This window comes from Panicum hallii, chromosome 2 (assembly GCF_002211085.1).
Source record: "Panicum hallii strain FIL2 chromosome 2, PHallii_v3.1, whole genome shotgun sequence".
In the NCBI taxonomy this organism is placed as follows: Eukaryota; Viridiplantae; Streptophyta; class Magnoliopsida; order Poales; family Poaceae; genus Panicum; species Panicum hallii.
This window is the reverse complement of record NC_038043.1, coordinates 47,274,498-47,408,092: the sequence shown is the minus strand read 5'-3', so window position 1 is coordinate 47,408,092 and position 133,595 is coordinate 47,274,498. Positions and strand designations below refer to the sequence as shown.

At 45.6% G+C, this 133,595-nt stretch overlaps 21 protein-coding genes and 1 non-coding gene across 45 annotated transcripts in view; 10 read left to right on the top strand and 12 right to left on the bottom strand.

The window, feature by feature from the left end:
- TRNAT-UGU overlaps positions 1–7 on the top strand; it is a 72-nt gene extending 65 nt beyond the window's left edge. Inside the window, exon 1 of the tRNA in view lies at positions 1–7. This exon is cut by the window's left edge and continues 65 nt beyond it. This is a non-coding gene — a tRNA (tRNA-Thr).
- A 319-nt stretch (positions 8–326) lies between these two features.
- On the bottom strand, positions 327–8,061 carry LOC112880689. Of its 6 annotated transcripts, XR_003226420.1 has the most exons (10): positions 7,914–8,061; positions 6,912–7,054; positions 6,730–6,790; positions 6,481–6,596; positions 4,746–5,634; positions 4,342–4,661; positions 1,647–1,748; positions 1,197–1,237; positions 926–1,115; positions 327–707 (listed from the first exon to the last, which is right to left on the bottom strand). XR_003226420.1 is itself a non-coding variant. In XM_025945426.1 (9 exons), exons 2-9 carry the CDS (start codon positions 7,044–7,046, stop codon positions 705–707), a joined length of 1,755 nt encoding a protein of 584 aa, XP_025801211.1. In that variant the 5' UTR covers positions 7,047–7,054; positions 7,914–8,061; the 3' UTR covers positions 327–704. The 6 variants fall into 6 exon arrangements, 4 of the variants coding, with proteins under 4 accessions (XP_025801211.1, XP_025801212.1, XP_025801209.1 ...); XR_003226419.1 differs by having other exon boundaries at positions 4,342–5,634; XM_025945426.1 differs by lacking the exon at positions 1,647–1,748.
- A 2,765-nt stretch (positions 8,062–10,826) lies between these two features.
- Positions 10,827–11,654, top strand: LOC112881616 (putidaredoxin). Its single transcript, XM_025946396.1, has one exon. It carries the CDS (start codon positions 10,912–10,914, stop codon positions 11,398–11,400), a length of 489 nt encoding a protein of 162 aa, XP_025802181.1. The 5' UTR covers positions 10,827–10,911; the 3' UTR covers positions 11,401–11,654.
- Positions 11,655–13,843: 2,189 nt separating this feature from the next.
- LOC112882732 lies at positions 13,844–19,913 on the bottom strand. Its single transcript, XM_025947860.1, has 12 exons — positions 19,711–19,913; positions 17,979–18,477; positions 17,256–17,406; positions 16,776–16,883; positions 16,240–16,664; positions 16,081–16,151; positions 15,853–15,925; positions 15,672–15,745; positions 15,487–15,556; positions 14,923–15,086; positions 14,775–14,847; positions 13,844–14,346 (listed from the first exon to the last, which is right to left on the bottom strand). Exons 1-12 carry the CDS (start codon positions 19,870–19,872, stop codon positions 14,201–14,203), a joined length of 2,016 nt encoding a protein of 671 aa, XP_025803645.1. The 5' UTR covers positions 19,873–19,913; the 3' UTR covers positions 13,844–14,200.
- Positions 19,914–25,870: 5,957 nt separating this feature from the next.
- Positions 25,871–28,968, bottom strand: LOC112880696 (protein farnesyltransferase/geranylgeranyltransferase type-1 subunit alpha). Its single transcript, XM_025945436.1, has 6 exons — positions 28,683–28,968; positions 28,317–28,596; positions 27,561–27,670; positions 27,288–27,408; positions 27,068–27,163; positions 25,871–26,549 (listed from the first exon to the last, which is right to left on the bottom strand). The coding sequence occupies exons 2-6, from the start codon at positions 28,536–28,538 to the stop codon at positions 26,115–26,117; spliced, it is 984 nt and encodes a 327-aa protein (XP_025801221.1). The 5' UTR covers positions 28,539–28,596; positions 28,683–28,968; the 3' UTR covers positions 25,871–26,114.
- Positions 28,969–29,247: 279 nt separating this feature from the next.
- LOC112880693 (histidine protein methyltransferase 1 homolog) lies at positions 29,248–34,456 on the bottom strand. 3 transcript variants are annotated; one of them, XM_025945433.1, is made up of 8 exons: positions 34,326–34,456; positions 32,045–32,201; positions 31,830–31,892; positions 31,524–31,590; positions 31,339–31,439; positions 30,775–30,819; positions 30,173–30,643; positions 29,248–29,726 (listed from the first exon to the last, which is right to left on the bottom strand). In XM_025945433.1, exons 2-8 carry the CDS (start codon positions 32,180–32,182, stop codon positions 29,556–29,558), a joined length of 1,056 nt encoding a protein of 351 aa, XP_025801218.1. In that variant the 5' UTR covers positions 32,183–32,201; positions 34,326–34,456; the 3' UTR covers positions 29,248–29,555. The 3 variants fall into 3 exon arrangements, with proteins under 3 accessions (XP_025801218.1, XP_025801217.1, XP_025801216.1); XM_025945432.1 differs by lacking the exon at positions 34,326–34,456 and adding an exon at positions 32,564–33,027; XM_025945431.1 differs by lacking the exon at positions 34,326–34,456 and adding an exon at positions 32,706–33,027.
- On the top strand, positions 33,132–36,417 carry LOC112880690 (calcium-dependent protein kinase 22-like). The gene is made up of 8 exons (XM_025945428.1): positions 33,132–33,716; positions 33,833–33,956; positions 34,049–34,192; positions 34,275–34,427; positions 34,613–34,728; positions 34,813–34,980; positions 35,230–35,460; positions 35,981–36,417. The coding sequence occupies exons 1-8, from the start codon at positions 33,132–33,134 to the stop codon at positions 36,110–36,112; spliced, it is 1,653 nt and encodes a 550-aa protein (XP_025801213.1). The 3' UTR covers positions 36,113–36,417.
- On the bottom strand, positions 34,470–40,693 carry LOC112880691 (glycine oxidase). Of its 2 annotated transcripts, none has more exons than XM_025945429.1 (10): positions 40,275–40,693; positions 40,012–40,164; positions 39,041–39,255; positions 38,880–38,950; positions 38,546–38,705; positions 38,056–38,248; positions 37,731–37,886; positions 37,536–37,624; positions 36,865–36,958; positions 34,470–34,942 (listed from the first exon to the last, which is right to left on the bottom strand). In XM_025945429.1, exons 1-10 carry the CDS (start codon positions 40,600–40,602, stop codon positions 34,938–34,940), a joined length of 1,464 nt encoding a protein of 487 aa, XP_025801214.1. In that variant the 5' UTR covers positions 40,603–40,693; the 3' UTR covers positions 34,470–34,937. The 2 variants fall into 2 exon arrangements, with proteins under 2 accessions (XP_025801214.1, XP_025801215.1); XM_025945430.1 differs by having other exon boundaries at positions 40,012–40,159.
- A 276-nt stretch (positions 40,694–40,969) lies between these two features.
- Positions 40,970–43,833, bottom strand: LOC112880695 (U11/U12 small nuclear ribonucleoprotein 35 kDa protein). 2 transcript variants are annotated; one of them, XM_025945434.1, is made up of 8 exons: positions 43,580–43,833; positions 43,391–43,488; positions 43,212–43,263; positions 42,813–42,883; positions 42,617–42,707; positions 42,302–42,377; positions 42,095–42,182; positions 40,970–41,578 (listed from the first exon to the last, which is right to left on the bottom strand). In XM_025945434.1, the coding sequence occupies exons 1-8, from the start codon at positions 43,716–43,718 to the stop codon at positions 41,087–41,089; spliced, it is 1,107 nt and encodes a 368-aa protein (XP_025801219.1). In that variant the 5' UTR covers positions 43,719–43,833; the 3' UTR covers positions 40,970–41,086. The 2 variants fall into 2 exon arrangements, with proteins under 2 accessions (XP_025801219.1, XP_025801220.1); XM_025945435.1 differs by having other exon boundaries at positions 42,302–42,388; positions 42,617–42,654.
- A 1,590-nt stretch (positions 43,834–45,423) lies between these two features.
- LOC112880697 (receptor-like protein EIX1) lies at positions 45,424–46,481 on the top strand. Its single transcript, XM_025945438.1, has one exon. The coding sequence runs from the start codon at positions 45,434–45,436 to the stop codon at positions 46,364–46,366; it is 933 nt and encodes a 310-aa protein (XP_025801223.1). The 5' UTR covers positions 45,424–45,433; the 3' UTR covers positions 46,367–46,481.
- LOC112880698 (receptor-like protein EIX2) lies at positions 45,680–48,509 on the top strand. The gene is made up of 2 exons (XM_025945439.1): positions 45,680–45,794; positions 47,432–48,509. The coding sequence occupies exon 2, from the start codon at positions 47,469–47,471 to the stop codon at positions 48,366–48,368; it is 900 nt and encodes a 299-aa protein (XP_025801224.1). The 5' UTR covers positions 45,680–45,794; positions 47,432–47,468; the 3' UTR covers positions 48,369–48,509.
- On the top strand, positions 46,369–47,488 carry LOC112880699 (receptor-like protein EIX2). The gene has a single exon (XM_025945440.1). The coding sequence runs from the start codon at positions 46,505–46,507 to the stop codon at positions 47,351–47,353; it is 849 nt and encodes a 282-aa protein (XP_025801225.1). The 5' UTR covers positions 46,369–46,504; the 3' UTR covers positions 47,354–47,488.
- A 6,541-nt stretch (positions 48,510–55,050) lies between the features above and the next one.
- Positions 55,051–59,349, bottom strand: LOC112881381 (PTI1-like tyrosine-protein kinase 3). Of its 3 annotated transcripts, XM_025946037.1 has the most exons (9): positions 59,199–59,349; positions 58,202–58,325; positions 57,420–57,655; positions 57,170–57,296; positions 56,720–56,993; positions 56,494–56,626; positions 55,758–55,844; positions 55,431–55,630; positions 55,051–55,328 (listed from the first exon to the last, which is right to left on the bottom strand). In XM_025946037.1, exons 2-8 carry the CDS (start codon positions 58,287–58,289, stop codon positions 55,478–55,480), a joined length of 1,098 nt encoding a protein of 365 aa, XP_025801822.1. In that variant the 5' UTR covers positions 58,290–58,325; positions 59,199–59,349; the 3' UTR covers positions 55,051–55,328; positions 55,431–55,477. The 3 variants fall into 3 exon arrangements, with proteins under 3 accessions (XP_025801822.1, XP_025801821.1, XP_025801823.1); XM_025946036.1 differs by having other exon boundaries at positions 55,051–55,630; XM_025946038.1 differs by having other exon boundaries at positions 55,051–55,630; positions 58,202–58,317.
- Positions 59,350–64,809: 5,460 nt separating this feature from the next.
- LOC112882180 (protein FLOWERING LOCUS T-like) lies at positions 64,810–73,029 on the top strand. Of its 8 annotated transcripts, XM_025947166.1 has the most exons (7): positions 64,816–65,205; positions 66,153–66,214; positions 66,368–66,455; positions 67,588–67,628; positions 68,637–68,680; positions 69,657–69,873; positions 70,579–73,025. In XM_025947166.1, the coding sequence occupies exons 1-7, from the start codon at positions 65,008–65,010 to the stop codon at positions 70,595–70,597; spliced, it is 669 nt and encodes a 222-aa protein (XP_025802951.1). In that variant the 5' UTR covers positions 64,816–65,007; the 3' UTR covers positions 70,598–73,025. The 8 variants fall into 8 exon arrangements, with proteins under 8 accessions (XP_025802953.1, XP_025802951.1, XP_025802956.1 ...); XM_025947168.1 differs by lacking the exon at positions 70,579–73,025 and having other exon boundaries at positions 64,810–65,205; positions 68,637–68,879; positions 69,657–69,790; XM_025947169.1 differs by lacking the exons at positions 66,368–66,455; positions 68,637–68,680 and having other exon boundaries at positions 64,826–65,205; positions 69,734–69,873; positions 70,579–73,021.
- Positions 73,030–75,010: 1,981 nt separating this feature from the next.
- On the top strand, positions 75,011–78,894 carry LOC112880444 (solute carrier family 35 member F1-like). Its single transcript, XM_025945079.1, has 11 exons — positions 75,011–75,265; positions 75,665–75,759; positions 76,354–76,411; positions 76,522–76,716; positions 76,964–77,040; positions 77,300–77,382; positions 77,864–77,915; positions 78,029–78,097; positions 78,181–78,267; positions 78,365–78,429; positions 78,533–78,894. The coding sequence occupies exons 1-11, from the start codon at positions 75,148–75,150 to the stop codon at positions 78,687–78,689; spliced, it is 1,056 nt and encodes a 351-aa protein (XP_025800864.1). The 5' UTR covers positions 75,011–75,147; the 3' UTR covers positions 78,690–78,894.
- A 2,346-nt stretch (positions 78,895–81,240) lies between these two features.
- On the bottom strand, positions 81,241–85,502 carry LOC112880443 (phospholipase A(1) LCAT3). Of its 4 annotated transcripts, none has more exons than XM_025945076.1 (11): positions 85,034–85,502; positions 84,828–84,919; positions 83,877–84,004; positions 83,679–83,748; positions 83,486–83,537; positions 83,295–83,395; positions 82,997–83,173; positions 82,616–82,773; positions 82,180–82,234; positions 82,018–82,071; positions 81,241–81,666 (listed from the first exon to the last, which is right to left on the bottom strand). In XM_025945076.1, the coding sequence occupies exons 1-11, from the start codon at positions 85,299–85,301 to the stop codon at positions 81,499–81,501; spliced, it is 1,323 nt and encodes a 440-aa protein (XP_025800861.1). In that variant the 5' UTR covers positions 85,302–85,502; the 3' UTR covers positions 81,241–81,498. The 4 variants fall into 4 exon arrangements, with proteins under 4 accessions (XP_025800861.1, XP_025800860.1, XP_025800863.1 ...); XM_025945075.1 differs by having other exon boundaries at positions 83,613–83,748; positions 85,034–85,501; XM_025945078.1 differs by having other exon boundaries at positions 83,679–83,743; positions 83,877–83,922; positions 85,034–85,501.
- A 716-nt stretch (positions 85,503–86,218) lies between these two features.
- LOC112880760 (ankyrin repeat domain-containing protein 2A-like) lies at positions 86,219–89,746 on the bottom strand. Its single transcript, XM_025945519.1, has 8 exons — positions 89,625–89,746; positions 88,772–88,869; positions 88,425–88,634; positions 88,194–88,342; positions 87,938–88,109; positions 87,345–87,437; positions 86,767–86,906; positions 86,219–86,679 (listed from the first exon to the last, which is right to left on the bottom strand). The coding sequence occupies exons 1-8, from the start codon at positions 89,632–89,634 to the stop codon at positions 86,580–86,582; spliced, it is 972 nt and encodes a 323-aa protein (XP_025801304.1). The 5' UTR covers positions 89,635–89,746; the 3' UTR covers positions 86,219–86,579.
- Positions 89,747–90,313: 567 nt separating this feature from the next.
- LOC112880761 lies at positions 90,314–93,059 on the bottom strand. The gene is made up of 5 exons (XM_025945520.1): positions 92,803–93,059; positions 91,978–92,089; positions 91,095–91,166; positions 90,803–91,023; positions 90,314–90,713 (listed from the first exon to the last, which is right to left on the bottom strand). Exons 1-5 carry the CDS (start codon positions 92,910–92,912, stop codon positions 90,611–90,613), a joined length of 618 nt encoding a protein of 205 aa, XP_025801305.1. The 5' UTR covers positions 92,913–93,059; the 3' UTR covers positions 90,314–90,610.
- Positions 93,060–94,213: 1,154 nt separating this feature from the next.
- Positions 94,214–98,011, bottom strand: LOC112880055 (DNA repair RAD52-like protein 2, chloroplastic). The gene is made up of 4 exons (XM_025944518.1): positions 97,082–98,011; positions 95,561–95,598; positions 94,928–95,019; positions 94,214–94,702 (listed from the first exon to the last, which is right to left on the bottom strand). Exons 1-4 carry the CDS (start codon positions 97,387–97,389, stop codon positions 94,538–94,540), a joined length of 603 nt encoding a protein of 200 aa, XP_025800303.1. The 5' UTR covers positions 97,390–98,011; the 3' UTR covers positions 94,214–94,537.
- A 1,196-nt stretch (positions 98,012–99,207) lies between these two features.
- On the bottom strand, positions 99,208–103,953 carry LOC112880054 (hsp70 nucleotide exchange factor FES1-like). The gene is made up of 8 exons (XM_025944517.1): positions 102,987–103,953; positions 102,750–102,841; positions 102,028–102,178; positions 101,480–101,607; positions 100,783–100,941; positions 100,528–100,710; positions 99,783–99,980; positions 99,208–99,703 (listed from the first exon to the last, which is right to left on the bottom strand). The coding sequence occupies exons 1-8, from the start codon at positions 103,285–103,287 to the stop codon at positions 99,683–99,685; spliced, it is 1,233 nt and encodes a 410-aa protein (XP_025800302.1). The 5' UTR covers positions 103,288–103,953; the 3' UTR covers positions 99,208–99,682.
- Positions 103,954–117,623: 13,670 nt separating this feature from the next.
- On the top strand, positions 117,624–123,747 carry LOC112882888 (beta-glucosidase 32-like). Of its 3 annotated transcripts, none has more exons than XM_025948078.1 (13): positions 117,624–117,932; positions 120,813–120,876; positions 121,008–121,066; positions 121,151–121,226; positions 121,321–121,392; positions 121,589–121,676; positions 121,803–122,058; positions 122,155–122,270; positions 122,468–122,688; positions 122,817–122,882; positions 122,945–123,038; positions 123,137–123,242; positions 123,334–123,747. In XM_025948078.1, exons 1-13 carry the CDS (start codon positions 117,759–117,761, stop codon positions 123,580–123,582), a joined length of 1,641 nt encoding a protein of 546 aa, XP_025803863.1. In that variant the 5' UTR covers positions 117,624–117,758; the 3' UTR covers positions 123,583–123,747. The 3 variants fall into 3 exon arrangements, with proteins under 3 accessions (XP_025803863.1, XP_025803865.1, XP_025803864.1); XM_025948080.1 differs by having other exon boundaries at positions 117,627–117,932; positions 122,817–122,839; XM_025948079.1 differs by lacking the exon at positions 122,817–122,882 and having other exon boundaries at positions 117,627–117,932.
- Positions 123,748–124,640: 893 nt separating this feature from the next.
- On the top strand, positions 124,641–129,797 carry LOC112882133 (beta-glucosidase 31-like). Its single transcript, XM_025947120.1, has 12 exons — positions 124,641–124,845; positions 126,990–127,053; positions 127,143–127,201; positions 127,295–127,370; positions 127,564–127,635; positions 127,725–127,812; positions 127,906–128,161; positions 128,262–128,377; positions 128,467–128,687; positions 128,763–128,903; positions 128,993–129,095; positions 129,260–129,797. Exons 1-12 carry the CDS (start codon positions 124,714–124,716, stop codon positions 129,474–129,476), a joined length of 1,545 nt encoding a protein of 514 aa, XP_025802905.1. The 5' UTR covers positions 124,641–124,713; the 3' UTR covers positions 129,477–129,797.
- Positions 129,798–133,595: the final 3,798 nt, after the last annotated feature.

The following is a 133,595-nucleotide window of genomic DNA, read 5'->3' as shown; positions in this document are numbered from 1 at the left end:
GGGGGCATTTTTTTTAAAGTAACATGTTTTTAATTCATCCAGCAGCCTACCCCAAATAATCAGTGTTCTAACAATCTTATGCAGTTAAACAGCAGGTGTTTTAATTCATCCAGCAAACTATAAACAGTGTTCAACACACTTCTGCAAAAAAAAACGGTGGAGGTCAACATTCCGCGCGGGGGCAAATTTTTTCAAGTAACAGCTCTCTTAGAGCATGTTTTTTTATTCATCAAGCAAACTACCGCAAGTTGACAGCCGCTCGACACACTGGAGATAATCCAGACTGCAACTAGATTGATGGTACATTGCACTCAACACCAGTGAAAACATCAGGCAAAACAAGCTTTACTCCAAGTCAATAGTTACATTGCACGGCGGTGACAATGTGGGAATTCACAATGTGGCAGGTACAGAATTTCTGTAAAAGTATGCATCGTTTGTACACTGATATATGAAAGCTCGACAGTACATCAACTGTAACAAACGCTGAAAAACAGAAGGGGTAACAAATGTCTGGCAGCAGTGCTAACCTCATAAAACCAAGCTACTCAGTTGCTAGGACGAAAGAATTAACCAGAATAGACATGTTTAGAATCTAGCTTGTTAACAACTGTATTCTATCCCTCCAGGCTCCAGCCTCACCGAATCTGACTAAAGCCGGTAGCTACTCTCACAATGGGTCTCGTCTGCATCATTTAGAGCGGTTACTGCATGTCAAAAAACCAAAATGTTAGTGTAAACTCTTGAAAATGTTAATTTATTTACAAGGAGCTAGGACTATGCAGCAAATATAAGCCAAAATATAATTGCATGGTCCAGTCACATTTTATGTGCTTAATCAATCTACCATCCTTTCAAAGAAAATGAATAGTATATGGGTCCATACTTTAACAGTGATTATTAGTAAACGAAAATGTACACAAACCTTAGGAACAAGCCTTGCTGACCGTCTTGGTAGTGTAGAAGGCTTTTTTTTAGCAGAAGCACTTCGTAAGCTAAGTTGTATATTTCTAGGAGGTTCACTATAGGCTGCTGGTGTCATGCTCTCTAACTCTTCAAGCTGCTCAACACCACGCCCTCTATTTTTGTCAGTAGAACCATGACTTTGCACTGACCTACAGAAGAAAAGAGGTCTTTTTAAGTATGTAACAAGATGCTGAAAACAGAAGTACTAGCATTGCTTATAGAGAACATACTCTGCACCGTACTTTGAAGTCAGCGAATTAATAGCATTGTCCTGCAGGAGGATTGAAGTTGGTTAATAACAATTGCTCCAGGGACACAAGTACTATACATTATATGCTAGCAAGCACAATCAACCAGAACGCCATGAATTATGCACAACAAAGCATTTCGATAATAAAGCACCTTCCATCACGCATAGAGAGCATAACATCATATACAGAATAGGGAGTCGCATAGATGGAATATCATTTCATAACTAACAAAGTTTATTTTCAAAGATAGTCAGTACAAGACAATGTAATAAAAAATCAGCACTAGAGTTCACAAACTTTACTTTCTTAATTCGTTCCTGGCTTCCTGAATGTATAATGTGCAGCAAGTTTTTCCAGTCAGAGTACACGAAGGCATTGGTAACTAATACCAAAAATGCCAGCTAAGGAGGTCAGCGGAATATCAATTACCAAATAAGCAGGTTTGCAGTTGCAGAGCTAAAAGTGGAACATGTAGACTTTGCCATGGACCAAAAATACATATTTACCAGCTTTCCTTCTCTTCCCCTTTTACTACAAAGTGCAAACCAGTAAAATTAGTCAGTTATGCATTTACTATTTCAGAGAGGGAGATGACACTAAATTTAGCTGAAAGTGACCCTTGCGTTAATGACTACAGATAGTAGACAAAAACATCTAAAGATTTAGTTGAATATAGGAAAGCAAGCATAAAGTAACTTATTTGTCTCTAAAAGGTATAGGAAAAAGTGATTTAGCTAAAGCAGAGAAACTGACCACTCCAAGGAGTGCTTGAATGACTATAGGCATTCTAACAAGTGAGAAAAAAGCTGAAGATTATTGCTTAAAAGAAGGGCTCATTGAAAGCCAATGTCATATAAAGAAATTATCAAGCCTGGAGCCCGTCTCTTACATATTTAAAGTCCATACATTTAATTTTCGAGTTCATATTTATTTAAAAATTTTACATCCAAACCTATAATCCCAAATACAAGTTCATTACTCCATTAGGATCATTGACACGATCTCCAATATGGCACTTAGACTAATGATATCCACAAAATCTATTATTTCAAATAGAAAGAGTTACATATTATGAAAGTATTTTTCATGATGAATCTGGTAACATCTGCCCTTTTTGTCAATTAGTATTTTGGCTTTTTTAATCAAAGTTAACAAGGTTCAACTTAGGACAAACCTTAAATGGGACTTATATTTGGGATTGGTGGTAGCATTAAATAAATTCCATCAGTGTACCACTTAGGGGTGGTAATGGATCATGGTCCTAATGCCCCCTTTTTTCATCCAACTTAGCCCTTAATCATCCTTAGCTCAAAAATATATAAAATATGAGCCCAGCCCTTTTTGAGCCTGATCCTTAAAATTTCTAGGCTAAACTTGTAGGCCCTTTATCACCCCTGCTACCATCTATATCTAAGTGGAGCTCAGAGTTGGATATCATGCAAGGCTAAAGTAACTGTTCGACCAGTTGCAGTCTGTTTTAGAAAGTCATGACTCCTATAATGTGCCTATGAGGTGGTGCTTTTGCATCCCACTCATCTAATGAAGAAGCTGGCAACATTGCTGTCACAGTTAACTACCATGCTTTGAATAAGTCTATCAGCATTTTCTGGCCCAGAGAAAATAGTGCGCACAAAATGAATAGCTTACGGGTATTAACTATGAAATGATTTAGCTCAACTATGACACACACAAAAAAAAGGTAACACCTGCTTGGCCATATAAGCCTTATGTCTTTGTACCAGAAAAATGAAAAGATGACATAAGAAACAGAGACAAGGAATCCAAGATGACAGAGAAGGGACCATGAAAGAATAACATAAGAATTATGGATTCCATGTTATTTTAGTACCTTGTAACCCACTTATTTTTGGTACTTTAAGCTTATCAAGATCGTGTCTCCTGTAATGTTATACTATTGTTTATTAATTAGACCATCCAGATATTCTTTTTTTTTGAAATCCTGGACATGGGGGATTTATCTAGTTACTCTTCCCCATTCTTCTCTGCTTCTCTTGAATCAGACCACCTTCCTGCTGCAACTACAAATAGACAACAGAGGACAAAGCCAACATCTCCCATAGCGTTATGGGCTTGGGCCGCATCGGCCCAACCACCTCAGTGCTGCCCTAGCCGCACTGTCAGGTGGTCGCGGGCACTGTAGGAGCAGCGGCACCACTTCCTTTCTTCACCCACACTGGGTCCACATGTGATTCATTTTAGAAGATTTGATGTAGGCTTGGAAATTAAAAGGAAGTCTAGATTGTTCTGGAAAGATCCTTTCTATAAGTTCCATCTACGGGTTTGCTAAGGGGTGCCTTCTCACCAACTTTGACCACAACTTCCACAGTCCTCCCCCAATGAACCAGTCCCCTGACATCTGTAGCCTTCACTCTGATGTTATCTTTCAGAGACCACGCAATCACATAATTCGGTCATCTCTGATAGGATCCAGCACAAAGGATGGCATTTGATTCTAGCGTAATGAGGAATGGCACAGGGCTATTTATCCAAACAGCTTTCAACATTACAAAAGGGGGCTTGAACTGAAATCACTAGGTAGAACGATGAAGTTTGCACCAACCATATATACAGTGAAAACATGAAGACAGAGCCTTAACTAGTGAAAAGCAATATAAATTTTTGCCAACTTGACCACTTCCTGGGTGCCAGTGGAAAGGACTGAAGGAATAAGGGATATAGGAATATAGGATGAACTGAAAAGGCAGCATGGTATAGATCCAAGGTCGTGTGAAAACACAGAAAGCAAGCCCACGCGATACGTGCATAAATAGCTGCTAAGCAGAATAAAGGCCTATGAGCCAGAAATACATACAGCATACATAGCAGGTTCTGATGCATCATCTGCTGCTACATATAAAAAGATTTTTCAAATAGTGATCTTATCTAGGGCAGAAGACTGATTGTATCATCATGTCATAAAGCTGAAGATGTTCGATTATGCTCCAAAAAAAAATGAGAAAAGGAAAAAAGATGGCTAGTTAAGAAACACTGCAAAGATGGCTTCAAACATAGCATTTTTAGCACCTTCAATACTAAACATTTTCCTTAGGCAGTATTAATGCATATCAAATTATTTAGCTAATATCAAGTACGGCAAAATTACCGAAGCAGCAGATGATGATGTTGGTTGTGCGAGGTCAAAACTCCCAGCAACACAATGATATGCAGAGCTAGCATGTGACTGAGCATCTGTAACTGGCAGTTTTGCTACTGTCTGACCAGCTAGCTGACAGGAAATGGACAAACTGTCACCACAACCTACATCTTCTTCCACTGCCACTGCCTCCACTGGTTCATTTTCCATTAGGGTTTCATGGATGTCATCATTGTGAGAAGGCTGAACCCTTGCAGGAGCATCTGCAGTTTGTTTTTCCGAAGATTTTGGACAGGAGGCTTCATTGGAGAAACTTCTAACCACACCCCCTGACAAAAAGGAATATAAATTGTCTGTATCAGCAACTGAAGCATTTTGAGTGCAACAAATCTTGCCAAAAATGTTGGTTTTACCGGGACTCGTCATGACTTTATTGCCAGTTGGTAGCACGGAAGCAGCATCCAAGGGTACAGCGATTCTTCCAGACTGCATAAAGGCATCAGCAGATTCTGGAGGAAGCACTGCATTATCCAAAACACCAGGCATCATATTGGACATCACATTGTTCTGAACATCAGCTGTTAAACATGAAGAAGATACCACTGGAGCACCCTCCTGACACCCAGAAAGTTCAACTGGAGTACCAGCCAATGTAGATGGGGATGACACTGAGTTCATAGTAATTGTATCAGCTGGATAGGGCACTGAACGAGAGTTCTCACCAACATCTGAAGCAAGTGACGAATTAGTGGAAGGAATGATAATCTCAGCTCCCTTGCTCTGGATGTCAACAATGATATTCCCAGATGGCGAGGCAGTGCTATGATCATCCTTACTTGCCAAGCTGCTAATAAAGCTGGAGAAATTCCCAGGTTGAGGAGGAGGGGTAATGCACATTTCTGCCATGAAGTTCTTAGCCCAACTTGCTGGAGTGGAGTTCAGATCAACAACAAGATCAATGCCCTCATCTGACATTACAGAAAATTGAACAGTAGGAAAATTTTCTGACATCTTATCAGATGGCCCACAACCCTTATCTGTGGTATCTTCTGTACGGCTGAAAGGAATGGAAGCCTCAGGATGTTTTTGAATAATGGGAGGACAAATTTGATCAATGATGTTATCAGGTGAAGGATGATGTTTGCAAACAAGTCCTGGATTCGCTGACTTAGTTGGAATACCCACATTACTTTGAGACTGCAAATTATGATCAGTCCACCATTCAGAAGATGAATGGTCGTGACAATCAGGTCTTCCATAGATAGAAACTGGAGAAATACTTGTACAAGTGTCAATCCCCTGCTACGGGATAAAGAAAAAGAATTAGAACAAAATCCATTTATACATTACACATGCAAATGTGTAAAGCAGTTCACAGATACATGGCGAACAGACTTACATTTCAAGTAAAATTATACTACTGTAAAACACAAATGTAATCCTATATCAACAATTAAGCGGCACAAAATAGAGTTCAAATAGAATAACAGAATCTGAACATAAATTCCAATCCAAGAACAAATAAACAACTCAGGAACAAATCTCTTTCTCCAGTATCAATGTTAAATCTCTTCACAAACATAAAAGGCACTACAAAAGAACTGCCACTTTCATATTTAGGATGGTGGTGGTCAGTTATTAAAAGTGCAACTCTGGTTAGCAAGAAGGGTGTAAACCAATCCTAAATAGTCCTGAGCAGTTTGCATAAAATTATATGAAAGGATATCCTGCAAAATTATCAAAACTAGAACCCTAGAGTTCTACTAGTAAGAAATCATTTTTTCCTTTTTTTTTTGAGTTTGGAGGAGGGTGTTGTGTTAGTTATATTTTTATACTTCTCTTAACTCCTAAGTTATCGAAAAAAGATCCCTAAGTCAAAGTGGCATAATAATTCTGATTATAGGACGACTTGTGTGAAAAAAAATGATAGGGCAAAATAATAGCTGCAGGGATCAAGCAAAAAATACGGAACTTGGATGAACCCGTTAATTATACAACAACAACAACAAAGCCTTTTGGAGTAGGCTAGAGCTGAAACCCAACATGAGCCATCACCAAAAGGGGAAAAGAAAGAAGTCGTCTGATAAGCAGAATTGTTATTGTTCAGGTACATGGAAAACAATTATTACAGTTACAACAACTTCTTACCCCTTTAGCTGTTTCATCAATTGGTGTCTCAGATCCTTTTTGATGCTTCACCTGCGCAAGTGGTCTACCATCATCTCTGACATTGTATGGGCCTCTTTTGTTGTTAACATGGTCGCCTGCAGTTAATTAGGCTGTCAATTATTCATACAGCATCATCTTTCAGAGCAAAAGAGTCTGGCAAAATAAACCATTGGGTAAACGTAAGCAATCCACCAACTAAGTTTAACATAAAGAAGTTTCTGTACATACATGTGGATGTTTCTTTCGCAGTTGCTAAAGGGATAGGAGAGGCAGCAGGAGATGGAGGTGCCTGTGTAGAAGAAAACAATTAATTCCTTTCAGACTCTGAATTTAAATGAACGATGCAGCTCATACATTGTGGCAAACTCTGAAGTAAAACTTATAAATTTCAAAGTAACATATATGCTTACCTCAAGCAGCAAGGCAAGCGAGCTTGCTAACTGAGAATGGGTCTTCTTAGAAGGAAGGTTGTACCTTTTGCACAAACATTGGAGCTCTTGGTAACTGAGGCTAAGGAGATGATTTTTGCTCTCCTCATACGCCATTGGATTGGCTATTGACACAAAAAAAGGATATTATTTTGTTAGTATTTTGGGGAACTAAAAGTTACACACCAGACATCAGGTGAAGACCAACTGTTGTGCAATCAGAAACAAGGGTTACGGTCTGAAGCACCATCCTACTGAAACACAACAATTGACAGATACAAAACACAGTACACACCAGTAGATGGCACCACAACAAGACAAGCACCTTCCTGATGTTCTCATTGCAGTACCACCCTAAGGATAGAAACCAAGACTGCTGGCAAACAACAGCAAAGCACGGCACACGACATTGCAAAAATCTCAAAATATATCACCATGCCAACATTAGAAGCACCATCCTACCCACGCTACCATAGAATTGAAGACAACTGGGCATAACTTACGAAACACACCACATCACATTCCACGAGGAGGGTTATTCGTCCTAATTATATGCGATCCTACAAGTTGCATGGTTCAATCGCAAACAAGCGCCCCTCTCATGCCAACAGTATCAAACCGCCCGAGGTTTACAAATTCCCGAACGGTTCAGGAAAAGGCAGCAGAAAACCAGATCTAAGCCTGCGGAGAAACCACTAGAGGCCACGCGAGTATCCACCAGAACCGCCGGAACCAGCAGACAGCCAAGCAGCACAACGCACGAGTGGAAGCAGCGCGAGCGCGGTTTCGCTTACCGCGGCGCCATCCTGCTCTCCCGCCCGCCGACTAGGAGAGCGGACGCCGGGAGAGCCGAGCGGAGCGAGCGAGCAAGCGGGGTAATCGCGGGCTCGCGGCGGCGGCGGCGGCGGCAGCGGAAGCCTCGAATCCAAACGAGAGAGAACGCGATAAAGCGACGAGAGCAGGGGCAGGCAAGGGGATACTCACGGCGGAGGCAGCCGACGAGCGGCGGCTGGCGCCGGAGGAGGGAAGCCCTGGCAGGGTTTGGAATTCGGTCGGTGGATTGGGAGAATGGAGGCGCGGTCAGGGTCAGACGGGTGTGGGGATCGGGACAGCGTTCCCACGCGACTGCCACTCCAGCTGCCCGGAGGTATACCCGGAAGAGCGGGCGGGCGCGTGGGTTTTCTCCTTGGGCGTGGGCGTGGGCGCGGGCGCGCGGATGGGACTGGGCCGGTCTGTCTGGGGCCCGTGAGGGTGGGCCACAGCTTTGAGTTTGGACTCCAACGAGCGCGCCCGACTGACATCGTCACGGTGCATACACGGGTGGCAGAGGGCTTTTAGCATAGATAATCTAAAGATCAAATTTAAAAGAATTGAATTTTAATTTTATATAATTTTTAAGCTAAAATATATATAAATATATAAGGATCAAGTTGAATTATGAAGAAGACACTAGGATCATGGTACATTACCACCTCTAGATGTATATGCGTCGCTGTCAAGAGACCCTCCTTTGTTTTCTATCGGACTTTTAAGTTTGAACTCTATTTTTCTATATCTGATTTTCAAGTTTGAATTCCTGGTGATTTCTCCGTGGCTTGGAATTTGGATAGTTCTAACGTTCACGATGGATGTTTCCAAGAAATCAGCGTCACCTTGGTTCCATCAAGCCAAATCAAACTCCACGTCTCTACCACTTTGCCTACAAGCCTACAACAATTCAAGAGGGATGCTCACTGGTGATTGTTAGCTAGTGGACCAATACCTTTTCTATTTCTCGAACGACATGATGCATTGTAATGATATGTTCAGTTGACTATTAAAATATATAGGAGTGAAATTCTTTTATCATACAACTATACACGAATTTTTTTTATGCACACCACCTTGTGAAGGAAAAAAGTATCCGAAAAATAATAACATGATATTTGATGGCTTTTCTTTAACTATGACTCACCATTTTTCCCACAGCATATAGATAGTTATCTTGAGCATATGCCTGCTAAAGTTAATAGTGGACATTGGAGAGGTACCAACAAATATCTAGCATATTCAATTGATGAACGACGAAACCCGAATATCATAAGAATGCGGTGCTTGGAGATTCTAGTGATTGTACTTTATGTTGTAGGGTGGCGTAATCAATCCATATATCACAACCATATTCCAGTATTCTTACAATAAACACGCGATGCTAATCTACTATACTGCACAAGTTATACTATTCTGCAAAAGATGCCATAGTAATGCAAATTAATTATAGATTTCTTACTGTGTAATTTGCCCACCCACTTTCAAATCTCCGACCCAGCATAATATCTCATATTTTTCTAAATTTATCCTAAAAGTAAATGATACTGTTTTTCAAATAATAGATCACGTGCCCATTAACAACCAGAGGTCTACGATAAGTTTCAATCTCAAAATTTATGGGCTAAATCTTTCTACGACGTGTTTGGTTGAGGGTAATTAATTGGTGTAAGGGAATGTGCGCTTAGATATATGAGGTTAGAATTCTCTTTTTTTTACGCCTCTCATCTGGATACAACTGTAGTATCTATTTTTGCACGCACGCATGCTACAACCCGACACACACACCACACTCACACCTTAGTACACAACCAGAACTATAACTACACACACATCAGAAGACCGCGTCCTTTGAGAGATTACCGAAACCGTCCTTGACTCTGTAGACAACAAGCACGTCGCATTCCCTTTGTAGCACCACGCGAGAGAGGCTGTAGAGATTATTAAAGGGGCACAGCCCCTGGTGAGAAAACCCGTACTGAGCCACGCTTGAGCACGGATGGTGGGCGTTGCAACCAGCAGCCCAACCACCGAGGTATGAGTTCGTTCGCAGAATTCTCTTATCTGTTTGATGGGAAAGAGAATTTTGATGAAACAAGCAACGAAAATTTAGAAAACTAACTCCCACTAATATAATCCCAAGAGTAAGTCTGGAAATTATGTTCTAAGCAGAAGATGAATAATCTCCTTCGTCATGATCTGTTATGCGATTTTCTATCACAAATCCCACGTACAAAATAGAGGATATGAATTCCCTCTTAAACTTCCTCTTTCGTTTCCCTCCACGACTCAAACAAGGTATTAAAACTAAAAAAATAAATATTTATATTAATTCCCTCCACAAAATCCCGCTATTAAGATCCCTTTGGCAGAGCTTTTAGAATGACTCCACGGATGGTTTTATCTAAAGTTATAGCAAAGAGGTATTTTGGAAACAGCTTCATGCATGAAGCACCTCCTAAAACCGGAAATAGCCTATACTGTGCAGGCTCCACCTCTTCAATCCATTTATAAAAAATAAGAGAAACTGTTTCGCCAAACGTTTTTAAAAATGGTTTCAGCTCCATCAGATAAGCTGCTTCACCAGATAAGCCGTACTCGAAGCTATTTTTGGAGTAGCCACATCTATCTCAAATAGGATTTGCGCAGTGCTTAGAGCAGTCCCAATCCTCCAACTCAGCTGGTTTCCATGTAAAAAAATTGAGGTGGTAAGAGAGTTAACGAGGAGAGAAGGAAAAATATGAAGAAACCATATCTACACGAAAATCAAGATAAAAAAAGAGATGATAGGGGAGAAAAGAGAGAGAAGATATATGATTGCATATTAATTTATTTTAAAAAATAATGCATTGGAGTATAGATATGACAAGTATAAAAATTACTATTACTAGTGTCTTGGGTTGGGAATGCTATTAGAAAAAAGGCCGCACAACTATCAAATGTTCAAGCCAGACAGACACCGATAGCTGGGCCCGTGTAAATTTAATCCTCAAAGCTCTTAGGGCCCACTGCTCGGCGACCCAGCAGGCCAGCACCCCTCTCCCTCGGCCCTCGGCCCTCAGGCCCTCAGGCCCTCTCCGCCTCCGACTCTGCCCCCAACCCCTTCCCAGTCCCCCCCAGGTCCCCATCGCACCTCCTCTCCCCAGATCTCCCACTCGAACCCTACCAAGCAACCATGGCGATCGCGGCGCGCGCCCTGCGCCGCCTCCCGTTCCACCTCTCCCCGTCGCTCGCCCGCGCCTTCTGCGCCGTCTCCCCTGCTGCCACCTCGGCCGCCACGGCCCCCGCTGCCGCATCGGCCAAGGTCGCCGACCGCATCGTGCGCGTCCTTGCCATCGACCCCGACGGCGCGCGCCGCGAGGTGGTCGGCCTCTCCGGGCAGACCCTCCTCCGCGCGCTCGCCAACGCGGGGCTCATCGAGCCGGCCTCCCACCGCCTCGAGGAGATCGACGCGTGCTCCGCCGAGTGCGAGGTCCACATCGCGCAGGAGTGGCTCGACAAGCTGCCGCCGCCGTCCTACGAGGAGCGATACGTGCTCACCCGCGCGTCCAGGAACCGAGAACTCAACAAGCACGCGCGCCTGGGCTGCCAGGTCGTCCTCGCGCCCGAGCTGCAGGGGATGGTCGTCGCCGTCCCCGAGCCCAAGCCGTGGGACATCCCGTAATGGCGTGCCAGGACGAAAGGCAAGGCAGAGAGGTGCGGCTTTCGACGCTGTGAGCCTTCCTTCATTCCCCTGGGTCGGCGCAGCTGCGCCATCCCCTTTTATGTTACGGATTTGATGAAGAATAATGATTTGATGAGCAAAACTTGGTGCTGTTGGTTAACTTTTGTTCCTTTGAATGTGAAATATAAGGATGATGTAATGTGGGATCCCCTTGCAATTACCTCAGTTTAATGATTAATTTTTGAAGTTTTGCACATTGTGATGTATGGTTGATCTTGCATCTTGGCCTTTTCATTTCCATTTGATAACCACTGTTTATTCCCGTATAAGTACACTTGGTTTTAATGTGGGGAGAGAGCCGCTCTTCAGAAGGAAACGTTGAACATAGTAGAATACAAAAATTGGTCTAGCATAGGCATGAGAGGAAATGAGCTTGTCTATTCTTTCAGAGTTCTTGATATACCTGCAAGATACTATATGAAGTAGAGGAAGTTCATAGTTCCAGCTTCCAAAGCTATAAAATCTTCTGGTGTCCTTTGTGCTGGTTCATCTGTGATCATAACTATATTGATTAATGATTACCATCTGTGATGAAATGCATTGGAAATATTCGTCAACTGAAACCGAATGTGATGCAATTATCATTAATTAATTGAAGTTTCAAAATGTTTATAATATACAATACCCAGCTGATCAGTTAGATTTAACAGGATTGCACAGGCATTATGTTTAGCATATTGTATATGTGCTAACTGGAGGCACTGAAATCAATAGACTGTAGAAACAAAAATTTGCGATGTTCATTTGCCTGTGAGCGATTCAGAAATGCAAATAATACAGGTTAGCATATTGTTATCTTGCTGATTTGATCGAACAATTGGTGAATGAACTTGCTTGTGGCAATTGACCATGGTCTTTTAGATGTTCAAGGTTTGGCCGTTGTTTACCATTATATTCAATGTTACACTTTGGCCCCATTTACTTCACTTCAATGGCATGTTAATGCTATCATACATATTCTGTAAGGGATGCCTGATTTGCAGGATCATAAATATTCTGCAAGGGATGCCAGATTTGCAGGATCTTTTCTTTGCCGTAGTATTTGTTTCTACAGCCTCCCTTCTTGTGGTTGTTACAGGCACAACGAAAACATCAACCCTCCATTTGTACTAAATAGAGTTCAGCAGAGCTGACATCTGAGGTTGGAATTTGTGATTCCTTGATGTTATTCGGTCTACTGAACTTGAAATGGTTGGTGCTGAGTGTATTTCTGCTTGCTACTTTAATTGAAATCAGTCAGGTAACCATGTCCATTCAGTGTTGAAAAAGCAGCTATCGTTTTTCAAATAGAGCTCCGCGGTGATCTGAAACAAGGTCATTGTGTACCTGGAGGTTGAAGATGGTAAATAATATGACAGGTTTTAAGTGTCTAGTTTCATGAAGAGCATGGATGGTCCATGCAAGCTATACTGTGTTGTATTACTACATTTATTATTTTCACGCCTTTTTTAAACTCAAATTGGGGCATCTCTTTAACTTGTGGCCAGTAAAAATCGACTGTCTATCGAGTTTTTCTTTTTGGTTGGACTAGCGGATTCCATTGAGCTTGCACCCCCTAAATGGCTTGCAACGGAGTCCTGATTCCTGAATATAGGACAGAGAGTTATCCATCCAAAAGCTGATTGGCCACCTCAGGGCTCAGGGCACTATCCAACCCATGTAAACTCAACCAATGCGCTGATGAAGTTTTGAATCGACTAGGTTAGGTTTTCGGAGGCCTCCAACTGTGGCGAAGTCAAAAGCAATAAAAAACATGGCGTATCGCTACTTGCTTACACGATATTTGATGGTTTGCCAATTCTCATGCCCATAGTCCATGCCAGTATGCACACAACTAGATGTTCAACTGGTCCTCTTCCAGCCCGAAATCATCTCCCCAATCCCCATCAGATTCTGAATCTCGGACGACGAAACCTCACCACCTGAACAAGACAACATCGGACGAAAAGATACGTTATACCTTGTCTTCGAGAAGCCCACTGTTTTACCACGCTCTTGATAGGGTGATAACGGATTATAGCTCCAATGCTCTCTTAACAATCCAACTTGACCTTTATATATTTTTAGCTTAAAATTGAATAAGGTTAGAGCTCGGCTCTTAGATTATTTAGGCTAAAATTTAAGACCCTTTACCACCCCTACGGCCTCCTCTCCCTTTCTCCTTGGCAAACACGTCGAATTTCAACCACGTAATTCCATGAGCTAGAGCAGCTGCAGCGGATACAGCGCAGTCTCTGTAGCAGATGACAACTGATCCTCCATATTCAGCTGCAGCCGCACCTGTTTCACATGCTTTCATTTGAAGAGATGGCTAGCAGGTTACCATACGCATTACGCAGGATGAACAGGAGGCAGCCAAAAAGAACCATGGCCCATGGTCGGGCCAAGCTAACAAGTGAAACCAAGGACGGCGAGCAAAAAAACACAGCTTCAGTATCGAAGCTACATGACCGCAGACTGAACCATCTAATAACCCAAACTATGCTAAGTTCACAAATATAATGCGCTGCAACTAGTAATAGTATCCATAAATTTAGAATAACCACGGTGCGTGACCCAGCAACCACTGGAGGTTACAACAGCAAAACAACGTAACTGGACGATGCTTCCCCCAGGGTGTTTCAAATTCTGAGCTTGTGATGGTCGTTTTTTTCCAGCCGCCTGCTCGCTTCCTTATTTCAAAAGTCGCAGCCAGATAACGCTGCATCATCAAGGGATGCTGTGAAGACCTGCTGCTCTTCTAATTTTCCTTTGCCTTCTGCTGAAGCTGGTGCAGCATGTTGGAAGCTGCAGAGTCACGCGCCTCATGAGGGGTGATCTTCCTATCACCATCCGCACTCAAGTTGAAATCTGGGCCCATAAGGTAGACACTGGCCTGGTACATATCTGTGAAGACAGGGATACAAACTGTAAAGGATGCTCAAACAACATGTGGGAACTAAGCTATGGGAAAGATTGCCCCAGTTGGAGCAAAAAGAGGTTCAGGTTACAGTTACCAGTGGACATCCAGCTAATTCAAATTATGATTCGGACATCTAGGTTCTAAGATCATGCATATAGTATGGTATAAAAACAACTTGGGCAAGCACTGATCGAAGCCTGATTCTAAACTAAAGGTAACAACTAACCAACAGAACTAATCTGGGTTTGTACATGATAATTGGGAGCGCAGTATGTGTCAGCTTTACAATGCAACAAGAGCAGACTCCACAAGCCTAAATATGATTGCGTTATGTTCTGATGCCTATATGGTCCAAGGACTTCATACTAAGCCGTGCAGGAACTTGAAAAGAAAGTGATTATCATCCACGTACCGCCTGTAACTGAAGGAAGTACTTTGTATCTTGGAAGAATCCAATTGCTCTCACGGCATATGTCATCCAGTTCCTGCAAGGGCATCCTGTCAGACAGAATTGGAGAGGAATCATATAATAGTTTACTCCATCAGATGAGGTTTTTTGCCTGGCATTTGTTGCGTAGAAGAATGGCCTCTTTCAGTTTCTTCCTCTTTAAGTTCATGTTCTGGCATCCTTTTCCAGAGCAGGTTGGATTGGCATCATCTATCATGTTCCAGTTGTTCTCATATTTCTTCACGATTGACGTCACTTTAGGTGTCATATCCCCTTCTGCACATGGTTTGAAAATGACAAGTACTGGGTTTGATGGAATTTGAAGGTAAAAATATCAAAGCTGAGAAGCAATAATCACACCCTAGGAAAATACATTGATAGATATAGGTCTATAATTATTCTAGGGGAATTGAAATTATGCTGCTGGGAGGCTAAATACTGTTGATGCATTGGTATGCAGCAGCCTTGTTTGGATGGGATGGTGATGCCCCAGCTCCATCCATTGGGACTAAGGCCCACATACACATGTTTGAAATGCTATCAATAAAACCCTAAAAGTACGAGAGTGCTGCATTTTAGTTGCCGTGTGGAAAGACAAGTTGTTTGCCACAAGACGATATGATTTTTTTGCACTTTACCATCCATTTTAGCTAGATTTAGTTATGAAAAGCAATACCTGACAAGATTGTTTGAATTTCCATTTCATACTGAGCACTTTGATCTCCAAGCATGCAATGCTCACGGAGCTGAAACATATATTAGATTAAGATGAATACACATAAGCTTATTGAGGAAAACAAGAATTATATGATTAACAAGCACCGTTGCATCTTTTGAAATGAAATAAAATATGTAACATACAGTATCATCCCGCATCTTCTGAAGTAACTGCAGTGTCGCATACTTCTGAACATTCATGTTATCTGTGATGCCACCTTGATTGCCATTTGAAGTATACAGATTAGGATTTGGGAGCGCACCAATATGGAAGCAATCAATAGTAGGAAAAACAAGTTTTTGTCTTGGATAGGATTGTCCTTACCAGACTTTACTGTGACTTTCTCCTTTTGGCTTTCCAAAGCATGATTGTTAATTACAGGATCAACATATGGTGCCTGAAAAAGTTAATTAGTTCATTAAGTTGAAGCACAGTAAACTTAACACATAAAACACATATATTAATTATTTAATTAGAAACACCACGCCTTATTTCAGAACACAACTTTGTCTCAAGCTCATATTGTCAAACTGTAATTTAGCTTATCTTTACCAGAATGATATCTTGGGTTGTATTTCTACTCTCCGAGTGCTTCTCTCTTCTGTCCTTGTCCATTTGGACTCCTGAAATTGAGTGATTTTATCATTATATGAGGACTTGAAACAACGACGGATCAGTAAAATCAAAGTAATGTAATATTGATAGACTTACTGGCTTGTAAGTCTACAGAACCTCCATTTGTTGCTTTTGCGGGTTTTGCGCTCACGAATTTTAAACTTTCCACATCTGGAGCAGCAAGTGAGTCAGTTTCTTTTGCAGGGCTCTTGCCATCCCCATGCTCCGGGTAGGTAGGGAGTGTAGCCTTGAACGTTTCGGATTTTCTTTTGCTGTTTGTGTTGCTGTTTTTTTTGTTTTTGCTGATGGTGCATTTGTTGGTGCCACTATCACTAACTGCTTTTACTACCTGTTTATTTTTCTTTGGAGTTGAAACGTTTGTGTTTATTTTTTTCAGTTTGGACTTGCTATTAGCTTCTTGTTCCTTCAAACTTTCATCTATTTCAGAGTGGGATGAAGGGTTTCCATTTTGAAATAATCGTTCCTTTGGAGCACTCAGTGAAGAATTCAAAGGCCATGACCTGCAATATGTCAAGAGTAATCTTTAGTCATTAACCAAAACTGTCATAACATGACAGATTCTGATATTACCCCTTTCATGCACAATTAGCTGAAATAAATCTCATGCATACCTGTTCAGGATGTTTAACAGAACCTCCTTGTATGGCAGTAAATGATAGCACTCAACAACAGATGTCGTTGCAAGACACGGATCACTACTAAATATAGAACCACTCATCCTGTCAAAGGAAAGAAGGGAGAGAGACAACAGAGAAAACATTAGAAGTCATTATCATTAAAAAATAGCATATTAACACTAAGCAAAGAAGCTCATTTGGGTGGGACGATCAGCAAGCATTATATCGTATAAGCCTAAAACATAGTATCTTGAAAAGGGGGGCAGGAGCTTTAGCAAAGTTATTATTGCTGCCATATTATCTAATCAATGTCTTAGTGAACTAAAAAATGCGAGTTACAAAGGGCATCAATCTAACTCAAGATATGGTACACACTATACACTATGCACAGTAGTTGTTTGGTAAATTAAGTCGTCTTCGATTAGGGCTGCAACGTGGGATGGTACAACTTAGGGGGGGGGGGGGGGAGCAAACCTGTAGGCCAGAACTTCCAAAGGCATTTCCTTAAGCTTGTTATTGATATTTTGCTCATACTGCAGAACAAACATCATCGTAGCTGTCCCTTTTTTACTCAATGAGTACACCCGATGTTCTTCGAGAAAACGCAAGTTTGCACGCTTGATACCTGTTGAGACATAGTGTGTAAGACATACCTATTAAAGACATAGGTGTGCAAGACGTACCTATTAAATTCGTAAGTGTGTAATACATACCTATTAAAGATATAAAGTGTGTGAGATAAAAGGTAGGTGCACAAACATAAAATTTGCACCGAGTCAATAAAATTAAGCACACAATTCCACTTCCGACATAACTTTTGTATTGGGCACACAAATAGGAACAGTTTTAAAAAGAACATCGATTGCCATCCGGCTCAGAATCTAAGTTACTCCAACATGCCAGCCGGCGCATGATCATATTAAATCATGTTAAATAGCAAATAGCATCTATAAAACCAAAACAAATGAGAGGAGACTAGCCACATCAGCTAGTATACTCAGAAAAGTGATTATATTTGTGCAGCTGTGCTTGTTGGTGAACTACAATTCTACAAATTATGACATGGACCTGTACCCACAAGGTTGCATCTAATTTCTCTAGGAAAAAATAACAAACTAAGGGTGCATGCATGCAACACATTGTAAGTTCCAGACAGTAATTCTTGTATAATAAACTGTAAAAGGGACTAGTAACTACCTGTTTTGAGCTCCGCCTCTGAATATGCAATCTGCTGAAGCACGTATGGTTCAGAAGGAAGTGCTACGGACTTATTGCTCGATTCCTGCACTGACACATCACTGCTACGCGATCCACCCAATGCCATCGTGATATCTTTCTCCAAGATCGACAAGACGCCCTTGGTTTGAGATCCATGCTCGACCAAACACATCTTCTTTGTCCTATTGAGAAGCAGAACAGCGACCTTGGAGATGGGCCACATGATCATCTCGGGGGAGTCCTTCGTGGCATCAAGCACCTCGGCAATATTGCAGGCGTCGACAACTGCCTTGTCAGTGACCGAGAGCCAACCCCCTGTGCCGTTGTCGTGGTGCTCATGGACCTGTTGCAGGTACACGAGCAGAGCTTCCCCGGCAGTGAGGGAGGCATTCACGCAGAATCGCTCGGGATCGGCGAATGCAAGCTGTGGGAACTGCTTCCGGTGGTAATAGTTGTACAGGAGAACCGTTGCGTGGATCTGCACAACCACAAAATAAAACACATCATCGTGAGGTAAGTTGCAGCTAAGCAATTGCCAAAAAAAAGTGTGTGATCAACACAAAGCGCAACAATGGATCAGCACATAGAAGCTGCAATTCCGAATGCCCCAAGCACGCAACACCCTAGTCCCCAGCGACCCAAATCCACCCCAAAACAAATGGCACTAAAAGAGCTGTAAGCTCCATGACTGCCCAGTGAGGTAAGTCAAAGCTAAGCGACTGAGAAAGAAATGTGATCAACAACAAAGCGCAACAACGGATCACTGGATCAGTATGTCGAAGCCGCAAATTCTGAATGCCCAAAGCACGCGACACCCCAAGCAACCCCAAATCCACCTCTAAAACGAATTGCACGGGAAGAAAACGCAAGCTCCATTGCTGTCTAGTGAGGTAAGTCGACTAAGCGTGTGAGAAAAAAATGTGATCAACAACAAAGTGCAACAACGGATCACTAGATCAGTATGTAGAAGCCATGAATTCCGAATGCCATAAGCACGCGCACGCGCGCCAACCAACCCCCAATCCACCCCTAAAACGAATCGCTCAGGGAGAAACCGCAAGCTCCATGCATGGCTGCCTAGTGAGGTAAGTCGAAGCTAAGCGACTGAAAAAAATGTGATCAACACCAAAGCGCAACAAAGGATCACTGATCAGTATGTAGAAGCCGCAAATTCCAAATGCCCCAAGCACGCAGCACACCAAGCAACCCCAAATGCACCCCTAAAACGAATCGTGCCGGGAGAAACCGCAAGCACCATGGATGTCTAGTGTGTAAAATGGAAACTAAGCGACTGAAAAAAAAAATGTGATCAACAGCAACAACGGATCAGTACACCGCGAATTCCGAATGTCCCAAGCACGCAGCACCGCAAGCGACCCTAAACCAACCGCACGGGGAGAAATGGCAAGCACCATGTCTGCCTAGTGAGGTAAGTCGAAGCTAAGCGACTGAAAAAAAAAATGTAAACATCAACGAAGCGCAATAACGGATCATTATGTAGAAGCCGCGACTTCCGAGTGCCCCAAGCATGCGGCACCCCAAACGACCCCAAATCCGTCCCTAAAACGAATCGCACTCGCACGGTGGAGAAAACCGCAAGCTCCATGCTCTGTTCCCCAACCCCTCCCCTCCCACGAAACCCCAGCGCAACCGCGTCACTACCCACAAAGCACAAACTAGTACAGTACGTAGTACCAAAAACCATCCTCACCTGACGCGCCACGGCGTCCTGGTTCTCCGGCTTCAGGGCCTCCTCCCGCCGGAGCGTGCCGTGCGGCAGCACCGGCTTCACGAGGTGCTCCACCAGCAGCTTCACCGCGTCCTCAAGCTCCACCACCTCCCGGCCGCCGCCGCCGCCGCCTTCCACCTCCATCACCGAACCCGAGACGCGTGCCGCGCAGCCGCCTCTAGGGTTTTGCGCCGCGGGTTTGGGTTTTGTTGGGAGGGGGGACGCCGCCGTTCCGACGAGAAGAACTCGAACTGGAATGCTGGGAACTGGAAGGCGAGGCGCGATCGCACAGGGTGCCGGGGGGTGTAAATGGAAAGGGTTGGTGGGCGGAGAGCCCCGGCGGGGGCGCGACCCACCGTCCGATGTGGAGCGCGGTGGATCTGGCCCGTCCGATGCGGCGTCACGAGGAGCGGGCCGCGGAGAAAGGCTGGGCTTGGCTGTCTTCTTGCGGGCAACCGTTACGACTTACGAGGGCGCTGCCTGGATTCGACGGTGAACAGAACAGGCTCCGTCTGAGTTGTGGCTCGGCGATTTTCCACAGGTCATCATTGGATGGCTCATGCGAGTAGGGTGGGATGGGACGATGCGATGCGATGCATCCAGCAATTTGGCGTGAAACATTTTTGTACATACTTCTTCATTATTTTTTCATTGGGCTCAGAGGTTTCGCGACCAAGAAAGCGTCTTCGTCTCCTACGTACAGGCCGTCGACGAGATTCATTCACTCTTCAACTGAGAGCATGTTTGGTTTGCGCCGGGCGAACACCGTCAACGCCAACGGCGTGTCAATTAGGTGGAGCCGTGAAGATTTTCACCACGTTGGCTCCTATCGTGATTTAACAGTAAGTTTTGAGCGTGCCATCTTTAATCCAAACGTGAGCTAGACATAAGGTTAACGTTAAAAAATGGTAAGATAACAGTTGGGATCAATCCAATCATACCCGAAGAGCACATGTAACGGTCCTCCTATCCGACTCTCAGTTCTGTAACGACCCTCTTATCCAACTACCAATTTTGTAATAGTCAACTTATCCAATACATAATTCTTCTTTTGATGATCTAAAAAAACTTAACTATAGGATAATAATAACTAGATATCCGGAAGACTACAACTCATGCATCATCTTTGTATTCTCACATATCCTCCCTCTCACCCTCTCCCTCCCGCCTTCGCCTCACCAATGTCACCTCCAACACAGGCGAGGATCATCTTCCTCCCTCCCCTCCCCTTCTATCTACCTCTCCACCACCGTGCCCATGTTTGGCTCTCCACCGTACTTCTTCGATTTGGTGACGCAATAAAAGTTGAGCTCCCCCGTCTCCATCTTTGTCCTTCCCTGATCGAACAATGTCATTATCTTCGGATCCACCGTCCTTGACCGCGGCCTTTGCTAACCACTACAACCACAACGTTCTTGCCACTTACCTTACCTGACGAGCCTCCTCCTCCTCCTCCACCGCCTCGTGTCACCGCCTGCCACCCACCGCCACCTTTGGTTCAGCCACCTCCCCTGAGTTCTCTGATACAGTAGCCACAAAACCTCCTTCCCCAACCCAAAACACTGAACCCTAACCCTAGATCTAGATCTAGAGGTTGCTAGAGTTGGATTGATCGCTGGAGAAGTTGATTTGCTCATCGGAGAAGAAGAGGATGTCGATTCGCTGAAGAAGTTGTTTCCTTGACCGCTCACGTTGGAAGATAGCACCCGAGCCCCAATCTCGCCACAGGAGCAATCATTGGACGTGTACGTCGGCTTGAACATCCCTTGTTGAGGAAATTCTCGTGACGCTCACGGGCAAACAATTCTCTTATGTCCTTTTTCCCTTCTCAATTAGCTCCTTTCTGTGCAAGAGTAACATTTATGAAACAAGCACAAGAATAATCGAATATCCAAAATGGCAACGACATGCATACACAAACTCTCATCCCCAATGTGCATATATGTTTCTTTGTCCTATTTGTGGGTGTGACATAATGCACAATCATATTGGTAATAATTCATTCTATTATGAATGAAAAAGTTTAAAAGTTAAGTAAAATCGCAAGGGAATGGCTAAGGTGGAACCAGTAGGATACAAATTGTTGTTTTTAAGCAAGACATATGTAACTTCAAACTGCAACAAACAGAGTCTAAATCTACTCGCAATAACTTCCAAATGCAACTCATTACAGTGAAACCAACATACTTTCCCAACTTTGGGAAGTAAATTGTACTCGCTTAATTACCAACTGTATAAGGTAACTAATATATTACAAATATGATTTCACGCCGCTCTGTGTTGGGATTGGGATTTGTCTCAAGCTTGTGGATATACCATAATAAGTTGGAGTGCCGGCGGAGTTGATGAGCTACAAAGCGGGCGGGTACCTATAAGTTGGAGTGCCGGCGGAGTTGATGAGCTACAAAGCGGGCGGGTACCACTAGGTATGGTAACAAAAGGGCTGATGAGTTGTGACACACTCACAATGGTTAGCAGAGAAAACAACTTTGGTATTAGTAGTGGTGATGTCGAAGCTGGCTAGAGTCAAGGTAGAGATGGTGCAAGTGAACAGGTGTTGGTGGTTGTTATCTTATGACTTCGACTACCAATATCCCATGAAAATTCATTTTTATGTAGTCCTTCTAAGTTAAATTTGGTTAAACTAATCAGTTCTATGAGTTTTATTGAGTACTTGAACACAGGAGCCTATTGGGCGAATTTGGGTTTGAATAGAGAAAATCACAATTCATCAATCTAGCTTAGAAGCATTCTCACTCCATCTTCATATAGCATGCAAACAAACAAAAGTTTACTCTATGCCTGTTCTCCACAAGTCCAGATGGCATTAGCACTTGGATCAAGGAGCTCACACTCGGCTGAATACCAATCCAACAACCAACGCCCAATCGTCTCTAAGAGTTCATCCCCACCATATAGGAGTCAAAGGCAGTCCACCCAAAGGTTGGGAACTATTCCCGCTTCGCCTAGGTTGGACTGAGACACTCGGCCTGCCCCTAAAGAAGTGCGCCAACTACCATGTTTTGGACATCATATGGAACATTCCTTACGAAAGCGAAGATAAGTGGCAGAAATCCTAGGATGATTGGTCTTTATGAGGCGGGTCGGCCTAACCTAGCAGCCGTACCAAGTCTTCTTCACCTACCTACAAGTACCCCCTGCTCATGACCGATGTACGAGTGCTGTAGACTAGCCATTCGTAGTGCCACACTTTCAAGGATGGAGAAGAAGAAAGGAGTTCCAGGCAAACCGAAGTTAGAGTTACCGAGAGGATCTAGAAGTGTCGGTCCCTCTCCGACTTTGTAACATGAAGGAAGGAAGCTCAAGATCATAACTTATTCATTGTTCTAATAATTTCATCCTTTATTACTTGTTGTAAGTTCCTCCTTAGCGGTAGGTAGCTTGTTCTTCTTTAATGTGTATGCTTTGATAAATCAAAACATACGGTAAAGGAACTAGTCACTAGTGTAAACTTGTGTTTAGATTATAGATCACTTTAGTTTGCGCTCAAGTTCTCAACCCCACAAAACCTTGTGGTAGACATTGAGTGGTGACATCCATGTCTGTCCTTTGCGGTCCATCATCACTTGTGGGTTGATCTCGTAGGATGATATCTAGTCTGCAGTAACCCCTTCTCATCCAGAAGTCCCAAAGCAACTAGAATTAGTAAAGGCTAACTACACTTAGTACACATAGCTAGTCTACCTTAGGAAGACTTCTCTACCCCACTTATCTGGTTCCCTTCACTCCTATCATATCCCCCAGATGAATTATATTCTTGATTTGTGGACTTTCCTTTTCTCGTGGATTCGATACGTTGGAACACTCATAGGTGAAAGCTATATCGATACATGTACACTTGCAGATCTGCTTAGCTTTCTCATTGTCTTGATTGTATTTTATCTCATTGTATCTTGTTCTCTTACGGTTCCAATTCAAGTTCAATAGCTTTATGGTTGTCACTACTGTAAACTACGTGATCATGATTTTCCCATTCGTAGGTAGGGGCGGGCATTCAGTTATGACCGGAATTTTGAATGAACTTTTGGTCTTCTACGGTTGTTACACGAAGTAAGGACAAAAATATTGATATTCTGTGGGATGATTTGGATGATTTATCTGGACTACAAGTTGCAATGTTGGTTATTGGGATTTTTTTTAATAAACCAAGCAGGAGAGCTGCCGATTATATTAAAAAATAGATGAAACCCAGACTGGGCAAACAACAAAAGGGAAAAAACTACAGACCAACAACAACTACTCAACTCAACTCAACTCGCCCGGTTGGATTGGAACGTCAACACGGATAAGCACTCAAAACTACGTCGAAAGGCCTGACCAATTGGATAGGGACATCAACCTGGTCGAAGCCACACCACCAGACAACGGAGGCAGAACGAAGTCTAGCCGCGGCGGCTAACAACCATCTCGTACCCATGAAGTCGCCGTCAAAATATGGCCCCGTGCCGATAGGGAGATGAGAGAAACGGACCGCACCGCACCGAGAAGGTCACCGCCATGCGGGACCCGATGCCATAGTGCCGCTGCAACACCACACACCATCCGACAGAATGAAAGCACCAAATCCGGACCTCTCGCAGGTTGCCTCGTAGTCGCCACCACGATAACACAACGCGCGGGGGCCTCGCCACACCCGCCGTTGGACTCCACCCTCGTCGCCTCGCAGAAGACACCGCACGTAGGGCCACGCCACTTCCACCACGGTATGCCATGCTACGGATCTGTTTATTAAATCGCTATCAGGATGATGAGCAGTATCGCCCCGAGTCCCAAGATCCCCACCAAACACTCGAACCGCGCTTGCCGGCTGGCAGCATCTCGTTGCACCACCCGCGCATGCAGCCTCCGCCGACATGCCAGCAAGTCAAGTTGTCACTTGCGCCGTCTTTTGACGATGTACCGCACCAGAGTCGCCGAGCAAGGCAGAGCAACCCGCCACAATCCGCTGCAAGCCAAGTCATCCCACGCTGCTCCGGCGGCGGCGCGGCGATGGGGAGAGGGGAAGGGGGGGGGCGGCGGTGTTGGTGGGGTGCGTCCGCTCGTGTTGCCCTACGCGGGGACGACGCGGGGGTCTAGGTATTCGCGTGTCAATCCTGTGTCGACACTGGGATTTGGGATTAGGGGGCAGGAGGAGGCGAGTTACAGGCAAAAGGTGGTAGCGGCAATGCCGAAGCTTGATCCCAAATTGAAAGGGATCCAACATACAATGGAGGGTGAAAAACACAAGGGAGAGAGCCCAACTTCAAGCTTAACTAGCAGTTAGACCTAATAACTACTACATTCATCATGGGACTGCAAAAATTTAAGAAGCTGGGGCATGGCTCCTATTGGCCCTAACTAAGCTCCGCCCTTGGTGATCGACACTTGCGTCCTAGGGTGACTCCATGTGACTGCATCTCCGTGACTAGGATTAACGACGAAGTGGCAAGTGCGAGTTAGGATGATGGGGCGTGGGCACATGAGCGAGTAGTCATCGCCTTGATGGGGTAGGCAGGTTTGGCCCATAAACTCAAAATGCCCAGGTGCCCAGTCACAATATGTGGGCATTTTGGTACCCAAATTACCACAAATAAGTTCGGTCTATTATTAGGCCATGTACTTGAATGGTGACCGATGATTAAATATTCGGGTATTTCTGATTTGCCCTCGAGTATTTTGGTTTAGGATTCATCTGGGTAGTTATGCACACCCCCTACCCGTAGGGAGAAAGTAAACGTCTTTCTTTCTTTGAGGCCGTGGGCTATGGAATATGTTTGTAAAAAATATGGTGGTGCAGGTTTATCTCTTTGGCCCGAGGAACCTAAAAAGGAATATTTATATCCTCAGCTATTCCATTACGAGTCAAGAAGATAGGAAACCGATAATTTCTACTCTCCATTCCTAAATACAAGGGAAACTGAATTTTTCATGAATCAATTTATTCTAAGTTTGACCAAATTTATAGAAAACAATAATATTTATTCTAACTTCAACCCATGACATCCTTGAGCTCCGGGAAGAGGAAGAAGAGGTCAAGGGCGAGCTACTCCTACTAGCTACCCCTTTCGGTCTCTAGTTCTAGATTTTCTCGAAGAGTATGAAGAGAGCAAGGGAAAAGTACAGTGAGGAACATGCTCTCATGTAGGCTTGCATGACAATTGCAATGTATTCAAGCTTACTTGTATGAGGTAACATTTGTTTCCGAAAGTGTTATTTGGAACAATAACATTCATAAATTCTGCCAAGCAAAATCCAGTACATGTGTTGCTGTCAGATCAACGTGAAGGTAGATACACACCCTCTGTCCGCCTTGGTTTGGCTTTGCATCATGTCTACCTCACAGAGTCCAGTCCAACGAGGATAACAAGCTGTGAGCCCATGTAATGTTAGGAGATCTGAGAAGAAAGGGTGGTCTTGTACCAAGACCAATAATTTACCCGGAGGGGATCACATTTCTGCAGGGTACAGCAAACTGCTGTCGCAAGATCAGCATCTGCCATTTCCGGGTTGGAGTTCCTTATTGGTTCAAGAGTGGCTTTAAGTTCATCCGAAGGCTGCAAACCCGAGCGAAGAAGATCAAGCAACAAGCTCAAAGCAAATACACAACTCCAATCATTCTTCAACACCTTGAGACAAACATCAGAGATGCGCTCGTCGGCTACTAGCAAGTTATTCTCGCCCTTGTATAGACCCTTGAGGTACCTCCAAGGGCTTTCATTTTGAGGATTTGCTAGAATAGCTTCAATTGTGTAATGTACTTCTGAATCACGCATCGCCATAAGGCCACCAAGAAGCGGTGAGCTTGTTATTACAAGATATCTCTGTTGCAAAACAAATTTAACATATTTCAGTGCAAGCTAAATGGCTGATCTCAATTAATCAGCAGAAAAAAGGCACCCAGGAGGCATGACAAGCAGACATGACAGAATGTAACAGGCAATAGAAAGTCAGTAATAGTCATACAATCGATTTGTATTCCACGGCAGTATGCTGCTGTCCAGCTTTGACCACTAATTAGATGAAGCTGCCTACCTATGCTGGCGATATGAACATGGTACCATAATTATGAAAATACTCCCAGCACTCTAGTTTTATAATACTTTTCTTATATACAGTTATTACAAATAACAATGAAAAGATTTACGTGCAATCATGCAAATTTTTATAATGTCATACACATTTATAAATGGTGGAAGTAAATCAAGAAAAAGTGTACAGTTCTCCAGACTCATAGAATGAAATGACCTATGAAGCTCAAATGATGAAGATATCCTGAGGGTGGTGAAATTGCATACAAAAATAGAATTTTTTTAAGAGACAAAGAAGCACAGAGCATAACCTGATTCCAAGCTGAATTATTGAAGATATCTTCCTCAAGTAGCTGGTTGCAGTACTGCAATTCACTCTCCCACCCACCCAGTGTTTGAAGAACCCACTGCAACAGTTGTTATAAAGGAATAATGCTAGTAGAACAGAGCTTTTACTAATACTCATAGCTCAGTTTAATACAGTACCAAAATGTGGAATACACATTATACAGTAAAATGGGATGTGCATACCTGCCTATGAGACCAAGCATGGTAATTTTTGGCATCAAGAGCAAGTATCTTCATTGTGAATTCATGCTCTTTATTCGCAACATCAGGTCCTAATTTCTCAGCAAGCCATCTCTTATGATGCCTGAAAATAATAATTGGACCCTGCAGGGTTAGTCATGATTTTCACAGCAACGAAAGATAGATAAGTTTACATAAAACCTCCACAACCACCAAAGAGGATATTAGTTTCCATGAAATGCTAAATGTGCTAGAAGTTTTCATAGTGGAACTCACCAGATTTGGTAATTTTTTGGATTACATTCAGCAATTTTTTCGACAAAATTCATCTCTTGCAGTAAATCATAATCTAGTGCCTCCAGGATAAGACGCCTGAAATGCCAGACCTATCAAGTAAACAATTAATTCAGTAAAGTCAGAAAGGTAACTACCGAAAGGGTTGATTGTATCAAAATGAAATACATGACATGAACTTAAAAACCCGGTAATACTAGTAGTAGCACAAACTTCAATTCACAGATAGTACACAACACCATTGCTGTTCAAGAAATGTAGCATACTGCATTAAGAAACATAGCACAGGGAGAAAATTATGGCCAGGCAGTATGTTGTGGCCTTCTACAAATAACATGGACGAATGAAAAAGCATGATGAATGAATGATAGGCAGTGTCAATATCAGAGTACAAACTATCTAAAGCTGCAAACCAATACCTGTTCGGCCAGTTTACATGGAAAATTCCAACTTACTAAAACTGGCTCCACCTCACTGCTTGTTTCTACTTTCTGTAGCATTGCTGCATACTCATAACTAGACAATGGAAATTGCCTCCGTTGTAGATAGGGAAGCTCAGACCACAGTGCTACGCGGTTTTAAGTCGAAACTGTAACTAAATGGTTCAACCACTACAGTAAACTTTCATTCTTTCCCTTCGAAAATTCTCACTTAACGATAGAAACTTTAATTTTCCAATAACCTCATGAAAATAAAGCAGGAACAAAAAAACAGGAGAGAGAAACGGTGTATTCTCACGGTATAGTTGCCGGGGTTGACCTCGATGGCCTCGGCAGTGAGGCGGAGGGCACGGGGACTGCGCTCTCCCGCGAGGTAGAGGGCGCGGAAGTAGTCCATGACCTCGCGGAAGTCGTCGCGGTAGGCGATGGGGACCACGGGGCTGGGCCCATCGTCCTGCGGCACTGGTACCACGTCGGCCATCTCCGGCCAACTGCAAGGGCCGGACTTAGCGTGCTCCATCGGCACCCGCACCTTGGGTCAGGTGGATCGAACTCGCGCGCTGGAGGAGAAGATGAACCTGCTCGAGCAAAGAAGGATGGATTAGAAACGCACAACGAAGCACGCGAATCAATCCGTCAATCGGAACAGGTTAGGGCTTCCTACCAATAGAAGAGATCGATCCCAATTCGGCAATTTTCCGGATGGATCTCCACTTCACGCCAATCCGATACCGGCCAGTAGCGGGGTCGGGGAGGACACCGCCACCGTTGGCCGCTGATGAGCCGACTTAAAAGGCGGCTTGCCACCAGCCTCTGGGCTAGGACCCGATGCGGGGGAAGGCGAGCAGGCGAGCTTCAGTTCAGAGCAGCGGTGGCCGTGAGGGAGAGGGAAGGGGCGTCCGCTATGCTCTGCTCCAGCGCTGGGGTCGGCGGGGCCCACACGTCGGTGAACAGAACATGATGTCCTGCTAAAGCTTTTGAGACTTCGATAGATGTTTTGTTTGCAAACATAGAAATCGTGTGCAGATTTTTCTTCAAAATACTATGGTAAGATCAAAATTTGTTGAATTTTATAAAAATATAATCTAATAAAATTAGGACTGGAATTATACTGAAGAACTATAATTCTTTTTAAAAAAAGTACATTGAAGATGGTGTCACTGTTGAAAACAAGTAATTAATAGCAAACGGGGGAGTTGAGAAAACAGTCATTTTCTGTGCACTCCATATACTTCTGAGATTCATATCAGATCTGATTGCAATCGACATTTAAGTATGGAACACGTGACAGTAAATCACAATGAACTAGTCAGCTATAGCGGCATTTGGCGATTCAAGCGCCATAGACTCAAACATAATCAACAGCACACTCCAGAAATAAAATGAAAAAGAAGGGAAACGAGATCCCGAAAATCGTAAGAAACTGATCTGGAACCGCTAATATTTACAAAACTGGAGTTTCATGAGCCTCTGCGATTTGAGCAGCCACATCGAAACTTTTCTCTCTTCTAAGTCATGCCACGTTGAGCATTTTGATCTATTTGAAGAAGAATTTCCAGATCTCCCTCTCAGGGGGCTCAGAAACAAGGTGCACGCCGAATGTGCCTTCTTCATCCACTAATGCTCGCAGCTGCCGCACCGCACTGCTTGAACCAATGTAGTTCTTCTTGGCAGCAAGATAAAGTACTCCATATGGTGGCCTCAGGCACTGCGAGAACAAGAGTAGGATATGCGGTATGTAAGTAAACTTTGTGTTTCAGGCTATATAGCAAATCTGCATAATGCATCCAGCATCCAGATATATGAAAAGTACAAGATGCAAGGTATTAGGTATCCCAAAGAATTGCATTACATCTGACTCAGGTATGAAGTCTAAAATCTGAGCAGCAAGAGGCACATCTCATTTGTATGTGCTACTGATTTTGAAGCCTTTCATTTGTTAAGTCTTTATGCCTTTTGATTAAAATTCTTATTGCAATGACGCAATGCAACCACAGTCTATACTAAAAATCAAGGCCAAGTCAGTACAAGGTTTTCTCAGGCACTATGATCTGGTGCCTAGGAACATTCTTAGTGCCAGATATGGTGTCACATGGTAAGAATTTCCCCCAAAAAACTTGCATGGACAACAATATTAGAAATTTATGAGCTAACCTTTTTTATGAGCGAATAGAGGTTTTGAAGAGAGCTCGCAGAGTAAGGGATCTCATTGACCAACACTATGTCATATCCACCGTCTCCTGTGCTAGTCTCATTTCCCCTCTCCCATGCACGACTGCTTGATAGTTTTCTTGATCTTCTTGACGAAGTATCATAGCAAATATTATTCCCATCCTGACTGCTGTACCCATCCAAAAGGTCATCTTCACAGAACCCTAGCCCTATACCTGAGGATGCATCCACATCGTCTTCCTGAATTATTGACAGAACTGTGTGAAGCTCCTCCCACTCCCCGGCATAGAAATGAATATCTTGAGGTAGTTGCTGCTGGGATGGAGTAAGGGGGCTTCCTTGATGGTGATTCTGTTTCTCTTGAGCCTGTTCAAGGTTAGCAAGTACATTCGGTATTGTTTTGCACCTCACTGTTTCAGCACTAGGATCCTGAAAATGCACTGTTGAAGCTCCCTAAGAATGTTTAAAAGGAAATTGTTAGTTAGCATACTGCATCATTTTTGGATGGAAAGATAGCTCTCAAATCGAAACTGACATATCATGTAATAGAAAGTAAGAAAAAGTAAATAGAGATAAATGTGTACCTTGAGGCAAGCAAATATGCCAGGAAGCCCGTATCCACAACCAAGCTGCGTAAGGAAAAAAAAAAGCTATTGGAAGAAGTTTAAGGCAATACTGCATCCTTGGAAGAAACAAATTGTTGAAGCACAACTCATTTTGAAACTGAGTTGCATGTCAGTGAGAAGCTTATTTTACACATACAACCATAGTCATATGCCCAAGAGACTAAAGATAGCAATGATGTTGTATGTGGAAGATAAAGAGATAAATACAATATCAGTCAATTAGATACCAATAAATGCTTATGGAACCATTCGTTTTTCGTAAATTCACATCCACTTTCTTTTACTAACTTTTTATGTATCGCAACATTTGCCCAGAAGGATGATATTTAACAAATGCATGAGTTTTCTTGATGTAGTTTCACCAAATATTGAATGTAAACATCAATTTAAGCAAGAAAAGTTTTATAACAAATCAATGAACACAAAATGCTAGCAAAGAAAAGCATAGATTTACTTTAAGTGGTTCAAAATCTGACATTCTGATGTGAAAAATGAACATATGAAGCCGCAATGGAGTTTTACCTCTAAAACCCGTTTGCTTCTGAATGTCAATAGGCCATCACGTATCTCATCTTTAAGTACATTTACTAGATCAATGGAACTTTCCCAGCATTTCAAAGGGCCTAGAGTAGAGAATAATTACGTGCAGCTGTTAGTTGTAGCGTGCAGTAAGCAAATTCATAAAACTTGTGAGGGTACTACATTACCTTCACCTTTTGATGTTATAATATCTGATTTAGATAGTCCAACAATATCAAGTACACTGATCTTTCCCTGAACCAGTTAAACACAACCAAACTGGTGAAGCAGTGAAGACTAAGACATGGAGTAGTTTTAGCATACAGAGTGGAAAGAATTTATATTGTTTCTGTAATTAGCCTGTGAGCAGCTCCCATAAAACAATCAGCATAAATAACATCAATCATACTCCTTCCTCCTGATGAACTATAAGCAGGATTCATTTAAAACTAGTAAAGTTGGAATATATAAAGCAACCTGGGAAAAGCAAGCACCTTGAATATATTCATGCCGTGCAATTCAATATTTTCGCCTGCATACTTGTATGGATGCACATTCTACGGACAATGTAATGAAAGTCAGATTAGTCAACGCTCGATAGATAACAAATGATCCTTATTTTCATCCAGATATCTTCTCAACATGCAGGAAAGAAAAAGCAAAAAGCACTGTAGTTTGCCATGGACAAGCAAGAGGGAAGGGGGTGCACCTTTGATGGGACGATCTCAACTGCTGGGGAGGGTAGGTGCGGTTCCCTCTCTGGCACAATGTTGACACAGTGGGCTGTAGTCCTATCGTGTGATAGTAAGCCAGCCAGGCACTGCGAGAGCAGGGACGGTGACCGCATTGCGATGCTCCTGATCTGACTGAAATATGTGATCAGAAATCAGGGTGGAGCGAGTTGCAATAACATGTACATCGGGTTGAAATAGTTTCCTGTTTCCGTGCCATTCCACATTTGCAATCAGGATTCATAACTGATATCACGTTTCCCCATCACCAGCTACGATCTTAAGATCAAAATCTACAAATCTTAGCAGCTGCGTCCAACATCAGCACAGCAGTGCCCAATATAGAGGGGGGAAATCAGAAATGTTTTCTTCTCCCCGCAGTACCAGGAGAGATTACTCAAATCCATATCACCGAGTATATAGAAACTCTAAAGACAGTAAAGCTCTGACGACGCAGAAGAAGCCCAGAATAAACCGACAAGGAAGCCTTTACTCACTTGGAACTGTTGAAGGCGAGATCTGACCACCAGATACCGCAGGAAAACTAGGGAGGGATCACGAAATTGAACACGGAAGCCTGAAGCCTAGTTCTTTGAGATTACCGAGTCGGAATAGGAGCAGAGGCGACGAGCAACTAACCGAAAGAAGGATGGGGCACGAAAAAGTTGGAGCGTTTGGGGGCACGAACGGCGAAGAGTGAGGTGTGCGAACTGCTGCCGCCGAGTGCGGAACCGTGGAATGCAAATGCAAGGCCGATTTGACTCTAGCCCGGTGTCAGCTGGAAGAAGGGTCATAACTTTTAAGAAAGTTACGAGAGTGCCACCGCTTGTTTGAACCGGTCTCAGACGATATGAGATGAACAGGCCGCCGGTGTCCGGCCCGGTTCAGCACCTACAATCGTGAGCGGACGTGGAGTGACGATGCCGAGGCCGACGGGCAGCCAGACAACCTCGACCGCATTCCCCGAGCGCGCCGGAATTAGGCCGAGGAGGAAAGGGTAAGGGAAGGTCTTGAGGCACAGGGCGCGAGCGGCGGAGATAGCGAGCACCCGGCGGCCGGAGCGCCATGGGTGGTTGCTACTCCGCCATCGCGGCCACCAAGCTGAAGATGCTTCGCCACGGAGGCCGTGGCGCCGCTGCCATCATCCCCGTCACCAGCCGCGACGGCCCGTGCTGCTCCCCGTACAGGGACAGCGACGCCAAGGAGAAGAAGAAGAAGAAGGGCAGGAAGGGCAGGAAGCACGCCCCCATCCTGGGGGACGCCGGCGCCGTCGACCCGGACTTCGCGCGGCGGTACCGGCTCGGCGCGGAGCTGGGCCGCGGCGAGTTCGGCGTCACGCGGCGGTGCGAGGACACCGCCACGGGGGAGGCGCTGGCGTGCAAGACGATCCGGCGGAAGCGCCTGATGCTGCGCCGCGCCGGGCCCGACGCGGACGACGTGCGGCGGGAGGTGGAGATCACGCGCCGCATGTCGGAGCTCGGCGAGGGCCGGGTGGTGCGTCTGCGCGAGGCGTGCGAGGACGACGACGGAGTGCACCTCGTCATGGAGCTCTGCGAGGGCGGCGAGCTCTTCGACCGCATCTTCGAGCGGGAGCACTACTCCGAGCGCGCCGCCTCCAAGCTCGCCCGCACCATCGTCGAGGTCGTGCAGGTAATCGCCTGTCCGTTATCTACCATAGATGCCCGGGATCATCTAACGCCATTCCTGCCTCGTCAATCATCATCAATTCATCATCTTCATCATGATATACGAATCCAATGCTGCAGCTGTGCCACGACAACGGAGTGATGCACAGGGACCTGAAGCCGGAGAACTTCCTGTTCGTGAACAAGTCGGAGGACTCGCCTCTCAAGGCTATCGACTTCGGCCTCTCCGTGTTCTTCAAGCCTGGTATGAGTGCCTGCCACATTGCAAGCTCGTCGTTCACGGCGCCATACATCTTCAGCTGAGATCAATGACCGTGCGAGGCTCTGCCCGTGCAGGCGATCGGTTCACCGAAGTGGTTGGCAGCGGGTGTTACATGGCTCCAGAGGTTCTCAAGAGAAACTATGGGCCAGAGATAGATGTGTGGAGCGCTGGCGTCATCCTGCACATCCTTCTCTGCGGATTCCCCCCGTTCTGGGGAGGTGACTGCATCCGTAGACATCGCCGCATTGCGGTCCTTCATCTGTCACCAGGGCTGACGTGCTGTTCCTTTCACCATTACAGATTCCGACGAGAAAATTGCGCAGTCAATACTCAGGGGAGGAATTAACTTACAGAGGGATCCATGGCCCAAGGTCTCCCAGAATGCAAAGGATCTTGTCAGGAAGATGCTTGACCCGGATCCTCGCACACGGTTGACGGCAAAGCAAGTCCTTGGTAAGTGACTTGCAGCTCAGTTTTAAGTTTGAAAAACCTGAATGGAAAGAGCAGACGGAATTCTATTCATGGAAAGGCATACTAAGAGTTTGGTAACTTCTGGTTTAGTATTGGCATTATTGAAAAGGACGGCCTAACAATGCTACATACTTAACTATGATCACGTTTCCCTCCTAAAAACACAGAGCATCCTTGGCTCAAAAATGCTGATAAGGCTTCAAATGTGTCACTCGGGGAGGTTGTTCGGTCCAGGCTGAAGCAGTTCTCGTCCATGAACAAGTTCAAGAAGAAGGCACTTGGAGTAAGTTGCAGATAACTTGCAATTTGTACCCTTATTTCCTTCAAGTGCGACACACAGTGAAGCATTTTCTAATTATGAATGGAGGTCGTCGCCATGAATCTACCAGTGGAAGAGATTGACAAATACACTCAGATGTTCAATACGATGGACAAGGACAATGACGGTAATTTGACACTTGAGGAGCTGAAGGAGGGCTTCCGGATAAACGGTCAACCTGTCATGGAGGAAGAGATAAAAATGCTGTTAGAAGCGGTGAGTGCTAGCATCATCATTCGTTATTCTTATAAAATGTACTAGGATTAGGATGACTGGGGTACTAACAACTGAATGACAATGAATCAAGTGGAAATGGTATAAATTCTATCATCATTGCAACCAACTATTCCCCCCTGACCACGAATCTAAAAGTGTGATTTGCATACGAAATCAATACTCGTACTATGAAGGCGCACAAATCAATTAGCGCTGCAACGATCTAACATAACTTTCTTCCTTTTGCAGGGTGACATAGATGGAAATGGCACATTGGATTGTGAGGAATTTGTAACAGTCTTACTTCACATTAAAAAGATGAGTAATGATGAGTACCTACCTAAAGCTTTCAAGTTCTTCGACAAAGATGGGAATGGTTTTATTGAAATGGAGGAGTTGATGGAGGCACTAGGTGACGGCGAACTGAAGCCTAATGGGAAAGTGGTTAATGATATTATTTGTGAGGTTGACAAGGATAAGGTCAGTAAACTAATTAATCAAAACTTTTAGTGACTTCAATATTGACACGCTCCGCAATTGCAACAAATGGAGAAAAGAAGTGACTTGCTGGTTACAAAATTCTAAAGCTTTCACTAGCTGTTCGGATCCTGGAATTGTATGCAACCTGTGTCCTTTGACCCTTTCCAATGATCTGAAGGTAGTTTCAGGTTGGCTAAACCTAACTTCTAATAGGTCAGAAAAAAAACAATTCTTGACCAGTTCACTGAAATAAGCAGATCAACAAGCTACCATCTGTTTTTTTTCTTTTCTTTTTTTGCCTCCTGTACAAACTTGTTTTTGACAAAATAAGATAATTAAATCTGGTGAGAGTCAGCATAAATCCAACAGACTTCCCATAGATCACTAAAATCTATGGCACAGACAAGCTTTCCAAGAAGCAACAGTAACAGGTTGCTGGTTTCCATCTATGTTTATTTTCCTCATATTGCACAACCATGCTTATTTATGATAGCTGACATTTTATAAATATATCCAACAGGATGGTCGTATCAGCTATCCGGAGTTCGAATTGATGATGAAAGGTGGATCAGATTGGAGGAATGGCTCTAGACGGTACTCAAGAGCAAATTTCGATAGCCTCAGTCATAGGCTGTGCAAAGATACTTTATGAAACAAGAAATTAGGTTCCAAGCAGCATTGGTCGACTGACTGTACCACGCCCTCAACTAAAGAGCAAGCATCAGAGGACAATGCAAAAGCAGGATTAGTGGATTTGACAGTTCAAGGATACCCCCATATCCTAGTTGCATGCTTGACAAACTTCATCAAGCAGCAAATCCTCTGGCATTGTCCTTTGTTCTGGAAGCAGAATGTACAATTCCTAGGATACATATCTATGGCTTAGATATAGTCGGATGTAAGGGAAGCCCCAGCATCCATGCAATCAACTAACTAAATTTTGACGTTTTGCTACCATGTCAACTTTTTTTTAAAAAGAAAATCTGTCCAATTAAATGTCTAGAATTAAAATAGAAACACCGCTTTAACAGATCAAAGGAGTTTCAAGTTGCCGAGAGGAAGAACGATAGTTTCATTTAATCAGTATTTGTACACTAGAATGATGGGGTTCACAGCACCTTGAACTGTGATGAATTAATCTGAAACGAATGAGAGTAAACAACATGACTTGGAATTTAAGTATAAATTGCTTCGATCAGCAAATCAATAGCTATGTATTGAAAAAACAATGTGTGCAACTAAAGAACTACATAGGATAAAGAAAGTCGTCTCGAAAATTAGCTGTCAAGGTATAAAAAACCAGTCCTAGTTTTGAACTATATTGGAGACAACAGGAGTCTGAATCACAAAAACATGAATATTTTTAAAAAATATAATTGTGCCCAAAATATTTACCAAAATTACCTGAAAATCTGTGTTTGATGGAGAAAGGTGAGCAGTCCACTTTTCCAGGATTCCCAAGAATCATATCAGTGACCATTTCAGCAGTGCCTAGTGCCTAAAGAAAATTGGCAGAACGACATTAACTCTTCTATCTTCTTATAAGGTAAATGTATAAAAAGCTAGAAAGCAAAGCAGCTCCATCCCTGTTGACATGCAACAGATTCATCTATCATGGTTGGAAATGAGGAATATGCTAGCCCTCATGTATTCAACAACCATGGGTCAGCTCTAAGAAATAACTAGACATGATGGGTCTAGCACGACTAAATGTAATCTATACAATGATATGGACATGCTGGTATGTGGTGGTTGGGATGCAGCTACTTGTTCCGTAACTACTGTTATCCAGGAGCGCGAGGGGTATGATATGCAACCTATGTATGCTCAAAGAGCTGGATCAAGGAACTCTCCAGCTCTCCGGCCTTTGCCCCAAGGAAAAAAAAAACGTTTCTAGTCCCTTTCCATTCCCAACACCATAGCTTTCTCTGATATGAAGGAAGATCATTGTCTATTTAAATGATAGAACCACTGGAATGGTACCTTTCATATTTTGCCCAACTAAATAGAAAAAAAATATTCCAACACAAAACACTAGTTACTGGAGCACATTGATACAGTGAACAGTGAATCACCATAGTAAGCCCATTTCCTTCATGTCCTGTTGCAATCAAAACATTTGGCAGATCAGGAATAAAGCCAATAACTGGCTTTCCATCAGGCACTGAAATAGGAAAGGCATTTGTTTCATTTAGAATCAGATAAAGGTCAGAAAGCTAATAAAATTGCAAAGACCAGACTACGTTTTTTTCCTTATTAACAAAGCTTACTGTATGGGCGATGCCCGATTCTGATCTGTGTATTGTGATCAATATCAAGAGGAACATTCTTCATTGCAGGAAAGAACTCTCCTGCACGTTCCCATATACACTTAACAACGGATTTATCAACCTCCCTTGAAAATCCTTTGAACTCCCGGCTGCTTCCTGTAACATACAGCTTCAATATGTTCAATCATTTCTGTAGATGGTCACTTGAAAAGAAACTCCTGTTTCTGGAACACAAAAGAGAATTAACAAAATAGAAGTGTTTTTTTGCTCCTAAGAAGAAACTGGAACTTGGAGCAAAGGGAGAAGACTCTGCTTTGTAAATTACCTAGAACCAAATTTCCCTTTGCATCTACAGTTGCAGTCATTGATATAGATAAAGCACCGGGCTCATCTTCACTAGACTCTGAAGCCATGTGTGTGTGATTTGACTTAGCAACCTGATGGTCAACATATCCTACCTCCATTAGGGCATGATTCAGCTTAACCTTGTCAAAATTCTCCACCACAAGAAGATGACCCTAAAATGGAAACATGTGAGATCATTTCTTCTCTGTTGTTTTGAAGTCAAATGGAATGCATGTAGCATTGTTTCGAAGTCAAAAGAAATATTCCCAATTTTATATATAGTATTACTGTTTGTGCTGCATTTCATGTAAACATACAAAACAAGTCTGACAAGAAAACATAAAGTCTATTTCCTCTTTACTATTTTCCATATTAGGCAAACATATGATGACCAATAATATGCGAATAGTTGAGAGGACAGTATCAAAAAATTTCAGATCAAATATCAATCCAAGAAATTTCAGATATACCTTTCGTGGCTTGACAGGAATATCCAATGTCAAAGCTGGTTCCAGAAAACTATGCAATAAGGATCGAGTCCAGGCACCAGAAGCAATTACAATAGCTTTTCTGCCATACAATATGTTTCTGGAAGTTTGGACAGCTTCAACTGTTCCAGTAACCTCCGATCTGCACAGAATAAATCTCGTTGTCATTTATCAGTGATGCAGAGAAAGGGAAATAACTAAGGCATTAATAAAAAGGGCATCTGAGTTCCTAACAGATAGATAGCACAAGTCCGATAGCTGAAAGTATTCTTCTATTAATGAGTGAATGTTTTCTGAAGAGAAGAAACCTGAATACCTTATTAATGATATGGCAGGATCATTATAGATCTCCATATACCTTCCTTCTGAGGAATATGAGTTATTGGTCTTACATAAGAAAATGTTAACCAAGAAATACCAGTGAGACAATGTAATAGCATGTATAGAACAAAATCAGAAATAGTCTGGAGAAGAAACCTTTTCAATCAAAGAGACAGCCTGGAATGCATCAATCTGGCAGTCTTGAGGCAAGAACATAGCACCACCATCTTTCCCAACACTGAGTGCTGGTTCTAATAAATGTAGTGAAGAGGCAGACAAGAATTCCGCATGTATGCCTGCCTTGGACAGAGCCTTGGTCCTTTCCTCCAATGTGGCTAGTTCTTCTGAAGTTCTGCCAACTAGCAAGCTTCCTTAACAAAAGCAATAGAAGCATTTTACTTTCTGTTCAAAATCGTGATTGAGACTTGTGAAATGGAACAAAATAATACGGCATAGAGCATATAACATCCATGATAGGACATCTATTAAATTATAGCAGTCAATTCAAATACTGCCTCCGTTTTCAAAAGGCGAACCCTAGCTCTGCATGACTGCATATGCAGAGCTTCGCGTAGCACCTAGGCGTTTTTCCCACTTAGAGCATTTTAAGGCTTGATTTATATATGCAAGTGGAAGAAGTAAATATGGAAGATAATGAATTATGGTCGTGGAACTTATAGATGGCTTATATTGTTAAATTCTTTGTTTCAGAAAGTCAAATTCCTCTATTATGACATTAGTCTAGCCATCAAGAAAAAATAGAATCGTCTCAGAATACCTAGGCACACCTGGGTGCTGCTATGCGGAACCTGACCACCTGCCTAGCATCTAGCATTTATTGAAACGTTGAGTACAGTATGGATGAACTTAGAAATCAGACCGTCAGCACACTAGCACAGCAAGTTTCGAATGAACAGAGTAGCAGGAGTGCCATCAAATCCACTAGACTGCAAGAGATGGTAATAATCCTTCACTTGCAGTACATTTCATAACAAAATATAGTAATATACAGATACCATGACGATTCTACTACTTAGATTTGTTTGCTACTTGGCAATTTATCAAAGACTAATCAATCACCATAACAGGAAGATGAAAACAGCGAAACAGCAGCAGTATGATTCTACCTGTCCTCATCCAACCCAGCTTCTCCCGCGCACCGCCGCCGCCCTGGCCGTCAACCTCGGCCGCGAGCTCCTCCCACAGCTGCTTGCTCCGCGCCGCCAACTCCCACATGTCACTGCCGGGCGTCCGGTGCGACATCCATATGTATCCCTGCCCTACGCAGGACGAATACGGACCACACCCAAAGCCCCACAGTCCCACACCCAAGAGTATTACATCAAAGTTCACGAATACTGACTTGCCAACGTACGCGCGAAGGGAGTACCTGCGCCAGTGGCGCCGGAGCAGGGGACGGCAGCGTCAGCGACAGCAACGGAGAGCGGAGTGTGGAGGAGGAGGTGGCGCGCGATCGTGAGCCCGACGATTCCTGCCCCCACGACCACCACGTCGTGGTGGGAGGCGTCGGCGGACATGGCCCCGGGGGGCTGCACCTGGGATTGAGGCCGGAGCCCGCGGAGCCGGCGCTCGCGCCCGAGCCATGGGATGCAGACGCAGAGGCGCTGGGGGACGCGCGAGGACGGCGAGGCGGAGGAGGAGGAGAAGCGCGCGGGGCTAGGGTTCCGAGCGGAAGTGAATGCGATGGCAGCATCCATTGGAAGCGGAGGCCGGAGTGACGCGGCGGCTGGCCAGGTGATCTGGTGGTGCGTGCGATGAGCCGATGAGCTCGACGAGAGAGTGGTAGGTGGGGGCGGCGGAGGGAGTGACGAGTCAACGGCCTCGCAATTTACAAGCAGACGCCTACGTGGCGTTGCTCCGGGACCACATAGCCGTATGGCCCACACTTGCATTGAGCCACGACTCATGGCCCAATTGGCCCGTTCAGCCACTCACGCCTCTTCCCTCATTCTAGCGCCGCATAGCGCACCGTGGCGAACAAGGCCCAGATAACTTTCGCTACCCTTCAGGAGGAAAGAAAAGGACAACGAACCCAAATCGAAAGTTCTAACGAAAAATTCGACGTGCGCACAGTGATTCATATCTTCTCGATTTCCTCCAAGGAAAATAGCCTACAGGTACATAGAAAGCTATGAGATCAAATTTTACATCATGAAACATCAGTCTTAGGCAACTGGAGACCTAGTGGCTGTAATCTCGGCTCTCGCTTCTCTTGGAGTGATGCCAGTCACCATGGCGCCGGCGGTCTCTGTGAAGAGAGTGGCTGCTCTCATATGTACCCTCCCTGTGATGCCGGTGGTGTTGCGTATACTGATCTGGGCTGTGACCGGCTTCGGTTGAAGTTCTCTCTCTTTTGTAGCTACCATCCTCCTCCGAAGGAGATACTTCGCCTGGTTCTCGACTTCGTCTCCGCTTACGATGACCATCACCATGTCCCGTGTTCTTCCTTTGACTGCTGTCCTCCCTGGTAATGGATGACCTTCCACTCCTTCGGCTTTGCGATTCTTCTCGCACGTCATGGCTGCTTTTCCTCCTGCGAGGGGTTTCATCATCATCAGTAGAACTTCTTTGGCTTCTGTAAGCACTATCACCAGCCTTGTCCTTGGATCTTCTCCTAGGAGGTGAATCTTCCATGTCAGTATTACTGTTCTTCCGCCTAGGTGGTGGTGGAACCTGTGGTCGTAGGGGTAAGCAACATTATTTCATTTACCCCAATATAAGCAAGATGAAGTAGCTAGTCCCTTCCCCCACAAGCATGATGGGACAGCAGATCAAGCAAATTCTGTCATGCATATGAACACACTGCCATGGTTAGGCGCTACTTTTCCAATCTGCCATTGCTTATGTGGTTCAGTGATGGCAACAGTGAGTGAATAACTGAGACCAACTAGAAATACAAAATAAGTTTTTTTTTCCCTGGCTGATCTATCTTTCCAGGCAATAGTTGATTTGTTCCTCCTGACCAAATATTTTAAGTTCTTAACTGTCCACTATTCTCAATGGAAAATGGTTGGAAATTTATAATAACACTTCGTGTCAATTTGACAATTTGTTTTCACTTTAAAGCAAGGACAGATGTTGTAGCGAAATATCAGAAAGAGTGCTAGTATATCCTTCATAGCAATAGCGAGAACTTTTCCCTTCAGCATTACAGAGTAAAATTGATGAACTAAAGATAGGGTGAGCTACCTGATAACGTGCCATATACCGCCCTTCAGGTGGCGGTGGGATCCCAAGCTTCTTCAGTTTGTCATAAGACTCATGAGGAATAGGTTGCCTATTTTGGACAAAAGGATATGTCAAAAAACTTTAAATCTGGAGCACATTGTCATCAATTATCATGAACTGCGTAGGCAAAAATAATGGACATAAGAAATGGGCATCTCGTGATCATACAAGGGAGCACGAAATGGCCTCTCTCGGCCTCCAAACCGAAGCTGTCCAGATTCTTTCTTTCCTCCAAGCCCCCCTCCTGCAAAAATGCCGTTTGAAGTAACATAAAGATAATCACAAAGCACTGAGTAAGAAACATCTAAACAGTATTTGATATGGGTGTGAATTGGTGCGTCTAAGGGTATCTACCAGCCCTCTCTAGTTTAATACTAGTAGTTTCCAAAATGTGATTAGCGCTAATGGTTGAACTAAAAAGGCTCAGTGGATACCCTTAGCTCCACCAATTTGCAACCCCTAGTACTTGAACAGGGTACATACCTAGTCTCCTTGGTATCCACCCAGGCATCAGCTGTTGCCTGTAGTAATCTACAATCACTTCAGTGCCATCAATAATGGAATGGTGTGCATCCTTAAGGACAAAGGCAGTGATGAATAATTTTCTTTTGGACATAATGATGACTCATAATATAGTAAAAATCAAGAGTACAGAACTGTATGCATAAGTAGCAGATACCTGATAGGCACGACGCATCTCTCTGTCAGTTTCGTACTCAACAAATGCATAACCACGAGAAGCACCGGTAACTGCAAACAAAGTAGTTGCTCAATACAAAATTACAAAGTGAAGTACCAAAATCAGAGAGTAATATATTAATATGTTGCCCCCAATTATGCTATTTGTAACTACTGATCACTGGCAAGCAAATTGTTTAGAAAATTACAAATCCATGCTACTGGTTTAATATTTTAAGGTAATATCCCGCACTCAAGCTTATGAGGAAGTTGTATGAGGCTTCGCTATGTTCTTAGAGCCACACAATTCGTGCCCGCAATTGGAACAATAGCAACAAAGCTATGCTCACTACAACACTGATACCATGCTGTAGAAAACAACGAGCAAGCTATCACTCACCAATGTCACGCACCAGCCGCATGCTCTTCACCCTCCCATACCTGCTCATCTCCTGCACAAACAACAAGGGGGAGAATCCACCGCCCCGACCACGAATGAGATAACGACAACCCAGCACACAAGCACAAGAGACTAGACCGTTCCATTTGCAACGCGCGAGGGAGGCAGAGGGGGCGCACCTTCCGAAGCGTGTCGTCGTCGGTCTGGCGCGAGAGGCGGCCGACGAAGAGCGTGCAGTAGGGATCGCCGGTGGCCTTGGGGTCGCCGAACGGGTCGTCTGAAACGGAACCGGAGGGAAACCCCAGGTAAGAGAGAGGAAGCGCAAGGGGGCGCAGGCGAATGGGAGGTGATGGGAGACGCGCGCGCACAGAGGCCGGCCTGGGAGCAGATGAGGGCGCGGAGGACGGCGTTGTCGTGGGGCGCGACGTCCGTGCCGTCGATGCTGCCGGCCTGGATCGGGTGGTACTTATCCGCGTAGAACACGTCCCTCGCGCTCCCGCCGCTCATCTCGCCTCTGGCGAGCGCCGGTGCCCTCCTGCCGCTTCAGTCGCCGCCGGCGGAGAGCTGGGACCGGAGACGGAGAGGACGAAAAGGAGGCCAGAAGGGTGCGGGACGGGCGGCGGGTTGGCTAGCCTCGGCTCGGCCCGTGCGTGTGATGGGTCGTAACAGATAGAGTTGGGCCTGACCAAAATCGTACAGTCCCTGGGCCTGGGCTTCTTTCCAGGAGGACTGACCAGTCCGCGTCTGACAGCAGGAGGCTGTAATAATAATAATAATATCACGTCACGTACAAACGGCACTTCTTCCATGGCGTCTAAATCCTTTACCAATACGAGCGAAAGAAATGGTGTGCTGTATTCCACAAGGCACTTCAACAAGGAAACCTCGCAAAGTAAGCCACACAAAATCTGATATTAACAATTTTCCAACATTAGCAGTCTTCATTTTGTTTCTCCAGTTTAAAGCGGATAACTGCCCCCCGGACCTTTCTGCTTGAGTGGACTGAGGATCGCCTGGCGGGGACTGACTGCTGCAGCCCTGGGGCATCTTCCAGTTGTTCTTGACGGCTACTGACCGCTGGAAGGCAGGTCCAACGTACTTCACCTGCAAATCAGGCAGTTCAGTGGGGGCTTGGGGGGTGGGGGGATAGTGAAAACAGAACAGGTCACTACGACGGTACAACCGGGCATGCCGTGTGTTAGGCTCCCGTGTCCAAAACATCCATGCATAAGACACAGTTATGTCGCATCGGGGGGGGTGGGGGTTGACAGTGAAACAAGAGAACAGGTCACTACAGGCAGCTGAACATCAGAGGGGCTTCGGACCTTCGGTTGTATTCGTACAGATTGCCTTAGACGTACAGATTGCGTCAATGGGACTAGACTTTTCTAGCCAACGGTGACTTCTCTGAGGTCACTGTTTGACTTACTCCACAAAGATTACAGGTATATACAGATTTTTGTGTGAACAGCGTTGCACATAACCCGAGTGGATCCCCTTTCTTGGAACAGAACCGCCTGGATCGAGTGGAGGACTGACTAGAGTGAAGTCCAGGTCATTTTGCAAGTATCCTAGACAGCTACTGGCCAGTGGCCATGCGATGCGCTGTACGTTGCTACCATCTTTGTTTGTCCTGATTCGTGGAAATACCCCCATGCATAAGACATACTTATGTCGAATCACTAGGGCTTTTCACAGTGGAACGAGGAACAGATCACCACGCCGGTCATAGTTAGAGGTGGTAAAAGGACCTTCAAATTTTAGCTTAGATAATTTAAGGACCGGATCTAAAAAGATCGGGCTCTTATCTTATAATTTTTTGCTAGGATCAAATTAGATTACGAAGTAGAACTATCTGTTACCACCTCTAGTCATAGTCAGCTGGTCACATCAGTGGAGCGAGACTTTGTAACCAACCATGGCTTCTCCTTGAAATCAACGTACTCTGAAAAAAGATCAGGTATACAGTAAAATAAATGTTTGAACAAGCTTGCAAATAGGGTATGGCTGCAGTCAGCGGCAGTGTGACCACTTAGTGCTTCCGTGTGTATAACATGATATACCAGATAAGAAAAGCATAACAGAAAATTAAAATGATATCCCCCCCCACCCCCCCACACATAAATCACACAGGTACGGTGCATCTAGACTTCCACCCATTTATGAAGGGCAGTTCTTTTAGTGCGAAGATCACTATATAACAGGATTGAGTGTGCATCTTCATGAACCAAATACCCATCATTCAGATTACACCCCCAATCATTTTCCCATCGATCGAAAACCCACAGACTTCGATGGCCGAGTACAGGTTCCTTGTTCAAGAAACTCTAATAGTGCTGTGCCTTCTCCTCTCTTCAACACCAGCCGCAACCTCTGTCGATTCATCACCACTGAACTGGAGCTGCATCGCAGACGAGAGGGCTGCACTTCTATCCGTCAAGGCAAGCCTCTTGGACCCCAATAATTACCTATCGTCATGGCAAGGTGAAGACTGTTGCAGATGGAAGGGAGTTAGGTGCAGCGCAAAAACAGGCCATGTTGTCAAGCTCAATCTTAGGGGCATGAATTCAGAAAAAATCGGAGGTGAGATAAGCTACTCTTTAGTCAATTTACAACAACTGAGGTATCTGGATTTGAGTGACAACTACTTCTATGGGGTGCAAATACCAGAGTTTCTTGGTTCCATGTCGAGTCTTAGGTATCTCAACCTTTCATACACCTATCTCTATGGAAGGATACCCCCACAACTTGGGAATCTCACCAAGCTCATCTACCTTGATCTCAAATGCTGGTACTTTTACAACCCTAGATACAACTTACCCTTCTCAGTCGATCTTGCATGGCTGTCACAACTATCCTCATTGAAGCACCTCGACATGAGCTTTGTAAACCTTACAGCTGCTGTGGATTGGGTTCATGAAATTAACAGGCTTCCTACTTTGAAAAATCTTAACCTAAGAGACAGTGGACTCAGAAATACAGTTCCTTCCCTTCGTCAGTTTAATCTCACGGTCTCACGGCACTCGATGTACTCGACATCTCACATAATAGCTTTGACACTACTATTGCTCCAAACTGGTTTTGGAACGCAACCAGCCTCACTGTTCTTAACCTCCAATTTTGTTACTTCTATGGTCCGATTCCCAACGAGGTAGGGAAAATGGCATCACTAGAAAAAGTTTCCTTCCAACAAAATAATCTCATGTCAACCATGATACTGTTTCAAAAATCTATGCAACCTGACGGTTCTAGATCTAGCGAGTAGCAATACTACAGGGGATATCACAGAACTAATGGAAAGGCTACCAAACTGTCGTTGGAACAAGCTGCAAATGTTAGATTTGTCTCTCAACAATATTAGTGGGGAGCTCCCAAATCAATTGGGGACGCTGAGCAACCTGACCTACTTGGTTCTGTCAGGCAATAAGCTTACAGGAAAAATACCATCATGGGTATGGGCACTGAGAAAATTGTTTATTTTGGAACTTCGTGGGAGTAAAATAAGTGGTATTGTCAATGAAGATCATTTAAATAGCCTTGCAGACCTAGAGTTTTTAGGGTTGGGCTCTACGCTCCTTCAAATAAAAATCAGACCAGACTGGATTCCACCATTCAAGCTGCAGACTGTTCTCTTAGAATCTATGCAGCTAGGACCGGAATTTCCATCATGGCTTAAATCACAAACAAGCATTAAGCTCCTTAGCATGGCAAATTCAAGCATAAATGCAATCCCGGATTGGTTTTGGGTTGTGTTTTCAAGAGCAGACTTCTTGGATTTGAGGTATAATCAGATATCTGGCACACTACCAGCAACGTCGGAATTTATGGCAGCAAATACCTTGTTATTATCGAATAACAGATTTAGTGGCACGATTCCAAAATTTTCAAGAAATATAAGCTACATAGACATCTCCAGCAACTCATTGTCAGGAACACTACCATCAGATTTAGAAGCCCCGCAGTTAACAGGCCTGCTTCTCTACAACAATTCCATATCAGGCACTATTCCATTCTTGGCTGTGCTCATTAGAAAAATTGCAAGTATTAGACCTATCTGCAAACATGCTGACTGGAGAAGTTCCAAATTGCCAAGAAGATTCTTACCCATACATGCATTATTTGGTTACAGTAAACCTAAATAACAACAATCTCTCAGGAGAGTTCCCTTCAGTTTTTAGAAATTTTCCGTACGTAAGCTTTGTTGATCTTTCCTACAACAGATTCTCTGGGAAGCTACCAGTGTGGATATGGGAGAAGATGCCAATCTTAGCACTGTTGCGTCTGCGGTCAAATAGGTTTTATGGACACATTCCCAGTGAGCTTGCAATGAGTAAAGAACTGCAGTTTCTAGACCTCGCATACAACAAGTTTTCTGGAAGCATACCTCACTCAATAGTTAACTTGAGTGCAATGGCTCGTAATTCTGGATACAGTGAAATTCTTTACAGAAGCATAGCTGGTCCTCCGGGACCTCAGTTGTATAATTACATGTATGCTATTATTAGTTTCAGAGAAAGTGTATCGGTTCTTACCAAAGGGCAACAACTTGGATTTTCTAGTCAGCTCAGCTATATGGTGTTTCTCGATTTGTCATGTAATAACTTAACTGGAGAGATCCCTCAAGACATTGGTGCTCTTATTGCACTGAAAGGTTTTAACCTGTCTTGGAACCAGTTAAGTGGGGAGATCCCTGTGAGTATTGGTCAGCTTAAAGCACTGGAATCTCTTGATCTCTCACACAACGGGCTGTCAGGCGAAATCCCTTCCAGTATGTCAGCTCTTACCTCTTTAAGCAGCATGAACCTCTCATACAACGATCTGTCCGGAAAGATTCCAGCAGGAAACCAGATTGAGACCTTTAATGCATCTGTCTACATGGGAAATATTGGTCTATGTGGCCCTCCCTTAACTTGGAGCTGTCCTGGAAACTCGTCAAGCCAAGACACGCATGGAAATCATCATGATTTGGGGGATATATCCCTTAACCTTGCAGTGATTATAGGGTTTGTCCTCAACCTTTGGGTGGTCTTTTGTTTGATGCTGTTCAAAAAGAGTTGGAGGGTTGCCTATTTCGTTTTTGTTGATGAGCTCTATGACAAGATTTATGTGACTGTGGTAGTAAGATTCGCCATCTGGAAGAGGAAATGTGGTATTTGAAGTTGATCATCGTTATGTATTGTATAGGCTACCATGGGTATACTAGTCACTACAGAACTTATGTATGGTCGAGTGGCATCTGTGTGCGAGTCACATTGTCTGTGTAATGTAGCTTATGAATATCTACGTGCCCACTTGATATTTTCCTCGCATAAATAATAAACTGCCCCTGTTTGCTTGTGATGTTTTTATGATCCTGTAATTGAAGTCCGTGTTGTAGAAGGGCTATACATTTTGACACCTCAAGAGCTCACTTCAACGCTTCAGCAGGGACGGGCAAGGGCTTGGTCACTTGACATACTTATCAATAATCCTCTCCGAACCCTCTGGGCACGTTGCCCAAGCGCCTTGCAGACTAGGGATGCAGATCCGTCCTCTCCCAAAAGAAGTTGCCGTGTATTCTGATTTTGTATCAGGAAGCGTTGGTATAACCTCAGCCACGGCTATAAACTACAATCGTGATGATATCCCCTCGATCACCATTACAATTTTACACACCATGTGTAACAAAAAAACAGAATGTTTCAGCGAAGAATGTTGCAGCGAGACATCGCATCTTCAGAGGTCGTCGACGGTCGGGCGCGAGAAGCGGCCAACGGTTGAGCGAGTCGCGCTCCGGCCAGCAGCCGACCGGAGGTCGAGGAGCGCCCCGACCCGCCCGGGTGATCCCTGGCTCTGAGCCAGATCCAGGCGCCTAAAGTCGCGGCTCACGAGGACACGAGCACGAGCCCCTGGCTCGATCGACTAATCTAGCTCTAGAAGCACAAAAGCCAGGGACAGCCGATCGATTGAAACTTGCATACTGCCTCGTAGCTGATGTACGTTGTTTGGTAAACTATGACCAGCACATTTGTCAGAGTACGTACATCTTTAACGGTTCCTTCACTTGGACAGATAGATGATCCAGCGGACAACAGAGTGCACAATCTGTTAGTAGCTCAATTTTCACTCTCATTGAGCTGAGAGGATGACACTCAAGTTGGGGAAGTTTTCTGGATTTTTCTTCATTCACACTCACAATGTCATACCTTCCAACGGGAGGAGTGGCCACATATATATACAGCAGGCTGCTGGGCAGCAACGAGGCCAATAATGCTAGTCTAACACTAGTCTAACTGCTGTCCTAGAGAGGACACTAACTGTTGTCCTACAGTCCAAGATGCCTGCAGTCCAAGATGCTAAGGACTACAAGATGCTAACTGCTGCTAAGGACCACAAAGACCAGCAGCAAGGACTTATCCATCATTCTCCCCCTAAGTCTTGTGCGTCGTCTTGTGGGAAGATTGGGCCATCTTGTAGGAAGATTGGACCATCCCAGTCCTAGAGCAAAGCTCAAGGAACTTGATCCTCTCAAGGGGCTTGGTGAGCAGATCCGCAAGCTGATCCTTGGTGTTGATGTAGCTCGCCTTGATGCTTCCTTCCTCCAAGCAACCTCGGATGAAGTGATACCTCACCCGGATGTGCTTGCTCCGTTCGTGGAAAAACGGGGTTCTTCGCCAAGGCCAGAGCGGACTTGCTGTCCACCCTGAGCTCCACTGCTCCAGTGTCTCTGCCGAGTAGATCACCAAGCAGTCGAGCGAGCCAGAGCGCCTGAGTCGACGCGGTGGAGGCCGCTATGTACTCGGCCTCGCAGCTGGACAAGGCCACCACCTGCTGCTTGACCGACTGCCAGCTCACGAGGCACTTGCCGAGGAGGAAGAGGATCCCGCTCGTGCTCTTGCTGGTGTCGATGTCGCCGGCGTGGTCGCTGTCGCTGTACCCGACGAAGTGTGCCGCTCCAGGGCACCTCGGGTAGTGGAGACCATGGTCGAGAGTCCCCGCAACATAGCGAATGATCCTCTTCACGGCCTGCTGGTGCTCCGTCGTCGGTCGCTGCATGAACCGACTGACGTAGCCGACGGAGAACGCCAAGTCCGGCCGTGTGTGGGCGAGGTAGCGGAGGCTCCCCACAAGACGCCGGTACTGAGTAGCGTCTACCTCCTCCGCCGTGCTGTCACGGCTCAGCTTCAGCCTTTCCTCCATCGGAGTAAGAGCTGGGTTGCAGTCGATGAGCCCAGCGAGCTCGACGACGCGCTTAGCGTAGGCGGTCTGTCGAAGTGTGATCCCGGAGTCGTCCTGGTGCACCTCGATCCCCAGGTAGAAGGAGAGAGGCCCCAGGTCGCTCATCTGGAAGGTGGCCTTCATCTCCTCCTTGAACGCCGCCACCTCCGCATTCTTGGTGCCGGTGATCACCAAGTCGTCAACGTAGACACCCACCAGCAGGGCATTGCCTCCTTTGCCCCGCCGGTAGATGGCCGCCTCGTGCGGGCTTTGCTCGAAGCCCATCCCCTTGAGTGTGGAATCCAGCTTGGCATTCCACGCCCTCGGGGCCTGCCGCAAGCCATAGAGGGCCTTGCGCAGACGTAGCGCCTTACCCTCCTTGCCGGGGATCGCAAATCCCGGCGGCTGGTGCACGTAGACCTCCTCCTTCAAGTCGCCGTTGAGAAACGCCGACTTGACGTCCATGTGATGGACACGCCAGCCCTCCTGGGCAGCTAGCGCAAGGAGGAGTCGCACGGACTCCATCCGTGCTACGGGAGCGAAGGCATCGTCGAAGTCGACGCCCTCCTGCTGCACGAAACCTCGTGCCACCAGGCGGGCCTTGTGCTTGACGACGGTGCCGGCCTCATCCCTCTTCAGCTTGAACACCCACTTAAAGGGTGATCGCGCGGTGACCGCGAGGGAGATCAGCAAGCTCCCAAGTGCGGTTCTTCTCAATCGCATCCATCTCCGACTGCATCGTGGCACGCCATGCCGCGTGTCCCTCGGCCTCTGCGAAAGACCGAGGCTCGCCATCGTCGCACGCGAGGTGCAACTGTGCCTCCAGGTTGTGAGGCACCAGTCCCGGCACCGGCTGATCACCGAGAAGGTCCTCCATCGTACGATACCGCAACGGCTCGCCGTCATGATACGCGTCGACGCGCTCCTCGTCGTGAGAGAGCGGAGTAGCGAACTCCACCGGACTGTGCTCAGCACGAGCAGGTGTCGAAGTAGACGGGCCCGAAGGAGTGGCTATCGGTACTGGAGATCGCGGCGTCGCCGGCTGTGGTGGTGCAGCCGAGGAACTCGGCGCAGCCGGAGTCGTAGCTGAAGGGCGTGGTGCCGCCGGTGTGGCGGGCGCCGGAGTCGGTGGAGGCTCGGGGACCGGGGTAGGCACGCTCGGCGAAGAAGAGCTGTCTACTCCCCCAGCTCCCTCGAAGTGGACGTACTTGACGGTGAAGTCGTCGTACGTCGGAGCCGAGCCGTCGTCCACCGCCTTGTCCCACGCCCATCCTCGCCCTTCGTCGAACACAACGTCGCGCGCCGTGCGCACACGCTGTGTCTCCGGGTTGAGAATGCGGTAGGCTTTCGAACCCTCCGCGTAGCCGATGAACACTCCGGAGTGCTCCTGTCGTCGAGCTTGCCGATGGGGCCAAGCTCCTTGGCGAACGTGAGGCAGCCGAAGACCCGCAGGTGGGAGACCGCCGGCTTACGCCCATGCCAAGCCTCATACGGCGTCATGCCGTCGAGTGCCTTGGTGGGCGAGCGGTTGAGGATGTAGACGGCCGTCACCACCGCCTCTCCCCAGAAGACGGCCGGCATGCCCCTCTGCTTGAGGAGGGCCTGGGCCATCCCCACCACCGTCTGGTTGCGCCGCTCGACGACGCCATTCTGCTGCGGGCTGTACGGCGCGGAGTAGTGGCGCTGGATGCCCTCATCCGCGTAGTACGCCGTGAACTCTGCCGCCGTGAACTCACCGCCGTTGTCGGTGCGCAGCACGCGCAACTTGCGGCCGCTCTCCGTCTCCGCAGCAGCCTGAGCACACCTGATGGCGTCCGCAGCCTCTCCCTTGCTGCCGAGGATCATCACCCACATGAAGCGGGAGAGGTCGTCGACGAGCAGCAGGAAGTAGCGCCGTCCTCCTGGTGTGACCGGTGTCACCGGGCCACACAAGTCCCCGTGTACGAGCTCGAGCTGCTCCTTGGCTCGGAAGCTCGCCTGCTGGGGGAAGGAGTGCCGCCTCTGTTTCGTCAGCACGCAGACGTCGCAGAGGTGCTCCACGTGGTCGAGGCACGGGAGGCCTCGCACCATCTCCTTGGCGCCGAGCCGCTTCAGGGCCTCAAAGTGGAGGTGCCCAAAGCGCTCGTGCCACTGCCATGCCTCGTCGTCCCTGTGAGCTGCAAGACAAAGAGGCTGGGCCACCCTGACATGGAGGATGTAGAGGCGATTCTTCCCTCGAACCACCCTGGCGAGAAGCCGGCGACGGTGGTCCCAGATGCGAAGGACCCCGCTGTCGATCACCACGCGGGAGCCGCTCTCATCGAGCTGCCCAAGGCTGATGATGGAGTTTCGCAGCGCCGGGATGTAGTAGACTCCGGTGAGCATCCGGTGCTCTCCGGACTTGGCGGTGAGGATCACGGAGCCCACGCCCTTGATCTCCACAGCGGAGGAGTCCCCGAACCTGACGGAGCCACCTACGTCGACGTCCAGGTCGGAGAAGAACTCCCGCCGCCCGGTCATGTGGTGCGTGGCGCCGGAGTCGAGGTACCAGCCATCGACCCTGTCGTCGTCAGAGCTGTCGCCGAGGAGGACTCGGGCACGCGGCTCGTCGAGGTGGAGTAGAGCGGTGGCAGGCGGTGCTGCCGGATGCGGCCCCATGTCCCCGTGGAGTAGGAACAGTGCCGGCTCGTCATTCGGCTGGGCCTCCGCGACGTGGGCTTGGACCCCACGCCTCCGCTGCGGGCAGTCCCTGGCCCAGTGGCCGGGCCTGCCACAGTTGTGGCAGGCGTCGTCTCGTGCCGCCTTAGGCCTGTCAGCGGCGCCGCCTTGAGCATCTCCGCGAGCGCCACCCTCGGTGCGCCCTCGTGCCCCGGCTTGGGCACCTCCGCGCCCCTTTCGCGGCTTGCCGCGCTTGCGGCCACCAGTCGAGGGAGAGGGGTCCCCCCTCCTCCTGTCACCGCGCCGAGCCTCCCACTGCTCCTGAGTGAGGTGGAGCTTCCCACCGATGGAGATGCCTCTCGAGGGAGGCTGTGGCTCGTCGCTGTCGACGACCTTGAGGCGACCTATCGCCTCCTCGATCGTCATGGTGGAGAGGTCCAGCAGAGACTCGATTGAGCGAGCGGTCTGCCTGTACCTCTCGGGGACGCAGCGGAAGAGCTTCTCGACGGCTCTCTCCTCGTCGTAGGTGTCGTCGCCGAACTGCACCACCTTCTGCAGCAGAGTGTTGAGACGAAGGGCGAAGTCATCAACATCCTCACCTGGCTTGAAGGCCAGGTTCTCCCACTCCTTGCGAAGTGCCTGGAGAGTGGTCTTGCGGGAGCGGTCGCTGCCGATACGTGCCGCAGCGATGGAGTCCCAGGCCTCCTTGGCAGTTCGCTTCTTGGAAAGCGTGAACTGCATCTCGGGTGGGGCTGCTGCGATGAGAGCATCCAGCGCCCATCGATCCGCATCGTAGTCGACATCGCCGTACCGGACTGCCTCCCACATATGTCGCACCTGGAGCTTCACCTCCATAACCGCGGCCCACTCGACGTAGTTGGTCTTGGTGAGGGTGGGCCACCCACCGCCGGGACCGACGTCCCTGACCACCGCCTGGAGGCCGTGGTAGCCGGGGGCGCCGCCGCGCGCACCCCAGCCAGGAGCACCGCCACCAGAGGCGACGCCTCCGCCGCCAGGCGCGCGGCCCCCTGACCGCCGGCGGACGCGCCGGCCTCCGGGCCGCCGCCGTGGGGGTGGGCTGTTGCCCACCGCGCGGTCCGCTGCCGCGCCCTCTCCGTTGCCAACCCCTCAAGATCCCCGTCGGCGGTGGTGTCGCCGGCGATGGAGCCGCTGAGGCTGCCGCGCAAGGTCTCAACCTCGACCTCCGCCGCACGCGCTGTATCCTCCGCCTCCGCTGCTTCCACCTCCGCCCGGGCAGCTGCCAGCTCCGCTTCAGCCAGCCTGGCCGCCCTCGCCGCTGCTGCAGCGGCTTGAGCCGTCGCTCGGCTGCGCTCCTCTACCACGGCGAGCTCGGCGACTTGCTGGCGCCGTGCGCTCGAGGCGACCGAGCGCTGAGACGGTGCGTCGGACATGGCGTGCCTCCAAGGGGCTGCTGCGTGGAGAAGGGGAAGGGAACGGGGAAGAAGAGGCAGCCGGAGCTGCTGCTGCTGCTGCAGCGGCTGGTGCAGCTGCAGCTGCTGCTGCTGCACTAGCTGCTGGTGGTGGCTGGGCTGCTACAGCGGCTTCGGAAGGGGAGGAGCAAGAGATATCGAACCTACAGAAAAGTACGGCTCTGATACCAGATGTTAGTAGCTCAATTTTCACTCTCATTGAGCTGAGAGGATGACACTCAAGTTGGGGAAGTTTTCTGGGTTTTTCTCCATTCACACTCACAATGCTATGCCTTCCAACGGGAGGGGTGGCCACATATATATACAGCAGGCTGCTGGGCAGCAACGAGACCAATAATGCTAGTCTAACTGCTGTCCTTGCTGTCCTAGAGAGGACACTAACTGCTGTCCTAGAGAGGGCACTAACTGCTGTCCTACAGTCCAAGATGCCTGCAGTCCAGGATGCTAACTGCTGCTAAGGACCACAAAGACCAGCAGCAAAGACTTATCCATCACAATCTAGCTCTCCTGTCACTACTGTGTATTCCCGAGGAAAGAAAACAATGTGCATCATCTCAATTCTCACGCATAAGCATGCACGCCAGAAGCCTCGCAATCACAGACTGATTGTACAAAGGAGGGGATCAGCTCAAAATCAGACAATGCAAACAAAAAGGAATCAAAGCATGAGAAGTTAGAACCTTCCCATTTTACAGAATAGACCCAGAACACGGTAATTAGGTGATCACGACCGCTGGCCAACCAAGCACACCTCGCCTGGCCAACGAAAGGCAGCACATCACTCAGCTTAGCACACGGTAATGACAAGGAAAAGCCTCAAGTTTGTAGCAACCTATGTAAAGGTGAAGACATGCATTAGTTCACAATGCCGTTATCTGTGTGGAACTAGTCACTTCATATGCACATGGCAGTACTGTAAGACCGGCGAACGCACCGAAGAGGAAGTGGTTATCTCTTTACATTCTTGTCGGACTGAGAAAGTCAGGCACCTGAAGGTGCTTTTGCATCAGGAGCTGCCGCTGGTGGCGGTTGCGGCTTATGTTGGAGAAGGGGAGAGAGTGCCTTGACAACGATGCTCATGCTGGGTCTAAACTCAGATTCGTATTGCACACAGAGTGCCGCCACCGCTGCAAGCTGCAATAGATAGAAGAGTACCGTTGTAGAGATAAATTTTGGCTGAAGATGTTGCTTACTGCTCATACTTGCAGTAACCACCACATTGAAACACGCACACAGAGAAGGGATAGAAGGAAAGGCAGACCTTGGCAACTCCCTTTGGAGGATACTCTCCCTTTAATCTTGGATCTACACATTGTTTCACTGTATCCTCAGTCAATCTAGGTGTTGCCTGCATAAAAGTTGAAAAAAAAAATATACAACAAAGTAGTCATTAATCTGGATACTCCTTAGCTGACAATAAATTAGCATGTGAATTTTGTATTCAATGTTTTGAAATGCTACGATCATGCAAAGATATTGCCATGAACTGGACCAAACTGTTCCCATGAATACAGTAAGAAATTGACTTAATTGTAGCAAAAGAAAACTCCAATTAATAAAGAAATAACTATCTAGTTAGGTTTGAACGTTCGGTGGTTATATCTCCATATGAAGTAGCGAAACAAGACGGGCAGCTACTAGCTTATGGACCACCCAAAAAATAGCTTGTTATAACCCTTAGACCATAGTACAGGGCAGAGTGACAAAAGCAGTATTGATGACAGTTCAAAACAAACATTGAATTGTTGGTGTTTCCTATAAGGTTGAACAATACCGGTTTCTGAGAGATATGTGCAAATACCAGTATAATCTGAGATTTCGAAATATCTTGTGAAAAATTTAGCAAATCAGAGCCAACTCTTGTTGTTCCTCTGTGTACTAATATTTCCCTTTTTCGTTTAATCAACAGAACAGTTCTACCCTGTACCACAAGCTGTAGTTTGCAACAATTCTTAAGTTGAATAGTAGGCTTATTAGGAACTGAATTAAATGCTTACCCATGTAACCAGACTCTGCTGACCTCTAGGCATCGTATGATCTACTGGTTTCCTTCCTGTTAGAAGTTCTAAAAGAACAACTCCAAAGCTATATACATCACTTTTCTGAGTTAGCTGGCCTGTCATGGCATACCTGCATTGTTAACAAAGATAAATTTAGTAGATTGTTTGGTATAGTTAATCGAGAAGCCAAAATGATGGTTAAGAATTTGAGTTGAATAATTACTCGGGAGCATGGTAGCCAAAGGTTCCAAGGACACGAGTAGAATGCAAACGAGCAGCCATATCTGGAGACTGATTTGAAAGATTGAAATCTGCAATTTTCGCTTTGTAGTCCTCAAACAGAAGAACATTGCTAGACCGTATATCCCGGTGGACTATCGAAGGCTGCACCTTTTCATGAAGATACTCAAGCCCTTTAGCAGCATCTATAGCAATCTTAACCCTCTGCATCCAGTCAAGTGCTGGGCCAGGTTGTGCACCTGGTACACCCTTTCTTCCTTTTGTATGACAAAAATGAGAGAAAGCAAAACAGATCAGAGCATTATTGCATATGAATCGTTTAGAGAATGGCATGCTATGAATGAAACAGGTGAACAACTTAAAACCTTAAGTAACTATGTGAGTAATATTGCCGAGCCTACACGAATTTACTGTGATACAGTAACATTCATACCATGCAAAATATCATGTAGAGAACCCATCGTAGCAAATTCATAGGCCACCAAACGCTGATTTCCTTCCACACAATATCCAAGCATTTCCACAAAATTATCATGTTTTAGCTTTGAGGCAATGGATACCTACATAGAAGATGAGGATACAGTATATGGTCAATAAATAAAAGCTTAATACGGATAGAACAAACGGTACGGAATATAATAACTGGTAATGCGTGCACATAACTATAGAACCATTAACCAAACCTGTGTCAGAAACTCATTATCAAGTTCAGGGTCTGTTGAAGCATCAAGCTTTTTAACAGAAACATGTTTTCCACTGTCCAGAATAGCGTAATACACTCTTCCATATGATCCCTCACCAATCAAAGCCTTTGATCCAAAATTGTCAGTCTTTTCTTTCAGTTCTTCAAATGATAATTCAGGGACTTCAATGGGAGGTGGTGCTTTGATAGGATCACTATTGGCAGCAAAACTATTTCCTGATAGCCATGTAATGACAAATAACTTTAGTCCCCAGCAGCCGAGCACAACAGGCATAAAGAATAGCGATAAAGCACATTCCCATTTTCAACATTTTTTTTAGCACTGCCGAAATAAATATAGTTTCTTATCAATGTCTTCATTGAAACAGAAAGATCATAATGGTCCATATTTTGAAAATAATACTTGTTATCTTTTTTTTTAAAAAAAAGGTCAGATTAGGTGGATGCAATCCATTTTCCTAGAGATTCATTGTTCAGAGAACACTAGTTGATGATAGTTCAGACTCAACATCCTGAAATTTGCCTCACAGGAAATGATACTATTTGACATGAAGGAAATGTTGACACAAAATTTACTGAAAATATCCAACATGCTTCTGAAGAATCCAAGACAGTGATATACAAATCTGGCAAATTCAGTTTCCACAGTAGTTTCAAAATCATTTCTAATCCTCTGAGAACATAGGATCTGTACCGATAACCTTGGAAGTCAACGACTTAACACAAGAAGGACAACAAGGGGCAGAAGGAAGAAGGCAGTACCTTCTTTCTCATCTGGACTTATGGGGAGTTCATTTTCATGTTCACGGTATGACGCATGAAACTGCGTGCAGCAAAACCACCGGCGCATAGCGACCTCCCTGTTGACTTCTCTTTGCCTGTATGCCTTCAATATAAACAACAGAGAACAAGTTAGCCACTATACATAGTTTCAACTAAGAGTATCACTTCAATTACATGGGAACATTCAGATGAAAAAAACAGTGTGCCCGTCTGCACGAGGCTTCTAAGGCAACTTTTACTTCCGCTGACCGGACAAGGGTGCTCTAGGCTGGCATCCAGTTTTACCAAACACTCCTGGTTTAAGTGAATGATTTTCGATGTGTTCAATCATTAATACCCTTATTCAAGGTGATCACACAACCGTAATGAACTGTTAAAAGTATATTTCCACATCCTGATCAATAAGCAGATCCATGTACAAGGTGGCCTAACGAAGCAAAACTAGAGATACCCAAGTACAACCACATACATTGTATGGTGGACAACCACATGCATTGTATGGTGGCATTCATAAGTCAGAATGCTTACATCATATTTTTCAAATATCTATCGTTGGCAAACGACAGCAGCAACACGGAAACGCAAATCGCCACAAACACAGCTCCCGCACCAGACTTTACCGCCAAACCCCCCGCGCGCGCCATCCCACAGCGCGCCCCGCGCGGCCGCCCGTCCCGAACTCGAGCCGCGAACCTAGCGACGCGCGCAAGCCGAATCGGGTCGGAATTGAGCCATCCGGACCCTCGAGGCACCGCATCGGAGAACATCTTCAGCCCCGCCGCGCCGGCCGGGCCTCCACCCCGCCACCACCCGACGCGGAGACCAGCACGGCGGGGCCGCGCGACAAAACCTACCGAGCGCTACAGCCGGCCAGGGCAGACCGTCGCGCCACCGCCACAGCCAACTCCCCAGCGGAACAACCCCACGTCCCCACCCAGGGAGACGAAGGGAACGAGAGAGAGCAGAGGGGGCTCACCTGAGACGGGTCGACGGCGGGCTCGATCCCCCGGGTGCGGCGAGAGGCGGGGCGAAGAGGACGACGAGGAGGTGGAGGTGGAGACGCGGGAGCGGAGCGGAGAGAGGTGGGGGGCGGTGGCGTATGAGCTGGCGAAATGATCTCGTGCGGGGTGGTGGGGGTTGGTTGCAGCGCCCCTGCCGTCTTTTTTTTTCATTTTGGCCGTCTTTTTTTTGCATTTTGGGCCTTTTTTTAAGAAATTTACGTTTAGATCCCTGAAGAACATATTCCCGTATTTAGATCCTGGTGTCGGCGCCACGATTCATAGCGCCAAGGTAACATGTTTCGGTGCTAAGGCTCATGGCGCCGAGTGCCGCCCACGTGCTGACCGGTCAATGAGGTGGCGACGACGTGGCAGCAAGATCAGCACCATAGACTATGGCACCGACCATGCTTCCTGAACCCACGCCCTCTTTCTTCTTTCCGAAGTTTCTTCCGTTTATTCTAACTTGGTCTTGGTTTTTCTCTTCTCAGAAATCAACATACTCAACCTCGAAAACTTTGATTTGATTCATATATCTGGGAGAGCAAGGTATAATCTCTCCCTTCGTCCCTTTTTCGCATTGATTTGGTCTATATTATGTGTATAATTGAACTTTAGATACTTCACCGCTTAGGATTTAGGGTTTAGTTAATTTATGTATTATGCAACTGTAGGATGCCAAGGCGTAGTAAATCTAAGTAAACCAAGGGTGATGACAGTAATAGCCTTCACTCGTTTTGCTACCGAACGCAGGGAGGAGAGGGAGGAGAAGCTAGAGCGAGTTCGCTGTGCGAAAGAAGCAATTGAGGAGAATCCGGATGCATTCAGGCAGGGGAAGTGGTCTCGTTGCACCCAGTAGTCTTGCAGTAATTCCTGTGTTGTCATGTAATGGATTTGATGATGTTGTTTCAATGTGTTCTCATGTACTCAGGTTATTTTATATGTTGTCTTGTAATGGTCAGGTTTATTTTATATGTTGTCGTGTGATGGATTTGATGTTGTTTTAGTGTGTTCTCGTGTAGTCGACTACTCATTATGTTATCGTTTATTGCGTATTCCAGCATACTAGTATGTTGTTATTTCATTCATTGTGGTCATAATATTTATTTCAATATTGCAAATCTAATTAAGCACTTTAACGTAATGGAATTAAAGACTACAGTACATAGTTGAACATGCACAACACTTGAACTAGCATGTGAGGACATCTCTAAAACACCATCGACCTCCATCGACCCCCTCGGCGCACATCTGCACTAAGCAGTCCTCACCGTGCATAAATTTTGACCAATCTTCATTGCGATTATCGTATCCTCTGAGAGGTGCATCCTTGATAAAATCACTCTTACTCTAGAAACTCATACATTGCTTCCGGAAACAACTAAACAAACTAAATTTTCTGACTGCATACCTAACTATATAAAAATCTAATAATCTAACTAACTAAATTTTCTACCTACAATTAATAACGATATGAAGCAATTTTCTAACTTAAATTACCTAACTAAACAAATAAAATTAAATAACTAAATTACCTAAACTAATTTAACAAAAAAATACCTAAATTACCTCCCTAACTAAAAACTAGGTAGCTACATTACCTAATAAAATAACTAAATTAGATAAACTAAATAATGACTAAACTTATTTTAAGAAAATTACCTTGCTGCCGGGGGAGTGGGCCCGGTGGCCGGTCGGCCCGCTGGCGCGCCGGGGAGGGACGGCTCGAGCCTGTGTCGCCGGTGTTGCCGTGGAGGAGGAGCCCGTGCCCGAGCGGTGTGCTGGTGCCTAGGGCGGCGTGGGTCAGACGGAGTCCTAAGCGGACGGAGGCGAGGCAGGGCGGGGCCGGACGGCGGCGGAGCTGGGCGGAGGTGTGGCGGGACGGCCCGGAGGCGCGGCAGGGCGGGGCGGGGTGGAGGAAGACCTCGCGAGAGAGAGGAAGAGGGCGCGGGGAGACAGATGCGCCGCGGCGTATAGGATAAAAGCTCAGCGCCGTGATATGTGACGTCAAGCTCGGTGCCAAGATCTGTGTCGCCGAGTTTGGCGTCGTGGTTCATGGTTTCGAACCCCAGCCACATCAGCGCCAGGTCCTCGACCATGCAGCAGGTAGGTAGACACCTCGGTGTCGAGACGTGTTATCTTGGCGCCATAACTCGCGGCGTGGATCTAAGGATTCAAATATGGGAATACATTTTTCAGGGATCTAGACGTGAAATTTCTTCAGAAAAGGGCCAAAATGAAAAAAAAGACGGGCGCCCCTGGCCCCGGATCGCTTCGGTGGCGTGGGGGCGGAGACGGAGGTGGCTTCCGGTCTTCCGTTCCGTATGAGGCCAGGCAGCAGAGGCAGGGCCGAGGCCGAGGCGCAGGCGCCAAGCCCACGCGACGTGACAGCCGGCGCCCGCGGGGGCCGCGCGCGAGCGACAGCGCGGACGCGTGCCGTGCCGTGCGCCGCCCGCGTTTACCAGACTTAACAACCTGCGCACTACGCCTTTGGCCTTTTCTGCCCTTTCTTTTTATTATTCCGCCCGCCGCCACTCCGCCTCGGCGGTTGCTTCGCTTGCGCCGGCCCGCTCCGTACTGCCTGCCTTGCCCCGCTGCTGTTTCTTGCTCCGGCGGGGACAGCTTCAGCGACTTCTGGGGCCTCTCCGGTGCCAGGCACGTCTTGGTCCTGGACGACCGATTTTTGCTTCCCTGGCTGGCGTGCCGTCCGGACTGCGTGTTAAGGTGTCTGTAAACACGCTGGCATGGCTCGGCAGGGGAAGGAGAAGATACGGAAGAAGAGCACATGATTTGGGTGGTAATGGTTATTGGTGCTGGCTCAGGACGTGTTCAGGCAAATATGCATCAGACACAAACCAGACATAGCCCTCAAACAAAGATTAGCATATAATTCAGTCGTCGGGTGGAGGGACAAGAAACGAAAAGAGCTGGAAATCATCGCCGAAACTTGCATGTAGTTTGGGGGGTGCACATGTACAATTTCGCAGGTTCTTCTTAACAAGTGCCCAACGACACGGGGGGAGAAACGAAAAAGAAAGCTAGAAATATAATCCTACTTTGCCTGAGCGCCGCCCAAACGGTGCCGTGCCAATTCAGTCCATCAGGCCCAATATGTAACTGGATTTCATGCCATCCCAAGGAGGTGCGTGTGTGGTTCAGTGGTTGGGCCGCATGGGAATTGTGCAAGATAGCATCCGTCACCGACTCACCTCTTTCCACTTTGGCGTCACATCAACGTATGGATGCATTGTTCTTGCTATAGCAAATCAACATTCTATCAGACGTTAGCTTGGGACGCTTGGCGCCACATCGGTCGTTCACTTTAGCCTGTACGCAGTACCAGCGTCCAAGCGGCATCTTGTCTTCACACGCACGCGTCCAAAATCATTTTGCTGCCGACTGTAGACGTTCAAGTCGCTCCAAGCAGGTCCCAGAATGTTATCATCAATCCATTCCGTTTGAGGTTTGAGTCTCACGTTCCAAGCCACGGGCCACCAGTCTTAACAAGCCCTGCAACTGCAATGAAGGACGTATAAGCAATCTGGCTCACGTATGCATTACAAGGGTCTTACCTCGAAGAAGCATTGCACGTTGTTCAAACTGGTTGAATTAATATGATGATGTGGTGACGCCGATCATCCGACCCAGTGCTGAAAGTCAATCCTGTAAAGTCGTAGCAAGTAATTTGGCAGACAGCAAGCATAGAGCCCCAATGACTCCAGCATTAGCCATTATAGCTCCTGAAATTATTAGAGTGTGCTATAACCTCTACACAGAATCTTTTAGATGCAGATTTTAAAAATGATAAGGTTGCCCATCACATAGAAGTGATCTGACTTCAACACCGTTTCCAGCTGCTGGCGAACAGTCTAGAGGGAGGAGAGGCAGCACCAACGGCTGGCATGACAAGAGTTCATCCACAGAAGCTGGGTGTAGGCTGTTTGCAGTGCGGGGAAATTCCCTGGTGCCTTTTCCCCCTTGCGATGTAAGAACTTTCAAAATCCAAAGCTGATCCTCTACCTTTCTGCTTGCAATGTCCTGGTGGAGATGCCCATCTGATCTGCAAGACAGTACCTTTATTCCAAGATGATTGTTAGACGTTGGGTATATTCCTTTCAAAAGTGTTTTGTGCTCTCACTGTACACTTGCATGTCTTCAAGCAACTTTGCTGAAGTACACGTGCAAGGCAATAGTTATCTAATACTCAAAAAGTCAAAACTAATTTGCACGGTATGCAGCTATGACTTCTGGAACAAAATGAGTACCCCAATGCATGTAACTGATATTCATTATATTTGTTGCATACAGTCCAGCATATAGTCTTATATGTTATTTAGAAAAGGTGGAAGAAGCCTAGGACAGTACGGAGTACTTACTATGAAACTTACGACAAAGTGGAGTATAAGGTAGAGGATGTTGTTTTCAAGTATAGAGTAGAGTATAAGGTACAGGATGTAGAAGCCAGTGTTCCTCACCTTTTATTCCGTGCTGAACAAAAAAGAAGCAAATCTGCATGGATTATTTATGGCAGTTGCAGATATTGACGCATATGTGGAGAGCAGAGGCAGAATGTGGTCTTGTGGCTGGAACATCTTGAATGCAAGCTCCATATTATGATATGACTCTATCCCCCTTGTAAATTCTAAATGCCCATTCGTGCCATCAAAAGTTTAATTTCTTCTTGCAAGGAGATTTTAAATCCCGTGACGAATCTGGAATAAATCCATCTGATGATATCAAAACATTGATGCGCCTACTCAAGCCAGGAGTCTGGTTCTTGTTTGGTTAGAATAATTCTGTACATGCATACAGCTGTATTCTGTGGACAAGCGACGAAGTAGCAAGAAGTGAATGCATGACAATTGTATGAAAATGGAAACATAAGTATGAGAAAGAATAGGAATGTCATGTAGAAATGAACCACCAACGGTCTGTAGCTTTTGAACATGCATGTTGCGGTAAATTTTGCAACTGCAATTTGCCATGCCTAGATCATTCCAAGGGGAAACTTCAATAGGTGAGGGCTGAAAGTTTTGTATACATACAATTGGAGAACAAATATGAACTATTCAGGAGCATGTAGAGGACTACTGTAGATGAATTAGGGTCTTGTAGAACAGGTCCAGGAAATTAGTTTTCAATCAAGGGTGAAGAGTGAAGTACTAGATACTCCAATTGCCATCAAGGAAAAGCAAATAAAGAGAAGAATGAAAATTGCTAATGACCGGCTCCTACCTCCCCAGGTTTCGTACTGCTGCATTGTGATATTGATCCAAAGAATCTTTCTCCAGCTATGTGCTCACCACTCAGAGTAGTATCGTTGAACATGAAATGACTCATCGTGAGCCTTTGGCCAAGCCCCGGCAAGGCGCCATGCAGGGGAGGCTAACTCTTGGAGCTTTAAGCATACCTCCAGATCTTTGGAGAATATATGCATGAAAAACTGACCATAGATATCATTCACAAAGATCGTACAGCTTCAACTACAACTAGGCCATCTGGAGGTTGATAGGTGCTCTACATGTCCATGCAGCAGAGAAGCAACTATAAGTGAAAATAATAATATTAATATGAAAAGTAAGATTCCATTTCCTTATAGTGCTCAGTGGAATGTTGCGAACATAAAGTGGATGCTTCACAACTAATATAAATTTATGAAGGACTGCTCTGTTCTTCCCACAGGAAAAACATCATTTGATAGCCCTTCCACCATACTGTAGTTTCCACCTAGTTGTACATCAACAAGGCTCTCTTCCATAGTCGTCAGCCCATTTATAATACTGAACTATGTCACGAGGCAGGGATCCTTTGGCATTGAGCCAGGTAATTGGTGATGTGTTGGATCCTTTTGTTAAGTCAGCAACAATGAGGATTAATTATGGTGACAAGGAGATCACAAATGGCACTGGACTACGAGCATCAGCAGTGCTCAATGCACCACATGTTGAGATTGAAGGCCACGACCAGGCAAAGCTCTACACACTTGTAAGTGACCATGATAGATTGTAGGATCATGATATGTAGTGTGCAGGTGTTTTCTGCATTGCATTAGGTAAGGTGAACATGAGTTTAATTCCAAGAAAAGGTTCAACTTAAAATATTACTCTCATGTAAGAAGAGGTAATGCCTAATATAACTAGAGGAGTTCTTAGAGTAATACATGCATATCAAACACTAACTAATTTATTATTTATATGTTTCTTTCTCTTTCAGAAAAAAATATAAAACACAGAGATGCTGTTCTACTTAAATAAGCTATACAACTTGCACAAATATTGGTTTGTGTAAATACATCTCACTTTCAACGATCTATGAATTATTGATTAGGTTGCACTGAGTGTTGTTGTGAGAACAAATACAGAGAATCCCACCGCATGGTAATTGTTGGTTATACAAAGAATACATAGAATCCTTTTTCTGATTATCAAGTCCATGTATCCTACATGCTATTTTAGAATATGCTTCTGCACCCTATCTTGTCTGTACTCTCTGGTACAAGGATATTGGATAGGATAAGGCCTTACAAGTGCATTCGTTGCGTGGCACTCTGTCAAGTTCCTGCCTACGAACACACTCTACTGAATAAACATAGGCACAATTTAAATAACTGTACTGTCATTGGAATGAACCACAAATTTCAAGCCTACCCTTCGTGGTAAAACAAAAAAAAACTAAGAAAAGTTGCACACAAGATAAATTACTCCCACGCCCTTATGATTCTTCTTGCTCAGAGACACATGGCTAGAGGTGCTTAAGGACTTGAGTTTTATCACATCTTATGGCTGATTTTGTTTTTTTAGCACCATCCAGTAAGGTCCAAAAGTACTCTCTTTTGTCTCGTTTGTGATGTAGAATTAAGTCTCAGCTCCTTTATAACACATGTAACTGGGCATATCAATATACAAATGCTAAACAAAGTTACCTCTTCTAAGGTTATGGTGGATCCTGATGCACCAAGTCCAAGCAAACCAGAGTACAGGGAATATCTACAATGGTGAGAGCTTATTATATTTATTATTCAAGTACAATGTTGCATTGCTTCTTTTCTAAACTCTGGATAACGCCACCTTTCGCTAAAAAATGAATACTACTTGCCACATTTTTTTATGTTTGTAGTTCAAGAACCCCTTACCTAGATAACCTGCAGGATTGGATGCAGCCCTCTCAAAAAAGGAGGGGGGTGTTTCTTTTCCATCCATCAACATCTGAAGAAATCTTGTTGTGTATGCTATTGGGTAAGAAAGCACAGTTTCTGCGATAGCATACTTTTTTCCTATCACTGTAGTTCACTTAACCTAAATCTCTTTGTTCACAGTCAGTTTATTGTCAACAATTATTAGTTTCCAGTTAAATTGATATCTGTAGCTTGGAAACAAAATAAACAATACTGCAGCTTATATCATTATAATACTTTCTAAATTCGTCAAGAAGATATTTTACAAATTAGGCTTGGACAAGGTAACTGAAAAAGCATTATAGAAAAAACTGTCAATTCATTACTTCATGGATATATTTAAGAAAAAAACAGTAATGGACCTCGAATTCTAACCTGGCTACTTTAAGATCATCATTCTCAGTTGTTACAATTATCAAACATAGCAAGGTAAATTGTCATAGTATTCAATAAAATAAGGCATTAGTTACAAGATTGACGTGGAAAATTTCGCATATGCATGCATGCAAAGGTTATACACTTATACTGATAGTCTGAACCATGGGGAAAAAAGACTTACATTGCTTAGACTAGAGTTCAAATAATTCATCAAAAGAACCAAGTGGTATTACTGTAGCACTGACATATATTGCTAGAACAATACTAGCTTGCTCAACTGACAATTATAGATGTTTAATTTACAAGGATATTATAAGCTTGAGAATTGTGGTTAGGATTATCTAGAAAAGTTATAAACTATGAGATTTGTGCCTACGAGTATCTAGAAGTTAACCAAACTGGCAGAAGGAATCAATTTATAAACTTCTAATATGATGGTCCAATGTAACATAATAGAAGATAGCCATTTGCAGAAATGAAGTTTTTTGTTTGGTTAATTGATCAAATTCTAGATTGCTACTTGCTACTAAGAATCAACCATCAGAATATAAATGAAAAACTCAATAGAATAGATTACGTTCATTAGTGTGATCTGTGAATGTGCACCTCACCTGTTCTCGATACAAACGCTCAAGCTAACCTCTTACATGAACATTAATCTCGCGATCCATGTAAGGTTTTCATAGTTACGTGCTTAATTTAGTTTTAAAAAGTTAATTACTTAATTATCTGCATTGAGCATTAGTGATTGTAATGTGGATTAAAGATCTAAAGGTGGGGCTATTGTATCTTTTCTTATTGTCTCTTTTCTACAGGTTGGTGACAGATATACCAGAGGCGAGAGACATCCGTTTTGGTGGGTAACACATTATCTAGCCTCTTCTTACTGAATTAGCATTTAAGACACAGCTCTTCAAACTTTTCTTTTTGAGGACTAGGTCTTACACATTATTTTTACAGTAACAAAAAAGGCAAACAACTCAAGATCCACTTTGTGTCACAATCAAGTATACATAACCTGTGTACTTCAACTTAATGTAAACGTTTCACCAGCACCTTGCTCTTGGCAATGTAACAAAATCATGTTCAGTTAAATCTATGTCAAATGGCAAAACATTTGATGATAGAAAAGGAAATAACTATGGAAGAATAATTAATGCAATGTAACACGTTTGAGTTTGACCAAATAATTGTATGAACTTAGCAAAGAGATAAAGGCTTTGACGAAGTAACTATTTTAGTGAGCAAATGGTTACATAAATTACATTTCAAAGATGATATGTACAGCATTTACAATAGAACCTTTATACATGTATCTCATGTTTCGTGCTTGTGTTCTTGTACCTGACATCCATGCTTAGTAGTACCAATGTCCACATTTTGAAGAAAGATGTGTGCGTGGACTTATAGTAAATTCAAGAATTTTGTACTGAACTAACATCAACTCAATAGTTGTCTAAATAGTCCCCTGCCAGTTGCAAGTGGTGTCATGTTACATACCAGAATCTGAAATTGGCATCAAGTAATATCTGTGCCATACTGCCATGTGCATGCTAGGTGAATTTATAGTGGGTAAAATAAAACAAAGTGGCATTATCTTTTCATCAGCGTGCTGATTTGGTTCAATCTCCTTAGTTGCCATAACGGCTGCCACTCACTTCTTTTGATTAAATTTTTATAACACTCTTACCTTTTAAATTTAGCACCATTCAGCGATTGAGAAGAATAGGATTGGGTAATCTTATTCAAGATTAAACTATATAGAATCATTTTAATAATGCATAGCTACGAATCAAATGTAAAGCACCTTAGAGAGAGGGGATGAGCCCCACTCTAATGTGTGACTTCACCTATTTTGATGCAGGTTAAGCAGTTGGACGGTTGTTATCTGCCCAACAGTGCCTCAAGTTGAGTATCTGAGATCATGTTATTTACTGTGGGCCCCACTAGATCACTTAAGTCGGTATGGCAAGACTTCTACAGGAAATCAAGTAGATGGACATCGATATCATTACCTGCTTCACTGCTTGACAATATACAATGCTCGACCAATGGCATCTTCTGTGTGGGCCCACAGAAATATGGGATACAGCTGTATATTAAATCTGTGAGACATCCTACAGAACTTTAAACATTAGAACTTTCATTTCCAGACAAAAATAAAATTCTGGAAAGAACTTAATGTTTAGATTAAATACGAGACCATAAGGTTGCCAAATTGCTTTCTGGTTCAGGGTCCCCTTCAAGAAGCTGCCAGCTAATCCCACAAGTATTATATACTAGCATTGGGATAAAAACATACTAATAGTTATTAGTTATTGCAAAACACTAGTGCTGTGACTTTTTTGAGAATTGCATCAGGGACTTCTTCTAAGTCAGGCCACCTTACTGGAGTCATAAACATATCTTTAGTAACGCATGCACAATCTTGCAGCCCAGTCTTTTGATAGGCTCACCAAGTTCTGTTCTTCTCAGGCCACCAGATAGACAAACTTCTTTGTTAATCATTCAAGACTGCAAGAAAGTTTTAAGTAAACTTTGAACAAATTACAAATTAGCATATCATAATCATAATAGACCGAATACATTTTGCGACTTGATGATTCATAGTTGATGATACCTTATCCCTTTATTTCCCTTTTCGTGTATGGTTAATAATGGGAACATTCCACCTCTCGATAATATATGTGCAGCTTTGGATGGTACAAGGGTCTATGCCATAGGTAACAATAACTCCATCGCCACAGGCTATTTGTGCGTGTGTGGATGGGGGAGGGTGTGGGAACAATTAGAAAAGACAGTACTGTAGAATGGTATAGGTAGCCTTCACCTTAGAAATGGAAATCACAGTAAGCTTTCTAATAAGGAATACAAACTTTTTCAGGCAATGAAATAGTTCCCTACGAAAGCCCAAGGCCACCTGCTGGAATTCATCGAATTGTTTTTGTGCTATTCAAACAGCAAGCACGACAGACAGTTTATGCACCAGGATGGCGGCAAAATTTCAACATCAGAGACTTCTCAGCAATCTACAATCTCGGAGCACCAGTTGCTGCATTATACTTCAACTGCCAGAAGGAGAGCGGTGTTGGTGGCAGAAGGTAGGACAGAAACTTTCCATTCTAGAATAATACAACTGTAGATGTTAGACACTAAGTCACACAAAATCTGAAAGGGCCCTCTTTCTAGCAGAAACCATGATAATAGTTGGGCCATTGGTCATTAATAATGATCAAAAAAATAGTCATTAATAACATCTAATACAACAACAAGCGAAGTCTACAAAGGTTGATGTAATGAAATTTAGAAGAGGAATACTCTAAATCTAACAGAAATAATTTGCTTCCCATAGCATAGTAAACAGAGAGCTTAATTTCCTTGGTTTGGAACATATGCCTTTTAGGAGAGGAGCATACTTTCCTAATGTTCTGTAGGCCACAATCAAGCAATGCAACTTAAGTAGTGTTTTTAGCATTAATAGGGACAACTCATTGCACATATACAAAAAGAAAAGGCTCTCCCCATTTAGTGATGAACAATCATGCTTGGTCACCCCTTAAGACAATGGCTATTTCAAAGAAACAAGTGATACCGCCTATAAAAAAACACACACAATACAAGCAGTAGAAAGAAGATCATGTTCCACCGCACTGACATATGCAAGAAAGAGGCACACAGAAATTCACCGTTAATATCAACAACTCTCCCTCTGTTTACTTATATGAGAAATCAGGCATGTTGTTCTAGGAGAATAGTTCCCTTGGACATTACCAGCTCTTAACAATATTTTATGGGTGGTTTAACAGGTTCCTGGGATCAAGCTGAAGTACAGATACAGAAAACATCTACAACAAGGAAGAAGCATTCACAATTCAGAAACTGATATCCATATAAAACAGTTGAATACATATGAGATGTTAGTTGACAGTTAAGCACTAGAGTAATTGACTTATATCATATGAAACAAACTAGCATTTGAAGGTATCTTCTTATGTCACTAGCCTCAATAAAATATTACGATGTTCACATTAACAATTATGAGAAAAGATGTTCAGTTGCACAAAAAAAAACACTGGTGTTCCAAAGTTCAAGTATAAAAAAATATATTCAAGTATAAATCTGCTTGGTGGTTTTCCAAAGCATAAGGAAGGAGGCCATGGACGTGACCATCCTGCCTATTAGTGTTCTAAAATTCAAGTATAAACCTGCATGGTGGGTTCTCCTCCTGGGTTTTTTTCCCTGAGCCTTGCAGACGCAAAGTCTGCAGTTCTGAAAGCCTTATAAACTGAAATTGCTGTGGAAGATTTTCTTTTTGTCAAGAGAACAAGGATTGCATATCCGGATATCCCTCATGTGGCATAAACCAATAAGACCATGGAGACCTTAAAGTAAGATTAGAAAAGGGAAAGAATTACAGGACTCTGACATTAAAACAGAGTTAAGGAACGAAAGCAAATCATGTAAGATCAACCAAGGAATATAACGGATATCAAATTAACCAAGAAAATCAATGTTCAACCACAGAACGAAACCAATATAGCAGATAGCTTGTAAAATGGCATCTACATCTACATAGATAAATGCAACACATAAAGAATGATAAACATTAATATTATTGAACACTTGAGCCTGCTGTGATCATATGGAAATCGAGTCTGATCAAACCAACCAACGCATCAAGAAATTACCCACACAGCACAGTGCAGTTCGATGTTCTGATAATGCGTGCTCAAATAGCGCAGAAACTGACAACTAGCAGATTGGTCCAGCTCTCTCTAGTACCTGCTAATGACCTCACACACCCAGCGTCCATTCCAAGTTTCCATCTACAATACGCCATGCAACGCGTCTAGGAAACTCAACCGCCTAGCGGCGCAACGTAGCTTTGAACCGTGCGTCCCCCGGTCTCAACGCCGGGGCGCACTCACCGTTCGACACCGCCGCAACGATACCGAATCGCCAGCACTAATTGAATCGGTGCGATACCCATAAAGAGTATCCCTCCCAGAAAAAGCGGGAGGATCGCAGGGAACGGGGACCGGAGGAGGTACATTACCGTTGAAGGGAACTGGGGAAGAGGATCACGGCTCGACGATTCGACCCGGCCGTTCCGGTTGCTCCTGGGGAAGGCGGGCGGCGTAGGAGAGGTGCTCGCGTTGGTTGGTGTGTGGACCGCGCTTGTCCTCGGCAGAGCCTGGGGTGAGACTGGGTTTCTGGGAGGGGAGGGGACGGTGGCCTACCCGCCGACGGCGTCCACGCCGACGAGGAGGTGGCCCGGGAGGTGGCTCGTCCGTCGTCACGGCGAGAAAGAGTGGCGAGACTCGAGAGTTTTTTTGTTTGGAGACTCGAGAGTGAGACTGAACGACGGAGTTTGGGCTGGGCTCGTCAGTCGTCCGGACTGTAGTTGGTCCGCATCGGGCTGGACTAATTAACATAGTTTGGGCCCTCCTGATGTATATCCCCTACAGCCCACAGGATCCATATCGGATTCCTATTCATCTTCCGGGAAGAAATTTTTTCTATTTATTTTCCACTGTTTGAGTTTGGTGCGATCTCCAATGAATGGACGAGATTAAATCTGACAGGAATGGCGCTGAGCTCACAGCTGGTTTTGGGGTGAAGGTGGCTGCTGTGCATGGTTGCGTGAGAGGTGGCTTTTAGATTTGAAATTTTAATCTCACTTTTCTTTCAAACCATAAATGCGTTTTGAATTCTGTTTGAACCGTGATGTTACTGAGAATTTATACAAAAAATAAGATCCAATATAAGTATATTATATTTTTTTAAAAATCAACATTTAAATATACATCTTCAACATTTTGAATACACAGTTTCAACATTTTTATATAAAATATTGAACTTGTTTTTCTGAAACGTTGAAAAAAATTTGGATAAATATTGAATCTGATCTTTTAAATTGTTGACTATATTAGATTAATATTTTAAACATATAGATCGCAAATTCCATAACAAAAATAATGAATTATTGACGCTGCATGAAGAAAAAAAAAAGAGCATACCTGCCACCTGGTGATCGCACGTTGGCTAGCTGGTGGCTGCCCTCCTGCCGTTGGGTGTCGTGATTGATTGATTGGACCATGGAGATGGAGCAGTGTTCTGACGGGCCGTCTTGGGCCGTGCGACGCGAGCGCTTCCCATTGCACGGAAGATGGGAAGCCCCGATCCACAGCCCCCTTCCAGGACCGTTTGGACTAGATTACAAAATTTTTGTATGGCTTCAATTCTAAAAAATTGTGGAGTTTTTGAAACTGCATATACTTAGATTTAAAAAATTTTGAAGCTAAAGTTGTAAATAAGCATGTTTGTCATGGCTCCAGCTCCAAGATCAAGCTGAAATTTGTAAAATAGATTAAAATATTTTATATTTTTATTTTAAATCTAAAATAAAAGTATAATAACTAAATAAAAGACTCTTGATTTTTTTACAACTCTAGCTTCAAGAACATCTGGAGTTGGGTATGACCAGCTATAAAAACTTCATAAACTTTTCGAAGTTGGAGCCATGCCAAACACGCCATAAATCAAAGATCTTTTACTGAGTCATTATACTTTTATTTTAGATTTAAAATAAAATATAAAATATTTTAATTTATTTTAAAAACTTCAGCTCCAGTATGAATCTTAAAGCTAGAGCCGTGCCAAATAGGTCTAATCCGTATCCCTGTTTTGTTTACTTTTATAATAGCAAAACGGTAACAAAAATAATTTTCAATTCATGCCTCTTATCAAATGGAAGATACTCTAATTTCAAAACGATGAAAAGGACAATTTGGTTTTCCGTATACGGACTAACTTATTTGGTGTCCATCTCATAGTCAATGCCAGAGCTATTAAGAAATTTGGTGAAACAATGAAAATCCAGTCAACATTTTACACTGTGTGACGCCGGCAGAGGCCGGAGGGTGCCTATCATGCATCTCTATCCAGAGGTACAACGTACCACGCATGAATTCGTAACAAAACGTCCATCACTTGTTTTTTCTTCCATTTCGTTGACTTGCAAGACAGAAGTCTTGTACAATGATGCTGCATTAAACAACAGCAAATGTAGTTCAAAAGGTCAAGTAACCATTTCTTACTGTACAAAAAAGTTAGTACTCCTTGAAATAAAAACGCTACACTTGCAGCTAGCATATAGTTCGCTCCGTCCTCAGCTAATCATCACTGCCAATAACAATATAATCAATGAAAACAAAGATATCTGCATCACTACTTGAAGAGCTCATACGTGACGCCATGGATGACAAATTAACGTAAATAGCTGTCTATGGGCAATGGTATTAGTGTCTAGATACGAGCTCGACTGGCGCAGGATATTTCCAGCTGAGCTGTGAAATGGAGACATAAATAGAGAAAACCGGAAAAGTAAAAAGTTGGTGAAGGAGAAAAGGGACACATATAGAGATCAATATATATACTTCTTTGAACTAAGGACAAAAGCCTGGCTACTTAATAGGGTAGAACAAGATACCGCATTGCTACGAAAGAATCAATGTAGTATTCTATGCAACGTGAACCTAAAACTATAATAAACAAAAAGATACAATCATACAAGATTGGCGGGTGGTATTGGCTTGAACTTTAGGTGATAAATCTGTCACCTTAATACCTAGCAATGGAGAGGTGCGTCCATCTTGTTCTTTCTCCCATTTTTTGTTCTTGCAATGGCACCCAACACGCCTCTCTTTCTCTAGCACGTATATTCCTTGCCTACTATCAGCTAACTCTTTCATTTTTTTTTGTTACATTGGAACTAATCTCTCTCTTTCACTACCCAAAAAAATACATCTCTTCCACACCAATACCATCCCACCTTTCTCCGCCATGATTCACCTTGATGTACACAAGATTGGTGCATCCTATTCTCTAGAAAATTTTAGGGTTTGAAACCTACGAGGTGTGAAAGGAAAAAGAAGAAGTTCTAGGATGGGCCAAGTGCTTCTAATTTAAGAACTAAGTGCTTCTAATTTAAGAATTAAGATCATTGAACAATGTAGATTTTTATAATTTGAAGTAGCTAAATTTTATTTCTAGAACTCGATTCATTCAAAAAAATTGAACTAATACCTTAGCAGTCCAGGATCGGGTCAGAACTCAGAACCTTGAAAACCATGCTCGAGTTACATCGCCCAAAAGATACCGGTCTAAACCACATCAGCCGCCCGGCCGGCACAAGCGGCGCCGGGGCCCACAATCAGCGACGCTGACTAGCTGGTACATATAAAAAAGATGTAAATAGTTGCACATGGGCACACGGCGTCGCTGGTTTGTTCGCGTTCGCAATCTCGCACACTTCGGACGGCGACGTTGGCGTCTAGCAAGGGGGCCAACAACACAGAGGAGAGAAGCCAGCAATGGCGCCGCCGCCGTGGTGGCTGCGGCGAGAGGTGCTCGTGGGGCTCGCGCTGGGCCAATTCGTCTCCCTGCTCATCACCTCCACCGGCTTTTCCTCATCCGAGCTCGCCCGCCGAGGTACGTTGCGCCGCCGCCGTCTGTGCTGTTCCCGTACGCCGGCGATGGCGCCCTGTGTAACTTGTCTCCCTCGAGTTCTTGGCGGGAGCACAGGACTCGCAAAATACTGGATTTTGTTATCGCTCTGAACAGAAAAGGCTGTCCTTTTATTTTCTAGCTGTGCCTTCAATTGTGCGTGTGCCGCGATTTTACTTGACAAGTTCTTCATGCTTTGATTGGCTAAGAAACTGGCATTTGGCTCCAGTAACTTCAACCGCCAATGCAAGTTTGTCTCGTTTATCCGCGTGTGCACGAAAATAAACGTTACAAAGAATGCCATGTTCAGATAAAAGATAAGACTGAATTGGGACAATTGGAAATTATGGAGACAAGACTGAATCACGAGGGTTTTTTTTTCAGGTGTCAATGCACCTACTTCACAGTCACTGCTGAATTACATCCTTCTTGCACTTGTTTATGGTGGGACACTGATATACAAAAGGCGACATTTGACGGTATGTCTGGATGCTGCTTTTCCACCCAGAGAGGTGTCTAAAAACTAATTTGGTTAAATTATTCATCTGGGGAAATGGAAACTAATAAAAAAACATGAACTGTTCTTCAGCTCTTATGCTCTAGAGAAATTCATATTACACAATGAAAAATAGCAGACTGAAAGTAATGAAGTATTTTACAGGCTCAAAATTTGTGATCACCAGTTGCGATGCTATTTTAGGTTTTCAGGAAGCAGAATAATCTTTTTAGTTGAAATACTGTTTGAATAAAAGGTTGAGATGCTATTTTGGGGTTTTAGCACATCCCCAACCTTTAAATTATTCCCTTGGACCAGTAGTTTGTGCTGTACTGTTTCTCTTCTTGTATGATTGATGCATGTACGTTGCATGTATAAAGCATCTTGCCCTGCTAACCAGAACATATGGCTAGTCTCTATATGTTAGCAAGGATTTTATGCGTATTCTTATTCCGTCCTTTACAAGTTGCTCAGGCTGTTTGTCACCATGGTGTTTATGTGGTGATAAAGTAATCTGAAATTTTCTACCAAAGTCAAAAGGAAAGCCTCAAATGTTTTCTATGTCTTGTTTCTGCAGGTTAAGTGGTACTATTACTTGCTGCTTGGCATCATCGATGTGGAGGCCAACTACATCGGTATGCAGTTACCATTTGAGAAAGTAAATTAGGCAATCAAGTTCGAACTGGAGTTTGTTTCTTTTTTCTTGTGTATTTGCTAAGTTGAATTGCTTCCCCCACCCCCACAGTTGTGAAGGCTTATCAGTACACATCCTTGACGAGTGTGATGCTCCTGGATTGCTGGTCAATTCCATGTGTCATTGTGCTCACTTGGATCTTCTTGAAGACAAAGTATGGGTTAAGGAAGTTCATCGGTGTTGGAGTTTGTGTGGCAGGCCTTGTACTGGTAGTGTTTTCTGATGTGCATGCCTCTGACCGAGCGAGTAAGAATATGCTTCATTATGGACGTTCTGACAAAGTTACACTATGATGCATCGTTAGCTCTGCTAAAGATTTTCTACTCAATATCTACAATTCACTTTGGTTCTTCAGCGCAGTTTTTTGTGGTCATAGCAGCGCATACCTGGTCCTAGAAGCCTAGGACATGACAGATGGATAAAAACTGCTGAATTTATTACAAAGTATAAGTGTGTAATTCATTTTTACGTCACACTTTGGAGTGCATTGCAGAAGGACCCAACCCCTTGAAAGGTGATTTGCTTGTTATTGGAGGATCCATGCTTTATGCCATCAGTAATGTTACTGAGGTAAGAAGCCACTGCACTTATCTTTGTTCAATGAACACTACCATTCTCCTTTAGCATATTTATCATTTGGATGACACTTGCTAGGATATGCATGATTCGTCATTTCTAGTATTTTTTTCATGATTATGAGACTAATATGTTTATTCATTGAGCTATGATAATTATGGCTGCAATTTATTGTTAAACATCTCATTGTCTTTGACATAAAGCAGAAATATATAGATGGAAACTTCAAATATTTCTGTCTACAAAATTTCAGGAGTATTTTGTCAAGAAAAGCAACAGAGTCGAGGTGATGGCAATGCTTGGTGTTTTTGGAGCAATTATAAGTGGTATACAGATGTATCCTTTAGCTTCTAAAAAAAGGCGAGAAAAGACTTGACCTCATGTGGTAGTTACTAATTTCTTTTCTTCACAGTAATTTCTTCTGCGGCACTTCTACTTCAAGCAAAACAAAACATAAGATTTCTAGTGACTGACAAATTTAACTACATCACCCCTTGCCTGCCAGATTTTTAGTGGTTCATTTTCTTTTTTATTTTGGTTGATATACAAACCACTTACTGATAAACTGGTTTAGCATGAAATGAAGGCTCAACCAGTGGTATGCGATGATCGATTCAACCAACAATACTGTAACAGTGAACCCCCCTTTTAAATACAGCCCAGAATTTTGAAGCATTTGTGGTTGTGGTTAGGTCAAAATAAGGAGCTTGGGAATAAGAAATTCTTTTGATTATAGACCAAACTGACTTAATTTCAACTTTACACATCAGAGGCAAGAAATATACTCCCATATTCCATTTCCTTGACAATGCTACAGAAGCATACTTGAACGACAAGAGCTCAGATCAACCCACTGGAATGCTAGTGCGGTGAGTATCCTCCCCTCCCTGCACTCTAATGAATTATTTATGAGCAACCATGTTCCGTTCTTCACCTTGTCGGTCATGATTCATTTTTTGACTATGTATTTTTATCTTTTCAGATTCTTCCCTTCATAGGATTCGCAGTGGCAATGTTCTTGTTCTACTCAACAGTACCAATTATACTCAAGGTAGAAACCACTGTCCTCTTGCAGACTAATTCATGATTGTCCTGAATAAATTTACAGAACATACGAGCATTTGATTTTTACAGATATGTGGTGCAACCATGCTAAATCTCTCACTACTGACCTCAGACATGTGGGCCGTTTTAATCCGTATCTTTGCTTACCATGAGAAGGTATGAACGCATGGATTCCTTTCTCCATTTATTCATCACAATTCACAATAGCCATTCATAAATTGATCTGGTGGAAGCAAACTCTGCCCATGTGCAGGTTGACTGGATGTACTTCGTTGCTTTTGCCGGCACAGCAATTGGCCTTGTCATCTACTCATACAAGTACTGTGCCTTTCCAGTTTTCTGTTCGCTGAACATGGATAGGTGCATAGCTATGATACTGTACTGGTGTCAACACTCACCACTTAAAAACTGCTGCAAGCAGGGGCTCAAAGCAGATTGCTGAAGGGACTGCACAGGTTACAGGGGCCGGGGACGAGGAGGCTGCAATGGCAAACCGCACAGCACAAGTTCCTTGTGTCGGGGACGACGGGCCATCCTCCAACAAGGAGTTTGCATCAGCTGCTACTGCCTCAAGGTAGTAGGCAACTGTCTACCAAACTGAACCAGTAATGGAACATATACACGGTTGTGAAGCGTGATATTCTTTTGCTATCAGATGTGAGGAAAGAAAAAGGGCTAGTAGCATTGCATAGCATGCTTTCTTGTTGATTCTATAATTTTTATAAACACGAAATCGAAATGTATTTGTTAATATTAAAGGAGCTGAATATTGTTTTTTGTTCATGCTTTCATGCATTGTATCTGCAATCCGGATGATCAGGGACTTGTGAATTTTCAGTATTCAGGGTCAGTAGAAAGTGAAGGCCGTTTTCCGTGTTCAGAGTTAGCATAAAGTGAGCAATTCGTATGGTCTGGATTCGGGGTTCCACATCTCCGGTATACCTTGCCAGCAAAAAAAAAAAGAGAGGTAAGATTGGAGACAAGTTTGTTAGGAAAAATAAAGAAAGCACTAAAGAGGATCTACCATACGCTAGGAAAACATGAAACACGATCCACTACGGATTGTTCCAGTATATTGTATGAGTATGTTTTGGAGATCGTATCGATGTCCAAGAGTACATCGCTATTATTACATTCCCAATACTTTTGAAATCACATAACTACTCGGTGTATGTGAGCCTGACAGTCAAGAGATTACAGGCGTACTACTTTGTCAGAAATAAAAGACATAATAGAACTCCCTAAATAAGTCATAAAGTTGTGACAAAAAAGGTCATGCAACTTCCTTGTTCACTTGTTCAGGTTTTTCAATCTTTTCTGCGACCTTGAAACAGATTGAGATTTTGTTTTGGCCATCCTTCTCCTCCTGCTAGGTGCACCAGAACTTTCCGTCAGGTACGCCTGCGCCATCGTCAACGGCTTTGAAATCGCTGGAGCAACCTCGCAATACATCGAGCTTTGTGGGCACCAGATCTGCCTTTTGGAGATCACCGGGTGTCGACCATCATAGAAACCATCTGTAACCTTGGGCAGCAGCTTCCTGGCATCATCTTGCTCAACCAGCTCAAATTGGTTCGAATGCTTCTCGGGCAAGTAGGGAGACACATGGCATACCAGCTTAAGTGGAAGGCCAGCCTTCACAGGAGACGAGGAGTACGATCCGGCGATGGATGGTGAGGCAAAACAAGCAGCAGAAAGCTGAAGCACCGGATGGGGAAGCAACATTCCAGCACCTCTGTGCTCATCACCCGTAGATGATGGCTCACGATCATTACAGGAGTGACTCTGAATGTGTCGACGGCACCACATCGATCTTTCTGAAAGCCTGGAGCTGTCACCTCTTTGCCCTATCGTTTCAGCTAACAGCCTCCGGATGGCTAAGCCTGCAGCCTCGAATTGGGGCGGCAGGAGCTCCAAGCAACCCATGGCAATGCCCAGTATGTCAGATGCCTCCGACAGACGGAACACGACGCACATCTTCAGGTTCTTCTCCCACATAACCTCGTGTTCGCGTGACACGGCGAGACACGCCACCAGTCCATCCTCGACACCCGGATCCGGCCATGGCCACAGCATGACAAGATCGTCGCCACCGCTCCTCCCTCGGATCGAGAACTCCCTCGACTCGCCGGCGAGCAAGTACCGGGTCAGCGACGGCAAGAACATGGACCCCTTTGGACGGCCGCCGGACTCGACCAGCCTGAAGAAGCTGTCCGCGCCATCGGCGAACCTCTCGAATCTCCGCAGCGTGATGTCGTCCAGTTCGGCCTCCTTGCGGCGAAACGGAGCGAAGCGTCTGGCCGCTTGGATCAAGTACTGGGAGATCGAGTTATTACCTGCTGGTGCTGGATCATTGCTGACGCAATCGCACTCCAACGCCCGCTTCTTGTACTGCGCGTGTAGCAGGTCGTCGCCTTCCTCGGCGACGCGCTTGAGCTTCGCCTTCCATTGCAGCAACGGCGGGTGGGAGATGTGGAGGTCTTCCGAGACGGCGACGACGCTGCGGATCTTGAGCACCGCCATCTCGAGCCTCTCGGCCCTGCCCTCGGCGCTCTCGTGGCTAGGCTTGTCGCCGGAGAGAATAGATGATATTCTGCTCACTGCCTCGGTTGCCACCGCCGATCCTACTATCTCCGCCATTAACGGCTCCTTGAAGTCAAAGGAGAGGGTGACCGTGTCTTTTCACCAAGAACAACGGAGTTGCTGCCTTGGCAGGTATTAGTGCAGGGCTCCAGGCTACCAAACGAGGATTCTTGAAATAATTTCCTGGGCTTTCCAGTCACTCAGTCAGACGAATAACAAGGACAAGTTTCTGGACTGAGGTTATTCTTTGTTCTTTGTGTACGTCATCGCTGACCTCATCATTGAATTAGACCTTGATGAGGTTGACGTAGATCTATTCCTAGGACAGCTAGCTCCGGCGATGCGCCGGCGCCGGAATGGCAAATCATCCCAGGAGGCAAGGAGGGCAACCGGGACGTCTGAGATTGCTATCAACGCTGCCATGATCTTGAAAATGCGCTTCGTTATCAATGCAGTGTTCCGCTGCCGTAAGAACACAGGTGACAGTGGTAACAAAATGCATCCGACTGTTATGCATAAACAAGTATGCTCAACCCAAATCCAGAATGCTTTTGAAACCATGCTCGATTTCATTATTGTTTCACTACGCTCCAGCGTTGGAGGGCGCTGTGAATATGCGTGCCGTTGACATGAAAAGATACATCGTGTACAGGGGTCATCACCCCTTTGTTCCCTGCAGAGACTTTCATCATGCAGACATAAACATACAATCCCCAGAATTTGTGCTCATCGTCTCTTCAAGGGAAAGGGCCAAAATAATCAGTCCCCCTGAAGAGATTGCGATGTTTGACAAGGAGACTCCGATTAGGAGCCCAGGTCCACCACTCTGGGTTTTTTAGACACGCGACACCGCGGCGCCTTCTCGCTCGCACCGAGCCATTTCTTGAGAAGCTCAAATACGTTCTCATTAGACAGCAGGCCACGGTGGTCGGCGCCGACGCCGACTCTTTCTTTCGCCGCGAACCCATCAGCCTGTCAAACACCATACATGGAAAGCTGAGAAGCGATCACTGATTAAGTTTAGCAAGACTGCACGAGGTATGCTATCCAAATGAACAAAAAAGGCACTTAAAGAGAATATGAAACTACTACTACTGCTGGGGTATGTATACTGCTGGCGCTGGGGTGTGTATACTGCTCATGTGCAACCTTGGTGTAAACCTGAAACTGCTACCGTTTCACTTTTGACATTTTTTGATGGAACTCACTTTTGACATTTTGATCTAGCATTCTACAGGCTCATGTAGTACTAGGCGTACAAAACAAAGAATGCAGTGCTTAGCATACCGCACGTGGCATGGTGTAGGATGGTTATCAACTTACCATTGCTGATTCAATAGGAACTGTGCAATCTCCATCCACATACGTGTATGCTGGCTGAAAAGAGGACGTCCAGGTTTCATATTACTGTGAAAAGCCATTGAAGGTATACAACTAGAGCCTGAGCCTGATGAGTTTAAACTTTCACGCAAGAGGGTACAGTACCACTGTGTGACACACTTCTGACAAATCTCCAATCGGGGAGCTTTCGGAGCCATAGCTGTGCGGAAATAGAAATAATGTATTAGAGACAGAAGAACAAAATCGCATGTATCAGCTACCAGACTTGTTAGTAGAGTATTTTCACCTAAAAAAATTCTGAAGTATGAAGAATCCTCACAAAAAAAATGTAATCTGGATTTTCAGCTTTGGATCTAGAATGTTAGTATATGTCTTTAAACAAAAGATTGACAAGAAACTACCTCATTTTTTCAAATCATATTCAATATTTATAGATTACCATCCCAATTCATGTCAGATGCTAAAGTTTCTCTACCTTAACCTCATAAATCGATAACCTACAGGCGTACGGGTAGTTGAAATAAAGAATGATGAATTTCAGAATAAAATCTAGAGCTCCTAATCGGGTAAAAGTACTTACCATACATCATATGGAGTGTCATAAGCTCTCCCATATATGTTGTAAAAACTCACAGTATCTGGTAGTTCAGCATTGTCTAGAATTCGGCGAGTCTCAGTGGCCCATTTGAAAACTGACATATTGAATGGCAGCGCTACTTTCTTCCCGTTATACGTGAGCTACAGATCCATAAGAAAATAGAATGAAGTATCAAAGGATTAAGAGTTACCCATGCTAGAAGAGCTGCCTGCATAGAGTCATGCACATGAATTCAATACCTATCTTGTAACTGAGTGATTCTTAACCTCTGGTATCAAAGTCACTTTATATTTATAAATGTATGTATTAACAATTGTGTCAGAAACAACACTACCCAAAAAGCATCTTTATGTTAAAATCTACCTCATTGTTCCTTAAAGCTTCTTCGAACAAGGATACACAATCACTTGCTTCATATTGAACTAGCTCCACCATTCCATCCTTTTCAGGGTTCTTACGCCAAACCTGAATAGTTGGTTTTTCCGTCCAATTGAAGTTCAGATTTGGCAACATTTCATAGATAGATGGGCATTCAACGAGCTGCATATAATTGGAACAAACTTAAAAAGGGGAGGAAAAGACAAGTGAAGAGTTTGTAGAGGTCGTTGGCTATTAGAACATGGCGAAAACATTGTTTGAAAAAGCATGGACAAGAAATTACCAGTTGGTGCATTGCCCATCTAGAAACAAAGAAGAAGCTCTCAAAACCATAAACAAACTGCAGTCCAGTAAGGAGAGAATCATTGATACATCCTGGGGCACCTGCAGAGATAAAAATTACTAATATAAAACACAATTCTGTAAAACGGCAGCAATAATAGAGGAAATTGACTGAAAGCTCAAACAAGTTACCTTGAAACGGACAAGCAATGCAAATCCATTTGTTTACATACTTTGAGAATACCTAGAAAATGGGGGAAACTGAGAAATGAATTTTTTTTGCCATAAGCAAAATGACATAGCAAACATGAAAACTCACATCATGATTCATAGACATGAAGCAGCGCACTAGCAATCCACCCATAGAATGTGAGATTATATTAACCTTTTTCCCTCGAGAGGTCTTATAAGCAGTTTCGAGTTTTGTTCTCAAACCAGCCATCGCTTTGTCTATCCTGCCAGATAAAACCACTGTTACAGAATCTTATGCTTGCTCAACAATGAAGTGTTGATCCATTCATTTATTGATGATACCAACTCAACACTCAGCAGCATACAGATAAGCCCACATATAGGAAAGTACCTGTTGCTTTGACGAAAATCATAACCATATCCAAATAGTGTGGTCCCTTTCTCGTATCCACAGTTAATGAGCATATCAATCATATCATGGAAGTGATACACCATAGTCAGATGGACAAGTTCTACAAACTGAAGCATAAAAGTAAAGGAAAAAAAATCATATCATAGACATTTATTCAGGGGCAGACCATAGAAAGGTGAAAACAATTTTACAGAAATGAAGTCCAATATTCTATGTGATTCTGACCATCAACTCTGACAGAGAACTAATGATACAATCAATCATTTTAGTCAGTGGTAATAACAAAGAACAATTATGTAACATCTGTATCAATGTCATCAGTTGCTTAAATGTGCTTAGGTCTTCATAAGCAATGCATGACTAGCCTTGTCTAACAGTCCAACTACTCAAGTTGCTGCTACCAGTACTCCTCATAAACCAGGTTCTTGTCTCTGGGAAGTTTGCTAATACTTTAGGCACCAAAAGCATGACTGAATGCACTACAAATTCCAAAACAGATTTTTTTTAAAAAAAACTAAACTTCATAAAGTTCATGGGTTGCTAACCTGAATCATGTTAGTTTACACATTACTACACAAAAATCAAATCTTGTTATCTTTATCTGTCCACAATTCAAATGCAGTCTATAGTGTATATCTACCAATTGTCTGTCCCTGTCCTTTCGAAAAGGAGAAAGGATGAAAAATGATTCCTTATGACATTGATAAGGATCACTAGTTCCTCTATGTAGCCGTTTCATTCTGTCCCCTTCCTATTCACACAAAACAACAATGAAGAGTGCCAAACGACTCACTCCAAATATCCCAGTCCTCTGGTTTCAAAAAAAGAATATACCATGCTTAGAAACCAAGAAAAGACCACCTTTTTTAATACCCCGACTAAACTAATAACGTTTTTAATCTTCCATTGAACGAACACACGGGAGCTCACCCAGGAAGGATCAAGAATGTCGATGGCGTACAGCCCGTGGTCGTCCTCCGGCACGACAATCTCCACGTCGTCGTCCAACGGCTCCACGTACCCTGCGCAGGAACAAGCAACCGGAAGCACGCTTCAGAAAACCACTCCCCAACTCGATTCAGGCGTCACCTGGAAGGGCCCCCCATGTGGTGGGACAGCTCGAGCGGGCAACCCACCGGAGTCAGCGTTGTAGAGCGACCAGAGGTACTTCTTGAAGTCGAGGTTGGCGAAGAGGATGCGCACCCAGACCCGGAGGTCGAACTTGGGGTTGGACCGCCGGCGCGCGTGCAGCACTGACCCGCCCATCCCGGACACCAGCAGCACAGGCTCCCGCCCGGCGTCCTCCACCGCCGCTCTCCCCCCACGGGAGCGCCTGCGGCGTCGTTGGCCCCGCAGGCGGCGGCGGAGCACGCGGAGGCGGAGCCGGAGCGCCGCGCCGAGCATGGCTGGCACTGGCAGTGGCACCGCGCAGGCGCGGAGAGGCGGGCATGGGGAGCGAGCGCGGTGTGGAGCGCGGGCGCGGTATTAATGGGCGGGCGCCCGGGGGGCTGGGGCGGTGACGGGTGAGCTGAGGGGCGGAGGCTTCTCGAGCGAGCGAGCTGCCGTGGACCACGGCTCGGTTTCGCCGCCGGTCAACCGACGGGGGAGGGAGAGTGAGTGGGTGGGATGGCCGGCGCGGGGGGAGCTGAGCAACCGAGTCCGTTGATCTCCGATCCGAGCGCGCTGAGCCGCTGACTGACATGCAGCCCGGTAGTGCCCGGGCCCAGCGTCAGTGTGCCGGAACATGTTGCGGCGATAAACCACGAGGACCGCGTGCGGATCAGCGAGGAATATTCCGGTTTCCTGTAACGCCGGCACATTATGGAAGAGGAAGAAGAGAGACGGTGCTGACGTGGCGTGGGGCCCACTCGCCAGTGGGACGCTACGGGAGGAACCCAATATTCGGATCGGGGCCGGGGCATGCAGTCGCGTGGCAGAGTGAGTCACTGACCGGTGAGCTCTCAGGTCTCTCCTCTTCTAGGCCGCTGCTGACTCGGCGTTCCTTCTTTTGTACGAGCGCTACCAGTAGCAGTAATTCACACGGTGACGCGATCATGCGACAAGGACACTCGTCTGTCTTCAGAGTTCAGAGAGGCAAGGTAGCTAGCGCTGCTGCTTGCTTCTGCTAGATATTTGGTCAATGCAATGCAATGGAGTGCTTGCTAAGCTGTGCGGCGCGCGCGGGCCACATCGGGCAGGCGGCTGGCGCAGGGCACTGCCATTACGGGTCGACCCGTTGCCATCGGCAGACTGGTGCATTCCAGTGTGACTTGGAGGAGGCTAGGAGCACGAAGAAGGTACACAGATATGTAACACACAAATAATCTACCATTTTTCACCAAGCTTGCTTAAAATTATTGCCCATTTCAAGCGCGGACATTAATCCAGGGGCTATACGACTGCCGGCCCTTTTTCACAGAAAACACTGGGAAAAAGAAAAAAAATAACCTTCAAATTGACCTTGCAATCAATTCCTGTAACAACTGTGAAGCTCTATATGGAGGAACACGAACAAAAGCCCTGGCACTTCTTGCACTGCAACACATGGACCAGTTGAAACGCAGGGCATCGCCATGAAAAAAACCATCAAAATCACAAGTTGCGCACGACCACACCGAACCGAAATGAACCAATGTTGAAGCCTATAGTTTGATGAGTTCATGCGCTTTAGCCCAGGGGTTCTTATAGGAAAGCATCCTTCTCCAGCAACTTGAGAACCTCATCCTGGTTGTTGAGCCTGGCAACCTCAATGGAGGTCTTACCATCCAGATTCTGGAGCGTGCTGCGACCGTTTCAACAAGTTAAACACAAATGAGGGGTTGGAATTGCTTAGGTTATAAGAATTAAGGAAGCAGCCTTTTGAACTTACACAGCAGCACCGTGATTTAACAGAAGATCCACACATTCCTTCCGACCGTACCCAGCAGCGTAATGCAATGGGGTGTTTTTGTTCTTATCCAGGGCGTCAACTGCAGCACCAGCCTCCAGAAGGATTTCTGCACACTTCAACTAATATACAGAACATTCAATTAATTCGCCACTAATCAATAAACAAAAAGAAATTCAGCACCATAGCAGGGACCTAATTCTATGGATATTCACATCTCATGTGGCCCTTAAGCACAAGACTATATATGTCTAAATCATACAGTAGTCAGCAGAGAAGTGCCACAACAAGGTATCAAAATATTCCAGGAAATTCCTTGCAACAAAGCCTTTACATAAATGAACAAATTACATAATACAAAATAAAACAGTTTAGTAGCATAAGGAAAACCTTTCCTGGGAAAAAAAATGTGAACCAAACTAGGTCTGTTGATCAACTCATGGAATGTTCAAATTACTTGTAATAAATTAAAAAAAATGGAATCCAGTTGTATAATGGATTAATGGTATAAAAAATACATAATATGTTTCAGTTTAAGAAAGCTAAATAGATTCACTTACCTCGCCATAGCCACATGCAAAATGCAAGGCCCTTCTTCCCTCAGCATCCTCTTCATCTTTGTCTGCTCCACCATCTAAAGCTTTCTTCAGACCCTATTATTTCATCAAAATTGTACAAACGTTTAATAGATTCCTCAGGAAAAAAAAAGGTAAATTCACATAATGTGCAAAGCTAACGAAAAATGTACATTTACAACAAAAAACATAAATGGGGAGATCTGCATGAATCAGTAGAATCCCTCTAAAAAATCCTATAGAATTCCTCCATTCCAAATGGAACCAAACAGCGGTAATCCAATGAAAAGTTTACTCATAATTTAACCACATATTTTTCTAATGTGAAACAGAAGGAACAAATTTTATCTAATAATAAAAACATTTGCCAGATTCACACTAATTGGAGGAATGAAGCCTAATTTGCAAGTTGCCTCCATCCCCGAAAAGTTTGATGGTTCACTTTTGAAGCATGTGGCTCAAGATCTATAAGTGCAAGAAACCAAATATGGCGTAAAACTGTCTAGAGAAAACAGGCCCCAACAAAGATGTTGATGTAACTCTTGTAGAATTCAGATTTAAAGTCATCTGTCTATTACCTCTGCATCACCAACACTGGCAGTGTGATGAACAATGGACTCATCGTCATACCCGCCTTCTTCCTCAGTTTCTTCAGGTCCAGAGAGTTCGGTGGAAGCACTAGAATCTCCTGGAAGGTTAATTCCCATTGCATGGCCAATCTTTTTAAGAACCTCAGGGTCATTCCAGTACCTAAATTTATTAAGAGAACTATCTCAGCAATTTTGAGGCCATAATCTGATCTCACAACTAGCATACAACAATAATAATACCTACTTCATCATTGCAGATGGACCACCATTCTCTATCTCATCAAGGATTGGCTTCAAGGATGGATCTTCCTTGATACGAGCCATTCGCTCTTCAAACTGCTCCTTATGAGCTGGACTACTCAAGTTCTCAAGCATACTGGACATAGTAGGATCCTATCACAGAAGGAGAGAACATGAGGAAATCATTATACGGGAATAAACCTGGCAACAAGTGGGGAAATCAATGCTTCTTTACCTGCATTAGAGCATTCCCAAGACGCTCTGCCATTGACACAAACTGAGGATTTTGCATGACTTGTTGCATTGTTTCCATGTACTGTTGAGGATCCAGTGCAGGGATACCCTGTTCTCCAGCACCCTGAGCACTTTTCTGAAGCTGTTCAGCCATCTGGTTGAACACAGGGTCACTTGCAATTTGCTCTGCCATCTCTCTTATCGCTGGATCCTGCACATGATGAGCATAATAATTAATACAGTAAAACTAACTCAATGAATGAGAATGTGTCTCAGCAGGGATAAAGATTATTGCACAACATCAGTATCTTAATTAAAACATATTAACGCAGTAGTGAGAGAGCTTACATTGAGCAAGCCACTCATAGAAGAAAAATCAAAAGGATTGGGGAGGCCGGCGCCCGCTGCTCCGGACAGCTTCTCTGGTTTCGAAGTTTTGCTCCCGTCTGAAAGATTTGGGTTCACCAATAATGAGAATATCAGAGACCACAGAATTATCCATTGGAGACAATAAACACACAATCATTACTTCTATCCTAGTTGCAAACAAATTAATGTACACATATTACTAGTTCACCAGAACAAGAAGCTCCAAGGTGCATCAAGTAACAGCAGAATGGTTCAATCTTTTTTTTTTCCAACTAGGCCCTTTTTTTTGAAAAGCAACTAGTCCTGTATTGAGCACCTGATATAAGCATTATGGAGAGGTTCCTTGTCACTAAGCACTACTGATAAATTTATCTCTATACACCATCTAACAAATCACTCATTATTCATAGAGCAACCAGTGAAGAACAGAATAACTGTAATGTAAGACAACCGATTCCTGGCATTCAAAATTCGCACCCATATGCACCACGATAAATACCAAATCCACCACCACATCTCAACTGCTCTCACTCCCACTGATTCAGCACACAACTTCAATTCCCCAACCCAGCAGTGTCATCCCCTACAATTCCGCCCCCACCGCATCGATCTAAACCCATCCATACGAACCGAACACCCCAAACAGAGCAACAACCTAGCAAACGATAACCCGCGGTGCGGATCTAGCGGCAGGAAGCGAGCCAAGGAATCACACACGGATCGCCAGACAACGTGGATAAACAAAACGCCGCAACAGAAAACCGCGGGAACCGCGGGGAGCGGGCGGCGAGGAAAGAGCCGGACGGAGGGGCGCTCGGTGGTTAGCAGTTACCGGAAGCCATGCGGAATCGGCCGGAGCGGCGCGAGGGCGATGCTTGCGAGGGAGACGGAGGGCTGAGGCGAGGACTCGGGAGAGGAAAACCCTGGTGAGCGGGGCGACAAGGCGAGGACTGATTAGGACATTTTTTTTATTTGTTTTACTTAGGCCTGGATGGTTATTTATCTCACAGGGAAATTGTAATTGCCATATTTGGGCTGCGGCAGATCACGCCCGTTCGTTCACTGAGACGACGGGTCAGATGGTTCCGCGAGCGTACGGGTTGTGATCGCACAGGCTCTCGTGCTTGTTCCATCCAGTAACAATCGTGATCTGGCCATCTGGGCCCAGCCCGCTTTGGCAAAAGACCACGCGAGCTGCGCCACAGCCGCACAGAGACAACGATGCCAACAGCAACAGGCAACAGCCTTCACACAGCCGTGCAGGCCGCGCGAGAGCGAATGGAGCAGCTCACCGGCCGCGCCGCCGCGTCAGGGCAAAGCCGCTAACTGGCGCGATGAGCGTACAGGGAGCAACAGCAATAGCGAGGCGCTGGCGAAGACTCCCAGCACTATCAGCTGATGATTTCGCATCGAGTTTGTTTGATCATGCAGCTACCAGTCACAACGAGTCTTGCAATTCATTCAGACGAAATGGTTGATCAGATCGGGAACACGGACATTACGATTCCAACAAGCCGTATATGCACAGAAACATTAAACACTAGCAATATTTGCTGCTTCCGCAACATGCGAGGTAACGGTCGTCCAATAAACCAGGCAACTGTTACCCTCCAGTAATAATATTTCAACAGGCCACTGCATATATACACCACTTATTGAGACATCTCTCCATCACAACATTATGTACGGTACAAAGTCACAAGACACGGCGCGCGAAAGGAAGCCAGTTGGAAACTTGGGAGTGCAGGAAGGTGAAATGCTCAAATGCACATAATAGTTAATTGAGCATGAAAGTTTTGGCAATCCAGCCAAATGTCACTATGAATTATCAGCTGGGCCGTGGTAGTTTCTCCTCCTGAGCTGGGATTCTGGAGCAGGTTGCTGAAGGAAGATCGTGGTAGGATCATTCGGGTCAACATACCTGCACATATCCATTAACAACTGAGTTCACCACGGATAAAACGATAACCAAGTGCAAAACATAACAGATTGCTAGATTCGAGCACTCACGCATGACGCATCATTTCATCAACAGGAGTCTGCGCAGCTTGCAGAGGGTCCACACGTGGTGCCATGTTAGCCGCAGACTGGGCTTCAAACTGGTTGTAGCGTCGCACAGACGCAACCAGGTTCAGGAAGAGAGGGACGAAAGTACCACAGCCACCTTCCTTGAACAAGATCTTGAAGGTGTGCGTCGAGTACAGGGCCCTGTTCTGGCTGTCTGGAACAACCTGCATTGGAACATTTGATGTTAGTGACGAGTGTCAGATGCACAGTATGTTTTGCCAAGTATAGTACTCACCGGTTCAACATATCCAGAAATGTTGTTGCAGTGAAATATGGGCTGACTGAACTTCTCACCGTGCACAAACAACTGCAGAGTCAAGCAAGCAAAAGCATTCAGATTGATATTGTGAAGAGACCAGCCCTTACATCATATTACTTGAGCACCACCCTGAATCAGAGAAACAACTTCGAACAGGTGAAAAAAAGGAACTGTGATGGTACTTTGAACACCTAACTAAATCTGTTGACAACCATAATACATGGGACAATAACACGACGATTAAACATCATCATATAAACCACTATGTCAGTAGACAACATTTTCCAAGCTGCTCGAAAATTACCTTGGTGGCAACAGCACAGTTACAACCCACAAGCTCAACTAAAACCAAGTTGTAAGCTAAGCAAAGAACAATGGGATCACTTTATTAACTTTACTAAAAAGGTACCCCGTACCAGCTAAAATTTACATTAAAAAGCATATGCTAAAATCACACGCTGCACTGCTAGATAAACAATGCTCGTCCAGTAAAATCCACCAAACATTTGAGAAACATCATATTACTTGAGCACCACTAATGAATGCTTGATCAAAACCTTGCCCTCATATGCAGGGGGATGTTTCTTAAACCAGCACCACATACGATGGGAGGAAATTGTGATATGCTCAAAGATAAACTCTAACCCGCCCACCCCACCCCGCAACACCAATGGAGAGCTAAGACTAGCCCACATGTTATTCCTATCCCCCTTTATCCCTTAATCCAGAGAAACCCAGAAGTCATTTCTATTTGTCGCACAAAAAATGATACAGGTAGATTTGAATTGGCCATGAAGTCAGTGTCTAAAACTACAAAGTAAACAGAGAATAGGAGTAGAACTTGAATGGAACTACTTACCAGGGGCATATCAAAAGCAAAGAAGTTACCAACAGGCTTGTTGGCAACAAATACCATCCTTATATTAGACAGGTAAATTGTTCCTTTTGTCTTCACATGACCCCCAGGAGCTCTGCTTGACAACAAAGAGAAGAAATAGTAAGAAAACATTGAATATCTGTTTTCCCCTAGCGGTGATTAAAGAGATAAAGGTTCCAATACAAGCATAAGTTTAAGCCTTATCCAAAGAACAAATCCATCTATCAAGTCTCAACCATAGTAGCCATTGGGCGATGAGGTGACAAATTATTATCAACCTTACAAACGGCAAAAAAATGTCTGTTCAACTACAATTTTTTATAGTTCTGTTGCAGTCTACTAAAGATAACTTAAATATCAACCAACCATACATGATTAGCCACAGTTCCCCCTTTCTCATTTAACTGTTCTATCCACCTGGCACTACAAATTCTCTAAATAACGAAATACAATAAGTCGTACAGATCATATTCGAATTTACATCTATTTGCGAACCCTGCAAAACATATCGGTGAAATATACCAACCAACCAGATTCTTCGCCAGACAAAGGGGCGGCGACCGGACCAATGGCCATCCCCGGCAGGACCTGCCCGGCAAAAACCCCCTGCCGATGACTAAATTCCGGCGGGCCGCACAGCCACCTCTAGCGTGAACGCCCCACAACACCCTGGATTTTGGGACGACTCCACCTCCCCTTCAGTTTCCACCTTAACAACCTAAACCTAGTCCGATAATCCCTAAATTCCCACCCGGGACCAGGAATCTCCCGCGACATCGAGAGATCAGCAGGTGGAAGGATACTTACGATGGGATCTTGTCGACGTGGAATTCGACGCCGTCGCGGGCGAGGACGAACATCTCGCCGTAGAACGGCACGGGCATCCCGTTCCCGAACAGCTGCGGGTTCTCCGCCATCTTCTCTCCCTCCTCTCCTTCCTCTCCCCGCTCCGATTCCTCCTCCCTCGGCCGCGTCGCTCGATCGATCGCCGGCAGAAGACGAAGACTCGCGAATCAGCAGTGAATGAGATCGGGATGGAACGCGGTTTAGATTCCGCAGCGATGCTTCGCGTCTATAGCGGTAGCGTCGGTTGCGTCGCGCTGTTTCCCTTCTCCGATTTCGGGTCGGTCTTCTCCGATTTTGGGTCGGTTCGTTGGAGCGTGTCAGCCTGGTGGACGCGTGCGGTGATGGGCTGACCATTTTTACGGCCGCGTGAGTTTGTTGTGGAGTGTTCTGGACCTTCCTCAGTTCGGTCTATCGTACGGTCCAGAGTGTTCCAGACCTAAATGGGCCCAAACCCAGCGGCTTTTTTCTGACTTGTTCCGAGGCCCTCTCTTTTCTGCATATGAAATAGCAATACTTCCTTTTTAAACATGGAGATATAAGTTTATCTGAATTTGTCTTTAATTCAAAATTTTAAACTTTAACTAGTAATATAAAGTTATATAGATTAACAAACACAAGGTAGGTGTTACTTGATTCATTGTGAATAGCGGTGTGTACTTGATTCATTATGAATAGTACTTTTATATTATATAACTTGCACATTTAAAATATAAAATATATATTGCTGGTCAAAGTGTCATATAGGAGACTGCTACTGCATCCGTTTCAAAATGTAGGTCGTTTGCTAAATTTTATATAATTTTTACTATATATTTAGACATAGTATTTATCTAGATGTATAGCGAAAACTATGTATCTAAATTTGCTAAAACTACTTAAATTTGGAGTGAAGTGATATATTATTGGTTAGCATGAGCTCTGGTGGTTCATTTATGATTATCAAGGTTCAATTATGGTTTTTTAGGACAATAGCAGTGTCTGCCTTTTCATTATAGTAGGAAGCAGCGGGAAAAAAACAAATGAATGATTAGGCACGAAGCCATGCTAAACAGATAAGAAAAAAAGAGAGACCAGGGCATTCATAACAACAAAGAGCTCCTGCCCATGTCCTCTAGTGAAATAATAAAAAAAATCTAGAAACAAAAATGAGTTTCCGGACATGTCCCCAACGTTCATAATTCATTTTGAGCATAAAGTCTGGATACTTGGAACTGATATCAGTGCCCGGTGGTCAAATAATATGACTACACCCAATCCTGCTTATAAGGGAAAGGGCGAAAGGCGCAGGTCTGCAAGAACATCAACAGCTAAATAAACACTGATGGTCTTATGTGCACAACGAGACAAGCAAAAAGAATCTGATACCACTGAAGAAGGAGCAAATACACCTACGTTGCATGAGATGGAGCAATACAACAATCAAGTAACAACAGAATTTCCATAATGGTTTCCTATCTGAACAGGTTCTTGCAGGATGGCATCGAGCCATCGACTCTCTTAACAACAAAGGGAGGAGCAGAAACAAGTTACAGGCTTTGTTCGTATCTACATTCACATTCAGGTGGAAGCACGCCTAGTCACTTGTGGTATGAATACGATACTACACAAAGAACAAAAATTTCTCTGGACATGAAGTTCCCAGGGGCATATCCTAAGCATTTGGCGACTTGAGAGCAGCTTCAGTGCGGAACAAGCCTCAATGGAAGTGATCCTCGTGATGCATATCATCCTGGTGGTACAGGTACAGGCCAAAACCGAACCGTGCGCAAGCTTTGCAGAATGCTTCTTCCTCTGCGGCTGCAACAGCGTCTTCCCTGTGGCCCTCATGGACCTGGGCCGTGCCTGTGGCATCTCTGTATGCCTACACCCACAAAGATATAACTATGAGTACACTAGTTGATAAAGATGGTTGTTTCAATGTATCCTAGTTAGCCTCAGAAACAAAAAAGATGATGCAGTTGGTATGAACCGTACAGCTCCAAGAAAGTGCCACTTTTAGTTTGCAACAGTATGACACAATCACAATGAAGGATGATTTGTGCAGAACAAACAAGTGCTTCCATAGAGAACAGGTGAGAAAGGATACCTCTCCATCAGTTCCTTTCAGTATCACTCGATAGACCACGGTTACAGTTCCATTCGGAGAATAAATAACATCACGAACTTCTCCACACCAACCTGAAGATAGGAATCATCGGTGACTTCTCTGAACAAAGAGCGGTGCTTTATGTAAGAAACTACCACCTAGTTAAATAAATGTAGAATTATTTGAGATTGCAGATATTTTTTTATTTGACTACCTCCTGTCATAACAGATCAGATATCCAACAGAAATGTGTATAAAACATCTTAGCAACTTCCTTTTAGAGTAGTTCTGAGAAACAATGACTTAGTAGAGTAAACCATTTCATTATGAGTAAATCATTTCATTATGTCTGCAATGTCAGCGAAGTGAGCCAAACTATCTTCAAGTTGTCTGAAACAGGTGTGGCATGGTGTAAACCGGTTGTTTGCGCTTTCGATAGATGAAAACAAAATTTTTGAGCATACTAACAAGAACACATATCCAAAATGCAAACTTGAAGAAGAACACTAACCCTATGGGAGCACCAGAAAACTATTGTTAAGCCAGCATCCAGCAGGGGAACTTTTTTTCTAAAAAAATCTGTTCACTGAAAAACAAATCATAAAACAGTTTCAGATCCTAAAGAAAACTCACCTGGTGCATAAAAGCTAAGCATTCTGTTGGCATGATACCTGCACAACAAAAGGCAAATGATATCAGTATCCTTGAGTTCAGCAGGTTTTTTGCCTACCAGTTCACAGCAAATATTACTTAAGAGATTGAAATCACATATATTTCTGTCAGACCCTTAAAATAAGTAAAACGCTTCTTGTATGTAAACAGAGAAGTCCACATAGTACAATTAGTGTCAGGTGTTAATTTATTTTTGAATAGTACATTGTCAAATTAACCAAGGATGTATGCCTAAAGCCTTGCTTATCAAGAGAATAGAGGCAGTGTTGAGGATCAAAGTAATTTTGTTCATCCAGCAAATGCACACTCGTGATAGAAGAAACGCTACAATGTAATCCTGTGCATGGCCAGCATGGAGAATGTGGATCTAGTCTACATAGTACCAACGCTTTATCCCTGCGTTATGAAAATGAAAGAAAGTAAAATCTTAATTCGTTTTATTTTATTGGCTCAATAAATTTTAGATGGCTAAACATAGGTGATAAAGACAAAGATGAATAGGCAGAACTGCATGGCATATACCAACACTAGTGGCACTCTACCCACTTTAATCACAAATTAGTTTTGGACCAACAAAGATAGCTTACATCAAACTGAATTTCTGTTTTTGGCAGAATTATTAGGCATATATCATTATATGGCACCCTATTAAAATTTCTTCAATGAAAGTGAGAAAAAAATTGATACGTTTAAGATAGCAAGTCAACTCCAAAACAAGCCACAAAATCAGTTAACTTATCAATGTGCATAAAATTTGATACCACGGAGACATGTTTTTTTAAGACTAAACCCAAAGTTTCTTTTACCAAAAGGTTGATGTGACAATACATGACATACATGCCAACATGGAACCATATAGCTATATCCATTTTAAACATTCCAAGGTCATAACAACCTCCCTTTTAAATTAACAGAACAGGCGCCCCACCTTGTCCAAAATTCAGAACTCAATCAACATACGAAACAATTACCAATTGACTTTGTACATGTTTTCTGGGGAAAAAAACTTGTCGGAAGAACAGGTTACTCAAGTAACATCTGATAAACAATTTGAATGGATATTGAACCTATCAACAATACAGCAGAAATCAACACCATCAACCTGATCAAATGTGCCCTTAGAAGGAAGTAGCCAGAAAGAACACCCTGTAATTGATGAGGAGGCTAACCGATCGAATTAATGTCACAGCTGGAAACCCGTGACATATCACCGTGTCCATTCAATACAAAGCTGTTCCATCCCATCAATTGTGTTGGCTCAACGCCATTTTAGCGAAGCCCGATCCCATGAATTCAATCTACAGACTAAAACAGCTACAAATTCGCAGAGATGCTTTTGCGTATCCAAAATCCTCCCCGAGAGCAACGGATCGCGCATTCTCCTCTAAAATGAACAGCTAGCGACCAGGTGCGCAGCGAAATCAAAGCAAACAACCAACAGACGGTACGGGGCCGTCCCGAGGGGCAGCAACTCACACTCACCAGTGCACGGCGTTGGTCTCGGGGTCGATGATCTTGTCGGGGACGCGCTTGTTGAGGTCCCGCAGGATCTCCACGAGCGGGCGCGTCATCCCGGTGGCCTTGTCGAGCGGCACCACGTAGTTCGTGGTGGGCACCCCCTTCCCCTGCCCGCTCTCCATCTTCGCCACCACGGACGCGCCCCGCCACCGCCCCTGCCGCGGCCGGGGGCGCGCGGCGCACCCCGCTGCCACCATCGCCGTACACCCGCCCCGCGCGGAGACGACGGCCGCCGCCGCGAACGGGAGCGCGGTCGCCGCCGCGGCCTCCATGCGCTCGGTTTCGGTTTGACCTGGGAATGCGTTTGGCGCACAGCGTTGGTAGCGGGGGACGGGGGAGTTTGGTTTTCGGGGTGGTGGGTGCGGGGACGGGGAGGACGGAGCCGTAGAAAAGGGGCCCCGGACGGGAAGAGAGGGGAGGGGCAACCCGGCGGCCGCGCGAGGCCAGCCACCTACCTCCGTACCTTTCCGTTCGGCTCGCCGCGCGGCGCGGGGCGGGGCGAGGCGTGGCGCGTGAGCTCGCCGCGCGCGACCCCAGTTTTGGGGCCGTTCGCGGTGGGGAACGGACTCGGGGTGGGTGGGTGCCGCGCGTGGGCGCGGGGCGCGTGGCTGCTGCGGTGTGAAGCGGCGCGGGGATTTTGCCCGAATGCCCGAGGTTGGTGAGGTTCCGCGAGATTTTGGGTGGGGAAGGCAGCGGTGGATCGGGGGCTGCGATTTTGGCGGAGCTCGCCCGCATTTGCGTGTCTGTCTGTCTGATCTACGGCGGTCACTGTCGCCGGACGGTCATGGTCCACGAGCTGCCTAGTGCCGGGGAAGGTGGCGCGCGCGAATGGGCGCCGGGGAGAGAGGGAAGCGATAAGGCCGTGGCCATCGGACCTGGCCACTTGTTGATGGTGATTGGTGTAGGTTAGTTAGGTTGACCGAGAACCGCATGTGCTTGGCAAGTTGGCAGGTTGTTACGGAGATAATAAAGATGCTAACTTTTCATAGTATCTCCAAGAGCATCCGAAAAAGGAGTTGGATGGTTAAAAATAGCCAAACTGGATAAAAAAAGGATCCAGCAGCCTCTCTATTTTTCGATTCTTGCTATCTCGCTAGCTATCTTTGCCGAGCCCCATCGTCTCACCATCTCCTCCTCCCGCGCGGTCCGCGCACTCCCTCCCGGCCGGCGCGGTCCATCCCCACTGCTCCCTCCCTCACCGGCGCGGCTTGTCCCCGCCGTTCCTCCCCGCCGGCATGATGCTCCAAGGTGTGCTATCCTGCACGCCCGCCACCGACGTGTCGGCAGCAACTGCGATGAAGACCAAGCGGGCGTCGGCGTCCCCAAGACCCCGACGAAGAGGACGATGGGAAAAGGCGCCCGGTGCGGGGGAAGCGGCAACAGCTGCTTGGGCTCGGCTCCACCGCAACGGCGGCGAAGGGGCCGGAGACGCAGGGTCTGCGGCTGCTTAATCTCATGCTCCGGTGCGCGGAGGCGGAGGTGGAGGCGGAGGCGGTGGCCATGGACCTGCTGACGGAGGCGGGGGAGCTGCTGCCCAAGATCGCCGAGCTGGCGTTGCCATTCAGGTCCTCCCCGGAGCTCAGCATTTCAGGGGGATACGAAAGGATGTGGGAGGTTTTCAATATGAAGAGTCGAGATAATACCTAGTCTGTTCGATAGCTTAAGAGGAAAGTTTCTATTTCTATAAAGAAGGTAAAATCTGTAAATTTAGATAATATTTTACCTAGTCTTTTGGATATGCTCTTAAGCGTGACGATGCCTCGCTTACTCGAGCAAACGGCTATAGGGAACTTCCGGCCGAGCAGCTTCAGTATCATAGCATGGGAATTGCTACTCAGCTAGTATAGTTGCTAGATGACCACACACCACTTGGTAACCTGGTTATGGAAGTCTCGTGTCTGTTCTGTCCCAGCATTTCTGGCTACAATACACACGTGTGAGCTGATAGTAGTAAGTCAGAAACTCAGAATCAATCATCCGCCTTCATTAAGACATTTGCACAATTGCACAGATCTCAGTTTAGTTTCGTCACAATTGATATCATCAACATCAAATCCTGTTGGCCTCGAAAGGAAGCTGAAGCTGCAACGGCACAAGGAAAAATTGCTTCATTGCAGTGCCCGTATTACAGAACGTTGTGAGCATGATAATTAGGGTGTGTTCGTTTGGCATTAGACCTCTCTAGAATCTTTAGAGTGCTCCCCCTCTCTAAAATCTTTAGAGGAATCGCAGTCTTATTAGAGGCTGAATTAGAGGGCTGTTCGGTGCCGGACCTCTAAAGTTTAGATGTTTCGGATTTTAGAGGGGTGAAACGAACACACCCTTAGTTTGCCAAAATGAGGTCATAAGCACGTGCCTAAGAGCCTAACCTATCATGCCATCATATACTACAACACCACGACATTACTACCTGACAATCCTCCCGTCCCCTCCGACTGATCATTCTTGAATACTGCAAGAAAAGGAAACCCAAACCTGCCATCTAACTGTAGCATTAACATCCCACAAAAATGATGGATTACATTGCATCCAAAAGGGAAAATCTTCTGGTGGTTTTCCAAATTATCATGTCGCAGTCACTTTACCCTGGTCGTCAGCAGAAGAAATGCAAGTTAACTTAGCGAATTGCTGGACTTCAGTCTAAGGGACGAGGTCAACTGTGCACCTTGAGCTTCTGCTGGAAGAGCGTCTGAACTTCTCTTCGAAGGCCATCAACCTCCGCAGCAAACTCCTTTTGATCCTCTGGTGTCAAATCCTCCAACTGTACCCCTAGTCTGAGCAGAACACCCTCGAGGTCATAGAACTCAAAATCCTCCACATCAGTTGAGGAAAGTTCCAGTAGACTCTTAATGGCCAACAGGACCTGCACAGGAAGGATCAGATCAATTTACTAGGTAAGTGCAATGAGCTAGTTTTTATAGACAGTGTAAAGCTCGTGTAAAGTGTAGTAGCCACTCCCATATCTGAACAATGAAACATGTTGCAACCAAGACCTTCCAAATCAGAATTTCAGATATGCATGACTGCTTGAACCAAAAATCAATGAAGGAGAATGGCATGACAAACTAATAAATAAGTTGTGTGTATAGCTGGTAAAAAATTAAATTACACGTCCAAATTGTTGAAGGTACTAGTATAGTAACATATGCATCTATGGCAATAACTCTGAAATTACATATCCATATATTCAATGACAAGATTTTTTTGCCGCTAAGATTATTGCATATCCAAGCAATATTATTGGACGCAAAGATTATTGTCTTCCAGAAAATGACAATAGTCTTTTAGGGAAATGGCAATATTATTACGCAAAAGTAAAATTGTCATGAAAAATGCTAACTATACTGCTAAATAACGGTAGCAGCAAGAATGTTCATGATAATAGGAACTGGAAGCAGCTCCAATCATACCTTTTCATGAAGATCTAGGTCAAACTTTGACAACATATCAACTATTGACTTTAAGAAAAGGCGGTCACTTAAGAAAGGAAGTTGTGGGTTTCCAGAATTTAGCTGAAAGTCTGCCAGATCTGTTACTAAAAACACTGCCTTCTTCTGTAGCCTAACATCAATACTGTTGCTCACCAATATGTGCTGCAAAACAGGAAAAGTTGTCAGACGTGAACCAATTCTGTATCCATATTCTGAGCTGAAAAAGGTTGTTACCTGCAACATTGCACCCCCATTTTCTGAATGGAACGCCTCTTGACCATTTACATTGTTTCTGATCAAAGCTGATATAGCATATAATGCTTTTGCAGCTTCTTCTGTAGATGTGGAATAGCCCATCTTCACCAACCTCGCCAAAGCTCCATAACCGAGGATCTAGCCAAGGGTGAAGGGGTCAGCATTAGCATGGCTAAACATATCATCGGGGCATACAGCATAACTAGAGCAGAAAGAACAGATCAAAATTCAAAAGTACTTCAACCTTGCTCGAGCAGAAACAAGACGGAAACAATTGTTAATAAGAAATCTACTGTCATGTTACAGATAAAAATATTAAAAAGGGAAAGCATTCACAATCACAAGCATGAAATGCTATGCTACACAGGGCAAACATCATTTTAGAGCACATGTAATTAAGTTGTAGGGCTAAATTACAGTAACACTGGTTTTGTTTGTCCTGCACACATTGCCACACTTCTTTGCCAAACTCCACCTAAGAAACTATGGTGTGCCTCACGTTTGGCGTGGCAAAGTTTGGCAACCAACCAAACAAATCAGAATCCACAAGGCTAACTAAGAAAAAATGTATTTACAAGACATGCACAGGATAATGAATAATGATGCACATTCCCTGACTACAAAAGGCACAAAAGTGGAATCAGAATGCTCATTCTTGCATGGTGAATGCGATTACCTGGTTTTGTACAAGTGCATTATTCTGACTGGCTGTACCAAGGACCCACGCAGAGGTGGTCCGTATTTCATCATTTGCATTATTAAGCTCTTGAATCACAGGAAGAAGGCCCCCAAGTTTGTCAAGATCTGAGCATATGCAAGAAACAGCAGAGTTTCAGAAAATCTTAGAAAAAAGTAAATTAACAAATATCAAACAGGACACAAGAGTCACATGCTGTCACGCGCTATTTTCTTTTCTGCAAGAGAAATCTTTGCAAGCTATAGTTGCATAGTTATACAGTTTTATGCTGGGACATTTTCAGAAACGCAAGTGAGCACTTCAAAGAATGCCTTCAGTAGTGAACTGTACATACACTTCAAGCATGGAGCATTTTAGGAATAAAACCAATACAAGTAATAAAATAGTGGCTAAATTATGTTAGCAGCCTAGACTCTGAAGGCGATAACTTAGATGTCTCAGTTTTCTGTGGATATAAGAAGATATTTTGGTTGATACGCAGAGCAGTAAGTAGCATTCAGATGAACTAAAGAAAAGAGCATACTTACCATTAGCATTGTCAATGAGCTCAACAAGAACTAAAAGTTCCTGCAACGCTCGCTGGCGATCCTCCAGAGAAATGGAAGAGTTTTTTAAGTCAGCAATTGCAATTTTCATTAAGTCAGCATCTGATGGCATCTTTAACTTCTCCATCAACTCCTGCAAGAAAATATATTCAATGTAGTGTATAACCATGTTCTAAGCTTTGCCTTTCAACTAAATAGAGGACCAGCTGCCTGACTACTGAAAGAACACATACCACAATAGATTTATCTTTTCTTTGGCTAATAACAGTTACAACAAATGTGTGGAGCAAAATTCAAACCTTGTGAAGTCTAAAACTATAACAAGAACATGCTAATAACTTGGGGCACTCCAGGAATAAGTAAGGATATAAAAAAAATTCAGCAATAATACAACAAAACAGTAAGAGATCAACTTTGTCCGCTAACATGGTGGTAGTCCAAATGACTGAACAAGCGTAAAAGCATGTCCTCAGCTCCAGGTATTAAAGTACTAATTCACCTGCTAGATGTATGTGCCATACAGTAAAGCAGAGCGCTCCAAAACAGTACAAGTAATCTAGATCATGATCATGCCAAACTCTTATGAATATAGCCCAAGTAATACAAATGAATACAAATTAAATAAGATGATGGAATCACACCACAAAGCTGATAATAAATTAACAGAAGTCAGAATACAGATGCAGTGAAGCAGTGTTTATTACCTTGATCTCCTGACGCCGCTTCAGCAGCTCATCTGCAGACAATTTCTGCACATCAGCTGCCTCCTCTTTCAGCTTCTCCGGATCAGAATTTCCTGCCCACAAAGAAAACCAGAAAGAATTCAGCAAAATACAGAGTTGTCTTTATATGCTCCAACCCAACCAAACTCTACAACACAAATGCAACATCAAAATCGAAAGATTGTACAGCAGAATTTAGGGGGTTTGGGCTTCCCGTACCGATCGCCCACTGCAGCATGCTGTCGAGGGAGCCAAAGCCACCAGCGAACTCGTCCTCCTCCACCGAACCGCCTCCAGCAGTATCACCCTCAGCAATCAGATTCCCCTCGTCCTTCCAGTTCCCGGTCGCCAACTGCCTCCCGGCCCCCAGAGCCGACTTGATCTCCCCATCCCCGTCCGCCACCGCGGCGGTTGCCGCCGCCGGCAAGAGCAGCGGGAGGAGAACGGAAACAGAGAGGGAAACCGCGAGTAGGAGGTGATGGGTGGTTCGCTTCGACGAGTGTGCCATTGCCTTCGCCATGGCTCGAGGGAGAGATCGATGCTTCCAGGCGAGGGAGGGCTATTTAATTATTTGTCATCTAAACTTACCGGAGTCTACGTATTTACCAATTTGTCCGAGTCACCGTGCCAGCGTGAATCAGCCACGCGAAAAGACCGTCATACCCTGCCTTATCTCAATATACGGTGCCCTCTCCATGACTCCATCTCTATGACCGGTGGACCCCACCTCCTCTTCCACCTCCGTCATCTTCTTCCTCCAGCCAGGCGTTGAGCTCCCGCGCCGACGGATCCGCCCTCCTGCGCCACCCCCCGCTTCCACCTCCGCGCCGCCGCCCGCTCCCACGCCCACGCGCCGCCCAGCAGCTCCGCTAAACCCCACCGCAAGCCCTACAGAGGGCCCAAAGCCCCGGGAGCACTTGCCCCGCCGCCACCAACGCCGCGCTCCCGGTTGCGCAGGGGGAGGGGGAGGGGGATGAGCGGATGCTGGCGAGTTCCGCGGGGAAGAGCGTCACGCTCGGGCCGCGGGCCAGGCGGACGGCGATGGGGATCACCTCCTCCCCTGGGAGGACGACGCCGAACGGCGCCGACGGGAGCACGAAGCGAGAGAGCCAGGTGGAGAGGAACGCACCGTGTTCGAGCTGCTCCTCGTCACGGCCACTGACCCGCCGCCCGCAACTGCCGTCTCCTCTGGACGGCGCTGCTGCGGATGACGAATTGCTCGATCCACCCAGTGCTCTTGCTGTGGTTCATCAGGCGGTCTTCGGCGCGGACGCTGGCGCCCCTGGCCAGTGTGTGGTCGTCTCCGGCGACTTCCTCCAGCTGCGAGAGCTGCTCGGAGCATCGTGCAGCGCTATTCACTCTCTCCCCTTCTGGATCCTCGATCCGTTGCTGCCACTACGGTATTGATTTCTCTAGTACCGTAGAGCGGAGATACATCCAATCAGATTTTGTGATGCGTGGTTTTCTGCTAATACAAATCCATCCGTCCATGGATTAATTTGATTCTTCTCGGAGCTTCGCGCTGGAAGGAAGAGACTTCAGAATAAGAAAGTGCTTTCAAATGCTACCGTAAGGGTCTGTTTGGATCCAAGTGCAAATGGTAAAAGGACAAATGGTAAAATTTTTACTCCTGTCACATCAGATGTTTGGACGCTAATTAGAAGTATTAAATATAGTTTAATTAAAAAACTAATTACATATACGAGGACTAAATGACTTGATGAATCTATTAAGCCTAATTAATCCATAATTAGAAAAATTACGGTAGCATTTGTCCTTTTGCACTTTGGGGTGTTTGGATCCAAAAGTGCAAAAGAGCAAAAATTTTACACTTCCTCTTTCTCTTTCATTGGATCCAAACAGTACCGTAGACGGAACAGAACTAGCTGGGATTGATGCAACTTACCTTGCACAAAACGTCTCTGTTTCCTGGCATTCCCTAGTGGACGTGGTGAACATTTCAGCGTGGTAACTACCGGTGTTTTCTTCCCAATCTCTTTCTTGCCGGTTTAAAAATTAGAGTGGATCTGCGACATACTTGTAGCTCTGCCAATAGCATCGCGTCTTGTGTTCGAGTGGATATGCAGCGGCGGCGACTTGGCGATGGAGATCTCAGCTGAGGGGCGCAACTTGGTGGCTGGAGGAAGAAGACGACGGTGGTGGAAGAAAATGGGCAGGGCAGACGGTTTTTTCGTGTGGCTGATCCACGCTGAGTTGGCGTGCCACGTCGTGGTAAATATGTAGATTCTGGTTTAGAGAAGTGGTAAACTATTTTAACATTAGCTTTTGAAGAAAATAAATTGACAAATATGTAGACTCTGGTTTAGAAGAAGTTGCAAGTAGTTAAATACCCCGAGTCCCCGAGGCGAGGAGCAGCCCTGCGGAAGCAGGGAAGTGGGGAACTTATTTTCGGTTAAGTATATTTCTTTAAGGAAAACTAGTTTGGTTGCCTGAACTTTATTATCAAACAAAACAATTTACATAATCTATGATTACAAAGAGGGCCTCTCCAAACAAGGAGGCTAAAGAGGAGAGGAGAGCTAAATGGAGACATTGGCCAAAGGGTTGCCTCCAGCAGTATTTCGGTCAAGTACATAGACTTTTAATTATTCCAATTGCGATCTGATTTCCATGTGGAGAGTTACTTATCTGTAAATTTCAAGGTTTACATGGATGACTTTGCAGAGACTTTGGCAAGTGGGCCCGGAGATCCTGTGTCAGGCGCCTCCCATTGGTCGGGTGACATCACGTCCCGAGTCTCTCCCCTCTAATCCGAGACTGCTTAAAATCTAGACCGCTCCTTCGTATCTCGACGGATGATGAGACGTTATTGTGACACCGCCGGACAAATCGTTTCCGCCAGCCCAATTTTAAACGGCGCTGCGGGGCGCCCGGACGTGCGAACCTGGCGCTAGCATCGGATGCTGTGACTACCGTCATACGAAGCGGCTGCCATCTATCGTTGGATTGAAATCAGAAAAATTCCCACTGAAACATACGCTCTTGTTGCACGCAACATCGACCGAGTTCTCTTCGATTTCTCAAGTCTTCCTCATTTGGGCACTGGAGCTCGAGCAAGCTGTGCCTTAACGAGGTCAAAGATCGTGTATGAATTAAATTTCTTTGTGAATCTCATGAAAAATAGCAAAAGAAGAAGAAAGATCCCAAATCATTCAAGAAACTGAGTTTGTCTCCCCTAAAATCAAAAACACCATTTGAAACATCAAAAAAAATATTATTGCGACATATCAAAACACAAATTACAACATCATGAAAAACACCTTATGCAGCATTTAAACGCTAATCCAGTAAAAATGACATGCCGCAACATCTTGGTTTATTTATTTCAACATTCCTAATGACCTATTGCAACACTGAAATTGCTAATTTCAACATCTGAAATCTTTATTACAACATCATATAATGCTTTTTGCAACATCTTAAATCATCTGATGCAACATTGAAATTAAAGATCAAATTTCCCTAAATATCACCTGTAGCTCACGCTCTGCCATTTGTGCTTGATATCGGAGTTTTGATCACCGGCTAGTAATTTGCGCCGCGCTTCTCGGTGGCTTGATAGCTAACAATCGAAGGTAATGATTTAGACTAGTTCGGAATTATCCGCGTAACCGCGGGTAAAAAACCCGTTGGGCACGGGTTTGGGTACCATTTAGTATCCATGGGTACGGATACGGATGGCAAATAATATCCGCGGATATTTTTAAAACGGATAGCAAAAACTACTATCCATACCCGGTACTTGAAATCCGCATCTGACATGTGCATCCAGGTTAATGTTGTATATAAATGCTAGGGTTTCCTCACCCACTTGGCCACTCCAATCCAGCCGCCAGCCCACCCCCGTCCAGAGTCCAGACTCCCTGCCGCCAGCCGCCAGCCCACCTGGGCACCTCCACACCTCCACCACCAGACCGACCACGAACGGAGGCACTCCGGCGCTCACCCCAGCTCACCTCCATGGCTCCACTGCTACACGCGCCCCCCAGTCCTCCACGCCCTCCCCAGCTCCCCTACCGACGCTGCTCCAGGACCAGGAGACCTGCCGGCACAACTCCAGGAGTCCAGGACCTGCCGGCGCCCCTCCCTGCTCCAGATCTGCCGGCGCCCCCTGCTCAAGGAGCTGCCAGCGCCCTCCCTCTCCAGAGTACAGAACTTGCTCCATCAGCCACCTCCCCTCCACCTTTTCTGGTGAGAACTGAGAATATCCGGTTGTGATGGATTATTTTGTGTTGTTCTTTTTACAATTGATACTTCTAGATTGTTATAAGTTCTTAAATTAATGCAGCTGTGATGGATACCCCTACTAGGACCGGGAGTGGGAGCACTCGACAAGGCTCAGCGACCGGTCCTCTTGCCCTTGTTGACGACCGTCCTACGATGGACATGGATTCCTCATCGGAGAAAGAGGAGCAAGGGGACGTACCTGCCTCTTCAGGCTCAAAGAGGAAGCTCAGATTTGATGTGTGGAGTGAATTTGAACCAGTGGAAGTTGATGGGGTATCGAAGGCTAAATGCAAACATGACATCACAAGAAACGGTACATCACATTTGCGTGCGCATTTAAAGTCTTGTGTTTATAATCAAAAGAAGAAAGGAATAAAAATACAAACTAATCTGAGGTTTGCTACAACAGAAAAGGGGCAAGTGGCTGTAGAAAATTATGTATTCAATCAAGATGTAGCTAGAAGAGCACTTTATTTCATGATTATACTGCATGAATATCCATTGTCCATTGTTAACCACCATGGCTTTCGTAAATTTGTTAGTGCATTGCAACCTTTGTTTAAGATGGGAACCAAGAATACTATATGAAGGGATATCATGAGTTTTTATGATGGGGAGAAAAGGAAAGCAAGAATATTTTTGCAAAAGACCGATTGTCGTGTTGCTGTTACAACTGATCTTTGGACTGCTGATAATAAAAAAAGAGGCTATATGGCAGCTACAGGACATTTCATTGATGATTCATGGACACTTAAAAGCTGCATATTGAGATGATTCCTTTATCATAGTGTACTGTCTTACATAAATGTCATGGCTGTTTTTTCATTGGTTGTTTTTGTTGTGTTCACTAGCTGTTTTTTATTGGTTGTACAGGTTTATCTATGTTCCATATCCGCATACAGCAGAAGTTATATGTGATGCGTTGCACAAATGTTTGCAAAGTTGGGATATTGACCGTAGGGTCTCAACAGTGACCCTTGACAATTGCACCACCAATGATAGTATGGCTGGTCTAATGGAGACAAGACTTGGTGCAAATCATATGTTATTAAGAGGAAGGGTGTTGCATATGAGGTGTTGTGCTCACATTCTCAATCTCATTGTGAAAGATGGTACACAAATTATTGCAGAATCTATTGCAGCCATTCGAGAGAGTGTTGCTTATAGGATTGCTACACCAAAGAGGTATGAAAAAGTTTGAGAAAACAGCTATGGATGAAAATGTTAGATTGGATAGGATATTGAACCTAGATTGCAAAACTCGATGAAACTCAACTTTTATCATGCTTAGTGTTGCTATCCGTTATAGGAGGGTTTTTTAACGTTTGGGTGACCTTGATAGAAATTATATGTGCCCAACTCATCATGATTGGACTTTTGCAACTATTGTTTGTGAGAAATTGGAAATATTCTATGAGTTAACCATGCTGTTTTCTGGGATAAAATATATGACTGTTAATCTTTTCTTTCCTAAAGTGTGTGAAGTTAAACTTAAAATGAACAATTGGGGTCATGATGAGAATGAAATTATTAGAAAAATATCTGCTGCTATGATAGCAAAGTTTGATAAGTATTGGACTGACATCCATGGGCTTATGGCTGTTGCTGTGATTGTGGACCCACGCCTTATGATGACAATGTTGCATGCTTGCTATATTGCTTTGTTTGGTGAAGAAGTAGCTGAACAACATATCTCAAATGCCCATGAATTGCTAACTGAATTGATAAAGCATTACCAAGTGAAAGAACCAGAGTTTGTAACTTCCTCTTCTAGTGGATCCTCTACTGTTAGTGCAGCTGCAGTGTTGTCAATTTTTAAGTCACTTGCTGCAAATAAAAAGACTACTACCTTTTTTAGAAGTAAGAATAAGCTGGATCGATATTTGGAAGAAGAAACTCTTCCTAATTATGAGAATGACAACTTTGACATCCTTGGTTGGTGGAAGCTAGAGGGAACTCGTTATCCAACTTTGAGGTTGGTTGCTAGAGACATTTTAGCTATTCCAATCACCACAGTTGCATCTGAATCAGCTTTTAGTACAAGTGGGAGGCTTTTAAGTGATCATCGCAGTCGTCTTACTCCTAAAATGTTGGAAGCTTTGATGTGCAGCCAAAGTTGGCTTCGTCACACTCTTCAAGGTAAATAAAGTTTTATTGCTTTTTCAATATGTTATATTTGAAGTATGTACATAACAATGTCCATGTAATTTTATTTTAGGTGCTGATGATGGAAGATTCAACAGTTTTTGGTCTTGCCTTGAAGATAATGAAGAAGACATCAAGAAAGACTCTTGTGTGTCGGGTGCTGATTCTGTGTAAAATTGTTGACTTGTTGGCAAATGCATTTTTGTGTTTGTAATTTTATCCTTTGAACATTTCAGATTTGAATCTGCTGGACACTTATGTATGTTTGTATGCTATTGAAAATCTGTATGCCTTTGAACAATTCTGTATGTTTTGCAGTAGCTATTGGACAAATGGATATATCCGCAGATATCCGTTACCGTACGTTTTGCTATCCGTTGCGGATAATGGGTATGGGTTCGGGTATGGTTTTTAGGTCATGGGTATGGATATCCAGAGTCAATATCCGCAGATAGTTTATCCGTTGCCATCTTTAGTGGCACCCCTCCATCCCGCCAATCTTCACGACTTGGGCAGCGTACTGTGCTTGGCTCACAGTGATGTGCCCGCCCTCCCCGCCCTCCTGATGCACCTCAATGCCAAGGTAGAAGGAGAGAAGTACGAGATCACTTATCTGGAATTGGTCCTTCATCTCCTCCTTGCACTTGTCGATGGTCTACTCAGATGACCCGATGATCACCGGATCGTCGACGTAGACACCGACCAGCAGTGGCTCTTCGTGCTTGCCACCGTTCCGCCTGTAGATGTTGTGCTCGTGCGCGCTCTGCTTGAAGCTGAGTGCTTTGAGCGTCGAGTCAAGCTTCCCGTTCCAGGCCCGCGGCGCCTGTCGTAAGCTAGAGAGGGCCTTGCACAGTCGCAGCACATTTCCTTCCTCCCCTAGGACGACGAACCCAGGCAGCTGCTTGACGTAAACATCCTCCTTTAGATCTCCATTTAGGAAGGCCGTTTTGATATCCATGTGGTGGACAGTCTAGCCCTCCTGAGCTGCAAGGGCCAGAAGCACTCGCACCGACCCCATGCGAGCCACAGGCGCGTAGACCTCATCAAAATCGACGCTGGCCTGCTGAACAAAGCCTTGCGCCACCAGTCGTGCCTTGTGCTTGATCACCTTTCCCGCCTCGTCACGTTTTAGCTTGAACACCCACTTTAGCCCAATGGCCTGGTGCCCAGCTGGGAGTTTGATTAGCTCCCAAGTCTTGTTGCGCTCAACTGAGTAAATTTCATCGCGCATTGCCGCCCGCCAGGCTTCCTCCCGCTCCATATCAGCAAAGGAGCATGGCTCCCACGTGCTGGTGAGCATCAACTCCGCCTCCTCGAACTCTACTTGCGCAAAGTCTGGGTGCGGCTCACTGAGCAAGTCTTCCATTGGGCGATAGCGCAATGGGGCATCATCGTGGTTCTTGTCGAGTCGTCAGTCGTTGCTGCCGTAGGTCGAGGAAGAACTTGGAGCAGCGCTTAAAGGTGAATTAGCACTCAGAGTGGCCTCACGAATACTTGAAGTACCCTCCAAAGTATTCGGAGTCGCACCAGCGGGAGCAGAGGGAGTCGGGGGGGGGGGGGGGGGTCGCCTCGCCCCAGAGGTACTCGAAATGGAGCTCGAAGTACTCGGAGACATACCAGAAGAGGTCGTGGGGGTCGGAGAAGTACTCGAGGGGGTTGGATCTTCACCCAAGCTTGGCGCAGACTCCTCTACAGCCACCACAGCTTCCACCAGGTACTCGACGATGAAATCGGAGTTGCACCCAGTGTTGCCATCTTCCTCCTGCGACCAGCTCCAGCCGCGATCTTCATCAAACACAACATCGCGCACTGTGCGCACACGCAGTGTCACCGGGTCCAGCACCCGGTAGGCCTTGACTCCTTCCTCGTAGCCGATGAAGATGCCTGGAGTCGACTGATCTTCAAGCTTGTCGTGATGCCCAAGTTCCTTCACGTACGCCAGGTACCCAAAGGTGCACAGGAACTGGACCGCCGGTTTGCTTCCATGCCACGCCTCATATGGTGTCTTTTCGGAGAGGGCCCGAGTGGGCGAGCGGTTGAGGAGTAACACCGCCGTGCTCACCGCCTCCGCCCAATAGATGGCCGGCATGCCCCTCTGCTTCAGCAGGGCACACGCCATAGCCACCACTGACTGGTTGCGCTGCTCCACCACACCGTTCTGCTGGAGCGTGTGGGGCGCAGAGTGCTGTCGCTCCACACCTTGGTCAGCAAAGTACTCGACGAAGGACGCTGACGTGAACTCACCCCATTGTCAGTGCGGAACACCCTCAGCTTCCTCCCACACTTGTTCTCCATAGCCGTCTGGATCTTCTTGATGGACTCCGGCGCGCTGCTCTTCTCTACGAGGAAAGCCGCCCACGTATACCTTGTGATGTCATCTACCAGTAGCAGGATGTAGCGCCGGCCTCCTGGAGTCGCTGACGTGATGGGGCCGCACAAGTTGCCATGTAAGAGCTCAAGCGGCTTGTCCGCCCTGTACTTGGCTTGCTTGGGGAAGGGGGTGCGTCGGTGCTTGGTGGTGACGCAGACATCGCACAGCTGCTCAACATGAGCCAGCTACGGTAGCCCGTGCACCATGTTCTTCCGCCCCATCTGCTGTAGAGCGCCGAAGTTGACGTGACCGAACCGATCATGCCACCGCCAGGCATCGTCACCACGCCGTGCGGTGAGGCAGACCGGCCTCACGACCTCCAGTCGCAGCACATACTACCTGTTTCCACTGCGGGGAACCCTTGCCAGCAGCCGGCTCTCACGATTACGGATCCGCAAGACACCATCCTCGATGTGAATCTTGTACCCGATCTTGTCGAGTTGCCCAACTGAAATGATGCAGTTGCGCAGCTTCGGGAATCGGGATGTAGTAGACCCCATCTAGAGCCTTGTGTTCCCCGTTCCTCCCGGAGAAGATGATGGTGCCACAGCCCTGAATGGCCACGACCGACCCGTCACCGAACTTGACCGAGCCGTGTACAGCCTGATCGAGGTGGGAGAATACGTCGCACCGCCCCATCATGTGGTTGGTGGGCCCTATGTTCAGGTACCGCCCTTCCATTAACTCATCGTCCCGGCCCGTGCCAAGGTAGACTTGAGCCCGAGGCTCCTCGATGCAAGTCATCATTGCAGCCGCCGTTGCAGGCAGGGGAGCAGGCTCGCGGCTGACCCCTTGGTCGCCCGAGTGCTCATCAACCGAATTCTTGACTGTCTCAACTACTTCTTTGACTTCCCGCACAGAAAACAACTCGGTTTGCGGCTCCTCCGAGTGGTTTTGTACGCAGACGACCGTCTTGACTATTTCTTCAAGTTCCTGCATAGAAAACAACTCGGTTTGCAGCTCCTCTCAGTGGTTTTCAACGCAGACCTGTGCCATGAACAGGCACGACTCTTCTTCCGCCTGGGCCAGGTGCACTTGCCCCTTCTTGGGCTGTTGGCACTCACATTCCCAATGGCCAACACGGCCACAGTTGTGGCAGGTGTCATCGCGCGGTGGCTTCCTCACCTCACCGCCGTTGACTTCTTTCTTCTTTGGAGCCGGCGGGCGCCACCGCTGACTCCTCTTGCCTCCGGACTTGGACAGGCCCTCACTCGACTCACGATCTCGCCGACCCGACACATCAGCATGCAATAGCTTGCTTGAGTTGCGATTTGAGTCGGCGCGGTTCATGCGGTCCTCTTGCGCCTTCAGGCGCCCAGTCACCTCTTCTAGCGAGAAGGAGGAGATGTCCAGCAGTGTCTCGATGGACGTCACCAGATGGTCGAACCGAGGTGGAACCGACCGTAGGAGTTTTTCCACTACTCGCTACTCCTCTATCTTTTCACCCAGCTCCTCCAGGTTGATCGGTCATGAAATCGATACCCCATGCAAAGAAATAGCTAAATTCCTGGATTTTCTGCAGTTCCAATAGAAAGATAGCGTGGTTGACCAGTATCCATATTGGACGAGCCTCAGTAGAATGGAGTAGCTAAAAGACGCAACCATTCTCTAATGGGTATGCTGAGAAGTATGACAAGTTACTCAACCTTACCGATAAGCTTGTGGGTGGAGGCGTTAAAAAACCGCCATTCATATTCTCAATCGAGTACCAAGTGAGTCGGTGCCCAAAACACCGTATAAGTTTTTTAGCTGAGGCTAAAGTATTTAACCTAAATGTTGAAAAGCTAGATCTCAAGACAGTAAGTTGCCATTTCATTGGCTATCTAGATAAGTCGAAAGGTTATCATTTTTTCTTGGAGGATGAGATGACCAGGGGGGAGCATGGTACCCCGAGAAGTTAGCCTTAAGGAGAAGCGGGTACACTCGCCCACTCCGATGATTCAGGAACTGTTGTTAGTTCTCCTGTGGCGACAACGAATGAGGAACCTGTCCTTCAGGAGCCTGTAGAAAATGTTGTCTCATATGAGAAAGAGCTGCAACAGCCCCATATGGAGGGTGTGTCATAGGTTGAGGTCCTAGAAGGTCTCAAAGAGTTAGAAAAGTCCATGCTAACAAGGAAATTCAAATGGAGGGTGATCCCACCTCATTTGAAGCCATAAGAAGCACTCATTCGCAGAAATGGCTTGAAGCCATGCGAGATGAAATGAGGTCTTTAAGTACCAACAATGTTTGGGACTTGGAAGATATTCATAAAGGAGCCAAGACAGTAGGCTACAAATAGGTCTACAAAGCAAAAATATGACTCCAAAGGGAATGTTGAAAGATAGAAAGCGCGACTTATGGTGAAAGGATTCATGCAAAGAGAAGGAATAGATTATAATGAGATATTTTCTCCAGCCCTACGCAAGGATTCTTTTAGAATTATGATGGCGTTAGTGGCGCGTTATGATTTAGAGTTACATCAGATGGATGTAAAGACGGCATTCCTTAACGGGGATTTGTATGCAAATGTTCACATGGCGCAACCCAATGATTTTGTCGTGGAAGGAAAAGAACGTATGAGATGCCGCCTGAAGAAATCCATTTATGGATTAAAATAAGCTTCCGGACAATGGTATTTAAAGTTTGATGAAATGATAAGGGCATTTGGGTTTTTAAGGAGAATGAAAAGAACAATTGCGTTTATGCAAAGATTAAGAACGGAAAATTCATTTTACTCGTCCTGTATGTGGATGACATCTTACTCGTTAGTAGTGATGTTAATCTGCTTTTGGAGAAGAAGTTTTGTCCTCGAATAATGGTATGAAAAATCTAGGTGAAGCTTCTTTTGTTTTAGGAATTGAAGTTCACCGAGAAAGAAGAAAAGAGGTATTAAGACTATCGCAAAAGACATATTTAGAAGAGATTCTAAAGAAATATAGTATGCATGCGAGTAAATCTATGCTTGCTTCTATAGTCAAGGGTAATGGATTTGGGAAATCTCAATATCCTAGAAATCAGGAAGTGATCGATTAAATGTAATGTGCATCAGCAGTCGAAGCTTAGAGAGTGCTCAAGTAAGAACTTACCCTGACGTAGGTTAAGTATCCGGGAAGTTTTGGCATAAGTCCAATCCAGCTATAGATCACTAGAATGGAGTTAAGAATATCTTGCAATTTTGCAAAGTATGACAGGCCTCATGCTAAGTTAAGAAGACTCTTGAATAGTTGTGAGTAGAAAGATAGAGCTTTTGCGAAATGTGTAGTAAAATCCACAGTAGTTGCTAACATTCGCAGTTTGAAGTTTTATTGTGGAAAATCTCCAAACAAAACAATTAGACAGTTGCGGCATCACCAGTGATGCATACCTATAGTATAACATGATGTGAGGCCACCAAGCAGGCACTTAAAATTGATAAAGTCATGCCTGAAATTAAGTATTTCGCTCCCATGACAACAAGTCAAGTGTGCTGCCAAACACATTGACATCAAGAGATACATTGTCAAGGAGAAAATCCAGAATCATAATGAAAGTATTGAACGTATAAGAACCAAGTAAGCGCTTGCGGATCTGCTCACCAAAAGCTTACCGCCGAATGTATTCAGAGAACAATCAGTCGACATAGGTCTATGGTAGAGCCTATGATTTCTGGTTTACAAAGGGGCCTAGTGTTTATTTTGAGATGGATGGGTGTATTGTAGTCGTTGCGTCTGATGATAGGAAGTAACTGTCATGATGCAGCATGCTCTATATAATAATTCATTGAGAAGTAGACGTGAAATACAAGTAATAAGTATGAAAGTATAAGATGAGATCAAGGGGGGAATGTTAGTGTTGATCTCATCCGACTCGGTCCAACGACCGAGTCAAACCCCTTGATCGCGCCCTGATCGGGGGCGCCCAACCCAAACACGGTTGGTGGGCTCCGGTCGTGCAATGCTATAAGTACGAGGTGGGGGCCATGGGGGCAGGAAGCCAAGGTTCGCCGTGCTTCAAACCCACCTGTCAAACCCTAACCCGATCTGAGAGGGAGCGCTGAGAGCGACGGGAAGGGCCGCCAGCCTCTGCGTCGCGTCGCCGATGTCTATGCTGCACTGTCACTCGCTGCTACCCCTACATTGACACTCGCCGCCGCCACCATTGCCACCGACCTCGCCGCCGCCTCTGCACCGAGCTGCTGACACGACATCGACGCCGACACCTTAGCCGCGTCCACAACTCCGGCTCGACTCGGCCAACCCCGTCACCGCCTTGCCGACAACGTCGACACTGCCATGGTGTCTTCCTCCGCTAAGCCCGATGGTCGATCTAGCTTCTCCTCTCTCTTTCCTCCCTCTCTCTCAGATCTCGATGTTGTACCCACTGTTGTAACTTAGAGCTCACGTAAATACCCGCTGATGTATGAGCTAGAGGTTCTGATATTCCTATCACGTTATACAGCCAATTCAAGGAGGCCAGGTAGGGATCACTCTCCTGGGCTGGTGGCACGAGCCTGCCACCAACACATCACGGGATGCAGCTGCGGCGTCGAGGATGAATGACTTTCGCTTCGGATGGTCAGTAGCCCTGAACTGTAATCATCTATTCCTGTCAGCATTACTCATTACAGTTACAGCAGTATTCAGTATTCACCATAAGTGCTGAACTGCAGTCATTAGCTCGTTTTACTCTGTTAGCACCGGGCAGCTTTCAGTTTGTCACAGTTACAGCACACTACGGAAATTCACCGTCAATCCACCTCATGTGGAATTGAAACAGGTTCATGCATCCGTTATTGTTCGGGGACTACCGCCGGTGATGAGGGGCAGGGTGGGCGACCGGCTGCCGCGTCCATCCGCGGAGTCGGCGGCAATGCGCGCGGGTCCTTCGACTTCGTCGGCTTCAACCACTACCTCGTCCTACGAGTCCGATCGTAGATGCGGCCGTCCAGAGTAACGAACCCTGAACCCCTGTCCGATTCATGCACACGTGTTGTCTCAGCGAAGCAACAGTCCCTGTTAGTCGTCTGACGAAGAGAAAGTTGCTGCATTGCGTAGCTGAACCATTTTGTGCTCTCCTGATGCAGATCCACTCCAGGCCATCACGGAGGTAGTACTACGTGTCTAGGAGTCGGTGTAAAGAAAGTTTTCAACTTTGACCCTGTTCGTTTCCTACCCTCTAAAATTTTAGACCCATCACATCAAAAAGAATCTTGCTATTTAGAAGTATTAAATAAAATCTGTTTATAAAACTTTTTGCACAGCTGGGTGCTAATTCGCGAGACAAATTTAATGAGCCTAATTAATCCATAATTTGCCACAGTGATGCTACAGTAATCATCCGCTAATCATGGACTAATATACCTCATTAGATTCGTCTCGCGAATTAGCACTGGGTTCTGCGATTAGTTTTGTAATTATACTTTATTTAACACTTCTAAATGACAAGATTGTCTTTGATGTGACCTCTCTAAATTTTAGATCCCAGGAAACGAACACACCCTTTGTAAACAGATTTCTTCTCGTGACACTGACACTGACGCTGAAATGTGCAGGGCCACATCGAGTCTCCCCCAGTTTTAAACTCTGGCCCGCACCAGCCCAGGCGTAGGGGCCTGTTTAGTTCCTTCCGCTAAAGGAAAAAAAAATATAAATGCAAAGATGCCAAAGGAATCTTACTAATTTGAAATACTAAATAAAGTCTATTTATAAAACTTTTTGCATGTATGGGTTGTAAATCGCGAGACGAATCTAATGAGCCTACTTAATCCATGTTTGCAACAGTGATGCTACAGTAACCATCCGCTAATTATTGTTTAATCATGGATTAATTAGCATCATTAGATTCATCTCGTGATTTACAACTCATCCATGCAAAAAGTTTTGTAAATAGACTTCATTTAGTACTTCAAATTGATAAGATTTCTTTGTAAAAGAAAATTTTGCGTTTTTGCAAACTGATCTAAACAGTCCCTAGGTACCAGAAGTTGGGTCCAGCTGTTCCGGCCCGTACGCCAGCCTCCGCCGACGTCGTGCATGACCGCCGCGAAGCAGCGACCGCTTTGTTCGTTTGCCGAGCTTCCCGGCTTCTCGAGAGATTCCGCGACCGCTCTGCACCGATCTGACGGCGACGGCTCGGAGAATTAGCAGCGACCAGAGGATCCATGGAAACACATCAGTGAACAGCAGAAGTCCTCACCCACCCGCTCACCAGTCACCACCACCGCGCGGCGGGAGCAGCCGGTCGCTTGCTCTCCGCAGAGCAGAGGCATGGCGCCGACGCTCAACAGCTTCCCCGTGCTCCGACGAAGCCGAGCGCAGCGGATGCGGCGGCTGCTCTTCTTCTTGCTTGCCGTCGTCGTCGTGTCAAGGAGCGCCTCCGCGATCACCCGGCGCGACTTCCCCGAGGGGTTCGTCTTCGGCGCTGGGTCATCGGCTTTCCAGGTACCGCCGTATATTCAGACTCCAATCCTGCATACTTCAAGTCGAGCACTCGAGCTCCGTCGAATCCGTGGAAGTTTTCGCGATGCTGTTCTGCTGCCTGAATTTGTGATGCTAGGGGATTATATTCAGTGGGGAGTTTCGAGATTTTCTGAAGAAAAAAAGTCCCAAACGTGGAGGATATCATCATTGCCATAAAATTTCAAAGCGAAAATTTAACGATATGAAATTGACAACCTACGGGGAGAAGATATTAAAAAAAACATAGGACACGTGCTAAATCTGTCCTTTTCTTTACTTTTGCCGAACAAAGTCACTGAGAAGGGAGTCCCCATCCGTTTCTTTGTTATTAGAAACCGGTCATTATAAGTTGCATTTTTTATGCTGCATAGTTTCATGCAAGGGGTCATGTACTAAATTCGTAGGGTTTTTTTCCGACTCGACTAAGACCGTGTCATCAAAATTGACGCCATAAGTTGGCTACCATCAGCGAACATTACGTCATTACCACATTTTTTTTATTGATCTCAGAAAAATAATCTTACCATCGGTACAGTTATGAATTAAATGAAACTTGGTCACATTTGCCTGAACCACGGTACGGCGATATTTGGCTGCTAACCAAACAATGTCGGTGTTTCGATCACCAGCTAATAATTTGCGTTGCGCTCTTTAGTAGTTTGATGGCTAAAAATCGAAATCGAAAGTAAGGATTTAGACTGGTTCGGACGAATGCCCTACATCCACTTTGGGGCGGTGATCATCAGGGGTGGGTCCAGGATCCGGAGAATGGGTATTCAAAATTTCAAAGGGCAAATTTTTTTGACAGTATAAATCTTAGATTTTTGCATCACATAGTACTAATTCTATAATATATACAAAGATAAAATGTAGAATTATGCATTGAATCATAGACTCATTAATTTCATCTGAACTTGAAATTGTTTAACATAAAGTACAATAAATCACTTAGGTTTCAGAGTATTATTTACAAACACAAAACAATAATATGTTGAAATAGGAATCCAATTATCAAAATTAAATTACAACTAGACATTTGCCACGCCCTTTGGCGCCCATAGGGCCGGTGAGCTGATTATGCAAAAAAGAACAAACAATAAAAGGGTGCTTAACTGCTTATGTTTGATAAATATCTTGTCTATATTAGTACCTTCTCTCCAAGGTTTCATCACTTTGCATAGTATTTTATTTGTATATCCTTAGCACTCTATAAATAATTAATTATTGACCTTTGAGAATTTATTTTAGAAATTGGTGGTAGTCTATCTCTCTTTCTCTTGCTTATTCTCTATTGCATAGCTTTGTCATTTTTTGAGACAGTCGCTAATTTGCATGTAATCAAAATGAAATTCATAATTTTTATTCTACAAACTCGTCAAGTATAGAGGTATTTAGGGCATGTTAGCTAATTAAATCAGTAAGGGAAATGAGGTTAGATAAATTGAATTTTTTGTCAGTTAGTCAGATGATAGCTATTTCTATCTCTGTTCTTTTACTGTGTCTAACTGTCTGTGCCACGAGCACAGTTTCGGTCATTCAGTGAGCAGCAAGGGCAGGAAGGCCCAATCGCCAATTGGGCCACTTCGTTACTGGGCCAGGAGCGGGTGGGGAGGGAGAAGTGGGCTGGTCATTGGTTTGGGCTGGTTCACTTGAATTGCATGTTAGTATGTGTCATTTTTTGTTATTTGAATATATATACACAGTATATATGATGTATACAAAACTTTTTGACAAAAATAATGGGTATTCAACTGAATACCCTTTAAATTGAAGTGGGCCTTCCCATGGTGATCTTCGTGTTCCTCGTGTCCGTGTTGGTTGCTTACAACAGGACGCTCGCAAGTGGTGCTTGTGTGTGTGTCATTGCAAGAGAGAAGGAAGGCACACCTCCGCCTTTTATATATATATATGATAGGCTGGGCTACATTGCGTGAGAGAGGGGGTGTCTTCCCACTATAGGTTGGCTGCCGTACACATGTCCTGCCCGGGACCCACGTCCGATCATGCCTTGCCGCTCACAGAAGTCAAGTTGTTCCGCCCGATCCGCGGTGCTGCCTGACACATCCTTGATCTTGCTCACCATCCCTGTGGCAGTAGATGGTGCCGTCGTCCTTGCGGCACGCTTCCCGAGTGCGCCGGAAGCGGGCCTCTCATCGGGCCGGCAGACCCCAACCTCCCCCTTGCCAGTCAGTCAGAAGGTCAGGTGCCTCGGTGGTGGTGGCCGTCGGGTTCGTGGCGGGGCCCACTAGCTCGGCGGACCTGCCTTCCCCTACGCCTGATGGCGGAGGGCGACCCGGTACGGTCCGTCACATCGTGCTGACAGAGAGGGGGTGCGACCGGCGTGAGCGCCGGTCGCAGCGTCACGATGGCCCGCTGGACTCGGGACGCCTGTCGGTCCTCCGGTCCGTAGATGGCGCTCCTACCCTGGCTGTCGGGGGAGGGATGCGCGTGCACATCTTGTTAGATCTTGAGAGGTTAATGCCTCTTTGCGCCTTCCTCAGGAAATACCGCGCCGGGCTCCCCCTAGGGGCTGGCTTGGCTTTCCCGCCCCCCGCGGCGGTGCGGTGGGTCGGGAGAGCCCCACGTGGCTCACGCCCTACCACTCCTGGGCCGTGGTGTCTTCGTTTGCTGACGGGCCGGCATTGGCTAGGTTTTGGCGTCCCACCGGGCCGGATCGCCTGATGGCATCCGGCTAACCTCTGCTTAGGCCCCTAAGGGCCACGCTTTAGGGTACCATGATCCATAGCCCCGTCACCAAGAGCGCCTATCATTTTCATGTAGAATGGGTCAAGTAGTCCAATAGAAAAGGAACTTTTACTTCCGGTAATTCTGTGCTGAAGAGCTAAATTTTGAACATATTAGGTGGAAGGGGCAGCTGCAGAGGATGGAAGGTCTCCCAGCATTTGGGACACCTTCACCCATGAGGGTACATGATCGATCCAAATGATCTATTCTCTTCAGATAACTGCTAATACACTTTGAAGAATTGCAAGGTTCGTGTTGCGCTTCAAATCATGCTCGAGCTTGAAGGTTTTGAATTTTATATGTAAATGATAGGTTATTCGTACGATGGATCCACTGCAGATGTTTCAGCAGATCAGTATCACCACTACAAGGTTTGTATCGTGCGTCCGCAGTAAAAAGTTCGGTTATTTTGCAATCTTTGATTAACCAAAGTTTCGACTCTGATTCGATGTCAGGAAGACGTAAAGCTTATGCATGCGATGGGTTTAGACGCGTACAGATTCTCAATTGCTTGGCCCAGGCTTATTCCTGGTAGGTACAACGTACAAACAGAGTAGTAATGTTATTTTCCAAAACGTGCAGTACTAGATATATTCCTGAAAATTTCTGATACCACATTGTGTAGATGGAAGAGGAGAGATCAACCCAAAAGCTTTGGAATACTACAACAATCTCATAGACGAACTGATACTCTACGGTATATGTTTGCTCTTTTTTAGTTATTATTAGTTCTGGCATTGCAGTTCAACACTTCTGTCGTAAAACTGAAGTACTGACCCCCAACATTGACTTGATGTTCTGTCTTCTGTTCCCTTTTTCTTTTCCAGTAAAAATCAATTTTCTTTTTCTGACAGTTCTGACTAATCCGGCTCCATTTCCTGTCATGTTTGTAGGGATTGAGCCTTATGTCACCATCTACCATTTTGATCTTCCTCAGGTCCTTCAGGATGAATACGGTGGACTCCTCAGCCCCAGATTCATGTAAGGGCAATCTTCAGGCCTCGTTTTCATCAAAAAAAAAAACGTTCAATCCTCCTGAAACAAATCTGGCCATGACAAAGTTCAGATCATGATCGAGCTGAAAGTTGCTTCCAACATGTGTTGCAGAGAAGACTACACTGCATTTGCGGAAGTCTGCTTCAAGAACTTCGGGGACAGGGTGAAGCACTGGGTCACCGTCAACGAGCCCAACATTGAGCCCATCGGCGGCTACGACAACGGATCCCAGCCGCCGCGGCGCTGCTCCTATCCCTTCGGCGAGAACTGCACCGGTGGTAACTCGTCGACGGAGCCGTACATCGCCGCGCACCACCTCCTCCTTGCGCACGCCTCTGCAGTGTCCTTGTACAGGAACAAGTACGAGGTATCTCTCTTCAGACACGCTTTCACTGTCCGAACACATGCCAAGAATTGCTGAATAAACGAATGGTACCTGAACATTGAATTGACTGTTACACAGCCGATTCAAGGAGGCCACATAGGGATCACTCTCCTGGGCTGGTGGCACGAGCCTGCCACCAACACGTCGCGGGATGCAGCTGCTGCGTCGAGGATGAACGACTTTCACATCGGATGGTCAGTAGCACTGAACTGCTATCATCTATTCCTGCCAGCATTACAGTTACAGCAGTATTCAGTATTCAGTTATTCACCACAAGTGCTGAACTGCAATTACCTGCTCCTGTTACTCTGTTAGCACCGGGGCAGCTTGCAGTTTGTTATAGTTACAGCACAGTACAGCAGAAATTCACCACCATGTGGAAGTGAAACAGGTTCATGAACCCGTTGGTGTACGGGGACTACCCGCCGGTGATGAGGAGCAGGGTGGGCGACCGGCTGCCGCGTCTATCCGCGGAGGAGTCGGCGGCAGTGCGCGGGTCCTTCGACTTCGTCGGCTTCAACCACTACCTCATCCTACGGGTCCGATCGTCCGGGGAGGAGGAGGATTCCGGCCAGAGATCGAGGGACTACTACGTTGATGCGGCCGTTCAGAGTAAAGAACCCTGAATCACTCACTGTTCGATTCACGCACACATGTAGACTTGTAGAGTTGATGCCTCAGCGAAGCAAGAGAAACTTGCTGCATTGCGTAGCTGAACCATTTGTGCTCTCCTGATGCAGATCCACTCCAGGCCATCACGGAGGTAGTACATGCCAAGCAGTGGGTGTACAGAGTTTCCAGCAGATGTAGCACACCAATTTGTAAAAATTTCTTCCTGTGACACTGACACTGATACTGACATGTACAGGGCCACGTCGAGTCTCCCCCATGGGCGCTGGGGAAGCTACTGGAGCACCTGAAGGTGAACTACGGCAACCCTCCCGTCGTCATCCACGAGAATGGTAGGCGCAGGAACACCTGGGAAAAAATAGTTCTGATGATAGGTTACGCTACTCATTGTGACTGAACGAACTGCTGGTGTTGTTGCACGGTGGTTCAGGGGTAGGAGACGCCCCCGACGGCACGCCGGCCGCGATCGAGTACGACGACGAGTTCAGGTCCGAGTTCCTGCAGAGCTACCTGGAGGTTCTCTACCAGTCCATACGGTGCGTCGTGCGAGTCCAGACATGTTTGCCTCATTTTGTTTTTTTCTGAAGAAGAGGAGGAAAAACTCAATCGTGGCGGCGGTGCGTGCAGGAACGGGTCGGACGCGCGGGGGTACTTCGTGTGGTCGTTCCTGGACGTGTTCGAGTTCATCTTCGCCTACAGGCTGCGCTTCGGGCTGTGCGGCGTGGACATGGCCGCCGCGGCGCGCACGCGGTACACGCGGAGCTCCGCGCGCTGGTACGCCGGCTTCCTCCGCGGCGGCGAGCTCCGGCCGCCGCCGCCTCTTCCCGCCAGGCCGTACGTCGCCGCGTGAGGAGTCATCGTCAAATCAAAAGATAAAAAGGATACAGAGGTCACTCGAGACGAGTCGAGAATAAAAGATTCGTGCAGGCACGAACCACGTCTGATGACGTCGTCTCAGGTGCACCTGTACTAGTACTACGCTTGCGGCTTGCATGAACAACCCTCAGCTGCAAATAAAGAAGCAGTACAAGTTCATCGAAATTGTTGTTTCTGCTTGCGACTTTGCTTTTTTTCGCGAACGTGCCTTGGCACGTATGAAGTTTGCGACTTTGCTTGGATCGAGACTTCAGATCGCAGCGGAGTAGTCACCACTCATCAGTGAAGTCACGATTCTTGTCGTCCATGACTTGATCCATACGTATCCTAGTTGAAAAACCAGGCAGCTATGCAGCTAGACCGATGCGACAGTGCATTCCCGTGGTCGCACGCAGGCGTAGCGGATCTGAGCGTGGAAAATTTGTGCTCCGTCTTTCTAGATGCAAGCTGGATGAAACGAGCGAAGTCCCGATCAGAAAAGGAGAGGCCACGAGCCGGAGACATGGTTGCCAATTTGAGTTGAGTATCTCTGTGTGTCTCTCGAAGAGACCGGGGGCGCCGCGCCACCTGCACTGAAGTGCGCGCGCCCAGTCGCTGTGCACTCGATGCGCAGGGGGATCGATCGCGATCGGCTAGCAGGCGCTGGAAGGTTTTGCGGCAGAAATCAGCATGTGGTAGTAACCAGAGGGGACGCACGACGGCAGGCACCGCACACGGGGCGGGGCCGAGCCCGAGTCGAGCAGGCGGGCACGCACACGGGGCAGCGCGAGCCGGCCAAACGCATGGGTCGCGCGCGCGAAAGGGAGGGCACGAGGCCGGAGGGACGGCGAGGCCCGGTGTCCCCACGTGCCGCGCCCCGGGCACGGCAGCTCGCGGCTGCCGCCTCCCTCCGACGCGCGGGGCCGCGTCACGGTCACACACAGTGGCCGTCGCGCCTCGGACGTCAGCGACGACATCCGCACGGGGCGGGGCCACGGAACGGAACCGGCCAATTCGCCAGTCGCCACCGAGGACGGCCGGCCCCCGGGCCCAGGCTGACGCCGCGTATAAAACCGTCCTCCCCGCGCGGCCGGCCGAGGAGAGAGACACGAGGCCGGCGACGCGCGCTTGGACTTGACTCGACTGAGCACGATGGGGAAGGCGCTCGGCTGCGCTGCTCTCCTCATCCTAGCGGCCGTCGCGCCGGCCGCGCTCGCGGAGGCGGTCACCCGGGCCGACTTTCCCCCGGGATTCGTCTTCGGCGTCGGCTCCTCGGCCTACCAGGTACGCTGCGCAAAGCTCGCTATAGGCCATAGCCTCATGTCATGACTCATGACCCGATCGAGGAGTCGGTCAGTCCGGTTTCCAGGGCGGATGTGTGCTGGTGTTTTCCGTTTGATCCGTGGCTTGTTAGCCGCCACCCAATTCTGGGATGAGGCTATCCATCCATGTAGCGAATCCTTAGCCGATTGTTCGGAGCGCGCGCGCGTAGCAAGCGGAACCAACCTGCTCTGTAAACTAGATACGCAGGAATGATCTGAGTAGCCAGTAATCTGAAAGCGTTTCCGTCAGAAATAAGCCCCCCCACCACCCCCCACCCCCCCCCCCCCCCCGAAACCCCAAAACACTCACACCCCCAGCAGGACAGGACGACAGTAAACCCACCTACGATTTCATTCGTACGGGATTTGGCGTTCTTGATCACCAGGATCGAGGGGGTTAGACGGTTAGTCTGCAGTCGAGGAGGGGTTTTGTTTTGGGTTCGATACGATCTAGCTGGTTTGCTTTCAGTCGTCCTGCAGATCACTTGTTTACCACTCTTCTAGTAGTGCAATTGTCCTACCTAATCCGAAACAAAATCAACCCAAGATATCGGTTTAATTTGTAGTTTGTGACACGCTCAGCCCGCACATTTGACAATTGCTTTTCCTTAGTGTATAAAATATAGTGGTAAGCAATGCCGTATAAAAAAATACTTCCGTGCATCGTACTTGTCAAGTCTTAAAATTCAAAAAGTGTCATGCACGAGTATTTCGAATGCAAGGCAAACTTGCCCCAACCCCCCGAAAAAAATCCAAGCTGGAATTTTGCTTTCGTGTTCAAATTTTCAGAAAAAAAAACTGGAGTGGTTTTAACGTTTCGATTCCAGACCACTACCTGCGTCTGCGTGCCTCTCTTTTCCTGCTATCTCCCTCGATCAATTCAAGACCACACTTTTCCTCCTTTTCTCCCACTACGACGTCATCCAGTCACTGTCTTCGTTGGAATGTCGTCATGCCCAGAAACCGATCGCTGCCTCCGTCTGAAGTGAAGGAACCTTTCCGATGTAGCACAAAATACCCGAAAAAAAAAGGTCACGGAACCTGGAGAATTGTCCTGGAGACCTTTCGCCCCCCTGCTTTTCCCCCTCTCCTGATTTCCACTCGTGGTGGACCTGGACTAGGGCTCTGATTTGCGCTCTGACGATTTGTTTTCTGAACTACGTAGTAGGCTACCTCGAACATGCGAACAACAGACAACAGATAAACTAGTTTACTCCGTTTTCATCGACCAAGGCTCCAAAGCAGACGGCGGCAGAAGTCCATTCACTCCATCTCCCATCTGGTCTCTTTTGATTAACAAACTACTCCGATCGCAGCGCCCGCTTCTTGTGCAACAAGAAGAGCCCGTGCTCCTTCTAGAAGCTTAGATTCAGTTGCTGTACTCTGACCGGGACATTTGCCTGACTGTACTGCTCTCCGTTGGTAGAACCCGTACTCTACTTGTCTCTTGTCATCTAGCAGGTGAGAGCCTCAGAGGTCACAAGAAACAATGGCCACAGGCCACAGCTGTTGGTGGTTGCCGCTCTTCCACTAGAGCTAGAGTTTACCGAGAAATCAGGACATGGTTGCAAATGGACTTCAACAAGCTACATGCCTATATGTCGTCTTCCAGCCTTTTGTTTTCTTTCCCGTTTTGCTTTCCACTTTTCAGCTAGATGCCATTGGATTGCTGGTTGGTCTTGTGGCTGCTATTTCAGCCTGGTAGTTTTGTTGAACTGTCTTAATCTGTGTAATCTGCAATTCATTCATGCCATTTGAAAGACTTTGGCGTAGATGGCCTGGAATTCTGATGCTGGAAGAGTTTCACTGGGTTACGGTTCTCACTTCTCACCAGTCACTATTTTGGGTTAAATAAAGATTTGTAAACGGATCGTGCTCTTAGTAGTATGGTATTGTTCTGAGGGAAAACTGTCAATTTTATAACAGCAGAGTACATGGAAGTGTCCTGGTTGGAAGAGTAGTTAGAATACAGAAAAAATCACTTTTCAACTCATACAAAATGTCTAATAACCTATTTTTATTTCACCTAAAAAACTAGTTTATGTTTACTGAGCTGGTCACCTGATCTAGTTTATGTTTACTGAGCTGGTCGCCGGATTAGTGCAGGTTGAAGGTGCAGTTGCAGAGGATGGAAGGAAGCCTAGCATCTGGGACACATTCACGCATGGAGGTTAGTTTGATCTTTGGTGGTCAGTGATTCAAAATCTATTATGTACTTTGGCTTCTTAATTCTAACAAGATCTTGCTGAAATTTCACAGGCTATTCCATTGACAATGCGACAGGTGATGTAACTGCAGACCAGTACCACAAGTACAAGGTAAGTTGTCAAGCAAAAGTGCTTCTAAAACAATTTTTTCAGATGGAAAAGCCTCAGAACTAACAGAGATGGGTTTTTTACGTTTGACGACAGGAAGATGTAAAGCTTTTGCATGAGATGGGTGTCGATGCATACAGGATGTCAATTGCCTGGCCTCGACTTATTCCTGGTAAGGCCTGCCTTGCATACAGTATCAAACTATCAATAAATCCACTGAACCGCTACATATATAGAAAGCTTGTTTCAGAAATTTTGGCCCCTATTTGTTTCCTTTGTGTGATGCCTTTTTCAAAAATTTAACTTGGCCCATGGCCTGACTGGTTCGGTTGCTAATAATTTGTTCCATTGTAACCCCCATTTAGATGGTCGGGGAGCTGTCAATCCGAAGGGACTGGAGTACTACAACAATCTAATAGATGAACTCCTTAGTTACGGTATTTATCTTTGCTACTTTTACCAGTCTGATCTATTACTAAATTACCTAATTGTTCAACATATGATGCAATTTTCTCTGTTTATGTAGGAATACAACCTCATGTAACGATCTATCATTTCGATTTTCCTCAGGCTCTTCAAGATGAGTACAACGGACTGCTTAGTCCTAGATTCATGTACTTTCTCATTGCCTCCTACTAACTCTTAACCTTACTGCAGCTACACCTACGAGAGATGAGGTAACCCCCATTTATGTCACTTTGGTGCAGAGAGGACTTCACAGCGTATGCAGATGTGTGCTTTAAGAACTTTGGCGACAGAGTGAAGTACTGGAGCACCGTCAATGAGCCTAACATTGAACCAATTGGCGGATACGACCAAGGAATCAACCCGCCACGGCGATGCTCATACCCCTTTGGCTTTGCCTGTGAGGAAGGCAACTCCACCACAGAGCCATACATAGTAGCACACCACCTTCTGCTTGCACATGCCTCGGCAGTGTCCCTATATAGAGAGAAGTACCAGGTTTGAGTTATTGTCATACCCTTTTATAGCACAACTGCCATTATTTTAGGATGAAGCATTTTTGCAGACATCATATTTTGTTTTGTTCCTCTCTGATCAGGCTGAGCAAGGAGGACGAATTGGACTAACTTTGCTTGGTTGGTGGTATGAGCCCGCAACGGAAACTCCTGATGATATAGCAGCAGCTGCAAGGATGAATGACTTCCACATTGGATGGTTAGGTCCACTCTGAATCTCAACTCTCATGCAAACAACTATCTTGTGTCACAACATGTAGACATGTATTGTTCATAATCATAATACAGGTTCATGCATCCTATGGTGTATGGAGACTACCCTCCTGTGATGAGGAAGAATGTAGGGTCCAGGCTACCGTCCTTCACCGATGAAGAGAGGAAAAGAGTGTTGGGATCTTTTGATTTTGTCGGATTTAACCACTACATTGCCGTCTACGTGAAAGCTGATCTTAGCCGACTGGATCAGAAACTGAGAGATTACATGTTTGATGCGGCTGTGGCATACGACAGTAAGAACCTTAGGATTTTTTTATCATGCTTCAGAATACAATGAGAAGAATGCATAACCTAGTTCATTTTTGCAGTGCCATTCTTGAAGTCAAATAATCAGTTCCCGTTCGGGTTGACAAACGATTTTATGACATCAACCCCCTGGGCTCTGAAGAAAATGCTGAAGCATCTCCAAGTGAAATACAAAAACCCTGCTGTGATGATCCATGAAAATGGTAACTTGGGCACGATACCTTGAAATACTTTTCTATGAAATGGGTAATGTTTCATTGTACTCATATGTTACACTCATCGTGGCCACCAGGAGCTGCTGGCCAGCCTGACCCATCTGGCGCGAACACTTACGACGACGAGTTCAGGTCACAGTTCTTGCAGGATTACATCGAAGCCACACTTCATTCCATCAGGTACCGATACAGCAAGATCATTCAATTGTGCAACTGACGGTCAGGAAGCCTTCTGAAACTGATATGACAGAGCATGAAACTATCTGAAATCGATGCCATATTTGCTCTGAAATCTTATCGCCCTTTTTTCTCGAATAAATCTTATCGCTCTCTCTTGCGCACAGGAACGGATCAAACGTGCAGGGTTACTTCGTGTGGTCATTCCTGGACGTGTTCGAGTACCTATTCAGCTACCGCCTCCGGTTCGGTATCTACGGTGTCGACTTCAACTCGACTGAAAGGACAAGGTATCAGAGGCACTCGGCGAAGTGGTACTCCAGCTTCCTCCGGGGTGGCGAGCTCAGGCCGGTGGCTCTGCCTGACGGAGCTTACTCCCAGTGATCAGCACACTCCAGTGACAGGGGAGTTACTATTGATGAGCACCCTCTAGGTGAAAAGATTTTAGCACGTGTAAGCACGGGGTAGTTGGGTGGCATATATACAGTCCTTTATATGTTGGACAAATGCGGGATGAATTGAATAAGTTGATCTATGAGTACTGTCGACATGTTTCTTATTAGGGTTTTAGGATGGCAGGGTGTCAGGGTTTGGTGTACACAAAAAAGGGGATGCATTGTGTTGCTGTAAGAAACTACAGAGATTTCCCTGCTAGTTTTGCATATGGACTTAAATTTAAATGACAGATACAAAGATTTGGAGTTTGATCTATATTATTATTGTCGCATTTTGCGTTGCATACTTGCATACCTCGTTTCATACAGATGATTGTCACGACAAATAGAAGGGGAGAGGCAAGATCACATTTTTACCAAGACTCGTAAACACCAAACAAATGCATCTTTCCAGATGAATGCGTAATATACTATGCTATTATTTTTTAAAAAACAGCATGTGTTCAAGATACCATAATGATACTGAAATCAAAGTACAAGATATTCTCCCAACAATCTATGAACAAAAAGAAAATCTACACTGTTTAAGATTTGGAGTCGCAGTGCTTATCTAAGCTAGCCTTAGAAGTTTTGATTCTACCGCATTGCATACGTAAAGAACAGAACCATTAATCGAGTTTTTTTAAAAAAGGGTTAAAAAAATTTTAAATTCGAAAAAGGGGTCGCGGCTGAGAACATTTCGAAAAATGGGTGCCTCCCGCCCAATAAACGGGCGGGATGTCTCATCCCGCCCATCCAACGGGCGGGGGGTCGGCGGGGGGTCGAAAAAAATTTCGCAGGGGCCTCTTCACGAAAGTTATGCGACGTCCCGCCGTTCCAACGGGCGGGGTGTCATCCGAGGGGCCTCTCGCCCGTTGGGAGGGCGGGAGGTTCCAAGGGGCATCCCGCCCCCCAACGGGCGGGAGGTTGCCCCGAGGGGCATCCCGCCCTTCCAACGGGCGGGATGTCACCCCCCCCACTATTTAAGCCCCTCACCCACCCCTAATTCTCATAATATTCATCAAAAATCAAAAAAAAAAGAAAAGGAGGAGAGGAAGAGAGGAGAGGAGAGGAAGCGGCGAAACCCTGTCCACATATCAGTTTGGAGGTATTATAATCGTATAATTATTAATTATTTTTACGAATATTTGTTAGGGTAGTTATACGTAGAATAGTTTTCAGTATTTTCAATAGCTTTTAGAAATATTTGTTAGGGTAGTTCTATTTTAAATAGTTTTGAGTATTTTTAATAGTTTTTAGATATATTTCTTAGGGTAGTTATATTTTGAATAGTTTTTATAATTGCAATAGTTTTCATATATATTTCTTAGGGTAGTTATATTTCGAATAGGTTTCAGTATTTTTAATAGCTTTTAGAAATATTTCTTAGGTTAGTTCTATTATAAATAGTTTTTAGTATTTTCAATTGGTTTTAGATATATTTCTTAGGGTAGTTATATTTCGAATAGTTTTTATAATTTTAATAGTTTTCAGATATACTTCTTAGGGTAGTAATATTTTGAATAGTTTTCAGTATTTTTAATAGCTTTTAGAAATATTTATTAGTAGTATTTTCAATAGTTTTAGATAAATTTCTTAGGGTAGTTATATTTTGAATAGTATTTATAATTTCAATAGTTTTCAAATATATTTTTAGGGTAGTTATATTTTGAATAGTTTTTAGTATTTTTAATAGCTTTTAGAAATATTTGTTAGGTTAGTTCTATTATAAATAGTTTTTAGTATTTTCAATTGTTTGTAGGAATATATGTCTTACGGTACGTATATTTTTCATGCAGATATGGCGCAGACACCGGAGCTCCTTGACGCGCACATTGACGAACGGCACAGGTCGTACCTGGCAGCGGTGGAGGGGCAGGAGCTTCATGAGTTGCGCCCTCGTGTAGCAAAGGAGTTGTTGCACCTAGACGATCGCTGGCTTGACAGGTGATACTTTATATTTTTTAACAAAACTAATGTATAGCTTGTACGATAATTGTAACCACAATGCAAAATATACAGGTTACGTGAGGCTGGTTTGCTGCCACTCGCACGTATGCTTCAGACCGGCGACGGCCAAGACAGTGGCGCCAAGAAGCGGATGCAGCTGGACCGCTCTCTACTTGCAGCGTTGACGGACAGGTGGCGTCCGGAGACGCACACGTTCCACTTTCCGTGCGGGGAGATGGCCCCCACGTTGCAGGACGTGTCGTACCTGCTCGGGCTTCCTGTTGTGGGTGAAGCTATTGGCCCGGTTGCCGTGCCACCTTTCTGGAGGGCGGAGCTGCAGGAGCGGTTTGCTCCAGTGAACCCGCCACTTGTTGTGAACGTAGCTGATTTGCCCGGCCCCGCCAAGAGTTGGGTAATACAATTTAGGATATGTCCAATTATTTTTTAATTAATTTAATTGAATCATATGTGACTACCTCTAAGTTTTGAACAAATATATTTCAGGCTCAGGATCTGCACCCTCTGGCTGGGCAGTACGAGGTGTCGCGATACCTGGAAGCATATCTGTTGTGGTTGTTCGGCTGGACTCTTTTCTGCAACTCTACCGGCAATTATGTGGACAAGGTGCTCATGCAATACGCGCGCGCGATTGTGGATGCGGAGCCGGGCCAGGTACCTGGGTGGAGCTGGGGATCGGTAGTGCTTGCTGCCACGTACCGAGGCCTTTGCCAGGCCTGTTTGAAGACAGAGAGGACCGCCGTCATCACAGGCTGCCCACTTCTGCTGCAGCTATGGTCATACGAGCGATTCGCCATAGCACGTCCCCTAATCAGCGAGGAGCCTTATCTGCCCGAGATGTATGGGATGTGGGACGAGGATAGCCCCACGATGTGTTCGCTTTGGACCGATCGACGGGTAAGTTCTTTTAAGCTCTTTAATTTACTGTTTTACGTTTCTGTATATGAGGAGTACCGATGCAGTTGTGTAATTTTGCAGATGAGCTGGGCACATCGGCAGGTCCGAAAAACATACCCTCAGTTCGTGTCCGAATTTGATCGCATGCGGCCACAGGATGTCATCTGGACACCGTACACCGCTGCGGCTATCCAGACACGTGCGCCGCACAGGTTGTCTTCCCTCTGCACGCGTGACGAGGAGTACTGGCTGACAAAGGCGAACCTAGTGTTCGATATTCTCGTCGAGCCGTACTGCGTCGAGCGTGTGATGAGGCAGTTCGGACGACGACAGCACTTTCCTCTCCTACCTCGAGCGTTCCAGGCCGTGTCGCGCAACGTACACGAGTAAGTTTGTGATAACTCGTTTTGTATTAATTATATATTCGTTATCATAAAGCAATGTTGTTCTTCAAATGTTTGCAACAGATATTTGCGCAGGGGTTATCATACCAACGAGGTCAACTGGGTCGTCAAGATGCATGAGTACGTAGAAGGGTGGCTTAATGCACGTGACGATGTGTGGGACGAGGAGCAGCCACACACGGAGGCGTCATAAGCCGCATACCTCCGTTGGTACCTCCTTCGCACGCGTCCGTACGTCACTCTTCACGTATTGATGACGCGGAGCATCAGCACCAGCCGACCATCTCGGACACGTATCCCTCGTACCGTGATCAGGAGCAGCGTGGCACGGTACGTCTTTTGCAACTTGAATTATTAAATCTTATTTTTATAAAAGATCGATAACAATATTACTCTGCATCCCATTACGTATGCAGATTGATCTGATCAACTTCACGGAGGTCGAAGCTACATCTCAGATCACGTTGCTTGAACGTGGAGTACGTGTACCGGAGGCACAGTATAAGAACAGCTTGCGTAAGATTCAAAACAACTTGGCGCGAGCGTTACGTGCACTGACGTGTCGCGGCAGAGACGACGTGGGTCCTCCAGTTCATCTCATGCGTCCGCCCACGTGTACACAGCTACCCCGTCGACCTCTGCAGCACTGCACGCAGCGTCCAGCGGTACTGCCGCTAGTTCAAGCTGTAAGTCCTTTATAATTGCCATTTCGATCACCTTTGATTTACACGATTAATTTGGTTTCTTTTTATAGTCATGCACTCGACGGCAATGGGACCTCCTCATGCAAGAATGGAGCC

Bases quoted from the DNA above. Each gene is read 5' to 3' on its own strand.
- LOC112880689 (XM_025945424.1), bottom strand. From the start codon at position 7,046: ATGGCGTATGAGGAGAGCAAAAATCATCTCCTTAGCCTCAGTTACCAA. The intron at 6,791-6,911 runs GTAAGCATATAT...TCTTCTACACAG, and splicing joins CGCTTGCCTTGCTGCTTGAG to GCACCTCCATCTCCTGCTGC. The intron at 1,116-1,196 runs GTATGTTCTCTA...TTTCTTCTGTAG, and splicing joins ACTTCAAAGTACGGTGCAGA to GTCAGTGCAAAGTCATGGTT.
- LOC112881616 (XM_025946396.1), top strand. From the start codon at position 10,912: ATGGCGATCGCGGCGCGCGCCCTGCGCCGCCTCCCGTTCCACCTCTCC.
- LOC112882732 (XM_025947860.1), bottom strand. From the start codon at position 19,872: ATGGAGGTGGAAGGCGGCGGCGGCGGCGGCCGGGAGGTGGTGGAGCTT. The intron at 18,478-19,710 runs GTGAGGATGGTT...GTGGTTGTGCAG, and splicing joins AGGACGCCGTGGCGCGTCAG to ATCCACGCAACGGTTCTCCT. The intron at 15,557-15,671 runs GTATGTTACATA...TATATGTTTCAG, and splicing joins AGAAGATGCGGGATGATACT to CTCCGTGAGCATTGCATGCT.
- LOC112880696 (XM_025945436.1), bottom strand. From the start codon at position 28,538: ATGGAGCACGCTAAGTCCGGCCCTTGCAGTTGGCCGGAGATGGCCGAC. The intron at 27,671-28,316 runs GTGAGAATACAC...TTTACTTGATAG, and splicing joins TCAACCCCGGCAACTATACC to GTCTGGCATTTCAGGCGTCT. The intron at 26,550-27,067 runs GTTATGCTCTGT...GTTTTGCAACAG, and splicing joins ATAATTCAGCTTGGAATCAG to AGATATCTTGTAATAACAAG.
- LOC112880693 (XM_025945431.1), bottom strand. From the start codon at position 32,860: ATGACCCTTCTTCCAGCTGACACCGGGCTAGAGTCAAATCGGCCTTGC. The intron at 31,893-32,044 runs GTGCACCCCCTT...CATTGTCCGTAG, and splicing joins TTGAGATCGTCCCATCAAAG to AATGTGCATCCATACAAGTA. The intron at 30,644-30,774 runs GTACACATTTAT...AAACATTCTTAG, and splicing joins GCATATTTGCTTGCCTCAAG to GGAGCTTCAACAGTGCATTT.
- LOC112880690 (XM_025945428.1), top strand. From the start codon at position 33,132: ATGGGTGGTTGCTACTCCGCCATCGCGGCCACCAAGCTGAAGATGCTT. The intron at 34,981-35,229 runs GTGAGTGCTAGC...TTCCTTTTGCAG, and splicing joins TAAAAATGCTGTTAGAAGCG to GGTGACATAGATGGAAATGG. The intron at 35,461-35,980 runs GTCAGTAAACTA...TATATCCAACAG, and splicing joins GTGAGGTTGACAAGGATAAG to GATGGTCGTATCAGCTATCC.
- LOC112880691 (XM_025945429.1), bottom strand. From the start codon at position 40,602: ATGGATGCTGCCATCGCATTCACTTCCGCTCGGAACCCTAGCCCCGCG. The intron at 38,249-38,545 runs GTATATCTGAAA...TTTCCATTTTAG, and splicing joins TTCCTGTCAAGCCACGAAAG to GGTCATCTTCTTGTGGTGGA. The intron at 36,959-37,535 runs GTGATTCACTGT...AATTTTCTTTAG, and splicing joins AAGGAAATGGGCTTACTATG to GCACTAGGCACTGCTGAAAT.
- LOC112880695 (XM_025945434.1), bottom strand. From the start codon at position 43,718: ATGAGCGGCGGGAGCGCGAGGGACGTGTTCTACGCGGATAAGTACCAC. The intron at 42,708-42,812 runs GTATCTGCTACT...TTTGTCCTTAAG, and splicing joins AGATGCGTCGTGCCTATCAG to GATGCACACCATTCCATTAT. The intron at 42,183-42,301 runs GTATGATCACGA...TGTCCAAAATAG, and splicing joins AGGCCATTTCGTGCTCCCTT to GCAACCTATTCCTCATGAGT.
- LOC112880697 (XM_025945438.1), top strand. From the start codon at position 45,434: ATGAACCAAATACCCATCATTCAGATTACACCCCCAATCATTTTCCCA.
- LOC112880699 (XM_025945440.1), top strand. From the start codon at position 46,505: ATGGAAAGGCTACCAAACTGTCGTTGGAACAAGCTGCAAATGTTAGAT.
- LOC112880698 (XM_025945439.1), top strand. From the start codon at position 47,469: ATGCCAATCTTAGCACTGTTGCGTCTGCGGTCAAATAGGTTTTATGGA.
- LOC112881381 (XM_025946036.1), bottom strand. From the start codon at position 58,289: ATGCGCCGGTGGTTTTGCTGCACGCAGTTTCATGCGTCATACCGTGAA. The intron at 56,994-57,169 runs GTATGAATGTTA...GTCATACAAAAG, and splicing joins TCTACATGATATTTTGCATG to GAAGAAAGGGTGTACCAGGT. The intron at 56,627-56,719 runs GTAATTATTCAA...TTAACAATGCAG, and splicing joins TTTGGCTACCATGCTCCCGA to GTATGCCATGACAGGCCAGC.
- LOC112882180 (XM_025947166.1), top strand. From the start codon at position 65,008: ATGTCACGAGGCAGGGATCCTTTGGCATTGAGCCAGGTAATTGGTGAT. The intron at 66,456-67,587 runs GTAAGAAAGCAC...TCTTTTCTACAG, and splicing joins CTTGTTGTGTATGCTATTGG to GTTGGTGACAGATATACCAG. The intron at 68,681-69,656 runs TTGAGTATCTGA...AAACTTTTTCAG, and splicing joins CTGCCCAACAGTGCCTCAAG to GCAATGAAATAGTTCCCTAC.
- LOC112880444 (XM_025945079.1), top strand. From the start codon at position 75,148: ATGGCGCCGCCGCCGTGGTGGCTGCGGCGAGAGGTGCTCGTGGGGCTC. The intron at 76,717-76,963 runs GTAAGAATATGC...AGTGCATTGCAG, and splicing joins GCATGCCTCTGACCGAGCGA to AAGGACCCAACCCCTTGAAA. The intron at 77,383-77,863 runs GTATCCTTTAGC...ACAATGCTACAG, and splicing joins ATTATAAGTGGTATACAGAT to AAGCATACTTGAACGACAAG.
- LOC112880443 (XM_025945075.1), bottom strand. From the start codon at position 85,301: ATGCTCGGCGCGGCGCTCCGGCTCCGCCTCCGCGTGCTCCGCCGCCGC. The intron at 84,920-85,033 runs GTGGGTTGCCCG...GTTCCTGCGCAG, and splicing joins GCTCTACAACGCTGACTCCG to GGTACGTGGAGCCGTTGGAC. The intron at 84,005-84,827 runs GTGAGCTCCCGT...TTTATGCTTCAG, and splicing joins ACATTCTTGATCCTTCCTGG to TTTGTAGAACTTGTCCATCT.
- LOC112880760 (XM_025945519.1), bottom strand. The intron at 87,438-87,937 runs GTAATAGACAGA...ATGAAATAATAG, and splicing joins CCAGTGTTGGTGATGCAGAG to GGTCTGAAGAAAGCTTTAGA. The intron at 86,680-86,766 runs GTAAGTTCAAAA...AAACGGTCGCAG, and splicing joins TTAAATCACGGTGCTGCTGT to CACGCTCCAGAATCTGGATG.
- LOC112880761 (XM_025945520.1), bottom strand. From the start codon at position 92,912: ATGGCGGAGAACCCGCAGCTGTTCGGGAACGGGATGCCCGTGCCGTTC. The intron at 92,090-92,802 runs GTAAGTATCCTT...GTTGTCAAGCAG, and splicing joins CACGTCGACAAGATCCCATC to AGCTCCTGGGGGTCATGTGA. The intron at 91,024-91,094 runs GTGAGTACTATA...GTTCCAATGCAG, and splicing joins TTTCTGGATATGTTGAACCG to GTTGTTCCAGACAGCCAGAA.
- LOC112880055 (XM_025944518.1), bottom strand. From the start codon at position 97,389: ATGGAGGCCGCGGCGGCGACCGCGCTCCCGTTCGCGGCGGCGGCCGTC. The intron at 95,020-95,560 runs GTGAGTTTTCTT...TCCTATCTTCAG, and splicing joins GCTTAGCTTTTATGCACCAG to GTTGGTGTGGAGAAGTTCGT. The intron at 94,703-94,927 runs GTATCCTTTCTC...TTGTGGGTGTAG, and splicing joins TGAAAGGAACTGATGGAGAG to GCATACAGAGATGCCACAGG.
- LOC112880054 (XM_025944517.1), bottom strand. From the start codon at position 103,287: ATGGCGAAGGCAATGGCACACTCGTCGAAGCGAACCACCCATCACCTC. The intron at 102,179-102,749 runs GTAATAAACACT...ATTTTCTTGCAG, and splicing joins AGCGGCGTCAGGAGATCAAG to GAGTTGATGGAGAAGTTAAA. The intron at 99,704-99,782 runs GTGCACAGTTGA...GCTGACGACCAG, and splicing joins TCTTCCAGCAGAAGCTCAAG to GGTAAAGTGACTGCGACATG.
- LOC112882888 (XM_025948078.1), top strand. From the start codon at position 117,759: ATGGCGCCGACGCTCAACAGCTTCCCCGTGCTCCGACGAAGCCGAGCG. The intron at 121,227-121,320 runs GTAGGTACAACG...CACATTGTGTAG, and splicing joins TTGGCCCAGGCTTATTCCTG to ATGGAAGAGGAGAGATCAAC. The intron at 121,393-121,588 runs GTATATGTTTGC...TCATGTTTGTAG, and splicing joins AGACGAACTGATACTCTACG to GGATTGAGCCTTATGTCACC.
- LOC112882133 (XM_025947120.1), top strand. From the start codon at position 124,714: ATGGGGAAGGCGCTCGGCTGCGCTGCTCTCCTCATCCTAGCGGCCGTC. The intron at 128,378-128,466 runs GTTAGGTCCACT...ATCATAATACAG, and splicing joins AATGACTTCCACATTGGATG to GTTCATGCATCCTATGGTGT. The intron at 129,096-129,259 runs GTACCGATACAG...TCTTGCGCACAG, and splicing joins GCCACACTTCATTCCATCAG to GAACGGATCAAACGTGCAGG.